General features: G+C 45.3%; 5 protein-coding genes across 13 annotated transcripts; 2 read left to right on the top strand and 3 right to left on the bottom strand.

The window, feature by feature from the left end:
* Positions 1 to 26,277: 26,277 nt before the first annotated feature.
* CDK5RAP3 (CDK5 regulatory subunit associated protein 3) lies at positions 26,278 to 38,340 on the bottom strand. 3 transcript variants are annotated; one of them, XM_027873228.1, is made up of 14 exons: positions 38,233 to 38,340; positions 37,845 to 37,890; positions 36,131 to 36,262; positions 35,231 to 35,331; positions 34,019 to 34,067; positions 32,021 to 32,199; positions 31,623 to 31,759; positions 30,384 to 30,528; positions 29,855 to 29,965; positions 29,140 to 29,221; positions 28,308 to 28,396; positions 27,318 to 27,523; positions 26,754 to 26,925; positions 26,278 to 26,613 (listed from the first exon to the last, which is right to left on the bottom strand). In XM_027873228.1, the coding sequence occupies exons 1-14, from the start codon at positions 38,236 to 38,238 to the stop codon at positions 26,548 to 26,550; spliced, it is 1,521 nt and encodes a 506-aa protein (XP_027729029.1). In that variant the 5' UTR covers positions 38,239 to 38,340; the 3' UTR covers positions 26,278 to 26,547. The 3 variants fall into 3 exon arrangements, with proteins under 3 accessions (XP_027729029.1, XP_027729030.1, XP_027729031.1); XM_027873229.1 differs by having other exon boundaries at positions 36,164 to 36,262; XM_027873230.1 differs by lacking the exons at positions 37,845 to 37,890; positions 38,233 to 38,340 and adding an exon at positions 37,729 to 37,808.
* A 15,351-nt stretch (positions 38,341 to 53,691) lies between these two features.
* PRR15L (proline rich 15 like) lies at positions 53,692 to 60,851 on the top strand. Of its 2 annotated transcripts, none has more exons than XM_027873134.1 (2): positions 53,692 to 53,757; positions 59,623 to 60,851. In XM_027873134.1, the coding sequence occupies exon 2, from the start codon at positions 59,657 to 59,659 to the stop codon at positions 59,957 to 59,959; it is 303 nt and encodes a 100-aa protein (XP_027728935.1). In that variant the 5' UTR covers positions 53,692 to 53,757; positions 59,623 to 59,656; the 3' UTR covers positions 59,960 to 60,851. The 2 variants fall into 2 exon arrangements, with proteins under 2 accessions (XP_027728935.1, XP_027728934.1); XM_027873133.1 differs by lacking the exon at positions 53,692 to 53,757 and adding an exon at positions 54,044 to 54,468.
* Positions 60,852 to 62,820: 1,969 nt separating this feature from the next.
* On the bottom strand, positions 62,821 to 67,611 carry PNPO (pyridoxamine 5'-phosphate oxidase). The gene is made up of 7 exons (XM_027872603.1): positions 67,441 to 67,611; positions 67,171 to 67,295; positions 66,101 to 66,200; positions 65,626 to 65,679; positions 65,225 to 65,353; positions 64,670 to 64,740; positions 62,821 to 64,303 (listed from the first exon to the last, which is right to left on the bottom strand). Exons 1-7 carry the CDS (start codon positions 67,594 to 67,596, stop codon positions 64,138 to 64,140), a joined length of 801 nt encoding a protein of 266 aa, XP_027728404.1. The 5' UTR covers positions 67,597 to 67,611; the 3' UTR covers positions 62,821 to 64,137.
* A 331-nt stretch (positions 67,612 to 67,942) lies between these two features.
* Positions 67,943 to 75,102, top strand: LOC114050756. 3 transcript variants are annotated; one of them, XM_027872633.1, is made up of 7 exons: positions 67,943 to 68,006; positions 68,498 to 68,749; positions 70,396 to 71,033; positions 71,772 to 71,842; positions 72,623 to 72,871; positions 73,274 to 73,520; positions 74,377 to 75,102. In XM_027872633.1, exons 2-7 carry the CDS (start codon positions 68,535 to 68,537, stop codon positions 74,484 to 74,486), a joined length of 1,530 nt encoding a protein of 509 aa, XP_027728434.1. In that variant the 5' UTR covers positions 67,943 to 68,006; positions 68,498 to 68,534; the 3' UTR covers positions 74,487 to 75,102. The 3 variants fall into 3 exon arrangements, with proteins under 3 accessions (XP_027728434.1, XP_027728433.1, XP_027728436.1); XM_027872632.1 differs by having other exon boundaries at positions 71,739 to 71,842; XM_027872635.1 differs by lacking the exon at positions 67,943 to 68,006 and adding an exon at positions 68,999 to 69,171 and having other exon boundaries at positions 68,670 to 68,749; positions 71,739 to 71,842.
* Positions 75,103 to 76,926: 1,824 nt separating this feature from the next.
* On the bottom strand, positions 76,927 to 99,558 carry SP2 (Sp2 transcription factor). 4 transcript variants are annotated; one of them, XM_027872908.1, is made up of 9 exons: positions 99,495 to 99,558; positions 98,095 to 98,204; positions 88,822 to 88,902; positions 86,197 to 86,276; positions 84,168 to 85,142; positions 81,259 to 81,571; positions 79,761 to 79,935; positions 79,251 to 79,444; positions 76,927 to 78,255 (listed from the first exon to the last, which is right to left on the bottom strand). In XM_027872908.1, exons 3-9 carry the CDS (start codon positions 88,880 to 88,882, stop codon positions 78,155 to 78,157), a joined length of 1,899 nt encoding a protein of 632 aa, XP_027728709.1. In that variant the 5' UTR covers positions 88,883 to 88,902; positions 98,095 to 98,204; positions 99,495 to 99,558; the 3' UTR covers positions 76,927 to 78,154. The 4 variants fall into 4 exon arrangements, with proteins under 4 accessions (XP_027728709.1, XP_027728708.1, XP_027728711.1 ...); XM_027872907.1 differs by lacking the exon at positions 99,495 to 99,558 and adding an exon at positions 98,577 to 98,950; XM_027872910.1 differs by lacking the exons at positions 88,822 to 88,902; positions 99,495 to 99,558 and adding an exon at positions 98,577 to 98,950.
* Positions 99,559 to 141,745: the final 42,187 nt, after the last annotated feature.

The following is a 141,745-nucleotide window of genomic DNA, read 5'->3' as shown; positions in this document are numbered from 1 at the left end:
CACATATCCTTGGGCTTGGGGAAAAAAGAGATAATGATAGTATTAGTACAGCTCTTTAAGATTTGCAAAGCATTCTACATGTTATCTCATTTAATCTGCACAATAACCCTATGAGGTAGGTACTATTATTATTTCCATTTTACAGATTTCACAGATAGGTTAAATGATTTTTCCCAGGGTTACATATCTAGTAAGTGTCTAAGGATGGATTTTAACCCAGGACTTCCTGTTTCCAGCTCTCCAGTGCTCTATCTCCTGTCTTAGCCCACTGCCTCTGAAGAAAGTATACAGGGAAGATGCTATAGGAAAACAAACAAACAATTAAAAAACACTGAAGAATATGGACAAAAATAACATTGTTGTTGTATAGTTGTTTTCATTCGTGTCTGATGCTTTATAACCCTATTTGGGACTTTTTTGGTAAAGATACTAGAGTGGTTTGCCATTTCCTTCTCCAGTTCATTTTACAGATGAGGAAACTGAGGCAAACAGGGTTAAATGACTTGTCCAGGGTCACAGAGATAGTGAGGCCAAATTTGAATTCAAGTCTTCCTGACTCCACACCCAGTGCTCTGTCCACCGTGCCACCCAGCTGCCCCACAAAACACAGTTCTGCAAAACAAAACCCAGAGGAAAAGTGCTGTTGCACGGCCCACTATTAGCTGAAGTGCTGCAAATGTGGGCAGGGATACGGACATGGGAGCTGTGAGGTCATTCTTGCACTGATTCATGTTCCACATCCAGCCCTGGGCTCCACAGGACAAGATGGTCATGAGGAGCTGGATCAAATTCCAAGAAGAGCTACAGTTATGAAGGGAGAGAGTTAGGGGGGAGAAAAAGATCTGTGGTTAAGGTTAAGAGAACTGGGATATTAACTAAAGTTACCAGACTTAAGATGGAGAAGAAGAAACCAAGAGTCAAACTCGTAATAGACATCAGCTCTCTGAAGGGAGAGTCAATAGAGAACATTGCTAGAGCTGCCATTTTAACTCTACTGATGCCAAAAAAAAAAATGTATTCATACTTTGTGAAGTAACAGGGATTTAGGTTAGTTAAAGGGAAAACTGTCCTGATTAATAACCAAGAGACACTATAATAATAGCTATATGTATATAATATAGTACTTACTATGTGCCAGGCACTGTGCTAAGTGCTTTACACTTATTTTCCTCATTTGATCCTCACAACAATCCTTGGATTTAGGTGCTATCATTATCCCTATTTTATAGATGAGGAAATTGAGGCAGAGTGACTTACCCAGGGTCATACAGCTAGTAAGCATCAGAGTCTGGATTTGCACCTAGGTCTTCCTGATGGCAGGCCCAGTGTTCTATCCCCTGTACCACCTCTCTGCCACTTTACTAAGAGAAGATACGCAGCCTCCTCTTGAGGTTACAAAAAAAGTGGAAGGCTTCTTCTTTGATGGGACTGTTTTTAGCCAGTGAGTAATTGAAAATTTCAGGTAGATGCATTAGAATCACAGGATGTAACAAGCTGCTAACCCTATGCCTTCATTTTAGAGCCATTTTTTTTACAGCTATTTGGAACAGTTTGGGGGAGAGCTCAAGCAAGTTACTGCTTTTACTACGCCATCTTGGCTCTGCCCTCGCCTTCATTTTATAAGCCGTAAGACCTCAGATTTAGAACTGGGAAGGAATCTCACCTAGTCCAATCTTCTCCTTTTACAGAGGGGAAAAAAGGAGGCCCAGAAAGATTAAGCCCAAGATTCCACACGTGGTGGGTGGGTAAGCAGGACTGGGATTCCAGCCCAGGTTCTCTGACTCCAAACAGCTGCTCTACTTGACAGATTTGCTGAGGATCCTAAGGCCCAGGGATGTGGAATGATTTGCCAAAGATTGAACAGCAACTTAGTGGAAGTCATGGGATCATAGAATCATAGGTCTACACTGGAAAGGACCTATGAAGCCACTTAGTCTTTCATTTTACTTATGAGGAAACTGAAGTCCAGGAAATTGAAAAAAAAAATGATGGTGGTGGTACAGTGGATAGAGCACTGGCCCTGGAGTCAGGAGGACCTGAGTTCAAATCCAGCCTTAGACACTTACTAGCTATGTGACCTTGGGCAAGTCATTTAACCCTGATTGTCTCCGCTTCTACACCCCCAAAAATGACTTCTTTAAGGTCAAACAGGTAATAAATGCCAGAGCATCTGAACCTAGGTTTTTTGAGTGTAGAGCTAGGATTCTTTCCACTGGACCACAATGACTTTGTAAACCAAAGTTCTTTGGATCTTTGATTTTCTAACACTTTCCATTTCATTTCCCAAGCAAAGACTGGGGAAAGACTTCAACTGGGCTAATTAGCATTTAGTACACAGGGTCAGAACTTAAAATCAATTAAACTGGACTTTAGAAAACATGATATGGTTATGTCTTCTTTTTTGTGTCCATCATGGCCCCCAGCGCAGGACTGGGCATACACTAGGAAGTCAACATATAGATGAAGGTGGTGGTGTTCAGTTGTGTTGGACTCTTCATGTTCCTATTTGGGTTTTCTTGGCAAAGAAAATGGAATGTTTTGCCATTTCCTTCTCCAGCTCATTTGAGAGATGAGGAAACTGAGGCAAACAGGGATAAGTGACTTGCTCAGGGTTACACGGCTAGTAAGTGTCCAAGGGCCAGATTTGAACTCAAGAAGTCTTCCTGACTCCAAGCCCAGAGCTCTGTGCACTATGGCGCCACCTAGCTGTCCCTAGATGTCATGGTACAGCAGAACAAATACTGACTAGTCACAGAATCTGAGTCCAAAGTCCACCTCTGATGTTCAATAGCTGTGCGATCTTGGCTAAGTCACAACCTTCCCAGGCTTCAATTTCCTCATTTGTAAAATGAAGGAGATGCACTATGTGACCTCTGAGGTGTCTCCTATCTCTAGATCTATGATCCCACAAACTTGGTGCTTATTTTATTCAGAGATAAATAATATCTTCATGAGTTCAAATATGGCCTCAGACACTATGCTATGTGACCTTGGGCAAGTCACTTAATCCTGTTTGCCTCAGTTTCCTCATCTGTCAAATGAGCTGGATAAGGAAATAGCAAACCATTCTTTGGGTTTTTTTTTTTGCAATCTTTGCTAAGAAACGCCCCCAAAATGGGGTCACAGAGAAGCAGACGTGACTGAAACAACTGAACGACAGCAAATGATACTAACACTTCATATTTATATGATCCTTTAGGGTTAGTTTTTTAAGTTTACAAAGTACTTTATTTTTAGTGTTACCTTTTGTTTTTAATATTGATACTGATTATGACATTTTAAAAACTATATCCTTCCCTCCCACCTAGCTAGCCTCTCCTTGTAACAAAGATTTAAAAAGAAAAAGAAAAAACGAACTAGCACATGAACCTTGTCTGATAGCACATGCAATATTTTGTTATTCTGTGTCTACACTTGGTCACTATAATTACATAGTTTTAAATTTTGTTCTTTTTCTTGCCATTGGTGTAGTCATATATATGTTGCTGTCTTGGCTCAACTTGCTTCGCTCTGCATCAAATCTCGTAGGTCTTCCCACGTTCCTCCAAATTCTTCACATTTAAATGCTTATGGCAAAGTAATATTCTGTTACACTAATGCACCACAATTTGTTCAGCCTTCCGCAATGGATAGGTACCTGCTTTATTTCCAGTTCTTTGCTATCACGCGTCAAAAAAGTGCTATTTCTATCCTGGTATTTAAGGGGACTTGCTGTCTTTTTCCTCCTTAGGTTCTATGACAAGCAATAGCACACCAGGGTTAAATGGTAGAGAAGTTTTAGTCTCTTATAAAAGTAGGTTTACAAATCGATTCCTTCCCCCTCCCCCAACAACCTGGTGAAGTTGGTACTACAGGTATTGTCATCATTTCCACTTTATAAATGAGGAAACTGAGGCATAGATGGAGAAGGAGTTGCCCAGTGTCACACAGCCATGTTTGTTAGGGCTAAGTGTTGACCACTGGTCTTCTGATTTCCACGCCATGAATTCTCTCCTCCCTTCTTCTGGTCTCCATTTCTCCCTACTCCTTAAAAAAAATCTAAAAATATTCAGGTCTGGGGATATGCTTTGTGACTGCGTATTCCCATTTGATACAATGAAGGAACTGGGATATAAAAAGTGTATGGACTTCGTCTTCAGCATCAACTCCTACATAAGCATAGCACTTAACCTTTTCTGGTCCCCTCATTGTTAGTTAGCATTTTCTTCCTCTAGAAATTATTTTGTCTTTATTTCCTTTACATACTGTAATTACTACAGGTGAGTTCTTTGTGTGAAAGAGATTGTTTCATATATCCCCAGAGCCTAGCACAATGCCTTGTACATATTAGGTGCATAATAAATGTTTGTTGATTTGATCTGAATTTAACTGACATCATTGAATTGTTCAAGGTTAATGAGATTGACAGATGAGATCTAAACCTCTGTCTCTTGCTGGTATCATCACTACCATTTTATAATATCGACCAAGCATTCTTGGTTGAACTGCTAGAGGTGTCTAGTTTTCCTTCTTTCCTCTTGGCTCCTCCTGTCCCCTATGGACGCAGATGTCACATCACTCTCTCTATTCATCCTCGTGATTGTGGTAAAGGTGGGGTTGGGGAGGGATGCTGCTGCTAATGTGTTTGAGAGGTAGAGAAATGAATAAAGGTTCTTTGACTAAATTAACTCCCGTCCTGTCCTGACCAGAGAGTTATCATCACAGCAAACCAGGCCTCCTGGTCAGACTCCCCAAATGATATCATGGCACACAGAAATGTTGCCTTGGAAAAACTTGGAGAAATTTCAGGATATGCAGGATTAAGTCCGAATGTTCCACTGGCCCCTTGTCAATTTGTTTCTCCACTTATCAGAGCAGCCTTACCATGGAGTCCAAGGCTTTTCCCAAGTTCTTTCCTCTTGCACTTCACTTCCTCTTGTGGTCCAGTTTAACTTCAGATCCCAGAGAGCCAAAGCTGGAAGGGCCTTACCTTGATAACCATCAGGTCCAGGCTCAGAGAAGGGGTTTGACTTGCCTAAGGTCACACAATGAGTTAAGAGGCATAGCCTGGTCTAAAATATAGGCCTCCTGACAAAACAGCCCAATGTGACAGTCATTCTGCTACCTGTCTGCTCCTCATCCTTGTGGCTACAAGAGGCAAGAAGAGGAAAAGAAATGGAAATCAATGTATTTGGTGTTATTTGAGTGACTGGGAATTTTGACAGTGGAGAATGAACATGAAGTCTGGTTTTTATCCATACCTTCCGAAACTAACTGACCTTTAGGCATGCTCTGCTAGTAATCTATCACCTATGCTAAAGGAAAGCATAAACCACCCAGAACCCTTTGCAAACTCATCTCTGGTGGTCTGAGGTTCATCATTTCAGTTCTCTGGGCCTCAGTTTCCTCTTCTGTTAAGTAGGGAGTTGGACTCAATGATCTCTCACCAAAGTCATAATTATAAGCAAGGAAGAAGGGAGGGAACACCCCCTCCTCCATCTTGTCCCGCCCTGTCTCTTTCCCTCACCATTACTACCATGGCTTCAAGGCAGACAAATACTGCTGGTCTGTACTGCAAAAGTTTGCAAATTTTTTCCAGTAAATTTTCTTCTCCTTAGCCCTATTAGGCAGTGTAGAACAAGGACATGCATTTCATACTTCTCTATGGAGAAGGGTGTCTTCTGACAAGCTAAAAATCCTGTCTAGACAGCCCCAGCCCCTTTTCCCCAGTCCTATTCTTCCCCCTCCCTCCACCCCATCACACTTCAGTAAGGTCTCTCATTCCCTTTCTTTGTTCCCTTGAGAAACTCATCTCTCCTCTCCAAGGGGTTGCTCTTAATCAACCCAGCACCTTTATTCCTCCCTATTCCATGAGAATGGTGGACAAGGTGTCTGAAACCTAAAGTAGAGCAGCCTCTGCATAGGCAGGCAGGTGACAGCTGCTCTCCTGTTTCCTAAGAATGTTTCATAGCTACGTTCCTTCCCCAGAAACAAAGGTCAGAGCATCCGAGGGGAGGTGTATGTGCGGGGGAGGGGGGAAAGAGGAAGGAGGGCGTCCCCTCTTCTTCAGCCTCAGGTTATCACCCCAATCTGGTTTGGAGGTGGGAATGATGACAAAGAGGATTCTGTGCTTCCTTGGCTGGCTCATCAGGCTCACCCTCCCTGCCTTCCCCCACCATGGAGGGAAAATGGGGCCCAGTGAACAACAGTCTGTTATCACTAGCTCAGCTCTGCCGAAGCCTGATAGAGCCCAGCCCTCCCCTGCCAGATCTCATTAAGGGGCCGATGCTCTCGCTTCCCAGCCGCCCCCCATCCATCTTGGGCCACGGGTGACAGGCTGGGCCCTGGGGCTGATGTCCAGCAGGTGACAGGGTTAATGGCAGGAGAGGGCAGAGGGCAAAGGGCAGTCAGCTCACAGGGGCTGGAGGGCAGGCCAAGGAGCCCTCGAATTACTGGCACCTGGATGAAGTAGGGTTGTGTTGGTCCCTAAACCCATCCCCTAAGGAACAAGCTGGATAGGGAATTTGCCCTTCCCTGGCAGCAGCAGCTATTACTGGAAGCAGATGATAGGAGAAAGGGAGAATGGTGAGCAGGAGAAGCAGTGGGGCTTAGTAGTAGAAAGGCTGAAAGGAGAAAGGCTAGGATGCTCCTGGGGGTGGAGGGTGGGGGCAGCAGAATGACTGAGGGGATAAGGTTGACCTAGAGTTGAGGTAGAGACATCACTTTATCTCTCTGGGCCTCAGTTTCCTCATCTGTAAAATGAATGGGTTGAACAAAGGTGACTCTTTTTTGGTGCTAAAAAAGTAGCATGTCTTTATTTTTGAAGCCCTTGAGACCTTCATCAATAGGCACACACTTTATAGATGTGGCTGATGTGAAATGAGATGTGGGGGAATGAATGCACCACAGGTGCAGCTAGGCTGATTTAGGGTAGATGCAATTACTTTGGGTTTTTTTTTTAATCTTAATTTTTAATTTTTCAATTAATGAGCATTTATTTTCTCTTTTCTTTCTCTCCACCCATCTCCCACACTGGGAAAAGAAAAAAAACAAAACAACTCTTGCAACAGATACATAGAGTCAAGCAAATCAAATTCCCAGATTGTCCAAGTTCAAAAATATACATCTCATTGCACACTCTGTTTCCATCACATCTCAGTGGTGGGTGGGATATGTCATTAATGGTTCTCTTGAATCCTGGCTCGTCATTGCATTGATCAGAGTTCCCTGAGTCTTTCAAAGTTGTTTGTGCTGTTACATTAGCAAAGATGCAATGGAGGAAGAGAACACACACAAAAAAAAAATAGTGTTTGCTCAAGGCTCCCATCTTTGGTTTCCCTCACCCCCATCTCAGCATCCTCAGACCTTTCCCAGCCCTTCTGGCTCTGGGCCTTCCCTCTGTCTGACCTCCCTCACCCTCCAGGATCCTCTCCCAGGCCCTGGGCTGCTCTCTCCTGGAGAGTTGCTGAATGTTGTTCTAGGGGCAGCTGCCATACTCCTAATCCTCCCCCCTCCCTCCCTTCTGGACTGTGCCCCCAGAGAGGAGGCCCCAGAGAGACACCGGCAGGTCCCCCTGGGCCTTTGAAGCCTCTGCAGAGGGAGGGGCTGCCCTGGGTTTCTGACCTGGAGGGGTTTGGCCCCCGTGGGAGGAGAACCAGAGAACAAAGGGTGAAAGGCTCTGGCTCCAGCCTCCAGCTGGCAGTCTGGGGTTGGGAGGGGGTTGGGGGTACCCGGGTGACAGGCCCCTGATCCAAGACTGGGAAACTTCCTTCTGAGAACTGGCAGTGAATTGGGGCCACACTGGCAACGTGGGCTGCAGGGACCCTTGGATTTGAGAGTAAGGTTAAGCACATGTTACCTCCTAGGTCTAAGGCAATCTAGGTCCCCATACAGAAAAGAGCTTTGGGATGATCTATTTTGGTGCTGGCAAAGAAGCCAGGTAGCAGCTCCCCTCCCCTCTTCACAAAGCCTGGAGGGGTCTGGAGTGGGGCGGAGTGGTTCCCCCGGGTGGTTCCGATTGCCTCCATTAACTCCTCAATCTTGCGAGGATAATGCATTGTCAAGGCACTTCTGGGGAAGGAGGCTGGGCCCGCAGGGGAGCCAAGAGGCAGGAAGGAACAGGGCCTGAGCTGTATGGAAAGGAAGCTAGGATGGGCCACCCCTGCCCTGAATCCCAGCCCAGAGTGGGACAGGGCATCTGATTGTCTGCCATGACCCATGTCCCTTCCATCACCCTCTCCTTGACCAGATCTACACTGTTACTAAGTTCTTCCATCCTGGGATGCCAGCAGCTCTTACCCTGCCCAAACAGTTGTCAGAATTACCACCCAACCCTGAGATCCTCTCCTCTACGTGACCAGAGTAATCTAAGCAGGCAGTCTTTCCCATTCCTGCATGGATGTCTCATTGGAGAGCTCCCTTGCCTTGGCACCCCTGAGGAAGCCAAATTAGAATCCCAGTAAGAACAATAACAAAAACAGAAGCCCAGAAGGAGGTGTTCTGGGTGCTGAGCCTCTGAGGAACCTTCTTCCTGCTCTTCTCTCCATCATCTCTCCACAGGCCATCTTGTCACGCTAGGCTCAGTGTTATTTCATTTCCTGTATCGTCTTCTCATATTCCAGGTTGTTGCCTGATTTTTTTCACTCAAACCTCCTGCGATGGAAAGAATGTTGGAATTCAGGTTAAAGGACCAGGTGTCTCAAATCCTAGCTCTGCCAAACTTCTTTCAGTATTATGACCGTGGGCAAATCACTTTGTTTCTCTGGGCCTCAGTTTCTTCATCTGTAAAATGAGAAAGTTGGACTAAGATGACTTTTGTTTCTGTAATTAAAAAGCATGACACCTTTATTCAGCTCACTTTTAACTCACACAGGAGAGGGCATAAGGCCTAAATTTTTGCAAGTTCATAAATTTGAAACTGGATAGGACCTTAGAAGTCCTTGAGGGACCTTCTAAAATCTCTTCCATCTCAAAATCTATGATCCTGTGATCTCCTTTTAGGGTGGTGAAGTGGATAGAGCACTGGGCCTGGAGTCAGAAAGACCTGAATTCAAATCTGGCCTCAGATACTTACTACCTGTGTGATCCTGAGAAAGTCACCTAACCCTATTTGCCTCAGTTTCCTCATCCCTCAAATGAGCTGGAGAAGGAAATGGCAAACCACTCCAGTATCTTTGCTGAGAAAACCCCAAGTGGAGTCACAAAGAGTCAGACAACCGAAAAAAAAAGATGTATGTCCTTTGAATACAATAGTCTCATCTTCTGGGGGCTTCTTCTTCCTACCTATACTCCCTTTCTCAGTTTGCCTGACCTCAACCTCATCCCTATTCCTTCACCTTCTACTGAGAGTATTGATAATAGTAATTTCCACCTACACAGCATTTAATTTTTAAAGCATTTATTTATGTTATTTCACTGTGCTCCCCGCAATGTGAGGAGAGATAGGGTAAAGACTACTCACATCCCTACTGAAAAATGGTTGAGTAGAGTTAAACCTAATTTGGTAACCTGAGTGGGGAAGCAAGGAAGACCCCCAAATGCACCATGCATATATGGACTGAGAGAGATCATTTTAGCTCGATCTCTCCATTTTCTCCCTCCCCAATTAGATCTTTATCCCTCCACCCTCTCAGACTAACAATGCCATTTTCTATCTACTCAGGGACCGCCCCTCCCCCAAGAGCCTAGGGCAGCCAGCATGTGAGAGTATCCCAAGGGGTTCAAGCTTCTGATTTTCTGTCCTGACTGTGTGGTAATGTTTGAGATAATGGGAACAAAAATCTGGATTAGCTGTCCATATTTCACTACCGATCAGATGCAGGGGAGGTGCTGAGACAGTTATATTAATAACAGCGGCATTAAAAATAACCAAGTGACATTCTCATAAAACATGAGTCGGTTTGTGTGGTGGTGGTAGAGGTTTGGTTTCGGGGGGAGCCATAGAACTAACTATGCTGTGAGATTATTTCGGTTCATAAAGAGGGCGAGTTAGAGGGAGCTGAACGGGTGGGGAGACCTTCTCCCACATTCTGATCCTTCCCCTGGCCTTGCTTTTCGCTGGGCTCCTCATTGCCTCAACAGACGGGGATACTGAGGCCATGGAGACTAAGTGATTTGGCCAAGGCTACCCACACACTGAAGGCAGGATTTACATCCGGGTCTTTGGATTTTAAGGTCAATTATCTTTCCTATGGCAAAAAGATTAGGGTAAAGTATGTGTTTTTAATTGACAGGTAAAAACACTTGTCCAACAGTTGCGGAGTTGAACTCTTTCCCTCTGGATCGCTTTGTACCTTGGTCAGACTGTCCAGTCTGGAATGGTGAAGTTCTGGACTGACCTCCAGAAGGCAGAGGGGATAAAACATCAGCTCGGGGTTCAAATCCTACCTCGGATACCCAGGGCCCGTGTGACCTTGGACAAATCGCTTCACTTTCCTGGGTCTCAGTTTCCTCATCTGTAAAATGAAAGGGTTGGGACTAGGTGCTTTCTGAGGTCCTTTTCAGCTCTCAATTTGTGATCCTACAAACCTTCTGGATCTCACTTTCTTCATCCCCTAAATAGATGGCAGCTGAGGCCCCTTCCGGTTCAGGATCTACTATCCCATGATTTTCAGTCAAACCCTCCCAGCCCCCCAGGATTTTAGGATAACACCCCTAGATTAGGCTTGACTGGTTTGAATCTGGAGATGTGGATTCATAGATGGGTGGTTTTTCCTGCTGCCCAGGCCCTGGTGAGGCAATCCTCAGTCCCCTGGAGACAAGCATAGCAAAAGAGGCCGAGGGAGTCTTTTAATTCAACATTAAAAGCCAGCAGTTCCCTCCCCCTCTGCCCCCTAGCTCCCTCCCCACCACCTCAGCAGCCTTCCAATCACAACAGAGACCCCCGAGGGGTCTTGACCCCTGCCCCCTGGGGAGGTCAGCAGGGGTGACCCTGCCTGTGTGCTTAGCGAGGGCCCCGTGAGAGAGGAACAGCTGCAGGCCCCGGAGGGGTGGAAGCGCACCCGGAAACGGGCTGGGGTCAGCAGAGGGCGAGGCCCAGGCTGTGACTGGCTTCGCCGGCCTTTTGTGAGCTGATGGGCAAGGGGGGGGGGGGGGAGATTAGTTCCACAGGCAGCCCCTGTGTCTCCAGAGAAAGGGGCTATTATGGAGCAGCTAAAAATACAGCTCATTGCCCATACTCCCCCCTCCCCCAATTCCTTTTATCTCCATGGAGATGGGGGTGGCAGCCATAGGGGAGGGGAATGTTGCCCACCAGGGAGCACAAGGGAGAGAAACTAAGGGAGGGAAGGTGTGAGTGCAGAAGAATGAAAGGCAGTGGGGAGAAAGGGAGGGGGAGGTAGGTGGTTAGCAAGGCTGCTTGATGCGGTAGAAACAGGCAGGATGGGTTTGGGATCAGAGGACTTGGGTTTGAATGCTGTCTCTGCCACTCACTCACTACCAATGGGCAAGTCAACTTTCACCATCTGGGGCTTGGTTTCCTCATCTGTAAAATGAGGATACTGGGCCAGTTAATCAATAAACATTTATTAAGCACCTACTATGGGCCAGGTACCGTGCAAGCACTGGGGATCAAAGAAAGGCAAAAGACAGTCCCTTCTCTTGAGCAGCTCACAGTCCAATGGAGGAGTCAATATACGAACAATATGTATAGGATAAATTGGAGATGATCCACAAAGGGAAGGCACTAGAATCAAGGGGAAGGGCTGCTTGGAAAAGGTAGGATTTAAGCTGGGAAACCAGGAGACAGAGATAAGGAGGGAGAAGGTTCCAGGCATAGGGGACAGCCAGAGAAAATGCCTGGACCTGTCTCTGATATTTCTTCCAGCTCTAAATCTAAGATCCAAAGAGAAAGGACCCTTAATGGATGAGTGTTTGAAGTCAGCCAACACTATTCCCCCTTCCCCCAGCCCATATTCCCCCTCTGTCCATCTTGAAAAGTTGGATTACTGACTGCAGAAAGCAGCAGCCCAGGCAAAGACGGTGCCTCCCGTCTGTGGCCTTTCCCTGTAGACTTTTAGGATGACCAGAAGGCAGGAGATCAGGGGGTGCCAGCTCCTGGCTATCCCAAATTCTCAAAATTCTGGAAAGAGAAGTCAGTCTAATTACTAGAAGGAAGGAGAGTAGAGGAGAGGGGGTCCCTTACAGCTTTATGTCTGTGATGCTACTATCCTGATCATCTTAGGTGGGACTCTCTTGTGGAAAAAGAGATGGATTCTGGAGATGAGCAGGTGATTGGAGGGGCTCTAAGGTTCTGATCAGCAAACAGATGGACAGGTAGAGATTAATCATCTTCCATCATCACTATCACTACTCCTGACACCCCTCCCCCCTTAAAAAAATCCTCAGCTTTTCTTTCCATCTTCCTAATATCTGTTAACTATAACATCATCCATCCTAAACCCAAAGTCTTGAAATGAGTCATCATTGGCTCTTCCCTCTTCCTTATCTTTTGAATCCAATCAGTTTCCAAAGCCTCTAGATTCTACCCCTTTAATGTCTCTTCCAATCTGTTCCTTTCTTTCGGTTTCCATGGCCTTCTCACTTCTCTCCAGATTACTGTAAAAGTTTCTTAGCTGGCCTCCTTGCCTCCAGTCTCCCTCCTCCCCCACCAACCTGTGCATATTAATGTCAGGATAATTTTTCCTAAAACAGAATCCAAGGATGTCACTCGCCTGCTCAAAAATCTTCAGGGGCTCCCGACTACCAATATATCTCAGCCAGGCATTTAAAGGCTTCCACAATATGTCCCCAACCTGCCTTTACAGATTTATCTCCAATAGTTTCCCTTTATTTTGTTAAATCCAAGCTGAATTAATATTTTGTTCTACCCAAAACATCTCGTAGTTTCCCCCTCTGAACTTTTTGGTTAGGCTGGGCCCTTTACTGTGAATGCCCTGCCCAGGCATTTCTGCCTATTGAAACGTTAGGTGGAAATATGTTTAATATGATTGTATATGTATAGCCTATATCAGATTGCATGCCATCTTGGGGAGGGGGAGAAAATTTAAAACTCAAAATCTTATAAAAGTGAATGTTGAAAACTAAAACTAACTAAATAAATAAATATTAAAAAAAATAAACATTACCTCTTCCATGAAGCTTTCACTGATTTGCCCTCCAAGGACTTTGATATCTCAAGAATACAGGATATCACAAGGCAGCTAGGTAGTGCAGTTGGATAAAAGCACTGGGCTTGGAATCAAGAAGACCTAAATTCAAATATGGACTCAGATACTTACTAGTTACGTGGTCTTGCACAAGTCACTTAACCTATTTGCCTCAGTTTCCTCATCTGTAAAATGGAGATAATAATAGCACCTACCTTGAAGGGTTGTTGTGATGATCAAGTGATCTAATATTTGTAAAGCACTTAGCACAGTGTCTGGAACACAGTAGGTACCATATAGATGCTAACTATTGTTATTATTAGTATGGATAAAGATACCCTGATGCAGGGGGGAACGCCTTTTCACCTTACTAAATGTTCATGGAGAATTGCTTCGGCTGAAAAGTTAATCACTGTTTTTGTCTTTCTTAATATTGTTAGTGCTTAGCTCAGTGCCTGGCACATAGTTAATTTTTAAAATAGATTTAATTTTTTTTCAATTAAATTAACAAAAATTAATTTTCTCTCCTCCCTTCCAATGAAAAAAGAAAAGAAAAAGAAAACCTTTGGTAGTGTTGGGGGTGAAGCAGCAAATATGCACAGTCAAGCAAAACAAATCCCTACATTGGTTATGTCCAAAAAAAATCTATGTCCCAATCTGCACTTTGAGTCTATCACCTCTCTGGCTGGTGGTGGGTAGCATATTTTATCATCAGTCCTCTGGAACTGTGATTGATTGGTCATTGTGTTGATTAAGGCTTTCAAAGTTGTTCGCCTTTACAATATTGTTATTCCATAAATTCTTCTCTTGGTTCTGCTCGTTTCACTCTGCATCAGTTCATACAAGTCTTCCCAATTTTCTCTGCTACCTGGCACATGGCACTTAATAAATGCTTATTGACTGACTGACTAACTGATTGACTTGGTGACTACTAATTTGGTAAGGAGTGTCTTCTGATTTACCTAGACTGCTCCTTGAAAGACAGACCTGTGTCCTTCATTAGCCAGTGCTCAAAGCCTAGCCAGCTTGGTGGGACCTACAGAGCTTTTGCTTCACTGACATAGCCCTTGGAAGCCAAGAGTCTCCTTCATGTCACAGAAAGACTGAATTGCAATTTGACCTCTCTTCTAACACTTATAGTCTGCTTTGTATCATAGATTTGGTTTCCTCATCTGTAAAATGAGAAGATTGGGTCAGTAAATCAAAAAACATTTATTAAGCACCTACTATGGGCCAAGTACCATGCAAGCGCTGGGCAAAAGACAGTCCCTTCTCTTAAGCAGCTCACAGTCCAATAGAGGAGTCAACATACAAACAATATGTACAGGATAAATTGGAGATAATCCACAAAGGGAAGGCACTAGAATTAAGGGGAAAAGCTTCTTGGAAAAGGTAGGATTTAAGCTCGGAAACCAGGAGACAGAGATAAGGAGAGAGAGGGTTCCAGGCATGGGGGACAGCCAGAGAAAATGCCTGGACCTGTCTCTGATATTTCAAAGACAGATATTATTCCTCATTCACTGCCTGTGTGACTGTGGGTAAATCATACTTTTCTCTTCTGTAAAATGAGGGAGTTAGACTAGATGCCCTCCAAAGTCCCTTCTAGGTCTGCTGTTTCTGAATGAATGAAAGGAAGGAAGAAAGGAAAGAGAGAAAGGAAGAAAAGAAGAAAAAGAGAAAGAGGGAGGGAGAGAGGGAAGAAAGAAAGAGAGAAGGAAAGAAGACAGAAAGAAAGAAGAAAGAAGAAAGAAAGAAGGAAAAAGAAAAAGAAAAAAGGAAGGAAAGGAAGAAAGAAGGAAGGAAAGGAAGAAAGAAGGAAGGAAAGAAGGCAAGAGGAAAAAGCATTTATTAAGGACTTAATATGAGTAAAAGCACTGTTCTAAGTTCTGGGAAAGCAGATGGTAACACCATTAACATGTCAGAATAGCTAGTGTTGTGGGGGTAGTGTATAGTGTTGCATGTGGAGTATTGGGCTCAAATGCTAATGTGACCTTGGGCAAGTCACTTGACCTTTTTTTTTGAGCCTCTGTACTCTCATCTGTAAAATGGGGATGATAATAATAGCATTGCCCTCACAGGGCTACTCTGAGGATCAAACGAGATGTGTGGTATAAATAGCTATGTAAATGTCATCTATAAGTGTTATTATCTTTGGGTCCCCTGGAGCAGCACATGACATAGTATCTTGCATTTTGTGAGCATTGCTTAATCTGATATGTTGAACATCACTGAAGTGACTTTACCTAGGGGCTCCCAGTCTGGAAGATTTATGATTTAGCAGTTTCAGGGATTTAAATTAGAACCTCCTTATTTCGAACTCAGACTTCAGCTTGTACCCTGGATCCCCCATATTGGAAAGTCTTAAGTCTTATTCCTTATTCCTTGAAAACTCCTATTCATGCATATGAAGCAGGGCAAGGGTTAGCCTTGAGCCGTGTGAGGCACCTTGATAGGGACTTGCTAGGGACACAAAGGGAAGGAGGAGACAACATAAAGGAATCCAGTGAGTGAGGGGAAAAGCTGAGGAATCTTACCCCATCTCTTCCTTGCTAGGCTCTCTTTCTCCTTTCCACCAAAGCCAGCAGAGACCAGGGTTCAAATCCTTCCTCTAACATTAGCTGTGAGACCATGGGAAAATTACTTAACTTCTCTGAGACTCGGTTTCTTCATCTATAAAATGAGGTTTGTAATAACTATAACACGTACCTCACAGGGTTGTTTTGCAGATCAAACAATATACTGCATGGCATGTTAAGGGCTTTGGAAGCTTTAAAATGCTACAGAAGCATCAGCTATTAGGATTATTAAATGCCATTACCCACACTACGGTAGCACTACCTCTGGGGAGCGTGAGAAAAATGCTGGATTTGGACCTGGGTTTGAATATCGGCTCTGCCACTTATGTGACCATGGGCAAGGCATTTCCTTCTGAAAAATGGGGTGGTTGGATGGGGTGACTCTAAGGTCTCTTTCAGATATAAATCCATGATCCTGAGAGCAAAAGAGCAATCAGGAATGGGCAGAAGTCCTAGGAAGAGAGAGGGGAGGAGGGTCAGCTCTTGCCTTGGTTCTCTGTTCCTTCTCCCTCCCCAGATGGAAGAGGTGAAGTCTGGACATCCAGCCAGAGCCTGGGGCTATTAGGAAAAGTAGGCGCTCAGGAAGCTATCTGTCCCCACTCAAAGCTGGAACTCCTGCCTAAATCCTGGTGTCCAAATTGTATTTATGACTGTTTTAAGAAGGAGTGACAGAGCCTTTTAATATCCCTGACAGCTTAGAATGTTTTAATAGATGGTGGAACTGGGCTGCAGGGAGAGGGGAGAAGGGAGCTGAGAAGCTTGGGGGAGCTGTCAGGCCTGGTTTCCATGACATACCCTCTGATCACAGGGATGACAAAATAAAATTCAGGGTCATGTCTCTTCTCTACCCTATCCCTTTGGCAGCCTGTCTATCACACCACTTGTCATCTCCCACCTCTTAATCACCTGCACTTAGGTTCTCAGAGGATCTAGTTTTTATCCAAACCCCTGCCCTGGCCCTCCAGCCCCCAATTCTAAATGTTCACCTTTCCAGTCTGAGATTGGTGGGAACTGGGCGCTCCCTCCCCTGACTGGTTGTCAGAGCTGCTATCCAGCCTTCTGTGGCAAGGCAGACCTCTCCTGGAAGGCCGGGGCTAGACGGGAACTCAGTCTAGTCTTAAAGGTTGCCCTTTCTCTTGAAGGAGGGGAGGAGCTTGAGAAGCAGAAACAAACACATGGCATCCACTGTCTGTCCCTTGCAACAAGTGTGGCTGATGGCAGAACCACACTTGGAGAAACACTCTGGATTCTGGAGAAACAGAGTCCAGCCACTGACTTCTCTCTTCCCTCCCTTCTTCTGTCCTTAGGGACAGTTTAAGATCTGCTTGGGTTCTCAGATGAAGGCTCAGAATCAATCCTTATGTGCTTTTAATTTTTTAAATTATTATTATTTATTTTTAGTATTCATTTTTAAAATTTAAAATTTAAAATTCATTAAATTTTTTTTGAGTTCCTTCCCTCCCATCCTTCCCCCATTCACTGAGAAGGCAAGCAATATATCAATTATACATGTGAAATTATGCAAAACATATTTCCACATTAACCATGTTAAAAAAAAAAAAGAAAGCAAGAAAAATAAGGAAAGTGAAAAAATTATACTTCAATCTGCACCCAGAATTTGTCAGGTTTCTCTCTGGAGGTAGATAGCTTTTTTCATCATGGGTCCTCTGGAATTGTCTTAGATCATTGTATTGATCAGAGTACCTGAGTCTTTCACGGTTGATCATCATTACAATATTACTGTTTTGCATGGTGTTTGAAAATGGTCCAGATTAAGGCTTACTTTGTGCCCACTACCACACTGCTCGTACCCTCACCAAGGCTGTTGGAGAAGCAAAGTCTAAGCAAGGATCTTCTGGTCTTACTAATGAGAAAATGGGATAGCAAACCTAAGGGGCTTTGGATCCTGAGCTTTTTTCAGTAGCTACTAGACAGACACCAGCACCTCTGCCCAAGGTCCTGAAGGTTCAGATGGCCAAGGAAGGGTTAGAAGGATCCGTAGGCCTGCTCTCTAGCCTAAGACACAGCCCCTCCTCTTGACCTAGTCTGAGCTAGAGGGAAAGAGAGCCACAGCCTGGACGGACCCCTCCCTCCAACTCTAGCAGGTGAAGGAGGGCCTGGTGGCTGTGGCCCCTGACGGATGTGAGGAGGTCTCCCTTCCTTCCTCAGCCCTGGGCCCTGCATTCAAGGCTCCTGCCAGGAGAGAGTTAAGGCCCCCCATTTAATTTGCCCGTTAATCACAGTTAAAAGAAGTAATGAGCGTCTCCCCAAAGCCTGGGTGTTTCTCTGCAGATTAAGCAGCAATTTGCATAGCCCCTTTATTCATCCTCACCTTCCCCTGTGGCGGCCGCTTGTCCTTTCAGACACAGCCAAGCGCAGCCGGCAGGAGAACGGTTTGACAAATGGCTTTGCCCTGTGCAGTTTGGGAAAAAGGGAGGGAGGGGGACGCTGGGAGGGAGAGGGCAGCTCCTGACAGTAATGGATAGCCAGGGTGCTAAATAGTGCAGAAAATTTTTTTTTTATTAGAAACACAGAAGTTTAAATATTCAAACTGGTTTTCTTTAAGCCTGAAACATGGGAGGAGGGCTGGCCTGCAGCATTAACCAGTTAAGTGTTTGCTTAGGGCATATTTACTTACGGCAAGAGGGGGAACAGTATCCATCCTAGGAGAGGGAGGGCATGGGCAGAACCTCAGGGAGCTGAAGGCCAGGGGACTGGGGGACCACATTCCGGGGCCAGGACTGCTTGCTAAAGCCCAATGGGGTTGCAAAAAGTGCTTAGTGCAGTGACTAACACAAAGTAGGCACTGTGTAAATGCTTACTCCCTTCCCCCCCCCATATCTGCCACTTTAGGTCCATTTGCCCAAGAAGCAGATGCACAGAGTAGCTTGCTTTCTTTCTCCTATCACCCATGACACAAAAGTCCTTATTCATGTTTTCCCAGCGATGCAAAGTCCAGAGATACTCTGTTTTGCTGCTAATAATGATGATGATAACGATGATAAAGTATTTGTGTAGTGCTTTAAGGTTTGCAAAGCTCTTTACATATGTTCCCTTGTTTGATAAGCAAGCTTGTGCCGGGTGAAGGTTTGCAAAAATGAAGCCCCTAAGACCGTGAAGACAGGTCCCTTCAGAACCTGCAGCAGATGGAGTCATCAGCCTGAACCTCGAAGGGTGTGGAGGGCCGGGGCACGAGACATCTCTGTTCTTCCGCTTCCTAATCATATGACTTTGGGCAGGGAGGGCACTTCAACTGTTGAGCTCTCAGTTTCCTCATATGTAAACTACGGTCTTACTCTAGCCGTGTTAGGAGAAATGGACGCTGTTTGGTGGGATGCCCCACTGCACACTCAGATCTCCTCTTTGGGGAATACATCCATTAGTCAGTCAACAAGCACTTATTAAGAGCTCATTACGTGCCAGGCACTGTTTGGTGCTGGAGATACAAACACTAAAGCCAAACAGTCCCTGTCTTCAAGGATCTTACAACATAGCGGTAAGGGGGTGGTGCATGGGGTGTTCCAGGAGGACTGGCCCATCTGGTGTGGGCTTTCTGAACCTTTTTCAGGGCTGCTCATCCACCTTGGTGTCCACCTGACACCCAACTCTCACCTGTGGCTCCAAGAAGCTGTAGCACATCCCAGCGGCCACACCCCCGTGAAATCATACACACAGAGTAGGTGAATAATAACCTTAGAGGGGAAGGCTTGGACAACTCGAGGAGGAGGGGGACCAGGAAAGGCCTCCTGAAGGAACTGGCTCCTGAACTGAATCTTTGTATCTGCCATGGCATAATAGGCAATAAGAGAGTGAGCCTTAGAGCCAAGAAGACCTGGGTTCAAGTCCTGCTGGACATAATGACATAATTTATTTACAAATTGTCTCTCCCTTTAGATTGTGAACTCCTTGAGTGCAGCAACTGTTTTTGCCTTTTGTTGCATCCCTAGTACTTAGCACAGTGCCTAGCATGAAGAGCTTAATAAGTGCTTGTTGGCTGACCAAATGGATCAGGAAAGACTGAAGATGGAACTTTCCTCAAAGAAAAGTAGGAATTCTAAGAGGTGTGTGTGTGGCATCCAGGCATGGGGCACAGCCAATGCAAAGGCAAAGAGGCAGGAACTGGAGTATTGTGCTTAAGGAGCAGCAAGGCAGCCAGTTTGATTAGACCAGGCTGTTCCTGCTAACCCTAGGTGTCTCATAGGGTTGTGTCCTGGCCCCTCTTCTCTTCTCCCTCTAGACTATTTCACTTGATGATCTCACCAGCTCCTATGGATTCAACCATTATCTCTATGCTGATGATTTTCAAATCTACTTATTCAGCCCTAACCTCTCTGTGGACCTCCAGTTCTTTTATCTACAATTATCTATTGACATCTCAAACTGGATGTCCTGCAGACATCTTAAACTCACGTCTAAAACCAAATTCGTTATTTCCCCCCTACCCCAGCCCTCCCCTTTCCCTAATTTCTCAAGTACTATTGAAATGGGGCAGCTAGGTGGCGCAGTAGATACAGCACCAGCCCTGAAGTCAGGAGGACCTGAATTCAAATCCCACCTCAGACCAAACACTTGACACTTACTAGCTGTGTGACCCTGAGCAAGTCACTTAACCCCAATCGCCTAAATAAATAAACTCAAATACTGTTGAGGGAACCACCATCCTTCCAATCACTCAGGCTAGAAGCCTAGGTGCCATCTTTGAATCCTTACTCTCACCCCCTATAGCCAATCTATTGCCAAGGCCTACTGATTTTACCTTTGTAATATCTCTTGAATACACTCCCTTCTCTCCTCAGACACTGCCACCACTGCGGTTGGTGCAGACCTATATACTTCATGCCTAGACTATTGCACTAGCCTGCTGCTTGGTCTCCCTGCCTCAGTTTCTCCCACTTCTGGTCATCTTCCACTCACTGAGCTGTGAAAGTGATCTTCTTAAAGCACAGGTTTGACTATGTCACCATCTTAGTCAATAAACTGCTGGCCACCTTAAATCAAATAAATCAACCAAATAAAATCCTGTTTTCTATTCACAGCCCTCCACAACCTGCCCCTCCTCCACACTCCTTTCCAGTCTTTTTTTTTTTGCTTTTTGGTGAGGCAATAGGGGTTAAGTGACTTGCCCAGGGTCACACAGCTAGTAAGTGTCAAGTGTCTGAGGCCGGATTTGAATTCAGGTCCTCCTGACTCCAATGCTGGAGCTCTATCCACTTCACCACTTAGCTGCCCCTCCAGTCTTCTTAATCTTAACCCTCCACCCCCCAAAACACACACAGAGTAACCCAGTGACACAGGTCTCCTTGCTCTTCACTCTAGACACTCCATCTCCCAAGTCCATACATTTTCACTTAAGTCCCCAATACCCGGAAGGTTCTCTCTCCTTATCTCCATCTCCTGGCTTCTCTGGCTTCCTTCAAGTTTGGCTTCCTTCAAGTTCCAGGCAAAATCCCATCTTCTACAGGAAGCCTTTCCCAATCCCTCTTAATTCCAGTGCCTTCTCTTGGCTGAGATTTATTTTCAGCTTATCCTGTCTTATAGCTTGTTTACACATGGCTGTTCACGTGCTGACTCCCCCATTAGACTGTGAAGCCCTTGAGAACAAGGACTCTCTTTTGCCTTTCTTCATATCCCCAGCAATTAGCAATGGCTGGCACATAGTAGGTGCTTAGTAAATATTTACTGACTGAAGGAAGAGGGCATAAAGAGGGCTGTTGTATAATAAGGCCAGAGAAGCCAGGTTGTGAAGGCCTTTAAAAGCCCAAAAGAGAACTCTGTATTTGATTTTAAAGGTAGCAGGGAGCTCTTTCTTGAACAGGGGAATGATATGGTCAATGTGACATTGGAGAAGGGAGAGATTTGAGGGCAGGGAGACCGATTAGGAAGCTTTTAAAATAGTCTAGATAAGAAAGAGGTGATGAGGCCTTGAATTGGGTAGATGGTTGTATAAGTGAAGTGAAGAAGATAGAGAGATGAAGTGGAAATGACAAGATTTGGCAACTGATTGGAAATATAGGGTAAGAGCCACAAGTCAAGGGTAACACAAGTTGTGATTAGAAGAATGGTGGGGCCCTCAGCAGAAATAGAGAAGTTGGAAGAGGGGCTGGGTTTGGGGAGGATGTGCTGAGTTTGACATGTCTGCGGTCCCCTCCACTTTGAAATGTTCAATAAGCAGTTAGCGATACTAGCCCAGAGCTCAGGAGAGAGATTCGGGCTGGATGTAGAGATCTGGGAGTCATCAGCACAGAGATGATGATTAAACCCACATGAGCTAATCAAGTCAAGAGAGCGGAGAGAGAAAAGGACCCAGGATGGAGCCTTGGAGGTTTCACCCCCCTCCATGGGGCTGTAATATAGATGATCTGGCAAAGGAAACAGAGAGACATAGAACCAAGAGAGCAAATAAAAATTTGGAAAACTACGAGTAGATATGAGACAGGCTGGCAGAGACGAATCTCATACAGGAGAGGTGGAGGACCAACGCATTTTGGCAGTGTGGTGTTGGGGGATGAAGTCTTCTGATTTAAAGTCAGAAAGACCTGGGTTTTGATTCCTGCCTCAGACATTTACTAGCTGTGTGACCCTGAGCAAGTCTCTCTGAGCCCATTTGCTCATCTGGAAAAAAAAAAGCGGAGGTGGGGGTAGAAATAATAATAGAAATAGAAATAGGGGAGGTTGTCATAAGGATCAAGTGACTGGATGAATGTAAAATGTTCTACAAATCTTGTAGCATGATATAAATATAAATTACGGAAGAGGTAGTGAAGACACCAGCTGGGAAAAGAAACAGGACAACACTGACACACATCAGAGCATGTAGGACCCACCACCTCTCCTCTGCTAGTTGCGCCCCCACCACTGGAACCAGCTCTTCGATGGAACAGGCTACTGGGCAATCCTTCAGATACCTGAAGCAGAAGGAGCTTTTCTGCTGGAACAGTCTGGAGGATTGCCTCCACTCTGCTTTGGCAGGAGAGACCTAATTACGGGGACAGTTTGGCTTCAGTTGTCACATTCAGCAACACCCTTATAAACACAGAGTGAGGCAAAAGTGGTTGGCTGTCAGGACCCAGATAAGACAATAATCCTCTGTGGTCCTCTAATACAATCTGTAATATGGTTAGCCCCACCCCAGATCCATGCAAATCAGGGAAAATGGGGCAGGCAGTAGCAGAAAGTGATGCTACCAAATGGTGCCAGACAGGCAATTATTCAGTTCTCAGAGTCAGAAGAGTCCTTAACCATCATCTGGTCTAATTCTTTTGTTTTGCAGAGGGGGAAACTGAGAGCTGGAGAGAAAAGTGATTTGCTCAAGATCATCCTCAGGACTATAGATTCATAGGGACCTTTCAAATCATCTAATCCAACTATCTCATTTTACAGAGGAGGCAATACCTCCCATGGGTGACTTGGGAGATGGGAGATTTTGGAGATTCAGTATTACTGATTGAAAGCCCCTTGGGATGATTAAGGAACAGAAACATTTGAATGATATCTTAGTCTCTTCATCTGTCATAAGCATAAGGGCCTGGCACACAGTAGGCATTTATGCTTGCTGATTTGATTGAACTAGATGATCTCTTAAGTTCACATACAGCTCTAATAAGAGCTAAAGGTCAACTGATACCTGCAGTCATAAAAAGGCAAAGAAAACTGGGCATGATCTGAAAGTAGTTTTCTTGGGCTCTCTTTCTCTCTTTTTTTTTCAAATTAAAAGGTAACATTGCTGATGGTGCAGTGGATAGAGTGCTGGCCCTGGAACCAGGAGGACCTGAGTTCAAATCCAGCCTCAGACACTTAATAGCTGTCATAAGTCACTTAACTCTGATTGCCTCAGTTTCCTCATCTGTAAAATGGGCAGGAGAAGGAAATGGCAAACCATTCCAGTATCTTTAGCAAAAAAAACCCCAAAAGGGGTCACAAAGCATCAGTCACGACTGAACAACCACAAACATTGCTGATCACTATGGCTTAATGATCTCTATATCCCCTAGTGTCTAGCAGGCAGTTGTGCTATAAGAGTTGATTGAATGAATGAAATGAAACCCAGGAAATTTGGATCCAAAGAACCTGTTGTTCTGCCCTGCAGAGCACACCCTGTCTCCCTTCCAAGACTAGAACTGGGAGACTGGGTGAGGAGCATGGTTGCCACATGACAGATAAATCTCAGAAGGAAGACATGACATGAAGAACATGGAAGAGGAGTGTATCAGGAAGTGAGCCTGAAAAATATTTCGGCTCTCCTCTCACTACATTTTTTATTTGGTTAGGGGAGTGGTAGGTATACTAGGCAGTGTATACACAACACTTGACTTGGGAGTCAAGAAGACCTGAATTCAAATCCTGCCTCAGGCATTTAATTCAGTCAGTCACTTAAGCTGTTTCCTCATCTATAAAATGGGGATAACAATCATACCTACCTCTCAGAGTTGTGAAGATTAAATGAGATGATTTAAAAGGTGTTTAAGCATAAGGCTTTAGGTTTTCTAAGGCTTAAAGCTGTACTAAGACTTCTGGGACATCTTTTCATGTCAAGTTCTTTCTTTGCAAACCTTCAAGCATGCTATAAACGTCAGCTGTTATTGTTAGTTACTGGAGCTAAGTATTAGTGCTCTACTGGGGTAAAGAGGCAAAAAGGATGAGAAGGGAAATAGTGACAAATGCAGACATAGCTAAAGAAGCCTTTGTATAATAGGTAGTTATTAGAGGCCTCAAAGTTTTGGGGGAACAATTTTCATTAGCCTATAGGGTAAAGGTGGTGCCATAGTGCAAAGAGTGCTGGGCCTGGAGTCAGGAAGAATCATCTTCCAGAGTTCAAATCTGGCCTCAGACGCTTACTAGTTGTGTGACCCTGGGCAAATCACTGAACCCTGGTGGCCTCAGTTTTCTCATCTGTAAAATGAGCTGGAGAAGGAAATGGCAAACCACTTCAGTCTCTTTGTCAAGAAAACCCCAAATGGGGTCACAATAAGTCAGACAGAACTAAACAACTCAACAACCACAATAAGTCAAAATACTGCACAAAATAGGCATTTAAAAATAATTACAAGATTGCCTGTAAATTAGACATAAAACAAGAGAGACCCAGTTGAAGCTCCTAACCTCCCACAGAGCACCTAAAACAGACTTATAAGAGTTAGAGATGCTTATTGTGTCTAGAGCCTCCTGATGGAAAGAGCTCAATAAGTCAAACTTTCAGAAGAATATTCCTGTCTCCTCATTGACCCTGGCTACATCCAGTTCTTAAAGGAAGGGTGGCAAGGGCTAATATTCTCAAGGGCAGAGGGACAGTGCCTGGGGCTCAGGAATATAAACAGTCCCACAGGCCAGGCTCCCTGTCTATGGGCAGAGAAGGAAGCGTGATGCTTGGAGGAAGGACAGCAGGAAGGGTGAGGAGGGTACCGAGCCTCAGTAATGCGATGCCTGCAGCTGGAGTCTGGAGAGCAGTCCAAATGGAGCCAGCAGCTGCAAGGGTGGGCCAGGAGGTAAGGGATGGGCTTGGATGGCAGGGGCCTTCTCCCAAAGGGAAAGGGTTAGAACAGAGGAGAGGGAAGATGCCAGGGCCAAGCTTGAACTCCTACAACCTTCCACATGTGCCTCGCTCACTGGACAGAATGTTATTCACTTACGCCCAACTCACTTTCAATGCATGTGTTTCCATTTCAAGATCAGTTTTCTCTCAACATTCAATGCCAATTCCTTTTTTTCCAATGCTTAAGCCTTTCATTTCAGTCTCCATCTCCCCAAAAGAAGGGTAACTAGGCAGGGATTGGGGGGAAAGAGATGGTTTGACATTAATTGATAGGAATGGCTTCAAGCAGTTCATGCTGCCTTATCTCTCTCCTTTGGATAGTGTGTGTCCGCTGAAGTCCGCGGGGTCGGTGATTAATAGGGGCCATCACTCACTGTCCGGGTAGGCTGAAAGGCAGTGGGGAGGGGGCGGCCCTCCCCAGAACTGAGATAACAAGCAGCAGGAATAATGAGTGGTGTCACTCCACTTTTCATTTTGATGGAAAGTCATTACAGGAGTCAACGCCAGCGACAAAGAGCCATGAATCAACTGCTCTGCTATGAAATTAAAATCGAATTGCTGGCCACCCCCACCCCACCCCCCATCCCCTTTCTGGGGAGTAAGGGCGGGAGGTGGCTTAGGAGAGGGGTGCTCCGATGGAGCCGCAGCCCCATCCCATCGTGAAGGAAGCAAGTTTGTGTGGGAAATGGGGAAGCAGCTACTGAAGGTGATGGCTCCTGCCTCCACTCTGGTTATCAGAGCCTCCCTTCCACAGTCACATCTTCCCTCTGCCTAAAGGTGAGCTGTGATTAAAAGGAAAGTACGGCTTTGCTGGCTCCGTCCAGCTCCCCTTCAGCTGCTGGTCTGCCATGTGGCAGGGAGGGCCCCAGCTGGTCCTGCTATCAGTGAAGCCTTCTCCTCCCTCACGGACCTATGTGCAGATGAGAGCCTGGGGACCTCCCAACCACCACAACTGGAGCAGGAAAAATCCTTAACCCCTGTTCCCAAAGAAGCAGAGAGCTGTCTAGAAGGCTGGAAGCCCATGGGTGAGCACAGGCCAAACTCTAGGACTAGAGAGGCAACAGTGTGTGAAAAACCACAAGCAAGATGCAAAGTTTTTTTTTTTTTATTTAATTAAGCCTCACTCAACTGAAAGCAATGGTTACTGGCTAACCAGACCACAGAGCCAATCACGATAACTTCTCACAGAGAGTAAAGTGCCAAAGAGCAAGTTCTCTAAATCTCCCCTTTAGACTGACAGTTTTTTGAGGTTTCCTTCCCATCTGCTGGCTCTTTCAATTAGAGAGGCCTATGCCATTACCCTCTCATCCAGTACCCTTCCATCCCAAAGGCTGAGCAGGAGAGAATGCAGGAGGCATCACAGGAAGGTTCCCATCAGGTTCACAGGGCGACCACTGTACCTTTTGGAAATGTCTGCTTCGATCTGCGAGATAGTGACACTGAGTGAGGTTCACAGGGGATCAGAGAGCAGAGGAAGAATGCTGGACTGCACTCTTCAAGGCCAGATTACCCTGGCCTTCGGGCCCGCTTGCACTGGCAGTGGTCTCGATTTCCGTCTCTTACCAGTTTCTGCAGCTCTCTGGTTTTCTCTATCAGCAGATCCAGTTTGGGCTCCAGAGATGCCTGCTCCTGAAGAGCCTCCTGCCTCTTCTGGACCATCAGCTCTTTCTTCAGGGCCAGCAGGTCAGACTGCTTCAGTTTCTGCCGGAGCAGATCGGTCACCCGATCCACATACCTGGATGGGAGACCCAGACCAAAGCATGGGATCTAATTACCACAGCCTCATGACCTGCCTGTGCTTTCCAGGCAACATCCAGGTAACATCAGTGTTTTGGCACCCAGCCTCAGACTCTGAAACCCTTCCTCTCCAAGAAGCAAGGTACCTCACTCTGAGCACTGGGGAAACAGATTTTGCACATACAACTGGCAACTAGTATCCCAGCCCCGAGGCAATTTTAACCTTGAAAGCACAAAGAGATAGTAGAGGAAATAAGGAAACAGGGGTGAAGAAAAGAACAGGAAGAACCACACAGGTTTCAGAGCTGCTGCTGTGGATGTAGGACCCTAAGAGGAAGCCCTATACCATACTCTTACCCAAGTCATCAAATATACAGAGGAAAGCCAGACCTTGGTGAGGCCAGGATCATAAACAGGTGTTGCATTCGAAGACTGGTGAGCTGGCCAATCAGATCCTGCAAAACCGACACCATGGCAATCACTTTCACTTTGGTCTGACCCTGCAGGATGGGTGGAGCCAGTTGGAACTGGCTCACTGATAGGATGTCTGCCTCTTCACTCATCTCCAATGCTCTCTGGGACAAGAAGATTTCTAACTGAGAAAAGAGAATAAAATGGGTCAGGACAGCTGTTTACAAAGTTCAGTTAAGTTTTTGGTAGTTGAATGAATCTTTAAACCACTGGGGATCCTTGGACTGATCCAAAATTCAAGCCTGAGAGTGCTCTTTATTTGGTGCCTGAGGGAAGGGGAGGGACTCCCCGTTCTGTGTAACTTTGGAAACTTACCAACTATAACTGAAGGCTACTCTGGCCTCAGTCCTTCTCCCCATAATCTGTCACCATTTGCCCCACCCAGGCCTAAGGCTCTTTCCCTTCCTTCCCTCCCTAGACAGTAAGAAATGACACAAGTCAGGCAGCAAAACTGAAGTGACTCAAAGGGTCAAGCAGAAGAGGATGTGAGTAGACGGTCCGGGGGGGCCGTGTACTAAAAACTCTGACAACCACTTAACTAAAGAAAGAAGAAAACCTGATGATGGTGAGCAGACTTTATTTCACCACAATGAAAGACAGAGACTGGCAGAAGTATGGGGCTGAGCTCTGTGGGTGAAATGGCACCAACGATCTCAGGCAACCCGTCCCGGGGCAAAGGAGCTGAGAGACACCCAATGCTACCCCATGAAGTTCTGTGCTAAAAACGGGGTGCCATAAAGCTCAAACTCCTTGATTGTTCACACTTTTCCCACTGACTTATTAGGAGACAAACACAAAACTATATTACCTTTACCATAAAGGTAACATTAAGGTCACATAGTTTACTTTTATCCTCCTGCCCTAGAATCCATTATGGCCCTTTCCCCTAATTCTCAGAACTCCTAGTACCTCCATGAGTTCATCAACAAACTGATTCCGGGTTTCGGGGTATTCAAGAAGAGTTAGAGCATCTGGACCCCTTGCGACACCTTCTGGAGCTGCCAGAAGAAAAACAAGACAATAAAGTAGAGCCAAAGAGATCAGCGCGCCAGGGCAGGAAAGACAGCCTTACAGGCATGAAGCCCTGGGCACGAAGCCCTGGGCACCCCAGGCTTGGTAAGAACATAGCCTTTCTCCCCCAACGCAGCAACTCCCTCCCCTATGTCTTGAACCACAGCCTCTTTCTTGAATGGTCTCAATCCTAATGGGCCTGAGACCAGTGACCACCTGGCTGAGCAATGAGAAGATACAGAAACAGGTCTAAAATGAATATAAATCTGGGGCTGTGCAACAAAATGTCCAAGCTCCTTCTCAACAAGAGTTTTGAAATCAGACCAAGTTTCATACCACAGTGTCCTCTAGTGGTAGACCCTTGTTACTACATTACTTCTACTCCTTCCATGCCACATGATTCCCAGGAGTTGACTTCATAGCCCAGTGACTCCTGGAACTCCTTGGCAAGACCAGTTTTCAAGAGGCCACATGGACACTTGGGTCCCAAAGGAGCATTGGGAAAGAGAAAGCCAAGTGTGTCTAGGCATTATTTCAAGCCCTTGATCATGACCATCCCCTCTTCCCACAAGAAGAATCTAAGAATAAGACATTTGGTCTTAAAACATTTTGGTGTAAAAAGTCTCAATCACTGCAGTATATTTTTCTTTGTATCCTTAGCTCTTGACCTCACAGAAGCCTAGAAGCTCACTGCTTTTAAAATGGACAGCAGGGAATGAAAAAATTTTACCCTGGGCTCCTGATTCCAGTACTGTTATCTGCACGGGATCGGCATCTCCATCTCCCCAATCTATTCCTTCGTTACCAGCTTCCTGGAAGTAGACCAAATGATCCCATTAAGATACAGTCAGGAAAATTTCTCCCGCAGAATAAAGGCTTTACATACCAGGAGAAAGATGAAAATAACTAGGGTGCCCCAAATACCTGACTTTAATTATCTTGAGAAGTTCAACAATGCAGACTCAGACAAGAGCAGGACTCAACCACCTAGGGCATGTTGGCAAAGTTGGCACTTGAAGTCATTACTACCAATGCCTTTGGATTTCCCCTACCACTCAAGCCAATGCTTTCACAAGTTACCTTCTGATCCTCTCTCCTTCCCTTCAAATTCTCCCTGGTGGAGGGGAAGGGGAGGAAGTTGTTTGTCCCAAGAAACTCCATGCCAAAAACTGGCCAGTTGTGACTTAACAGCATTAGGAAGACTCTCTTCCCACTTGTTCTCCCCCATTCCAGCACCTCACCCCATAACTAGAACTCCATGGTCCTCCCAGGCCTAACACAATATGCCCTGATTCCCAGACAACAGAATTTAGAACTGACAGTGTCCCTTTTGAAAAGTTGCTGCATCCTGAATTATACTGTTTCCTGAAGCCAAGGATATATCAAGTGGAACATTTCAAAATCATCATGAGAAGGTGACTTCTCTAGCTTAAAACTTAATTAACCTTTGAATCAGGCTCCAGTGAGATTCCCCAGTCAATTTCATCTGTCTCAGTGGAGATGCCATAGTTAATCCCTTCCGAAGCCGACTCTATCCCAAAGTTGCCCCAGTCAATCTGGAAAACGGAGTGGAAACACAAAGGAAGTGAGTAAGATGGGCCTGTTCTCCCATCCCTTTTTACTGGCTTTTTTCTGAGAGACCTAACACAACGTCCACCTGTGTTGTTCTGACCTCCAGATACAAAGGCCAGACGGCCCAGTACAAGCAGGGTGGCTGGGTCCAAAAATGCTCCTCCAGATTAGGTTCTTTAGCGGGCTGCCACCCCTCCAGTACAGCTGCTCAAGAGCCAGACCAGAAAACAACGGGGCCAACACGGCCTCTCTGGTCTGTCCTCCTAAGGTTTCACTCCAACTTTCCCCTATGTTCCTTTGAGGAAACTAAAAAACGGGCTGTGTGGACCAAGCTACTGGTATAGGCGGAAGAGTAATGGATCCCTCTGGGAGGGAAGCCTCCACATCAAAGCCAACACTTACCGCATCATCCGCCACCTGCTCAGGGGGCTCCTCCAGACGTGGCCGTTCCACCACCGTGGGCTCTGTCCCTGTCCTCCACTCATACACGGTCGTGTTTCCCTGCTTCTGCACGTGTCTCAGCATTGGCACCACCTGCTCGGTGGGGCTTCAATGCACAAGTCATTACCTTCCCGTTGTCCAGTTATGGCATTGCTATGGATTCCTAAACTATACAACCTTTAGGTGCAAGACCTATACAGTTGATTGTTTTTGTTTTCTTTGCTAAATATGGGTGGTTAGAAACGAAAACCCAAGTGTTGTATAAAAAGTAAGTTGAAAAGAAGAGGCGATAGGGACAGCTAGGTGGCGCAATGGATAGAGCACCTCCCCTGGAGTCAGGAAGACCTGAGTTCAAATCTGGCCTCAGATACTTCCTTGCTGTATGACCCTGGTCAAGTCATTTAACCCCAAATGCCTCACCAAAAAAGAAAAAAGAAAAAGAAAGAAAGAAGAGAAGAGGCAATAGCCAGAAAGAATGAACAACTCCTTCCTCCTGTTTCTCATATTATTTCCCTTTACATACTTCATATTTCAGCTAAATTGGATTACCCGCTGTAGCTCCCATATGCCCTGGGCTTTCCAACCTCTGCACCTTTACTCAAACTGTTCCTGACAAGCCTGGAATAACCTTCCTTCATTCCCTTCCCCTTGATGAATTCGTATTAATCTTTAAAATCCAGCTAAAATGGGGCAGCTAGGTGGCGCAATGGATAGAGCACCGGCCCTGGAGTCAGGAGGACCTGAGTTCAAATTCAGCCTCAGACACATGATACTTACTAGCTGTGCGACCTTGGGCAAGTCACTAACCCTGACTGCCTCACACACACACACACACACACACCAAAAAAAAAAAAAAAAAAAAAAAAATCCAGCTAAAATACTACCTTTCCCAAGAAGCCTTTCCTGATTTCCAAAGTTGGCAATACTTTTCCCCTCGTTACCAAAAATGCCCACAGTATTTTCCACATATTAATCTGTACCAGTTTTCTAATTTGACCACAGTCACAAATATGGCACATACTATCTATGTCATATTCCCCTATTAGCCACGAGATTCATGAGGGCCATCACTATACTTTATCTAATATACATATCTGAACATTTTATCTCTCTCCCAGAGATACACAGTACTCTGTAAATAGTAAACACTTAATAAGCATTTGCTGAAATGTGCTAAAGGAAAAAAGGCCCCTTGTTTACCTCTCACACACAAATCCCACACAGGCCTGGTAGAGCTCGATAGCTTCCCACAGTGACTCAACCCTGGCTCCAATATCAGCCAACAGACTCGGCAAATCCTTCACCAGAGCCAGCAACTCCCTTCGGACATTGTCTCCCTAAACAGAAAGGAGGGGATGTGAGCTAATAGAGAAGTGGTGGGAAGCCACAACTTAAGAGGAACCCCTGAATCCAGTGAGATGGGTCAGGAACTGTATGCAAAGTGGACAGGGGGAGGAAATCTTCCTCAAACAGAACCTGGGACTACCAGAGTTGGGACAATATGCCATCCAATGTTCTACAACTCTGGCTAAAGAGTGAGGTGGAAGCCCCGAGGGACCACCTCTCTGGACCAGGAATGGCGGCCACAGCTCACTCACAGTGATGCCATACTGTCGGCAGGAGTTATAGAAGCGCTCCTTCATCTCTGCAGCTCCCAGCTGGCACTCTTCCTCCTTGCGGCCGTACTCTTGCTGCAACTGCTGGCACTTGGCGATCTGCTTCTTCAGGGAGGGTATTTCATAGCTAACATTCCGTACCAGGAGGCTGGAGATTTCCACTGGGGGAGGGGGAAGGAGGCAAGAAAACCAGTTCAGAGATCCAGATAGAAGGCAAATTTCCTCCAGGATTCACCATGGAGTAAACAACCTCTAGGCATTGCTCTGAATGGTATAGGATGGGGAGGGGGAATTGCCCATATTGTATTCCCCAGAGATGTGTCTTAGCAGTTAGTGGGTGAAGGAGTTCACACAATACATATACACGCGCATACATACATATATACACATGCGCGCACACACATAAGTTCTGTGGACACGAGTGGCATTTGCTGAGCATATGCTCAAGCTCCCCCACTGATTCTGACCATCCTTATAATACAATCAGGTAATACAGACACAGAATCTCAGAGTTGACAGGGACCTGACCCCAGCACCTGGCTAGTCTAATGTTTACCTGAACAAGATCCCTTCTAAAATATACACTAGGGGCAGCTAGGTGGTACAGTGGATACAGCACCGGCCCTGAAGTCAAGAGGACCTGAGTTCAAATCCGGCCTCAGACCGAACACTTGACACGTACTAGCCGTGTGACCCTGGGCAAGTCACTTAACCCCAATTGACTCACTTAAAAAAAAAAATACACACTAAATGGCCATCCAGCCTTCAAAGCAACACCTCCCATTTTTAGATGGCTCTGATGGTTAGACTGTTTTCCCCTTACATAGAGCCTCAACTTACCTCTCTACAACTTCCTCTCAATACTCACAGGTCTACCTTCTACAAGCAGCCAGAACAAAATCTAATCCCCTTTCCTCCACAATAGCCCTTCAGATTCAGTCATGCATCCCTAAGCTTTTTTTTTTTTTCTCCAGGTTAAACATCCCAAATGCTTTCAACCAGTCTTCATATGAAATGATCTCAAGGTCCCTCACCAAAGCTCCTCTGGCCATTCTCCACACCTCCTCAACATCTTTCCTAAAACGTGGTCCCCAGGCTTGAAGACACTAATCCAGGGCAGAGGACAACAAACACCACCATCACTTCTCGAGCCCTAAACACTGCCTCTCTTAATGAGTTAGCTTTAGGGGATCCCACACTGCTGACTTATGTTCAGTCCACTAACACCCCAGAGCTTTCTCATATAGCCTGCCATTTAGCCATGTTTTCCTCCATCATGTAACTGGGAAGTTGATCGTGGAACCCAAGTAAAGACTTTATATTCATTCTTACTAAGTTTCATCTCATTTGGTTCCATCCAACATCCTAGACTGTCAAGAGCTTACTAGATCCTAACTACCATCCCTGTGTTAGCTTCTGTCTGCAGCTCTGGATTGTCTATGAATCTGATACGTGTGCTGTCTATCTTTATCAAAAGTACTGATAAAAAACGTTAAATGGCGTAGGGCCGTGGATAGATCATCGGAAACCTCTTTTCAGAGTGATGAAGAACAGGAGCAATTCTTTGGGCACAGCCATCTGTTCTTTGTAACTCTGTGAAATTCACTTTTGAGAGCTTTGTGGCTCCTCCCATTTGCATCACTGTAGTCACTGTGTATACTGTTTTCTTTTCGTGCTCCTCTGTATTCACCATTTCTTACAGTTCAGTAATATTCCATTATATTGTTTACCCAAACCCACCTAACTGTCCCATCACCGTGTCAAAATACAGCACAAGACTCAAATTTTTCATTAAAATCTAATTTAGCCCTATCTATAGCATCTCCCTACCAATATAGCAAACCTAGCAAAAATCTTACGAGGTTCTTTCTGCCTCCCAAACACCCACAGCTCATACTTCCAACTTGAAGCCCACGGAAATTCTTGGGAACATTTGGGAGTCTGTTTTCCTACTTCTATTTTGGGGTTGGGTCAACTTACCTAGATAAGTGCTGTCCTTCTCATACAAGGACACGATCTCCAGCCAATCCTGAAATAAGAAGGGAAATGAAAAGTGAGCAAGGACAAGCAATGACAGCAGTGTCACAGCCCAACCTCTGAGCTCCAGGAGGGAAGCCAACCTCCACATTAGACACTTAAATGGCCTGCCCTACTTCCATTAACTCAGAACAATTGCTAAATTACCCAGTTTACTTTAAAAGTGTGGTACTGAGCAAGTAATCCCCAAAGCAGCATAAGTCTAAAATATAAACAAAGTGAAAAAGGAAGCCTCCACTGGAATTTACTATGCAGAGAGGAGTTTCAGGAAATGTTTCTATGTATATCTGAAAAGAGAAGGTGATATTAATCTTCAAAGAGTGGGGACTGGCAAACAAACTGTGGTACATAAATGCAATGAAATATTATTTAGTTGAAAGAAATGATAAATATGATGAATACAGAGAAGCATGGAAAGAAAACAATATACACAATGGCTACAATAATATAAATGGAAAGAACCACAAAACAACGAAGTAAATTTTGCAAAATTACAAAGAACAAGCAAAGCTCCAAAGAAGAAATACGAGAACACCACCCTGGTCCCACTCATTCAATGAGCTGAGAGGCCCAGAGGTGTGACACACTGTACATATTTTTGGACATTTTAAGTGTACTGACCAGTTTTGCCGATTTTTTTCCTTTAAAAATAATTGTTATATGGGATAGCTCTCCAGGAGGGAGAGAGGGGATGCAGAAATACTGGGGGAAATTTCAGCAATATTAAAAAAAGATATCAAGAAAAATGTATTTTTAAAAAAATCTTCAAAGAATCACAAGATTTAAAGCTAGAAGAGACCTTAGAGATGATAAGGTCTTCAGGCCCACAAATCACCAGAAAGCACCTAGATAATAAGTGGCATTTATACAGTATGTAAAGGTTTGCAAAGTGTTTTGCACAGTTTATCTCATCTTGCCCTCAAAAAAGAGCCCATGAAGGAAGTACTACAGTACTTGTATTTTATAGATGAGGAAACTGTGGCTCAGAAAGGCCCAGTGCCTTGCTCATGGTCACACAGCATATGTCAGAAGATAGGATTCAAACCTAGCTCTTTCCTGACTCCAAATCTAGAACATGTTTCACTAGACCACATTATCTCCCTTAAGCTCAAATTCATTGGTTCGCGTGTCCCCTCCCCCTTGGTCCACAGTCACCTTCATTCTCTGTGAAGAGTAGCGGCCAAAGATATTTTTCGTGGAAGCCTCAGTGCCTTTGAGGAGGTCCACAATTCTCAGGCAATGGAAGTAGTGAATGTCTGAAAGCCACAGAAGAAAGAAAGCTGATCAGGGCTTGTAAAGTCCACTCTAAGGAAACTGGGAAACTGTTTACTCAATCCCTTACTAATAACAGTGCAAGGCATATGCTTCCATTCCCCTGCCAGTCTGAGGAAACCAGAATCCTACCCCCAAAAAAGAAACTATTCTGGAATAGGCTGAATTGCTAAGGGCATGGGAAATACCTCAGTTGAAGTATGTCAAACTTACTGCCTCAGTCAAAAAGAGACTCTAGAAGCTCAATGCCTCACAAATACATTGTTGGTGGAGCTGTGAATTAGTCCTTGAGCCAAAGGTGTTACCGCTAGGCAAATATCCCAAGGAAAACCACGTTAAAAAGAAAAATCCTATAGATATGAAAATATTTCTAGCAGTACTTTTTTTTGTGTGGTAATAAAGAATGAGAAATAAAGTAGATGTCCATCAATTAGAGAACAGAAAACAAATTTTGGTATGCAAATATAATAGCAGAATCAGGAAAACAATATACACAATGACTATAACAATGTAAACCAGAAAGAACAACAACAAAAACTAATGCTCTGGCCCCAGAAGAGAGATGGAAATGCATCTCTATCCCTTCTTTTTAGAAGTGATTAGAGTAGGATACTTTGTTGATGTGATATGTTAGAATAGAGGTGATTTTTTTTTTTAATTAGGGATGGCTATCTGAGAGTAAGGGAGAGATAGATATATTGGGGAATTAAGGTGATACAAAACCAAAAGATAACAACAACAACAACACACACGCACAAAAACCCTAAGGCCTGATCCACTCACAAGATCCAGAGAGCAGCTGAGCAATCTCCTTACTCTCTGGCATGTCTTGGATGGCTGCATTTATCTTCTCTCGGATTGTCAGCACCAGGCTCTGCCATTTCAGGTTGCAGTGCCTCCTGTCCACCAGCCAGTCTGCACCAGAAACACTCATGTAACAGAGTCTCCTGGGAGTTACCCAAAACACGTAAAACAAGCAAAGACCCCCAAGAAAGGACAAAAATTTGCTATTTACTTTCCAGTCAGCAATAACTGGTCTGAGGTAGGAAGAAGATGGGGGCAAAGAAGTTTTAATAGAGAAGCTAGCAGCAAAATGGGACCTGGGAACTTGCCTTCCTACTCAGTATTATCTTTATATGGTAACAGAGTTAATACAAACATAAAGGAGGAGTCCAAGTTGGCAATGACAAGGAGGGAAACGAATTGAAGAGGACATGTAGCTTTTCTACCTCAAAGTCTACTTATGTGACCTTAGGCAGGTCATCTCCCCTGGGCCTGTTTCTTCATCTATAAAATGACAGGGTTGGGGGGCAGCTAAGTGGCACAGTGGATAGAGTACTGGCCCTGGAGTCAGGAGGACCTGAGTTCAAATCTGGCCTCAGACACATAACACTTACTAGCTGTGTGACCCTGGGCAAGTCACTTAACCCAAAAAACAAACAAACAAACAAACAAAATGACAGAGTTGGACTAGATCTCTAAAGGTCATTTTCAGCTCTAAATTCGTATTATCTGTGATCCTGGGCAGTATGCTCTAGTTGATAGGGAGCAGCCCTCAAGTCAGAAAGACCTGGGTTCAAGTCCTGTCTCTGACACTGGCTGTAAAGCTGGAGGAACTTGGTTTGCTTTGCTCTATTCTACTAGGCTCAAAGAGGGAATCAGCTCAGGGCTCCGGGCTTTCTATCTACTCTGTTCAAGCTAAACTCAATAACATCCATGAGCAATCTATGATAAAGTTACACAGGGAACAGAGAAAGGATAACTGAGGGACTCCATCTAGCCTCACCTTGTCATTGTACAGATGAGGAAACCCCAGGAGGTTAAATAATTTGCTCACAGTCACACAAGTAGAAAGCTTCAGAGGCAAGATTTGAAATCAGATTCTCTGAAATGAGAGACAATGCAAGTTCAGTCTAAACTGAACTTGATACTAAACCACAGAAGTCAATCTCTTCTCCCAAAACAAAGGAGGCATCAAGGCACAATGAAAAGAGAGCTGGTCTCTGGATTCAGAGTCAGAAGACCTGGCTCTGCTGCTTTGAGCAAATTACTCTTCCCCTCTTGGTTAAGTCGTCTGTAAAATGAGGATTAAATGATCTATTAAGTGTTTTCTATGACACCAAGAATCATAAAATGTCTGAGATGAAAAGTGACCTTAGAGGTTACCCAATCCATCTTCCTTACTGACAGAGGATGCTGTGGAATGAAAGTGACTTGCGCTCTCCATGCTCACTTGGTCAGTGAGCAACAGAGATGGGAATGGACACCCAGCCTGGAGGGCTCTGTCCACAACCAGGGCTACTATGACCAGAAAAAGAGGCAACTGGTGATCGGAGCCTGGGGAGATGGTCTTAAGGGATACAGGCCTGAGCTCTACTCACCGACAGGCTCATACCAGGACCCCAGCCCGGGTCCTGCCCCGCCCGGCCACAACCCCAGCCTCAGCCCCGCCACCGCCACCGCCACCGGCACCACCACCACTACTGCTACTTCGTACCAAGCAGTTTGCTGCTCTGGATGTCAATGGGCACGTGCTGGTGGTCCTGGCGGGAAACAAAGGAGATGCAGCACGTGACTGAAGGGGCGGGACCAGAGCCTAGGAAGGGACAGGGTTCACTAGGGCCCGTTCACGCCCCGCCCCTTTCCTAGACGCTTTCCGGCAACCATCACCGCAAGGATGGGGCCCGTGGGCGAAAGGTGGGGGGAGAGGGATGATGAGGCTCGCCGGAGTCAGTTAATGGTTCTATTGGCCACTGGTTCGGTGGAGACACGTGAAGGAAGGGTTAGTAAGTGGGGGAGGGTTGGGGTATATACGGGGCGCTGGTAATTGAAGTGTCTTTCGGGAATTAGCCCTCCCACCCCCACGAGACCCTTTTCCCCCAGACCTGCATATTTCTTCCCTTCCGCTTCCGGCACTTCTAGGAAAGGCGGGCCTCCCTCCACCTTGGTTCGTACACAGGGTTGGTTGTTTACTGGTGTCGCTAAGACCCACGTGTCCCTCCCAAAAAAGCTACGTCGTCTCCTCCCGACGGCCAATCAGGACGGCCTGGGCGTATGTCCCTCCCCTCGCTCGGACCCTAATGGCTTAAGACGGAGGGAGGCGGGAGAAGAGGAAGTAGAGCCAATGGGAGTCCGCAGGGAGGGTTCTGTCCAACGGAGGGTGGGCAGAGCCGGTCGGGCTGAAGCTGCAGTTGGGGAGTGCCGCCAGCAGGCTGCGTCCGAGGGCCGCCGGCTCGGGCTCTTCCGCTCGCGGATTCCCACAAGGCTCCGCTGGAAATGTTGTTTGAGTCCTGGTGACCTGAGATGTTCTCCCCTTCCCCGTCCAGAGGCCTAAAGTAGCGCCCTGGCCGCAGTTGTAGCCGTTTCTTTGGCCGGGAGCCGGAGCCCTTGTGTTTTTATCTGTAGGATAGGCGGGCTGGCCGACAACCTCCCTTTCTCTGCCTGGCTCCTTCAGGGAAACCACACACGGCCAGAGCTTCTGTCCCGGGGGGTTGTGGCTCCCTGTCCCATGGATTCCCAGACTCTCAGCGTTGGAAGGGACCCCCCTCTGTCCGCGACAAGTGTCCAGCCTTAACTTGGAGACCCCCGGGGATAGGGAGCTCCTCGCCTCCGCAGGCGGCCAACTTAATATTTTGGATAACTCGTTGTGAAGTTTTTTCTTCCATGGAGACAAAATTTGCCTCTCTCTGACCCCTGCTCCAGCCCCCTGGGGCAGGAGGGTTTTAGAGGATTATAGACCTTACCTGGATAATGGAAAAAAATATATATATAAAATAATAATAATATATATATATATAAAGCAAGCAAAAAATATATAGATATATAAAGCAAGTTACAAACAGTACCAGGATTATAGAAAAAAAAGTTATAGACAGTATCAGGGTTATAGAAAAGAGTTATTGACATTACCAGGGTTATAACAGGAAAAAAAAGTTATAGACATTACCAGGGTTATTAACAGGGGAAAAAAGCCCAAACAAGTTAATATAGACAGTACCAGGGTTATAGGAAAAAAAACAACAAATTATAGAAAGAACAGTTATAGAAAAATAAGTTATAGACAATACCAGGGTTATAAAAAAAATTATAGATGAAAAATTTTAGACTACCAGGTTTACAGAAAAAAATCATAGAAAGAACAGGTTATAGACAGTACCAGGGTTATAGAGGTTATAAAGGGAAAAAAAACCCAACAACAACCAAGTTTCATCTCCCTTCCAAGTGAAAAACTTAAATAATTGAAGATTATTGAAGTGATAATAACTGATATTGGTCCTGAAATATCGGTGGCTTCTCACCAATATCTGCCCACTGTATCTTTCTCCAAGTGGGACATCCCAGTTTCTTCAGTTCATCCTCCTAGGAATGGACATCCTCACTGTTGCTTCGCTGGATACCACAGGTCCCAAGGGATGGTGGAAGAAGGCAGGGAATGGCCCAGGACAGCCATTCCCCCTTATTGGACAAGCTCTGATTATCATGTCTGTCCTACTGATGGCGGGTGGTCAGATGTGTGTCCTCCACATAAACAACTGACTGCAATACATAGTACTTCAGGGTCAACCAAACTGAAGTGGAATTTATTTAACCACTTGCCAACCAATACTATCATTACTTCAGGAAAGGGGGTGGCAGTAGACTTCCCTATGCCATTCCTGTGTCTCTTCAACCCCGAAATTCCCTACGTGTTCTCTTCCCCTATTAAAATGTAAGGCCATTGAAGCTCTTCTCCAACGTGGTGGCCTTCTGGGCATGCTGCAGTTTGTAAATATCCTTCCTAATGTGACAGAGCTCAAAAGCCCATTCCAATAGGAACTGCTCAGGTCTTTCCCATCACCACATCTAGACAATAGTTCTCTGTACTCCCTCATTCATTCCTTTTACTAATTTTTATTGAGCCATAATTTTTATCGAGCACCTACTATGTAGGCTCTTTGGAAGATACAAAACATAACATAGTCCCTCTCTTTGAAGTGCATCTCTTCCCCTTTAGCACCACCTGGTGTCTGGGTTTGGTCACTGCCAGTTTGTGTAGGAGAAGTGAGAATCCACCAATATTTCAGGACCAATATCAGTTATTATCACATTGTCTAATGACAGTGCATAAATACATCTGGGAACTTCAAGGTTACCACTCCATTCAAGAGGAGTAGTAGAGAGTAATGGGGCATATTACCAGGGAAGTAACCTACACCATTTCTCCTTTTCCAGGGATCAGGAACTGATTTCTGTCAGAGAATAAGGTTTCAGCTGGATATGAATAAAAACTCTGCATTACGGCTGTCCGAGATAGACTGATTTATGTTTATTGGTAATGAGTTCCCTATGACTGTAGCTATTCAAGGCTCAGTTGGATTGCTGCCCTGGATGACCACTTTCCGGGGCAAGTTGTAAGGGGAGTTCCCACTGAGGCATAAGTTGATCCTGGTAACCCTTGAGGTGCCTTCCAAGTCTCTTACAATCATAGCATCTGAGGAAAGTGACCTTAGAATATATCTAGTCCAACTAGGCCCAAACTAGCTGTAAGATGCTATGATCTCCATTTTGGGCATGGAATGGAAACGACTTGCTCTAGGTCGTGTAATACATCCATGAAAAAGCAGGGGCTAGAATGGTCTCCTGACCCCTAGTTCAGTGACTGCAGACAGAGCAGCTACATGTGTAGAAACAGGGCCTTAAAACTAAGGCCCACAGAGGAGAAATTACTTATTTAGTTACACAGGTAGTAAGCAGAACTGAGATTTGAACCCAGGTCATCTGACTACAAACTTAGATCACCTGCTTATGTAGAAAGCATGGGGATGTACTTGAACACCCCCTCCTCCAAGCTCCTAATAGCCCCCAATTGATTTCTTGTTCAGTAATTTTTCAGTTGTGTTTGACTTCGTGATCCTATTTGGGGTTTTCTTGGGAAAGATACTGGAATGATTTGTTGTTTCCTTCTCCAGTTCATTTTACAGATGAGGAAAGTGAGGCAAACAGGGTTAAGTGACTTGCCCAGGGTCACACAGCTAGTAAGTGTCTAAGGCCAGATTTGAACTCAGGAAGATGAGTTTTCCTAACTCCAGTCCTGGCACTCTATCCATCCAGCCACTTAGCTGTCCCTAGTTGATTTAGTGGCTGGGTGAATATTCTAGGGGAGTTGTAGGGTTTTTCTGAGGGGAAAGAAAAAAGAGGAGGGCATTGACTTGGGGCCAGTACCTTATAACCAGGCAGGAATATTGACGCTCAAAGAATACTGCCATCACTACAGTCTAGGTCAGTTCCCTCTTTGGTCTAAGGCACCGGGCATTTGCTGCCCATACCTAGCTCACCACTGGAAGTCAGGACTCTGAATAGCGTTGATCAGCTATGACATCATTCTGAAAAAATTCAAGTGGTTTGTGGTGTTTGTGTGACTTTGGCTTGGAACCAGCATCTCCCTGATCCTGCCCCAATCAACCTGTCCCATGTGTCCTTTTCTCACACCCTTGTCTGTCTTAGACTCACCTGCTCCAAAGCTATTCATCTTCTCAACCTTTTCCTGCTTCCCACAGTCACCTAGGATGACATCAGTGGGGAGTCTGTCCTGCCAGCATCCCCCTCCCAAATCCCTTCTCCTTTGGGAAGCCTCCCTAGATCAAGAGAGAGAAAAGCTCTACCGAAACCTGTTGCCTCCTGGGCAAAGGGTGCCCACAGCTTTCCTTCTCTTGTAATGTAGGTAGGCAGTATAGTTAATGGAGTGGGATCAGAAAGACCTGGAATCCTGCTTCAGACCTGAACTAGCTGTGGCCCTGGGCAAGTCACTTAACCTCTGTCAACCTCAGTTTCTTCATCTGTAAAATGGAGATAATAATGGCACCTACCTTCCAAGGTTGTTATGAGGATTAATGTAAAGCACTTTGCTAACCTTAAAGTGCTATATAAATACTAGCTATTATATAACAAGAGGAAAAAGGAAGGAAGAAGGAAATGAACATTTATTAGGCACCTATTTTAGTATGTCAGACACAGTGCAAAGCACTTTACAAAGGTCATCTCATGTGATCCTTGTTGAGGTTTAGGGGTGCAGGGACCTTGAAATAGCAATACTATTCAGGTCCTGCCTGAATGAATTTGACCCAAGCCTTCTTTCAGCCAAAGACAAGGTTTATTAAGAACACTCATTGGGGTGAGCGAGATTCCTAGTGAGTCTGAGTTATAGGCTAGATTTTAGGAATCTGAGCACCTTAATGGAGGCTAAGATGGATCTTACATACAGAAAGACTGTGGGACAGATTTAGCAGTGGCCAGGTAGTCTGAGGTGACTATGCGGAGGAATCTAGGGAGAATCTGGAGGGGCATGGCCAGTAAGCTGTGGTGACTATAAGGTAACAGAATGCCAGGGACTGGGACACGTGGCCAAGGAAGAATGGAGTCTAGATAGGATTAAGGGTGGGAAGTGGCCGGGGCAATCAGGAGGTAACAGAAAGGAATTGGGAAATTGGGTTCAGCAATTTAGCAAGGCCAGTTGAGTGGATTATAGCCTCAGGCGAATGCCAGAGACTTGACCACGTAGTCAAGGGCTTTTCCTTTTTGGGGTCCAAATCCCAAAGACATGGTCTTTTCCTTTTAGGGGTTCAGATCCCATCCCCATCAATCTTTACAACAACCCTGGGAGATAGGTGCTATTATCCCCACTTTACAGTTTTGGAAACTGAGGCAAATAGTGATTAAATAGAGGCAGCCAGGTGGCACAGTGACCTCAGTTCAAATCCAGCCTCAGATACTTAACACTTACTAGCTGTGTGACCTTGGGCAAGTCACTTAACCTCGATTGCCTCACCAAAAAAAAAAAAATAGTGATTAAGTGATTTACCCAAATGGAAATCCACCTAGTATGGTGGGTGGTCTTCCTCCCTTTCTCCTGGCAGCTCAAGGTTACCAGTAGAACACATAAGCTGCCCACAGGTTAGCCCTCACTCCCACCATGTGACCAGCCCATCATTTCCCAGCATCTCACCTTAGAGCTCTGGAAGGAAATAGGGTAGCAGAGTCTGTATTGCTCTGATATGAGCAGACAAAGGGCCCAAAGTGGGATACTCACTCCATCCTGTCTGAGAAGTTCATTCTTACTCTACTTAAATAGAAGTGTCAGGAGGTAGAGAGAGTAGAAGGGGAAAGTGGTGATAAGCCCTATTCTCCTTGGAAGAGAGTATCTGGAACTTATCCATCCAGCTCCTTCACCCCATCCACAAACCACTGAGCCAACTATTTCTAGCTCTCACCCCTAATTAGAAGCTAGATTCTTCCAGAGGTATAGCCCACTGCCCTCCTTCCTGATACCCCACAGGCCCAAGTGCTTTACTTAGCTCTTTGCAAGACCCAAGGTAGCTGTAAGATGCTGTGATCTCCAGTTTAGGCACTGACCTCCCCTAGAGTAGGCCTCAATTTCCCCATCTGGTAGACCATCTAGAAGAAGGAAGGAAGCATGAGGTAGTGGAAAGAGCCCTAGGATTGAAATCAGGAGAACAAATGAAAGTGACGCAATAGGTGTTTGTTGGGTGGAGTGCATTACTTTCAGAAGGGCAATTTAGTCCAATGGAAAAGTCACTGGGTTCAGTGACAGGCGACTCAAGTGCAAATGAATTTTTACTTGTGTGGCCCTGGGCAGAGGCCCCCCCCCATCTCTCTGAGCTTCAGTTTCCTCACCTCTAAAACGGAGATCATAGATTTAGGGCTGGAAGGGACCTCAGAGACCATCTCACACAATTCCCTCAGTTTGCAGATGGGGAAACCAAGGCCCAGGGAATAAAGTAACTTACCCAAGGTCACACAGGTAATAAACAGAGTAAGGATTCAAACTGAAGTCCTTGGACTCTTGCCACACCACCCTCATACCCCTCCTCCCTCTCAGGACTTTATGAGGAAAGTGTACTATAAACTGGTCAACTGTAAAGTCCACGTGCAGTAATATCAATTATAATGATTATGAGGTCAATGGTCAGTCTTCACAGGGACCAGTTAGTTTTGTTCTGTTCTAGGCTGCTGATTACACCTTCACTCTTGCCAGTCATTTCCCCACTGAATGCCACAGGTCCCAAGGGATGGCGGGAGGAGACAGTGGCCCAGTGCAACCATCCCCCTTATCAGACTAACTCAGCTTGCTGCTTCAGTCCTGCTGAGAGCAGAGGGTCAGATGTGTGTCCTCCCTCATTATACATTTATATAGCACTTCAGGGTCCCCAAGACACTTTACACACACCAACTGAAACCATTGCTTCTGGAAAGGGGATGACAATAGGTTTCTCTCTGTCCATATTCACCATTCCTGTATCCCCTCAGACTGGAGCTCCTATTTGTGTTCTCTCCCTCATTAGAATGTAAACTCCCTGAGGACAAGAATTATTTCACTTTTATCTTTGTATCCAGTGCCCGGCACAGTGCCTGATAATATTTAATATTTAAAATAGTCATAAAATAATAATAAAATACAATAAATAACAAAAAGCACTCCAACATTGCTTTTTCATTTATTACTTCATAATCTCATTTGAACCTAATAACAACCCGGTGGCAATATGGGGGTTGTGGATAAAGAACCAGCCTTGAAGCTAGGAAGACCTGCCTTTAAGTCCACCTCTAACACAAATCTGCCAGGGTGACTCTCACTTATCTCTCAGTGCTTTAAGCCACACTGTAAGTTGCAGAGAAAGTGCTGGCTTGCATTGGTTGAGTAGAGTTTTCTTACCTGAGAGTTCCCTATACCAATGAAGTCACAGCCTCAGTCCCTGTCCCTAACTACCTTATGAGGTAAGTGTTACAGATATTGTTGTCATCCCCATTTTACAGATTGGGAGACTGAATCTCCAATAGGTTAAGTGACTTGCCTAGGGTCACATAGGCACTAAGTGTCTAAGCCATAATCCCCCCCCCTCCCGGTCCACTAGACTCTGTTAGACTATAGCTAACTCCTAGATGGTTCCACCTAGCCACTGGTTTCAAAGGTTTCAGGCTGGGAAAGATCTGAAAGGTCATCTCATCTGACCCCCTCATTTTACAAGGGAAACCTGAGGCTCTAGAGGAAAAGTGATTTAGCTCCAGTCACATAGGAAGTAAATAGGAGACTCAGGATTTGAAGCTCAGCTTTTGACTCAAAATCCAGCGCTCTTTCCACTATTCAATGCCTCCTACGCTTCCTCTTCTTTCTTAAGTGATCTTCCAGGCAGAGAAATTGAGGCATTCTCTAGGAAAGGTCACTGTCCAAACTGAGGATCCTGGTTGTTGTTGTTCAGTCAGGTCCAACTTTCCATGACCCTGTTTAGGGTTTTCTTGGCAAAGCTACTGGAGAGGTTTACCATTTCCTTCTCCAGTTCATTTTACAGATGAGGAGACTGAGGCAAACAGGGTTAAGTGACTTGCCCAAGGTCACACAGCTAGTAAGTCTCTGAGGCCAGATTTGAACTCAGGAAGATGAGTCTTCCCGACTCCAGGCCCAGTACTCTATTCACTGTACCACCTAGCCACTTAAGGATCATAATACATTGCAGCTAGACTGGACTTTAAGAGATGTTCAAGTAGTAGTGTGCTGGTAAATATTTATCTAGGGGGCAAAAGTACACACAATATTCTTTTAACATTTTAACATTATTATTAACATTTTCTCCATTACTTTATTAAGTGTAGAAATAAAGAAAACAATAAACCCAGCCCAGATTTGTTGAGTTTGCCAATTTCTGAGGTGTAAATGCTGACATTGAAAATTTAACAATTAGTCCCAAGTGAAACACTTGGACCTGTAGGATGTCTGGGAGCAGTAGTCAATTCTGGCTCTTGATTAGAGCAGAAAGAGAATATTTGGCTCAGTAGTTTTCAGATGGGGAAAGGGAGCTTGATGGACAGGTGGTAGAAGCCTTCTCCAACCCAGAGCAAGGCTTAACCCAATCTTCCTCAGCCCCACATGTCTTCTAGACACCCTTCTGGATATTCTTTCCTCTCTAGATTGGCACTTCTTTCTCCTGGAGCTATCTCCCCCTACCTGTCTGGTCACTCTTTATGAGTGCTATGCAATGAACATACTCCAGGTCTCTGGACTGGGCCATCTCCTCTTTCTTTGGTATACATTCTCTGTGATTTCAACTCTCATCTCTATATAGATGACACCCAAATCTACATATATTGTTATTAGTTTTTCTTGTGTATTTGAATGTTTGCTAATTATTAAGTTTAAAAGAAAAGAAAAAAAAACCCACTCCATTGTGTGAACATTGAATTTAATTGACTCTTCTTGGTACCAAAGTACCAAATTTAATGTTGATAATATTGGATTTTCTCAAAGCAGGGCACACCTGTACCTATTTTCTCACACACCCACACATACACAGGTACACACACCCTCACAGACATACGGGCGCCCACAGGCACTGGCACGTGTGCAGACAAATGCACCCACCCACCCACCAGCCAGCACTAAGCAGGCACACTCACGGAAGGCCTTATCTCATGTTCACTCCCTCCCTGCCCCTTCCAGGAATGATTCCCCTGGAGGCCATGCACAATAGGACCTTACCTGAGAGCCTGGGAGCCACCTTGGGAATAGACGGAAAAGAAAAAATGGCGCAGGTCCAGGAAGATGGGCTGGGCGTCGGCTGCCTAACATGCCTGGCATTTACCTGGCTGGCACTCCTTCAGGGGAAACCCGCTGAGGAGGAGGCAGCCCTGAGAGAGTCCACCCCTTGTGATTCTCATCTGGGCTGCCCTCTCTGCTCCCTCCTATATCTAAGGATTGCAGGGCACAGTGAGGGGGAAGCCCTAGGGGACTTTGGGGAGGTTCCTTCCCCTCTCTGGGACTCAGTTTCCTTAGCTATAAAATGAGGAAGCTAGATTGAATGCTTTTTAAGGTCTCTTTCAGTTCTAGAACATATAATCCTCTAAAATCAATCACTCAATCTAACAAGCATTTATTAAGCACCTACTATGTGTTAAGTGGCTCAGTGGATACAGCGCTGGGTCTGGAGTCAGGAAGACCTGAGTTCAAATTCAGCCTCAGACACTTACTAGCTATGTGACCCTTGGCCAGTCACTTAACCTCTGTGCCTTCATCCACTGTAGAAGGAAATGGCGAACCATTCCAGTATCTTTGCCAAGAAAACTCCATGGACGGCATTGGTGTCCTATGGTCTACCGGGTCACAAAGAGTTGGATGCAACTGAACAACAACAACAACAAATGTGCTAGATACTGTGCTAAACACTGGGGATACAAAGAAAGGCAAAAACGGTCCCTGCCCTCAGGGAGCTCACAGTCTAATGGGGGAGACAACAGGCAGACCACTATGTAGGTACGAAATTTGTATAGAACAGATGGAAGATTATCTGAATGAAGACACTAGTAGCAGAGAGGACTGGGAAAGGCCTCCTACGGAAGAAGGAATTTGAGCTGAATCTTGAAGGAAGCCAGGGAAGCTAAGAGGCAAAGGTGTGGAGGGAGAGCATTCCAGGAATGGGGCACAGCCAGGGCAAAGACATGGAGATGGTAAATGGAGCATTATGTGTGAGAAACAGCAAGCAGGGCAGTGTAGCTGGATCATAGAGTAAATGGAGGGAAGAAAAGTGTAAAAAGACTTTCTTAGAAAAGGTAGGAAGTGGCCAGGTTAGGAAGGGCTTCAAATGGCAAACAGGAGCTTATATTTGATCCTGTAGGTAATAGGGAGCCCCTGCAGGGATTTGTTCCCAAATTTACTCAAAGTTATGTAATGAGGTGGACATGGAGGGTTTTATCTATGATATCAAGTACTGAGTCCATTTAGGCTCAGATGGAACTTCTATGGAGTCGTTATTGGGAAAAGGGGGGAGACCTCTTCAGTTGGTTTTAGGGGTGAAAGCCAGAAACAATGAACATGAATACAAGCCTACTGATATAGGCAGAACTCCCAGCAATACTGGGTAAGTGCCAGGAAAATAGCCATGGGTTACTCTCTCAGGATAAGCATCAAAAAAGCTTCAGGGAGAGAGGAGGTGCTGATTGTCCCCCCCCTCCCCTCCCATGATTCAGCCTGTGCAATGCAAACTCAGATTCTTTAGGGAAGGAGGAATGGACTTCAAATACACAGAGATCCAAACAAGCCTTCCTTAATATAGCTTTGTATAAATGTGTGTACATTCACATATTCTAAAGTAATACTATTGATTCCCTTACATTCCTGAGAGAGAAGGACAATTCTTGCAGTTACAAAATACTAAGAAGCAAAACCCCGTCCTTATGCACATAATAAAAAGGAATCTGGGCCTGCAGAGATAGGCATTAAAGAAAGCACTGAGGCAGGGCACTGGGAAGGACTTTCTGGGTATCTCAGCTTTGGTGTCTCTGATTTTGACTTGAGTGGAATTGACCTTAGAGAGTTATTTAGAGTAATAATAATAGCTAGTGTTTATATATTGCTTTAAGGTTTCTACAATTCCTTGCAAATATTATCTCATTTGCTTCTCACAACAACCCTGGGAAGTAGGAGTAGGTGCCATTATTACCCCCATTTTACAGATGAGGAAAGTAAGACAAAGAGAGTTTAAGTGTCTTGCCCTAATAAGTGTCAGAGGGAGGATTTGAACTCAGGTCTTTCTGACTCCAAGTCATTTATATCCCTGGGATGAATATGGTACAAATCTGCCTGATTGCCAGATCTCAGATCTAAACCATCAGTCTAAGGCATTGCCAATGAGCTCCTCAATTTTATCTTCCCAGAGATAAGTCTTATCATCATCATCATCATCATCATCATCACCATCACCATCATCACCATCATCATCATCATCACCATCATCATCCCCACCATCTTCCTCCTCCTCCTCATCATCAATGGCAGCAGCAGTAGCAATCTACCATCTTCACTGAGGGGCTTCAAGGCATAGTAGACAGAAAGCTGTCCCTAGAGACAAGAAGATGTTGGTTCAAGTTCTGCCACTGACACATTGATTGCATGATCCTGGGCAAGTCATTTAACCTCTCAGTGCTCTAGGCAACTCTTACCATATAAGCTACAATTCAGCAGTCAATATGCATTATTAGATGTTGATTCCCTGTTGGATTCCCCTATACCATTGAAAGCCATTATATTATCCTTGCTTGTTTAATAAGGAATAGTAGATCTCTTTAAAGTCCTTTCCAAGTCTAAGATTCTATTTTATGGGTATTCCTCTCCCGCAAACTGATCTATCCCTATTCCTAAGTTCTTGTAAATCTCAGTTAATTTCCAGAGAATTCCAATTCTTCCTCAGAATTGGTACGGAGGACCTTTGCCCTCTCTTCAAAAAAAAAAATAAAGTCAAACAATGCAGTCCCAGACAGAACAGTACCCAAATTTTCAGAGCTATTCTTTTTAGCTGTTTCCTTAGGCCTATTTGAGATGGAGCCAGCTGCTCACTCTGGCCTGAGCTCATTTGCCCATCCTATAATCTCAGGCTCATTTAAGACAGTCAGAAACCTCTACTCTTTTTACCAATATGATTGACTAAATATCCATCTCTCCTCATTCTGCCAAATGGGAAGGGAATAAAAACAACCATCCCACGCAATTAAAACCTTTCTCATCACCTCAAAAATAGAATAAAATGCTGTCCTAAAAATACTCAAAGAGGGGGCAGCTAGGTAGAGCAGTGGATAGAGCACCGGCCCTGAAGTCAGGAGAACCTGAGTTCAAATCTGGCTTCAGACCAAACACTTGACACTTACTAGCTGTGTGACCCTGGGCGAGTCACTTAACCCCAATTGCCTAAAAAAAAAAAATACACAAAGAAGACCCTCCCCCCCTACCATTTCTGGATTGTTGTTGTTCGACCATGTCCAACTCTTTGTGCCCCCATTTGGGGTTTTCTTTGCAAAGATACTGGAGTGGTTTGCCATTTCCTTCTCCAGCTCATTCTACCGATGAGGAAACTGAGGCAAACAGGGTTAAATGACTTGCCTAGGGTCACACAGCTAGTTAGTGTCTGAGGCTAGATTTGAACTCATAGCTTCCTCACTCCAGGTCCAGCACTCTATTCACTATGCCACCTAGCTGCCCATCTATCCAGGATACCTTGGAGATAATCAAAAGAGGAAAGGCACTTTTAAGGGGGGTGGGGAAAGGCTTCTTGGATAAGGTGGGATTTTAGCTGAGACTTGAAGGAAACCATCGTAGGAGGCAGAGATGAAGAGAAAATCCCAGGCATCAGGGACAGCAAGTGAAAATGTTGGTGAATCAGAGTTGGAGATGAAGCACTTAGTGAAAGAGCAAGAAGTGGGGTATCTCTGGATCACAGAGTAAATCTTGTAGGGAAGGTTGTGTATAAGGAGTAAGAAGACTGGGAAGACAGGAAGGGGCCGGGTTATAGAGGGCATTAAACACCAGACAGGTGGTGCAATGGATAGAGCACCAGCCCAGGAGGACCGAGTTAAAATTTAGCCTCAGACATTTACTAGTTGTGTGACCCTGGGCAAGTCACTTAACCCCAATTGCCTCCCAACAACACCAAACAGAATTTTATATTTGGTCTTGGAGGCAATACGAAGCCACTGGAGTTGACTCAACTTGGGGGGGAGGCAGGGATCTGAGTGAGATCTGAGTTTTAGGAAGATCAATTTGATAGCTCAGTGGAGGATAGACTGGAGTGGTGAGAGACTTGTGGCAGGGGAAACAACCATCAGGGCTATTTCAATAGTCCAGGTATGAAGTGATGAGGGCCTGCACCAAGATGGTGGCAGTGTCAGAGAAGGAGTAATGTATGAGAGGAGTTGTGTGAAGGTTGACTAACTCAAAGAGGAAATATATTAAATTTCTCCAATAGGTGGCGCTACAGACAAGTCATCATTCAAATAGTTTCTTCAGTTTCTGGGGCACATTTATAACCTTACCACCATTAGTTTCAAATGGCTTGGTCAGTGACAAATCCATGCTGGCCAGGTTCTGGATTTTAGCCTAAAGGTTGATGTAAAATATTGTTCACAACTTTACAGTTGCAAATAGAAAAATTTTATGGCTCCAGCTCCCACATTGCATTTATAGAATTTTCCCTTTTCAAGCAGCAATCCGCTATATAAGGGAGTCTGAACCCTTTTCAATTATAGACCTCTTTGGCAGGCTGGTGAAACCTGTGGACCCCTTCTTAGAATCATGTTTTTAAAAGCATAAAATAAAACGAATAGAATTATAAAGGAAACATTCTATTGAAGTATATTTATGAAAATGTTAAAAAACAAAACCAAATTATGAGTTCATAGACCCCAGGTTAAGATCCCCTGCTCCATATTTATATCACACAGCCAATCAACTTTCTGAAGCCTCGTAGTTTATTTAACATAGTGAATATTCAAGAGAAAAAAAGTTTCAATGCTCCTATTATCAGTTAAATCAAAAAGCATTTATTGTTGTTCAGTTGTTTTCAGTAATGTCTGACTATAACATTTGGGGTTTTCTTGGCAAAGATATTGGAGTGGTTTGCCATTTCCTTCTCCAGCTCATTTTACAGATGAGGAAACTGAGATAAATAGGGTTAAGCAACTTGCCCAGGGACACATAGTAAGTGTCTGAGACTAGATTTTAACTCAGGCAACAGAGTCTTCCTGACTCCAGGCCCAGCACTCCATCCACTGTGCCACCTAGCTGCCCTATGCATTTATTAAGCACCTACTACATTCCAGGCACTCTGCTAAACTCAGGGTATGCAAAGAAAGGCAAAAGACAATCCCTGCTTCCAAGGAGCTCACAGTCAAATGGAAGAGACAACATGCAAACAGTTATAGAGGGTGAAATGGAAATAATCTCAAAGGGAAGGCATTAAAGGAAAGGGAAAAGGCTTTTTGTAGAAGGTAGGATTTGAAGCTGGGACTTGAAGGAAGCCAGGAGATGGAGATAAGGAGGGAAAGAATTCCAGGTATAGGGGATAGCAAGTGAAAATGCCTGGACCTGGGAGATGGAGTGTCTTGTGGGAGGAATAATAAAGAAGCCACAGAGCAGGTGAGGGGAGTGAAGTATAAGAAGATTGGAGAGGCAGAATGGGGCTAGTATGTGAAGGGCTTTGAAAACCCAACAGAGGATTATGGAGATGAAAAGCAGCCATTAGAGTTTATTGGTTGGTCAGATGATTCCAGGACGTTCTTTCAAATGGGCAAGCTATAGAGAGGGGAGTAGTGGTGTTCTGGGTCCAGCTCTGGAAGCACAGGAGAAAGTCAGGCAAATCCTGAGAGATGGATCAGTCTCCTGGTCTTATCCATTGAAGAGACTTTTGGAAGCTGGTGCCCAGTGGGCTGCATTCCTCTGCTGAGAAGGCTCATTCAGCTGGTCTAGAATCAGTCTTCCCTCCATTCATCCCAATTCAGACTGCTGGGGTCACTGCCTGGCAATCTCCCACACCCCAAAACGTCTAAGTCTTAAAGCCTAAAAGCTAAAGCTAAAGAGGAGGAAGGCAGACCTGCATACGCCCCAGGGCAGATAATTTGAGAAACACAGAATGAGCCACAATTACAGAGGTTAAGGATTATTGTTATGTCCCAAGGGGTTTACCAAGTGGGTCCAGGCCTTAATGTTTGTCCTAATAAAACAGGAATTGGGGGGAATGAGAAAAAGAGGGATGGGGAAGAAATGTGTGGGGAGTTAGCAGCAAGTGCCAGACACAGGGCAGAAGGGCTTGGTATCGATTTAATTCCATTAGGTTCAAGACTGATTAAGCACTTGTTATGGGAGGGGTTCCATAGACCATAGGTACAAAGGCCAAAAATTCAAATATAAAAATAAGACAGTCCCAGTCAATAAGGAGGTTACAATCTAAGGAGGTGGGAGGCTGAGATTAAGAGGATAATCTCATTAAAAGAGATCAAGATATAAACTTGCAGGACCCAAGATGTAAACTTGTAGGACTGATGAGGAGCAATTCATACTATTATTGTAGAATATGGGGAGAGACAGACAGACAGAGACACAGAGAGAGAGGTGGACACACTGAGAGGTGGGGGTGAGGACGGAATCAGTAGGATTGGATCCAAACCAAGAAGAGTTTATTAAGTGCTACTATGTTTAAGATAGTATGCTAAGTGTTGGGGGACATAACATTAAATATGTCCCTGCCCTCTGGGAGCTTACAGTTTTTATGGGGATGTCATAGGCACTAATAACTACACAAAATAATGCATAGTAAGTGTGTGAGAAAGGTGTAAGTGGAAATCGATCTGGGTAGGGTTGAGTAAGATATCAGAAGTTGAGGCTGGAGGAAAGATTGGCATGGAGAAGGGCCACCGTATGCCCTTCCCATTTTACAGAAGGGAAAACCCAGATGGAGGAGGGGGGGAGTGGTCAGGCAAAGTTGCTGGAGGGAGTGGTAGCTCTGGCTATCAGGGCACCTGCAATAATGAGAACTGGGGAGTTGGGGACAGCCTGGGAACCGGTCCGCTAACCAGTTTAACCAGGGACTAGTTTCGACTTTGTGAGTTCAAAGGCAGCGGGAGTATACCGCATGCAAAGGAAAGCAACAGACTTAACTCCTTCACAGCCTTGCTCCGGCCAGGCTTGGGTTGCCTAAGGTGGGGTGGGTGAAGAGTTCGGTTGAGCCAACTTCGTCCAGCCCTTTTGTGTGTGTGGGGGGGGGGTTAACAGGAGAGAGGTGATGTTAGGTCTTGGGGGGAATGCAGTTACTAAGCTGTGGTGAAGCCAAGGCACGCTAAGGGTAGGGTCGGGGAGGCGGGGTTGGGACCTTTCTCCTGTTACAAGGAACCCCCTTTGGGATCCCTTCCTTCCCATTATGGATCACCACCTCATCCCCATTTGCCCCTGGTTCCAATGGGCGCAAGTAGCACAGGGATTGGGTTTCCTGTGTTATGAATATTCAGTGGTTTGCACCCAGCCTCGACTCCTGTTTACTTAGCCGGGAGGAGCTGAGTTTCAGTTCACCTTGGCTCAGAAGAAGCAGCCGGAGCAGGTACCTAGCTTTCGCACCTGTTTCTCCTGCACCTGACATGCGGCTGCTGCTCCTGCGGTCACTCCTGCTCCAGCCCACCTCTCCGCTCAGCTCTCCTGCGTTCTGGTCTCCAGTCCTTGCCTGAGAGCCTCAGAGACACTCCTGCCTCACCCGTTCTCACTCTCCTGCCCTCACCCCCTCCCTGGGAAAGGTCTCTACTAGAGAAGTCTGGATTAACAGGTACAGGTAGAAGACATGTTGGTGGGCGGATCAGGGGAAACCAGGGACGTAACCATCTCCCAGCCCAGAGTGCCCAGTTTGGTTTCAAAGGGGACTCGGGCATCTCAGTTCTCCTTGGGCAGGCGGGCAGACACAGGGCTCCGTCTACTGGGTTCTTGGAGTTGTTCCAGGTCTCTGGCAGAGTTTTTTCCCCCTGGGAGTTTCACTAGGAAGTGTTTCTCTTTTAACTCTTGCTTTGCTTGGGTCTCTCAGACATGAGTGGACGAGATCACCATTCCCCTCTGTAGGACATTTCTGTTCATACTACTCATGGCAGAGAAGTGCAATTGGGCTGTTGCAGATTGGTGGTGCAGGAAGAATGCATGGTGTCCTTCTAACCCTGAAAAGTTATACATCCTGTCCCCAGCCCCACCCTTCACCTTCACTCTGAGGGCCCATTTTAGTCAATGGTTAACTTTAACTTATGGCCAACAATATGTAAGAAGAGCTGGTGCCTAGGCTTGAGGGTGGGTAGATGGTATAAAGATCGGAGCAACTCAACTGGGTGGGACAGAGCCTGGATTGATTCTGCCAGAGCATCTTGGTGGGCTGTGGGTCCTTTCCTGAAGTAATTTCTTCCATGAAGGCTTGTTTGGGTATGTGTTTTGTGTGGCATTCTTGGCATGTTGTGGTAAGTGCTACCAGAAGAGGGTGGTGAGGACCGGGGCTCCTGCCTTCCCTAGCTCTTTATATCTGGATGGGTTCCCTCATTGGTCATATTTCCCTGTAGGCTGTGTCAGAGTCCCTGGGGCTTGGCAAATAATGGTCTTAATGGGGATAATTTTTATCTCTGAGGTGGATTCCAGGGCCCTAGGGCAGGGGCCAAGTCTTTTGCTTTGCTTTGCACATTTCAGGAAAGGCCCCTCAGTGTTGCTTAATATCTTAGACCCACAAGCATGGGGCGTTTGGGTCCCAGAGACATATATTCTTCAATCCTCTGCGTTGTGCAGGTGTGTTAGATGTGAGCATATATAAAGGAGCAGTCTATAAAGCTGTCAGATTTTTGTAAACTTAATCCCAATCTAACTGCCCTTATGCAGCTTACTGCAATGCTGTAAGGAAATGCGCTTTTATCATTGAGTACTCCCTCCATGAAAAGCAGATGGCAAAGCCCCTCTGCTTTAAAAGAGGATTTTCTTGAGTTATTGTGGTCAGTAAGTTGATCAGTCTACGTTCATGGCTGCAGATGGCCTTAGCTAGACTGGTCCTCGGATGATGGTCTTACAGACAATTTGCCAGAGCTTATGAACTTGCATAGCCTTCAAGAACCTGGGGTCACCTTCATGGCAGAATGAGGCCTCAGGGGACATTGGTGGAATCCCATCTACTCCACTAACACCTACTATTTAAAGGAATCTTGTGAATTGCTCTTATAATGTAAAGCATAGGGTCACCTCCTAAATCAGGCCTGCACAACCTGCGGGGAGCCCAAGGATTTCCTCTACATACAAATGATGTTTTTCTCTACATTTTTTGCAGGTAGCCTGAAATCCTATGGTGTCAGGTTGTGCAGGCCTGCCCTAAATTTATCAATTTTGTAAATGTAGATTTTCTCACTTCAGGCTTGCTAAACCAAGATTCACTTGTATTATGGTGCTCAGATGTCACCCCCAAGACAGATGGGGCTGGGCACAAGGGGGCATCTCCAGGAGGCATGACAAGAAGTGATGCCATAGGACAGGGGGCATTTAACTCAAGGTGCCATCCTGATGAGCCCCAGGAAGACATCTGAGATGATTCTATGTAGACATAGTCTATAGAGAGAATTTTCTTCCTTTCCTCCTTTCTCGCCAGGGATGAGACCGCATGAATATGAGCTATGCACAGATTACAAAGTACCAACCAAGTAGTTGTATTTTCACAGCAGCAGGAAGATGCTGCTCTCTCCAAGAGGAATGGGTGTAGGGACTGTTCAGTGAAAAAAGTCAATGCAGTGAGCTAGATCCTCCATCTGTAGTCTGGGTTCTGTTTGACAACACTGGGACACTAGAATTTGTCCCTGGTCCCACAATGGCTGGGGAAGAAAAGGTATACAGGGGCAGCTAGGTGGAGCAGTGGATAGAGCTCCAGCCTTGGAGTCAGCTGTGTGACCCTGGGCAACTCACTTAACCCATTGCCTAATAAAAAAAAAGAAAAAGAAAAAAAGAAAAGACATACAGTATATTGCCCATGAATCCCAGTTGCTTTGCTCTTCCTGCCTTTCAGGCTGCTTCTAGGAGTTGTTCTGGAATACCTAGTCCTGTGCGAGGTTGCACTATGCCCAGATTTTGGGGCAGTTTGCCAAAGTAAACCTCCCAGACTGTCCCCTTGGTCTTACCCTCCTTCCTAGGTGGGCACTTATCATTGAAAGCATTAATTTGGCCACTCCCAAGGATAGGCCCCCTTTATTTCCATCCCCCTCCCTTGCCCCTCAAGCTGCCTGAGACCTCCTCAAATTACCTCCTGGTACCTGGGGTTGACTAAATGGAGAGAGGAGGTGGAATGTGGAGCGCCCACCCCGGACAAACAGGCAAAAGGGAACTTGTTGGTTGTGGGGAAGAGGGTAGGCATCATGGCTGGCTGGAGAGCTTCAGCACTGGCAGACAGACAAGGGTCAGCTGATTCCCTAGCCCATACTTGGGTCTCCTGGTCTCAAGGGGAAAGGACCTATTAGCTTTCTTCACTCTGGCAGGTACCTTTCTGGTCTAACCACATGGCTTTCCTCCCAGCCCTTCCTCAGATTTTTCCTGGTGTTTTCTGTATCAGACTCCCAATTTCTCCCTTTGGATCTTGGGGTTTCATGCTATGCTATATCTCTTACCTTTTTGCCTGTTCCTGGCTTGGTTGTTTCTCAATTTATTTTGTCTCCTTTTTCCTTTTCCCATCTCACCTTTCTCTGCCCCTTGCCCCTCACCCCTCATCATCTCTGTTCAGGATAACCTTATCCTAGCCAACACATCCTTTAAAGATCCCAAATTTCCCAATCCTCTTCAAAGCCCTTTTGGAAAACCTAATAATCATCATTACCCATATTTACTTTTCATGGCACTTTCAAATATAACAAATTTCTAGGGCACTTTGGCTCGAGGTTAACACAAGGTCACACAGCTAGAACCCAGATCTCTTCTGATCACAAGCCTAGCACTCTCTCCATTACATCCTCTTGGGCTTTTCTAATTGTATCTCATGAAAAAGGCTGGGCAAATAGACTTTAAAAACAAACAAAAAAACCCCCCAAAACCCTCTTTGACTATGTTTAAACCCCACCCCCAACAGTTTATCTAATGCTTTATTAAAATTAAACTGAAAACAACTCTGCTCTTAATGCTGAAATACCACCAACAGGATTTGATTCCATTATAGTAGTCTATAAAGCTTCAAATGATTCTCCTTCATTCAGCCTTCAGTCTAGCACCAACAGTGCAATGTATTGGGGAAGATTTTTGAGATAAATATTTTTATATCATCCCCAGTGCCTACCATGGAGCATTTCAAGGGAAGAGAGAAAACGCACTTAAGAAATGTCTCCTGAAGGATTTAAAAGAATGACCCAGCCCCAGTTGGCTCGGGCAATAGGGTTCATTCAGTTCGAGGCCCTTGTTTGACAGAAGAAGCTGAGGCACTATGATGTGACATACTTTGCCCAAGGTCACTCAGAGAGTCAGGTGTGGGGTGGGGCTAAAGCCAGGGTCACCTGACTCCTAGCCTAGGGGTCAGAAATCTTGGCTATTGGATCAGACACTGCCTCCCCTAGTTGAGGAGGACACCACTGAAAGGCCTAAAGCTCAGATGTAGAGCAAAACAGAAGGGAGAGAGAAGAGAAAGAGGCGTCATTGGGCAGGGAATGGTTGGAGACCACCACTAATCCTCTTGGAAGGCATTTTTACAGACACTTGTGCAAAAGGCTTCTTGCTTCTTTATTGGTCCAGGTGTCTTGGTCGCATAGCAGCAGAAGAGCTGTGTCCCTTATACAGGAATTAAAGTAAAACAAATTTATATAAAAAACAAGCCATGATACAAGCTGCAGCATCAGCTGTCAGACTCTCTGAGCCCTGCTGGTACTAAGCCTCGATCACTGTGTGCCCATCTCCAGCAGTTTATTACATTCAGGCCTTCTTAAAAAATTTTCCCCTTACCATCCCTTCAGTGCTGTGGGTCTTGACCCCATACGGGGCTCTAATTTGCTAATAATGATTAGATAATGTGTTGGAAAGCCTTGAAAAGGAGACTGACACTCTAGATCAGGGATGGGGAACCTGTGGCCTCAAGGCCACATGTGGCCCTCTAGGTTCTCAAGTTCGGCCCTTTGACTGAATCCAAACTTCACAGAACAAATCCCCTTTATAAAAGGATTTGTTCTATAAAACTTGAACTCAGTCAAAAGGCTGCACCCAAGGACCTAGAAGGCCACATGTGGCCTTGAGGTCACAAGTTCCCCTCTCCTGCTCCAGACCCAACCCTGTCGTTGACTGTCTATGTGATGTTAGACAGGTCACTTTCTCAGAGAGAGAGAGCTGGTCTCCATCAGAGATTCTTAACCTGGGGATCATGAACTTATTTTTAAGTATGTTGATAGTATTTCAATATAATTGGTTTCCTTTGTAATCCTACGTATTTTGCTTTGTGCATTTAAAAACAGTATCATGAAAAGGCATCCATAGGCTTCACCAGACTGTGTCCAGGGAGTCTTTGTTACAAAAAAGGGACAAGAGCCCCAAGACTAGATGATTGCAACTTCCTTTCCAACTCTTATGTGAGTTGATTCTCTTTGTATGTCTTACCTCCAACTACTTTTCTACCTGCTTTCTTGTCTATACCTTCCTGTTTGCTTGGGCCAATTCTTTCAGCCGGCCAACACGTCATGTCCTCAAATCATTGTGCTCATTGAAATCACCATGGCAATGGCATCGTCAGTTTGAAAGGCATTCTGGAAATGTTTCGCATTTTCACTCAAATGCTTACTTCTCTGTATCCCAATTACACTCAGGTTGGCACATTTTTTAGGCCCATGCTAAAATAGGCTGAGATTCTGAGAATAGGGAGTTAGGCAAAGGGGAAGAGAGAGGAGACTTGGATTCTGCTGCTCAATCTTGTCTCTTGACTGATGTCCATATCTTTCCCTTATACTGGCTCCAGGAGGTCTCCTCTGAATATTCTGCACCAGGGAATCATGGCAGATGTTGGCTGGTGGAAGCTGACCTTTCTGCGCAAAAAGAAGTCAACTCCCAAGGTGCTGTATGAGAGCCCGGACACTTATGCCCACCTAGATGGAGGTACTGAGCCCACTCGGCCTGAGGGAGTGAGTCCCAACAGTGACTTTAATGCCCGGCTAGAGAAAATTGTGGACAAGAACACCAAAGGCAAACACGTCAAGGTCTCCAATTCTGGGCGATTTAAGGAGAAGAAAAAGGTTCGAGCCACTCTGGCGGAAAATCCCAACTATTTTGATGGTGGAGATGGGAAAGGACAGTGAAGTGTGAGACGGGGGATGCTAAGTACCTCCTTCTTTCCTACCATCAGCTGGATTCTGAAAAGGAAAACTGATACTCTAGCCTTTCTTTGCACTGTCCTCCACACCTGTGGGCAAGGAAATGTCTCTATTATTTATAGATGCATGACTCCCTACTAGGGAAGGCTGGCCCTGGAGGTCTGGGCTTGTCCCCACCCCCACATGGAGGGTCCTCCTTAGTTCAAGGATCATATATCTGGAAAGAGAGAGAATAATAACCCAGGGAGGGTCAATCCTCATTACGGCCCTAGGCAGTGCCTATTGGGAGGGAGGGAGGGATGGATGGGTGAAGGTGGAGTGCCACTCCTGTTCCCCAGGAACAAGGATCAGGATCAGGTTTGAATTGCTGCTCTCTCCTCCACGTTCACCCTAACCTTTTCCCCGTGGGAACTTTTTCTAGAAGCTACATGGGACAAGGATGGCATAGTCTTTTCCCCAAGAGTCAGGGGTGTAGGGAGATTCAATCCCTTATCTCACCTCCCTTTGCACTTCCTGGAACTTTGCTTAGAACGTGGCCAGAGGAGGATCTCTGCAACTTCCCATAAGACTCCAAAGGGATAGATTGGTGGATATCAGGTATCAGTTTCTGCTAGGGACACTCCCTTCTAGGTGTGTCAAGATAGACAGTGACAGTGGGGGAGCTGCATGGCTCTAAGGATTCCTGCTCAGGGGAACCAAGATGGCCCACCTATCTACTCTCCCTGCCAGAATATGTAGTTAAGACAAATGCCCCGGATGACATTCTGGGTCTTGAATTCTTTTTTTTTTTTTAAGTTTGGTCATAAATTTCTTTTTGGTAATAAACATGACTTGAAAGTGGAGGGTCCTCATGATGGCAGCCACTACTATCACTAGAGGTTGGGTCGATTATTGTCTCTTCTATATGCTTGGCCTGGGGTTTGGGGGCACTATTTATCAGCTTCGGATGAAAAAGAGAGTGAAAACAGATGGAAGAACACAGAAAGCTGTCACAATCTGCACAACATTTTGGTGCTCTGTCTCAGAGTGGCAGTGGCCCTAAGAGCAATACTGTCCTTACCAGTAAAGAACATCTGCTGGTCCAGCACTTCTCACTAACCCCTCATGATTTACTATGGACCTTTTACTAAAGCATTTTTTTTTTAAAAGCTCCGTGACCCATGGCCTGGGTGGTCTGCGTGTTTGTGTATATGTATAGGATTGCTGGAGGTTTTTTCTTGGCTTTGTAAAGTGGTAGCTACTCTCATTTGCTCTAAAACTACCTCCTAGCTAGCATCAGGCTGTGAGGGGCCTAGTTCTAATGTTCTCCAATTTGGTGACCAATATCATCCCCCTCTACCATTTATAACAAATCTGAGAGTATACCTGGGTCTGGAAAAGAAAGGCTAGATCTTGGGAGATGAGGTTCCCTTTAATAATAAATTCCACTTCTCCCTTCCAATATCTCCAGGGGCAACTTCTCATCACTTTTTAACAAAGAAACATATTCAAAGACCCTGCCCAGTGATGTGTTCCAATCTCTCCCAACCAGGTCCTCAGGCCCAGGCTTCACCCATGTAAATGGAAAGGAGCCAGGGATAAGAAAGAATAAGCCAAGTCCCTAGAGCTTGGAGGGAGGGAACAACAGAGAGGGTGACCAAACAATGCCACCCTGCAGCTTCTACTCAAACCTCACTGCCTACGGGGCCACCCTACCCTGGGGAATAGCTGCTAAGAACCAGGGTATTTATTATCAAAACAAACTGGGACCTATGGTACAAGGAGACCTTTGTCACGGTGCCTCACCCTAGCCAGTGGGGAACTTGGGGGTGATGGGAGGCAGATGGAGGGGTTAGACATGGTAGCTTTAACATCCCCCCTTTTTTTTATACCTTGGGGTTCTATAACAACTCAAGCATGGGGCTTCCCTTGGAGGATTGCCAAACATCTCATTTGAATTCACAGCTGAGAGCACTCATCCCATTCCCTTTACTGTAAAAGGGGACCCCCCCCATTTTTCTAGAGGGCAAATTTAGCAGAGGGAGAAGAAACTCATACATTTAAATCATTCACCACAGGGGTGAGGGTTGGTGGCTTTTTTGGGGGGGAGGGGTGAGTGGAATTCTTGTACTGAGTTATCTTCTCCTGACTGAATAGGTCCTGTATGGGAACAGGTGACAGAAGTTCCATTTTCCATTTCCTCTGGGGTGCTGGAAAAAAGTCAGGTTAGAAAGCAGAGGAGATGACTCCCGAGAAGAGAAACCAGACCTACCCTTTACTGGTTCCCCAACCTGGAGCCCAACTGCTGATGGTGACAGGGAAGGTGGGGATCCTGGGGTCAACCCAGCCCCACCCCTAGCTTCAGCTCCTACTGAAATCTACAGCCCTCTACCTGTCCTACCCTTCCTGCTCCCATGGAGAGTCATTGGGCTATTCTGCCAGGCAGTCCTCCGTCAGGTGCCAGTTGCAGTGAGCCCTTCCTTGGGGACAGGGTGACAATCTGGACAGCCAAATCAGGCACAAGGTTGGGGAGAAGGAGATGAAGAAGCAAGAGGAAGGAGGGGAGGAGGAGGAGGAACTGAGAGTGCAAATATGTGCTGGAACTGGGAGAGGCCAGGGGTTATCTGGGCAGCAGTTTCACTGGGACAGGACCCAACACTCCTGGAGGGGGACCAGCCAGAACTGGAATCCACCTGATATAGACCAATGATGGGCAGCTGGCTCCCCCTGCTGGACAGGGAGGGAGGTTCCCTTAGCCTTGATCCTCCTCAACTCGACTAGGAAGGAGAAAAGAGGTGGGAGGACAATGACTCACTGTATCCCCACCCATTACCTCGGGGGCAGAGAGCAGGCCAGCCAGAACAAGGTGAACATTAACAACACAGCTGAAGATTTTATTAGAGGACTGGTACAAGAGGTAACAGGATATAAGAAGGGTACAGAGCAGTATCCAGCGACCAGGCCAGGGTGAGAAGGGATCAAACAGGCCCTGACAACCAGACCATTAACACACAGCTAGATGGATACACACCCACACACACACCCAGCCCAGACAGTAATCTACTCAACAAGACGTAGTTCAGGCCCTAAAAGGAAGAGCAAGGGCTAGAGCAGTCTCCTTCTCAGAGATTAGGCAACTATGCTCTGCCGCCAGCCCCAACAAGGAACTCGGAGCCCCTGCCCCCAACACGGGCACAGCCACACAGGGTAGATGGAAACTCTGGGCTTTTGAGCAGGGGAGGGGCGATCCCAATCTGACCCCAAGGACCTGGAAGCTAGGAATATTTTTTACATTTTCTAAATACAATATGACTTTAAACTATTCTTAGCTCCTGGGGCAATAACCACACCAGGCTCGAGTGAGTGTGGGCTGAAGTTTGCTGACTCCAGCTCTATAACTTGTAATCTAGGCGGGGAGACAGACCAAGGCAGGTTCAGCTATCAAGGAACACATACACATGTTTACAAAGTAGTCAGGGCAACAACAAGAGTTCAAGTGGCAATCAACTTTCTCTCACACAAGGCTGAGTCACAGTGAATGTTTAACCCCAAGCTGGATTCTTCCCAGCCCATTAGACCCACTCCCTCCAGGATCTGGCCGGACAACGCAAACTGATTTCATCATTGTGCAATTCTCTACTATTGGTTCAAGTCAGGGTTAGAAGGGGAAAAAACAGGTCTCTAGAGCACATCTAGTTGACTGTTTACTCCATTTTGGAATTCCCCCTAGAAGATTCTTACAGAAGATCATTCACCTTCCTGTGACCTCTATCCACTGGCTCTAGGTTTGTCTTTTAGGGATACATTGAATACATGCAATTTTCCTTCATTATGAGTGACAATCATTCAAATATTTGAAGTCAGTTACTGGGAAGGCAACTTGTTGCCAAAATATATGCACATGTATATCTTGTAGTTCCGAAAACACTCAAGTCAAAAGGAAATGATTTTTAGATCATCCAATTTTGGATTCTGGGGTGCTCTTTTCATCACCTGTACACAAAACAGGGATAAATGAAAGTTGACTTAGTACAAAGTGCTTAGGTGACAACGTTGGCAAGGCCCTCGATGCAGGGTTGAGTGGGCTAGGTTTAAAGCCTGATGGGAACTCCCCCACATTTCTCACCACTCTGTTCCAGGTTCCAGAGTGAGCTGAGAGGGTTCAATCACCAGCAGTCAGACAGTCATGGTGACAGTCTCTCATATAGCCAGTCATTTGCCCCAAGGTGAGTCATAGGCCCTGGTGCAGGCTCTCCAGGCTGCAGCCTCCGGAAGACAATCCGGTCATGCAGACGGTTGGTTTGACCCTGCCAGAACTCTATCACTTCTGGGTACAGGACATAGCCACCCCTAAAGGAGAGGGAGAGGTTTCATAGTTGTGGGGCTGCTTTCTACAGACTGGATTCAAAGCCACTGTTAGAAGTGGCTCGGTTGAGCGTCTCAGGCCCAAGACGCTGTCGTTGCTGGTCCCTGTGGCGCCGAGGGAGGGATGGGCACTGCCATCTTGCAGGCCAGAATCAAAGGGTTGATAACTTCCCATTTTCATAACAAGATGGTACACAGTGTGCTAGATTTGGTGTTGGAAGGCCAGGTTTAAATCCTAGCTTTGCAACTTAACTGTGTGACTTTGTGCAAATCACCTCACCTCTCTGGGGTTACATTAGATGGTCTCTAAGGTTCTTTCCATCTCTGATCCAATGGAAGCTGTGTACTCACCAATATTTAGGCTTGGGCACATTCTCCTCCTGGTACAACCCCCGTAACTCCTCGTTCTTCTTCCTCAGGTACTGTTCAAGAGGAGAGGAAATGTAATGAGTACCAGGATGCCTAGGGAAAATCTCAGCCCAGGCATCTAAGAGTGGTGGGCCCTCTGCCTGATTAAGTATGTATGACTAGGGGGCAGCTACAGGCGAAATGGATGGAGCACCAGCCTAGAAGTCAGGAGGATCCGAGTTCAAATCTGGCCTCAGACCAAACACTTGACACTTACTAGCTGTGTGACCCTAGGCAAGTCACTTAACCCCAATTGCCTTAAAAAAAAGTTACTTTTGTATGACTTTTTTAAAAAATATTTTTAGGCAATTGGGGCTAAGTGACTTGCCCAGGGTCACACAGCTAGTAAGTGTCAAGTGTTTGGTCTGAGGCCAGATTTGAACTCAGGTCCTCCTGACTCCAGTGCTGGAGCTCTATCCACTGTGCCACCTAGCTGACTAACTCTGGAAGAGGACAGGTGCCCCTTCTCTCTACCTTCTCTTTCCCCACGTCACTCACCTCCCGATCTGGAATAACAGAACTCTGGCGACTGACGACTGCACCGATTTGGCTGCTTTTAGGGCGAGAGTGGAAATATAGTTCAGCCTCCTCCTCTGGAAGCCTCTTTACTTGCCCTTCGACACGCACCTGCTCAGACAGTCACAGGTGGAGGGGGATAGAGCCTTTCAGATCAACTCTTCTAGTAGATGACCCAGTCCTCTTCATTTTCCCCATCCACCTCCAAAACACAATCTAGTCTGACCCAGAAGCTGGCTCCTCTGTCTTTCTACATCGGAGGACTGACACTAAAGACAAAGGGAGGTTTCCTGGGAAAGCTCTATCCAGGGTGCCCACATTTTTACCATCTTTGCTCATGGCTCCCTTGGTCCATCTCTGACCCTGTCCCAAACACCGCTCACCTGTCTATTGAGGGGCGCCCAGTAGAAGACGAGGGAGGCAAAAGGGTTAGAATCCTGGGGATAAGAAAACAGAAAAAGGCATGAGGTCAGGGTGAAAAATGGGACCTCCTCCCAATGAGGTGGAATCCAACCTAGCTTCATGGGGCAGGAGGGGAGAAGAGAGATGACAATGATGCTTTCTGGGAAGAGCAGCTATCTGTGATTTCTCACATTTCTCATTTGCTACCACAAGGGCTCAGCAGAATAGTCGCTTTCTACTCTGGCCTGGGAATCCAGACTTCTATGTCTGAAGAGTGAAGAAACTAATTGAGAGACTGTAAGAGGGTAAAAGGGGAGGAAGAACATACCAGAGTTTAGGATCTGGTCCTCTTTCTTCATTTTTATGGAAGGGCACAAGAAGGGAGATGTGAAATGCCTGTCACGTTGGCATGGATAGAGAGAGAGTTTTTGGCTTTTTCTTTACAGAAATCCTCACCAGCTCTTTTCCTTTTCGGCTTTCAAAGTTAGTGAAGAAACGGAAGCCATTCTGGTCAAAGCCCTTTAGCAGCAACATTCGGGCAGAAGGCTTTCCATCCCTAGGAGACACAGGAATAGGAACAGTGGTCAGTACCCAATCCTGATGCCCTTAATTACCTCCTGTAAAGGAAACATGAGGCTGAGAGGCTAAGTGACTTGCCCAGGTCACAAAGCTAGTATCAAGATTTGAATTCAGGTCTTCCTTACTCCAACTCCAGTACTCTAACCACTATGCCAAGTAAATAAGCCAAATAAAGCAATACATTCACTGTGAGAGAAATAAACCTAAGGCAGGTAGCCATGTAGTCAGGTCTTGGTTTCCCCATCTATAAAAATTGGATGTGAATATAAATAGTAATTCTTATTGTGGTGACAACTGGAAATTGGGGGCAAGTCTGTCAGTTGGGGAATGGCTGAACAAATTGTGGTATGATTGTGATGAAACATTATTGTGCTATAAGAAATGATGAGCTCCGTGATCTTAGAAAAACACAGACTTGCACGAAATAATGAAGAGTGAAATGAGCAGAGCCAAGGGGATTTTGTATACAGTAACAGCAACATTGTTTTAAGAACAACTTTGAACAACTAAGTCATTTGGACTCATAAATACCTTATGACTTATACATATTATAAATACCCAAATTCACTACAAAGGACATAGGAAGGAAGATGCTGATCTCATCCTGAGAAAGAACTGATGAATAGAAGTATGTATAGAATGACTTTGCATACGCATACACACACACACATACACATATGTATGTCTAATGGCAGCCATTTCTAGAATGGGGGGAGGGGAGGAAAAAGGGGAAAAAGAGAAATTTACATAACTTTATTATACGTTTAAAAAGAATAGCAAGTTGTACACAACAGATTTGCAGTTCCATGTGCAATCCTTTTTCATCATACGAAAAAATACATTTAAAAAAGGGAGTGTGAGGGTGGAAGGGCCGTGTCAACCCTGTGCAGGTGACCAGGCCTCACTTTCCCCATTTGTAAAAAGCAGGGGAAGGGGGCGGTGCTAACCTGGTGCAGCTGGCCAGGCACATGGCATTGGCTTCATACACCTCCGGGCACCGGGAGGCTTCTTCGAACCAAGCAGAGAACTGCTGGATGGGGTCCAGCGAGGTCAGGTGCGCCTCCTCCAAGGCCTGGGCGAAGGTGAAGGGCAGAGCTGCGGCCTGTCTCTGTGCTCCCCGGCTCCCCCGACCGCCCCCTCCCACCGTCCCTCCGGCTCCCCCTCTACCCCCGCAGGAGTCCCAGGTACCCCTTCCCCCGACGCCTCGGAGCCGGCACCTCGTGGTCCTTGAGGTAACTCTTCCTCATGGGTCCCAGGTCCATGACAGCTGTGCACACCCGCCTCCCAAGGAGATCCGTCTGCGCCGCTCGCAGCCAACTCCACGTCACGACGCCCAGCAGCACGCTGCCTGCCCCCACCCGTCGGGTCGTCATAGCGACCGCGCAGCCACGTGATTTGCCTCTTCGCACGCATGCAAGAGCGGCTCGCCCCGCGTCCCCCCTATTTACTTAGCCCCGTTCCTCTTTTCCCCCCTTCCTCCCGTCTCAGCACCCGGCTCTTCAGCTTCCTAACCTTCGCATCCTCCCAAGCTGGAAGGCCCTGCTGGTCCGTCTAACCTCCCGTCGGCCCCGCCCTCTCCACGTTGGGACCCAATGGGAGGCCAGGGTCGGGGAGCGGGGGACAACACGGAAAGGTCATTGGCTTCAATCTTCCGGGAACGGGACCAATCGGAAAGGGAACAATAGAGCTTCAGCACCAATGGAGAGCGTCGACGGGGGCGGGAACAAAGAGACCAGGAAATGTAGTCACTGTCGTCAATACGCACATGGAGGTGTTGTTAAAGGTACAGGGGCTGCCAGAGTCTGGGCTGGGAAGGGGAGGGGGGAGCGGATCGGGGATTTGGGGGGACACAGCGTGGTGGTTTGGGGGGCGGCAGTCTTCAGGACGGCTGGGATGATTAGGCGTCCCATGGAAGGGGAGGGGAAGAGGAAGCCGCAGAGCGCAGCTCAGCGGTGTGGGAAGGGGAGAACCGGGACAGGGACAGGGTAATGGGGTGAACCGGGCGGGGGGAAGGGACGACTGGCGCCGGGAGGGCGCTGGGGATGAAGTTAGTTGTAGGACCGAGGACTGAGCTGGGGTTCGAGGAGGAGTCGGTGCGGGCTGCGGGGAGACTCCGGGGACGGGGGCATCCGTAAGCCAGGTAGGTGCTGGAGTTTGCCCCTCGCTGACTCTGAGATCGCGCTCCTCAGAATGAGTTCAGTGCCGTGGTGCAGCAGACTGTCCTGCCTTTACCTCCCCACCTGGGCTGAGTCTCCTCGCTTCTCTCCTTCCCAGGTGCCTCGGGGGCTGGTCCCCCGGTCAGTGCCAGCAGATGGCTGAGGGGGCCGGGGAGAGGGTGGCACTGCCAGGCCACTTCCAGACTGTGGACCCAGGACTGGGTGATGGAGAGCCAGCTGATGCCCATCCCACCTTTGACCTGGCTGAAGCAGCCCTGGGTGGGGGCCCTCTGTGTAGTCCCAGTTTTCAGCAACATCAGGAACTGGAGCTGCAAGAGCCGCCAAGACAGGTGCCCCTGGAGTGTGCCAGGTAAGGGACCCCTTGCTGCTGCTTCTTTGAGGCAGTGAATAGTCATATCTCCAGCGTCCATCTTATGCAGGTTCTTCTCAGCCATCATTGTGTGCTCGGGGTATGTACCTTTTCAGAACCGAAACAATCTGGGAAATAAATCTCTGCAAATAAAATTCGTGTGTGTTTATATTCACATCAAAGCCTCAAAGGTTCACAGAGCTGGAAGAGACCTTAGAAGCCATATAGTCTTACCCCTTCATTTTGCAGATGAGGAAACTGAGGCCCAGGGAGTTGTCCAAGGTCACATAGGCAATGTCAACACTGGGATATAAACCTGGGTTCTCTGACTTCAGAGTCAGTGCTCATTCCACTGGAAATAATGAATGGATTATATGCTATTTGGGATTCTCTGTGAAACAGCTCCCTGCCAGTGTGGTAAGGTGAGAATTTACTGTACCAACTTTCTTGCTGTGTATATTTCCCCACCTGTAAAATCCACTGGCACTGATATAAGCAATATGTTGATGTCACACCTCAAGGTGACACACTTTTATATTCTTGTGACCACATTGATCAGCCCCTCTTGGGCTATAGCACATTCTGGGGTGAGAGGATCTTGAGAACTGAGGATTGTCTAGGAGAGAGAAAAATATAAACGTTTGCTTAGAGGCCGAGAGCTCAGTGGGAAGATTAGTCAAGAGAGTTGAAGGGATAAGGACTGTGGTAAAATACAATACACAGAAGATGGTTATCAGAGAATGGGAAGAGAACTAGATTGCAGCCTTGAGTACTGAGAAGGTTTGGGGGATGTGTGGAGGTGGAATTGAGTCCAAATCCTGGGCAAAACATTTACATCCATTCCAAGGTCAATGGCATTAGTATAGTGGCATGGCAAACTCTTTATTTGGTATGCCTGGGCCCTGGTGATGGATGGAAGTTCTTAAGACTCAGGAATATGATTCTAAGTCTTGGCCTAGATGGGACTCAGGAAAGGCTAACACAAGCTGAGTGCCCTGTCCTTGGTGTTGGGATCCCTTATTCCTCCTCTCTTACTTTCTTCCCCTTCTACACTGGTGACATTATACCAAATGTAGCTCTTGGGTGGATTGCTTTCTAGATCTGTCTTGCTCTTTCATATGTACAGCTGTCTCCCTAGTTGGACTGAGAGGACCCTGAGGGCAGGGACCACACCTCCCTCTTCTGGTTCTTCTTTGCTGTCTGCTCTAGGCTTTGCCCGCAAGGGTTATTCAAAAAATTGACTTTCAAAGAGGCACTATCTGTATGCAGCTTTTGTTAAGTGCTCCTTTGAGGTGGGCACTGGGCTGGTGAAAGACGGAATCCTAGTCCTTAGGCTTTATTTCTCTTGTTACTTGAGTCAGGCTTCTTAGTTGTACTGGGAAAGATTAGGTTTAGATATGTTTTCTGAGGGGTTGAGTCAGGGATATGGACATCCAACCTGTTCCCCAGATACCTGGGTCCCTGAAATCCTGGCAGAACTGCCTCAGGAGCTAGAACTAGCATCTTTTTGGTACCTTATTTTAGCTTGGGTGAAATCAGGATGTGGAAATAGCCAATGGAGGTGTTCCCTCCCTCCTATGCTTCTCTCCCTGGGTGGGGACTTTACAAACAGCTACCAGTGGCTCAGGTTTGTGTTTTGCTTCTAGTGTGCAGGCACGGGGGATACTGAATCTGGGGAGGCCTGCCCCACCACTGCTGGCACCAGAAGAAGAAGCCAAGAACAGAAAGCGACCATGGCCCACCAACGGGCCAAACCTTGGTCCTCCCTTCCCACGGGGGCTAAGTGTCCCAGATCTGCCAGCTGCCCCTTTCTTGCCAAGTGGTGGCACCAGCAGCCTGGACATTCGAGCTGGGGGCCTCCAGGATACTCCCCGATTTCCAAGGACACAGGAACCCCTGCGGGCTGCCCGCCCCACTCCTGCCCGCCTGTGCCACCCCACACCTCTTCTAAGCCGGTTGAGCACAGAGCCACTAGAGCCCCTAGCCTCAGAAGGAGCCTGCCCTTGGGCCGCAGGAGGGGGCAAAGTAACGGGGTTATATGCCGAACTAGTGAAAGAGCTGGAGTTACAGATGGCAGAGCTTCGGAGACTGCTGGTCTCCAGGGAAGAAGCAGCCCTACGGCAAGAGAGAAGGATCCGGGAGTTGGAACTGGAGAATCAGCAGCTTAAGGGTCAACTGCGGAGTCTGGAGGAGCAGAACGATCTGCTGTCTAGCACCCGAGGTGGTGCAGGGCTCAAAGCATCCTCTCCCAACACCAGCCTCAGCTCTGGGACCGGTAGCCTTGGTAACGGGAGCTGTCCTCCTCTCTGGGATATGGACAGGAGGTGGCTGGATGGGGATCCCTTGGGTTGGGCCGTCTGCTTCCCTCAGGCTCCCCGGGGGGGGGTGTTCTGGCCCCTCCTCAATTGCCTTTGGAAATGACTTGTGATCTCCAGCCAGCTTTGCCTTTGATTGTATTTCAATCGTTTCCCCTCTCTTTCTACTCAGGAGCTCTTTGGGCAGCAGACTTTTCTGTAGACCCGTTTTTGTCCTACCAGTTCTACATTTTCCTCTCATCCCAGGGTTTTCTCTCCTTTCGCTCAGGCCCTTGTGCATTACTCCACTTCCCCAGATTCAGTCCCTGTCCATCCTTCCCAAGGAGCCCTTCATCCAAGAGTTGTCACCTTTTCCTGTCCTCCTTCCCCACTCCATCATGTATGATCCCTTTGTCACCCTGGCCTCAGAGGTCCTCTGGTGGCTCTGTCCTGATGAACACTCATTCCTTCTCTTCCCTAGAACCCACTACTTGGCATATCTCAGCAGTGGGCTCCCAGAGTGGGTCCAGGACCGATGACAAAAGGAACATCAGAAAGAGGGGATTAGAAAAGGGGGAAGGATTTTATGGATACTCATGCAGGGGAGTGGGGAGATTGTCCGGAGTCTAATAGGTCCTCACAGCCCCATCAAGATCCATTTGTAGCCTTCTGGAAACACGTTTGTCTACATTTAGCCATCCCCATGGGTATGGCCTCTGTCTCCTCAGATGTCAACGAAGGGAATATCCAGTTCCTCAAGGGCCTGGTGGGGCTACTGGAGAGCAACATGGCACTACAGGTGGGTCCCTAATGAGCTAGTAGCTCCTGGGGACCAAGGAAGGAGGACATGGATAGAGATTGGGCAGTGGGTGGGTGCTAAGATAGGCTTCTGACAAAAAGTTATCCAGATGCCTAGAATTCCCAAAGGCCACACCCAGATGTACAATATAATAGAGCTAAATGTTAATATGCATTTCATTTCTGTATGCTCATTGAACATAGACTGTTGTCCATTCTGGTTTTTGAGTTGATGGGGATGGTGTTACTCTTTAGAAGGATATAGCTCACACTTTCCTCACAAACCCTTGCTGACTTGCCCTTGCCCATATAATGGAGGATATGGAGCAGGGGAAGGGGGCAGAATCCAACCCTTTCGGAATGATTCAGCAACTCTTATGTTGGAAGCAAAGGGGCCAGCTAGAATTAGCCTTGGGTGGGATACCCTTAGGGAAGTCAGGGGCATATTCCCAGGAGGGTAACCTGCCTGGTTTGTTCTTTTTTATTTGGCGAGGCAGTCGGGGTTAAGTGACTTGCCCAGGGTCACACAGCTAATGAGTATTATGTGTCTGAGGCCAGATTTGAACTCAGGTTCTCCTGACTCCAGGGCCGGTACTCTTATCTGCTGCACCACCTAGCTGCCCCCTGGTTTGTCCTTTAACAGGGGAGAGGGTCAACCAGTGGCCTGGCACTGGTAGGAACATTTCCAGCGTCTTTGGGAGAGACTGCCAACCTTCACTGTAAGGAAAGCTGAGATGCTGCTGCTTCCCTTGCTTAGAGTTGCTCCCTCTTCCTTCTCCAGGTGAATGGCCTTCCTGCACTGCTTCCCATATCACCACCTGTGGAACCCAAGGGAACTCCTGCTGAGGCCCCACGGTCCCCACCAGTCCGGAGGCTTCGAGCAGGACTCCCCAGTGGCTTTCCAGCCTGGTTGAACTCTGAGGATGGGGTGGGCAGTCCTGCTACATTGAGTGAGGCCACCTGTCTATGGGAGGAGAATGTTCAGGATACACTACCCGATGGAACCCCAGTATGGGCATCGCCAGTGGAGGTGGGTGCTGCATACAACTCAGTGGGAGGGGGTAAGTCTAGGTTCCCTAATAATCCTGCAGCCTTCATGAATAGGTTGAGAGTGAGAGTAGTCACGTCAACTAGTGCCCACGGACTAGGTTCAGGATTAGGAGACTGTCCTTCCAAACCTGCCTCTAAGGCATCTGAAAGGATGAGGAGGCAATTTGGGGTGAAATTTATAATTAAACAAGTTACATCTGCTGCTCTGGTTCCCCAGGGACTGAGAAAAGAACCCTGAGCCCTTGAAGAAGTTAATCATTCAACATCTAGGACCAGACACCTTGGGGGTGCTGGTCCTGAAAAGATGCCAGGGAGATCATCAAGCTGGAAGGTGGGCTGATGAGGAGCGGGCTAATAGCCAGTGCCTTTTTCCCTTTCACAGGAGAATGGGAGACCCAAATTGGAGCTGATCCCCAACTCAGGGGTCTACATTACTCACCACCAGCTAGATGACCTGTCTCAGGTGTCAACGGACAAGCCCAAGCTGATGACCAGGCGTATGTTGGATTACTTCTTCTCCCGGGAAACGCTGGCCCGCTCCTCTGCCACTGGTCAACGAATTGCCCATAATAACACCACCATGGAGAAGCCCATCCGGTTGCCTGTTGCTGTGGTCAACGCCATCAAAGGTACCCAGGGGCAGATTCCCCCAAGGGCAGTGTTTTGTGACTGGGGCAAGAGGAGGGATGGAGTACTATGCACTGTTGGCTCCTCTGGCAGGGGGCCATGCAGTAGTGGCCTGAAGGCTGGCCTGATGTCCTAGGTTTTTAGTCAGTTTGCTTTGGGGAGGTTATTTTCTTGAGCCCTTTTTTTTTTTTTTAAATGGTGACTCTTAACATCTGTCCTTTGGCAATAGGTGCAATTCTGCTTTTGGAGTTGTGATTGTTAAAACTGGAGAAGAGAAAGCTGAGGGACATTGTGGGCAGAGTTCTAGTTCAGTGATGAGTTGTTAAAAGGGTGGCAATGACTACATCGAGAGATGCATCAGCTGCAATGAGGTAGGAAGCAGGAAGGATTGAGGTGAAAGCTGAGGAATAGCTGATGGGAATATCTGGAATGACAACTGAAAAATGTAAATCCTTTCAGGATAGGAATCTGGTGATCCATACAGGATTATGAGGAAAGGGATGGGACCCTGTAGGGCTGAAGGGTTGCAAAGCGTTCTTCAGTCTGTCCACCGTCCCTCTCTTCCCCATCTGTGGTTCTAGTAATGATGGAGAGAACCGGCCAGGGAGGAGACATGATTCTCCATTTCCATGCCAGCTCTCCCTCATCCGCGGCCTCCTGATAGTTCTAGCTTTTGGCATGGCGGGGGCTCAAGGCATTTCGGTTTGATATGGGCAGTGACAAGAGGCTGGGAGACCGAATGCCATCTTTGCCTTGCAAACTCGGATCAGAACGGTGCTGCTTGGGAGTGCACTCTTGCCCACCCCCCATTCCTGGCTTGGAGCTAGAGCTGAGCGGCCCCCTTTCTGTCTTCCCCAGAATATGTCACCAAGGTGTGTGGCCGTGGCTGTAACTTTAATGCCGTCATCAACAGCAAGTGTGGGACCTCAAGGAGGGCAGTCAAGAAGATGATTGTTAAGATGGAGTGAGTGGGGTGAGGGGGAGTGGGTGGGCCAGGTCCTGCGTCTGCTGGCAGATACATACCTACGTACATACATATATATTTTTTAAAAGCACCCTCCAAGCAAACACTGCACCATCAGGATCTGTCTTCAGGAGAGTGGTGGGGATAATCATATTCTTGTTCTACTGAGGGCTGTGGGATTGAATCCTAGTATCTAGGGTCTCACGTGAGCTCTGGGGTCCAGGGTCAGCTGGGCAGAGAAGAAGCAAGGGAATGATTTCCTTGTCCCGTTCCTTTTGGCACTGACGGCTTGGGGAAGGGCAACCAGAGCTGAGGACTGGGAGGCCCCAGACTGTACTGTCCCCGCCTTGAGGCCAGTGTTCTGGCTGCTTCCCAAATGCATACTTGTATATCCGTGTGCACTCTGGAAGCCAGGTAGCAAGCAGTGTTGATTTGGGGCAATGAAGGATCAGCTCCATGCAGGTGGTGTGCTGGTCTCTCTGGCCAGAGGAGGGCTCTGTCTGCAGAGCAGGTGGGGACTTCTGCAGTCATCTTGGCGGTCAGAATTCACAACCAAAACACTTCCCAGACTTTCTTGTACATATGCCGGAACATTTCAAATAAAGGTTGGATCAAACCAAGCTCACTGCTGCTGCTGATTGCCATTACATCTTTCCATTCTTTCTAGATTGTGGAATTTTAGAGCTAGAAAGGACTTTGGAAATCTAGTCCAAGCACCTTGTTTTGTGGATTGAGAAACTGAGGGCTATGCTGAATGAATGGTGAAGATGCAAAGTAGTGTGGCCTCTTGACCAAGACTGCTCTCTGTAGCTCAGGGTCTCTACCCTTCAGAACACAGGTGGAGGACATGCAAGGCTGCTGTCAACCTTTGCCCCTTGATAAGAGTGCCTGTCTTAGGGGGAATGAAGAGGAAGATACTTGGTCATTGTCCACATTTAGAGCTTTGAAACGTTCCCTAGAAACAGTTGCCAGGAAAGGGAAAAACTCTTGTTACCTGGGAGAAAAACATGGGAGCAGGGGCCTTCTGCAGAGGCAGAAAAGAGGCTAATTTGTTATTTAATGCATTTGGAAGTGTTTAAAACAAAATATTGTTTGCCGGTATAGCCTATTTGGGCTGGGGAAATGGTGTTCAGACCTGTTATTTCATCAGTGTAGAGAGTTCCCAGTGAGGAAATTCTCTTTTTTAATACAGATGGGCCACTGTTCCGTAATCATCTTGAATTGCCAGTGGAAAAATCAGGTAGACACAACCTATGACTCTGTCTGCCAATGTCTGAGTCCCCAAATAGTTTTATACTATTTGGGCAACATCCTGTTCTTAACACCTGAGCTCCAGGTGACTGTAGTGTGGATTTCACTGCCATTATAAAGGAAGCATTGAGATGAAGGACATGGAACCTGCCTTAGCTGGGGTCAGACCCCACGGCCAGTGAGCTTGGAGCCTCTCCTTTCTGCCATCCAAAATGCTGTAGGTCAGGGCACTGGCTCTAGCTCATGACGACGTGGTTTTAGGACAGGTGTTGGGGGCCACTTAGCTTTGCAAAGAGAAGTGCCCTAATGTTTAGAAAGCACTTTCCTTACAATAAGTCCTTCGGAGACATGTAGTGACAAGTTTATCCTCATTTTACAGATAAGAAAACTGAGACTCAGAGAGTTAAGTGCCTTGTCTTTGGCTAATGGGATAGAGGCTGGGATTCAAGCCTAAGTCTGCTGACTCCTAAGTTCAGCAACTGTATGCCATTCCACCTCCACACTATTAGGCAGAAAGCTGGCTAGTAAAAACTGGTGACCAAGGGAATAGAGCAAGAGTGTGGATGGCTCAGGATAAGCTGTCCCCATCCTCAGGGTTCATGTCCTTCTTCCAGCAAATCAGAATTCCTTATCAACAAGGAAGACATCTTGTATCTTGACCCTGAATCGAGCTCCTTAAGCGCTTCCCAGCTCCATCATGGAGCTGAATTCATTGATAGGAGCTTTCCCTGGCCTCTGCCCAATGTCCCTCCCTTTCTTCTCCGTACCTAGGGAAGGAAATGCAGAGAGGCTTGCTCCTCATTTTCATAATCCTCCACACTCTCACACCCCAGAGGAGGCTGCTGCTTCTGCCAGCACCGTGGCTGATGGGAGTGCTGGTGGAAAGTCTCCTTCTCTGGCATCAGTTTCTCCTCTGGGAAAACTGGCCCCAAGAGGAAAAAATGAGGGCATTTACCCAAATGGATCCCCCATGGGATTATGCCATTATTGGACAGGCATGAATGGGAATACCCAATTTTCTGGAAGTTCAGCTGGGAATCCTTGCTAAGGGTAAGAAGGGTAAGGGATGCCAGGCCCTACTTTCCCCCAGCTCCTCTAAGCTCCTGATGCTCAAGCCTCCATCCCCATCTTGCTTCCTCTCCAGCGAAAACTCTCCAGGGTAAAAGACAAAGGAAGCCTCAATGCCAAGCTGCTGACTTTGCCTCAGGCAACTAAATTTATTAGCAAGAAAAAAATTCTTTGTCAGCTCTGTGCTGACCAACAAAGTACATTGTTAATAAAGGATAACAAATCTATCACTTAATTCAAAAAACATACCTCAAGCAGTTACAACTAAAAATAAAGTGGATTTTTGTTTTAATTTAAAAGCCTCAAAAATAACAAGCAATATGTTTTTAAACATGTAGTAGACACAATATTGTCTATTATACAATATACACTATACACAAATGGGATCTGAGTGGGGGTATGGGATGAGAAAAAAGTGGAAAGGGGAGAGGGACAATATGTTTGTGTGTGTGTGAGAGGGTTCTTTAAAAAAAAAATCAAATTCCGGATTCAAACTGAAATTTTATGTTATTTAGAAGTGAAAAGTCTATGGAGAGGAAAAAAAAGTTTTTCTGTTCATCATTGTCCAAAAAAACAAAACCCCAACCCCAAACTGAAAAAGAGGAATGGGGAAAGGGGGAAGATAAGGAAAGGAAAAGGAAGCAATTAAATAAAACTATTTAAAAGCGCACACAATACACAGTGTTCATTATCTGGAGTATAAGGCAACGTTCTTCATAGAAAAACAGGGAAGATCAGAAGGAGTCTGTGGTTATATATACTTTTAAAATATAAAGTTGGAATGTGCTGGAAGAAAGTGTTTTGTTTTTTGGGGGGAAGGGAAGGCAGGCGTCCTTCCCACTTTCTCTGTGGGTGGCCCTTGAATGGGGGCTCTGGGACTCAAGTGTTGGCTATGTTGCTGCCGTGCTGCCCTCAGGTGGGAGTAGGGTATGGCAGGCCACAGGAGAGGGGACAGCACAGGGGGCTGCATCTGCTTTCTGGCTCCCCTACCCTGGGCCACATCAATGCTATGGGATGGGGAAAGAGAAAGGAAGGGGACTCACTTGGCTCCTCGACGGAGTGAAATTCATGTTTTTCCTTTGGAAATAAAGGTTCCCACTCGTCCTGGTTTAGAACGTCTCATTGTACATGGCCAATGTCCGGGATCTGGGCCAGGAGCTTATGGTAGAGGGAAGAGGGGCTGTTGTGGCAGCCAAATGGCTTAGGAAGGAGGAAACATGGTTATTGAAGCCCCTCTCTGCAGGGCCACAGTCAGGGAATAAGGGGGCAAGAAGTCAGCCATGGTGCCTCTGATTCTGGGGGCCCCAGGCTGAATTGGAGTTGAATCTGCAGGGCCTTCAACCGCTGTAGGCTTTACAAATTCTTTGTGACCAGATGGGTCTTGTAATGCTTGGTTAGGTGGTCACTCCTCATGAAGCGCTTCTGACACTGGGCACACTCGAAACGCTTGTCACCTGGGGAGAGGAGAGGCCTGTCATCCCTGCAGCCTATGTTCTAGATTCAGGCCTGGTCATTCTGCTTCTCCACAGAACTCATTCCCCAAAGGCAGGAAGGAAGAGGGTTGAAGGGGGTACAAACACCCAAATGAAGATGTCACTACTTTAATCAGGTCCAACCTCAGGTCACATGTTAAACTAGCTTCAGAGACTGCATTTCCCTACTGCCTATCATAGCAAATCCAGACACTGAGGCCACTTCAATTCACCTCCTTTCTTATTAGTCAACACAATTTTTTTGTGTCACTAAATTCATCTGTTCCCTAATCCCTTGTATATGTTTGTTCATTTTGGTCTCCATGCTTTATATTATTTTCTGCACCTGAGATGATGCCCTATTAACTGCTTCCTACCAGCCTACATCCCTTCCTTCCAAACAGGAGGAAAATGTTTCATGTTTGATTCCATCCCTTTCTAATCTCTTCAGCACTACTCTAATTCTAGCCATGGTGTTTTGCAAGTGGCTCTTTTAAGTTGTTTCATGAATGCATTTTTGTCTCTCCAACAATGATGGTGCCCTCCCCTCCCCAATGGCCAGGATACTCTGTTTACCCAAAAAATAACCAACCCCTTAGGGACTGGGCAGAAGAACTATACCATCCATTTTTTGTGGTAGTTAGCACAGTGCTCTGCACAGAGGGATGAATGACAGAGTTGCTGCTGCAAATTCCAGCCCCACTCAGGAAAGGAATCATAGGATCATAGATTAGAGTTGGAAGGGACCTTAGAGGTCATCAAATCCAACCCTTCATTTTATAGATGAAGAAACTGAGGCCCAGGGAAGGTAAGTGACTTAGGCAGAGATAAGAGGTGGGACTAGACCCTGGATCCTATACCCCTTCCACTGTCCTACCCTGCCTCCCAAGATTTTGGCTCTCATTTGATGTTGTCCTCACACGCTAAGAACTGGGGTCGCATGGAAATGGTGGGCACTGGCTAGGCAGGGGTCTGACCTGTGTGGGTCCGGGCATGCCGCTGGAGTTCATCACTACGCGTAAACCTCTTGCCACAATAGACCCAGTTACAGACGAAGGGCCGCTCTCCGGTATGCAGGCGTACGTGGGCACGCAGCAGCGATGTCTTTCGGAAGGTCTTTCCACAGTCAGGGATATGGCACACATGCTTTTTTTTACCCTGCTCTCCAGACCTAGAGACGGATTTGGAGGGAGGGAGTAGAAAAAATGAAGGGAAGTTGAGAGAACAATAGGATGGGTTAGGAGAAACATGGAATGAGTGGAAGAAGATAAGACAGGAAAAATGGCAGGAAGAGGACAGAATTGGGGCGAAGATAAGGCAGAGGGCCCACACAGGGCAGAATGGAATAAGATAGAGAAAATGTAGTACAAGAGTCCGTGTTACCTACAACAAAGGTCAGTGGGCCTACAGACTTCCTGGACACAGAAGGTGAGGGGCTGGGGCAGAAGGGTCCAGGCTCATGCCAGATCCTCTTATCTTAGAATTACCTTTTCTCCCCATCCTTGCAATTGGGGCAAGTACAAGCCATCCGCCGCCTCTTCTCCCCTGGCTGCATGTCTCCTGCCAGTGCTTGCTCCATCTGCAGCTGAATCTGTGTAGGGCTCAGGCCACTGATAGTTAGGTTGTTCCCAGAAACATTCTGAACAGTGAGCTGCTGCTGCCCTGAGTGAAGGGAAGGAAAAAAAAATTCAGGGTGAAGAAAATGGGAGGTGGGTATGGAGGCCTGGCTCAGAGGATGGTCCCCTCCCCACAGGTGGAACCACTTCACTAGACTCGCCTCTGTTTGGACCTAGAAAAGCACTCAATGTATGGTTTCCCAGGAGCTTCCATCCCAGAGATCCTTTGTAGCACCACCCCACCCCCAGCCCCAACCCTAAGTTACAGGATAGTCCTCAGGGATGTATATCCCTGGATATAATTAAGAAACAAGCTATAATAATTGATCAGGGCACTTTGGAAGAACTAAAGCAGAGGTATCACAATACTTCTGAATACAGCTGAACCAGATTAAAATGTCAGTGGGAAACATTTAACAAAAGAAATAAAAATACAATAAAACACAGATACAACTACATTCTAAACTAAATTAATGTCACTGATATGGATCCTTATGTATGGATTAATGCTCCCCTACCCCATTTCTCTTTGAGTCTGACACCACAGTTCTAAGGTAGTGATGCAAGAGCTGAATGACCTTGAGGAAACTGTACCATTCTGGGTCTGGGGGGACAGAGCTTCTAACTGACCAGGAACAAGAGAAAGAATAGCCCCCTTTCCACCTTTTCACAGGCAGATGGGAAGACTAAAATGCACTAGCTAAACTTCTTAAAAGGAAGTAGGGAAATTGAAAAAGCTATCAATAGCCTGAAAATAGTTCTTTGCTTAGTTACTGAATGCAGTTAAAAATGTCCTGGTCATCGGGTCACCACATAGCAGCTATTTATTTGCAAGGGTGATAACCTATCTGCAGTTGCCAGCACTAGGCCTTGCCCATACCCTGTCTGCTGAGTAAGGGTCCCTTTCACCCTCAATGTCTTATTCATCTAGTTAAGCCCACCAGACTCTTTTATCCCAATTCTCCCCAGCACTTAGATCCTCACTTTGTAGCACATTCATTTGCATGAGTCTGGGTGTTACTGTGGAAGTGTTTCTAAAGATTTTCAAGTGTCCTGTCTCCTCAATCCCTATGTTTGCCATGGTACCTTAAGGGCCTTTTCCATTTGCCTTATAGCAGAAACCATCCATATGTGTTGTCTCTCCCATTAGAATGTGAGTTCCTTGAGAGGAGGGACTGTCTCCCCTTTTCTCTTTGTATCTCTAGTGTTTAGCACAGTGCTCTACACATAGTAAATGCTTAATAAATGATTTTTCATTCATTCATCCCTTCCTCCATCATAGTACCAAGGACAGGGCACATAAAGACCACCCAGTCAGTGTTGTTGGCAGGCAGACTGATGGACTGAAAGGCAGACAGAATCCTCTTACCTCCAGTGTTGGTGATAGTGACAGGCACACCTTGGACCTGGACACCATTGATATTAATGGTCTGCATAGCTTGGGCAGCTGCTGCCAGCTGGGCTGCATTCAGGCTGATGATGCCTCCCGCAGGAGCAATCTTTGGCAGGGGCCTTTCCTTTCGAGAAGCAGCAGAAGAGTGCTTTTTACTGGTGCCTCCCAATTGGGGGCCCCGGGTTACAGGGCTACTACAAGTCGTGGTGGAAGCAGCAGGCACCGTCACTGAAGGGGGTTCTTGTAGGAGGACTGTCTGCAGCTCCCCTGAAGGCATTCTGATATAGATCTGGTTGGGGGTGAGAGGAAAAAAGTTCAGCCATCCCAGTGCAGAACCTATTGAGAATCAGAGGCATTGACAGGGCTAGTCTAAGTCCTTTTCTTGAACTAACTCACAGATGGATGTACACCTTAAAAGTTCCTCAGGCTAGCTAATGGTGAATGTTCAATGGAAACCAAAATCTTCTTTCTCAGCTATGAACAGTTCCTGGCACATTGCTTTACATGTTGTAGGTGAACAACTTCTATGTTGATTTGAACAATTTAATGTTCTTAATCAATACCAAAAAAGTAAACAAAGATCAAAGAATTACAATTTTTTTCAGTTGAAAGGGGCCTTATAAGTCCTTTAGTCAACTTATTCCTATCAAAGATGAGAAAACTGAGGCCAAAAGAGGTTACCAGGCTTATTCAAGACCACTACAAGTCAGTGACAGTATGAGAGCCATGTTCACACTTCAACTGGGCATTTTTTTGTGGTGTTCTTTTTTCTTTGGGGGGTGTGTCAGAGAATTTATGGGAGGCTGATGTCTCACTGTCGCACAACAACCACATAGAGTAACAACAGATATACACACAGCACCTTACACGGGAGAGCTTATTTGGGCCTCCCCTAACCTAGTGTGAGGGGGTTACTATAGAAGAGGAAACTCCATGGTCATACAGCCAGGAAGGGTCAGAGGTGGCATCTAGATCAGGTCTTCCTTACTCCAAAGAGAGCACCTGCTTTACACGACAGCTACTGGGCTCTCACAGATGGTCAGGGAATAGGGTGTTTGGATTAAATGTTATTTAGTGTAAAATACCAGCTATTATAATCACTAATCCTGATGTTTAAGAATTTAAAATAAAAACCCTCTTGATAATTTTTTTTACAAAAGAATTAAAAGTCTGAGCTGAAATTTGCAAGTACAGATACTCTAAAATCTTGTCTTTCTCATTTTCAACTAAGAAATAAAACTAATTTTCTATTCTGAAAAGGGAAGGGGGTATTTAAAGCCTTGTTCTAAAGTACAGGTCTAATTTTATGAGAAAACATCATCATTCCTTGGGTTTTTAGGAATAAGATCTGCTTGCCATGTTTGTGTTTTTATAACCACAGGTATTAAATGGAATCAGTCTAAGTAGTGACTTAGATGAGGTCAAGATTCCATAGATGGAATGCCCTAGAATTGATCAGGACCCAACCTGAGTAGCCAGGGAACCAGTAAATTCATTTATTAGTTGTTAGACTTCATATCCCGGAGTCTAAGAGTCATGCTTATACTTCTGTTGTCAAGGATAAACATAAGACTAGAGCCTCTTTCCTGCAGTCAGTAGGAGCTGTCTGTTAGTTTTCCAAGTGTTTGTGTAAGTACTTCTTAAATCGGCAGGATCCTATCCCTCTGACGATAACTTTATAGAATGAGAATTCTCACTAAGGTACAGGATCTTATTTAAACTGATAAAAGATTAGTCTTTACAACTTCCCTGGCTTCCTTTATGACTCATCTCAAATCCCCCCTTTCCACAAGAACCTTTTTCTTCTCAGACCTCCTTCTAGTTACTCTGTATCTCATATGTACCTAATTATTTACATGTTCTCTCTCCCTTGTTAGAATGTAAGTTCCTTGAGGACAGGAACTGTTTTTGCCTTTCTTTGTTTTCTTAGTACTTTGCACATGTCTAGCACGTAGTAAATGATTAATAAATGTTTGCTGACTATTTATTATAATTGTTTCTTGTTCCCAGACATTAAACCAACCTTTAATCTTGATATACATGGTCAACTCTTAATGATTATCTTACAGATTTTCCACTTTGTGAATTATTTGTATCAATTTTCAAATCCCCAGCATGTTTCAGGGCTGTTTCCCCCTTACCTCCCATTCATTCATTCATTCGTTTCCTTGACTGTCAATCATCAGAATACAATTCCTCAAGTAAATGCACTTTAATGCTGGCTGCCAATTCTGCTACAAAAAATATAACGAATGTAGTTTAAGGTATAATAAAAATGAGCTTTGGGTTTGGATTCTCTGTACAACCCCTCTCCTCTCTTAATAAGTAAAGCAGAGACCTGCTCTGCTTCCTGATAGAGACAGAGAGGACAAAAGACATGGCGAATGTGCAGCAGCAGCAGCAGCAACAGTTTTGCTCACTTGTTTCAATGCCTCACTCTGTGATCCAGCTAGATTGTAAACTCCTTGAAGGTAAGAACTATGTATACTTTTCTTTACCTAACCCTGCCAATACATACACACACAGTGCCCAGGAATGTGCTGGCTATTCAATACCTGTTGAACTGAACCCTCCTCCCACTCTAAGGTCACACCCCTTCTTCCTGTCTAGTTCTCTTCACTGACCAAGGACTAGGAAACTTCCTCTAAACTTTGCTGCCATTACAATAAAACCCCAAGCCCTGACTATTCTAAAACACATCCATCTGTTGCCTCACTTCCCAAAAGTCAAGCTGATGCTCTGTGCTTATAAAAGCCCCAGTGGAAGGGGAAGTGCCCCATATTTTCAATCCCCAACTACAAAGTAGCTTCAGCATTCCCGAGGGAAGGGCAAAGGTGAGAAGGGCAGGAAGGGGGCTGAGAGATGGCCAAATGGCAGCAAAGTACCTGAGTCGGTGTCGGCTCAGGCGTTTGGATCTGAAAGTCCTGGGAGGGCTTCTGGGGGACAGTGGGGAGTGTGGCTGAGGCTGCCTGCACCACTCGAAGGGCTTGCTGGGGGATCTGCACCACTTGCTGCTGCTCTGCCTTGGGGGGAACCACCTGCACCTGCTGTACCATGGCAGGCTGGCCCCCTCCTGGACTCTGCACAATGAGGAGGTTGTTTCCTGCCTGGATGATGTTGTCTGCAGTCGTCTCAATCAGCACGGTCTCTACTTGTTCAGCTACTGCCATGGCCGGTTGTGAGGAGGCGGGGAGACCTTTTTTCCTCATCTTCTTGTTCGGCTTGACCAGTGAGGCAGTGGTGCTCTCAGTGAGCAGCTGAGTGGGGGTGCCCGTGTCTGGGGTGCTCACTAGGTTGTTGACGGGCAGAGTGAGGGTCACATTGCCACCGCCACCTGTCAGCTTCACCACACCCCCTGGGCTCTGCAGAGGTGCCGCAGAGCCAGCCTTCTGGACAGGGGCGGGCTTGATGGGGACAGGCTTGTGGCTGGATGGGGAGGGAGTGATAATGGCTTGGTTGGTGCCAGGGATGATCTGTATCTGGTTGGTGAGGTTAGGCTGGACTTGGATGGTTTGCCCACTGCCTGCTTGAATCTGAGGAACTGCTTGGTATTGAATGTTGGCACTAGACCGGGCTCCTTTGTTGATCATCGTAGGGTTCTGGATAGCAAACACCAGCTGACCTCCCGGATAAGATGTGCCCAGTTGTGAACCTTGGACTTGGAGTATGTTCCCTTTCGAGGACAAGATCCCAAAACTGTTCTTGCCCGGGCTGAGGGGAAGTGGGGCAGGTTTGATGGGAACAAGTTTCCGTGGTGTGGGCTGGGGGGGAGCAGGAGGTGTTACAGCAGCTTCTACTGCAGGGGGACCAATTTTGCTACATGTTGCAGCAAGGAGGGCTAAGGGTGACGGCTGGGAGTCCTGCAAAGACCCAAGAGGAGAAAAGGAGTGAGAATAAAGAGCTTACTGTCGCCCCCTTCTTCCCTCTACCCATTTTTGTTCCTTGATCTTTGCCTCTCTATTAGCTAGGCTCTTAGCAGCATAGGTCCTGGAAGGGACCTTAGGTCACCTAGTGCAACCCTTTAACCTCCAAATGAGGAAACTAGGACCTAGGGAGGTGAGGTGATTTGTCTTTTATTCCTCTTCGGCTGCTCTTTCTTTGCTATGGCACGAGCCCTCTCTGGTCTGGGTAGGCAGAGTCCACCAGGGCCCTTCCTCCCTCTTCCCTTGGCTTCTCCCCAATCAGAACAGTGACGGTTGTCCATCAGGAAGGAGGTGGGGATGGAAGCTCAAAACTAGTGTTCTAGATTTTTCAACAGAGAAAATGCCTTCAGAGATCCAAGGGACCCTTCTGAAAGAATTCCTCGGAAGCACCACAGGGGTGTGATTATTCAGAACAAACTAACTTAGCCTCTCACCCCCAGTTTCCCCCATCTCTTGCTCCCTCCTGCCTTTGTCTCTAACATGGGTCACTCATCACCCTTAGTTCTTCAGCTGTGTTAGGGAGGACAGTAATATCTACCACAGGAGGGAACAGGTGAGAGTGGAGGGAGAAATCAACCCTTTCCTTCCTAGTGTCCAAGAGAGACTGTGCTCCCAAACACCAGTGAGTAAAACTAGTTGTCCCACACTACAGTGAAGAGTCATGTGCTTGTGCTAGGACTGACTTTTCCAGGATCTATTCTCCCGTAACAGGCAGTGGGGCTTGGTTTGCAGTAGACACTGGAGTTTTAATCCTGGTTCCACTCCTCACTCACCATATGGGCTACAACCTTAAGGGAGTCACTTAATCTTTCTGGGTCTCAACTGCTTTATTTAATAAATGGAGATAATTGTTCCTATCTATGAATAGGATGAAAATGGACCCTATTACATAGGGTGCTTCTTGGGACACCCTGTACAAGAGGAGCCCTTTGAGGCAGGATTTCATTTTCGTCATGCTAAGAACGTCTGGGCTCATGCAGAGCCCCCTCACCTGGGCAGTAGAGGCAGCGGGCTGCAGGTATTCACTGGGACTAACAGCAGCAGTGGCAGCCATACTGGTCTGTTGATCTTCTGCAAGGAACAGAAAGAGAAGTGAAAAAGAGGCCCCCAGAAATTTCTCACTTTGTGTTTCACTCATCGTCTATATCGACCACCCCAAAATCATGACAGTGTTTACCCTTTCACACGACACCCCCACTTTCAGTTACTGAAAGGGTCAAGCACCTCTCCTAGCCATCCTGATGCTCCTCTATTCAAAATCTATACCCGTGTTTCCATGTTCCACCTCTGGGGGATTCACAAGATTTCCAGGACAATGGAAAGACACCCAAGTGTTCTTTGTTTAAGATCAGCTCTGCTACCCAGAGACATCGCCTCCCTCTGCTGGACAACAGCAGGAGCATGGCTCCTGTCTGGGAGGGAGACAGAATAATTCGGAGGAAACTAGCTTCTCTGCTAAAGCTGACTTCAGTTCAAGCTGGGAGGCCAAGTGCCAGAGGACCATGCTGCCAAGATTCTTGCTGGGCAAAGCGCACCAACGGCCTTCAGCTGTTTCTGGTGGTATGGCACCATAAAGGCAGAGTAGCCTCAGAGGTCTCCAGCACAGAGCACAGAATATAGTTTATAAACAAAGTGAACAAAAACGTGAATTTGCCATTTTGACACCAAGTTTCCTAAGTGTCACCCAGGGGCTTGAGACTGGAATACAGCAATGGAAGAGTATGACTTGTTCAAAAAGAAACATCTAATAGTAAGGTGAGAGAATAGCATAAAATTACACATTTTTCAGAAGGAGGTATAGAATAAAAGTAGAAAAACATCAATGCTATTGCCGCAGGAGTACATTAAAGGGCAGGTGTGGACAACATTTTCCTAAAACAGACTACAAAGTTGGATCATAGGATCACATATCTAAAATCAGAAGGAACTCTAGGGATCAGAGGTCCCCTCCCTAGGCCCCACAGATAGTAAATGGCAGAGTCAGGTTTCAAATTCTGGTCCTGTGCTTTAAGTTCAGCCTTGTTTCCAATATCCCATGAAGCCTCTGTGGTGCAGAAAACAAGACCAAGTAGTGATAGAGGACTTCTGCTAGACAGACATCACACAACCAGTATTTATTAAGTATCTACCACATACAATGGCACTGTGCTAGACACTAAAGGGGACAGAAACAACAGGGCCCTTGACTTCAAAGACGACCTACTACCCAAGGCAGATGACCTGGTCTCTCCTGCTTCCTCATCACCACCAAGTCACCGTGCTTAAGAAGGTGCTCACTCCTTGACCTCTGAGAGGGGGTAGCCCTCATTCCTTTCCTGAACTCCACTCTGGCATCATCAACTGCTTGATGGATATCTCCATGTGGATGCCTCAGAGATATCTCAGCTTCAACAGTATCCCACATAGTACTCGCCATGTTTATAAAGCTCCATTAGCTTGCTAACTTCTCTATTTCTGTCGAGCGTGGTTCCATTCTTCCATTCTCAATCCTCTGCTCTCACTTACCCTTTATCAGCAATCAATTGCCAGGTCTGGCTAATTTTACCTCTACAACCTATCTTTTCTCCACTTATACCACAAGCAGTACTATTTCAAACTCATATCACCTCTCACCTGGACTATTGCTGCAACTAGTCCCTCCCCCTCTCCAATCCACACAGATGTCAAATTGATACCTAAAGCATACTCCTGATCATGTCACTTCCCTACTCAAGAAGCTTTGGTGGCTGCCTATTGCCTCGAGAATAAAATACAAAGTCCTTTGTCAGGCACTGAAAGGCCTTCATAATTCAGACTTGCTTGCCCTTCCTCTCCCTCCTGAAGTCTGTGTTCCAGCTAAACTTGTCTCCCATACGTGACAATCCATATCCTTTGAGGCTTGCCATATAGCTGCTTATTTCCAGCTCTTGGAATCCCCTATCTCAGCCCAGGTGCTACCTTCTACAAGAGCCTTTCTAGATTCCCACAGCTGTTAGTCCTCCCTGCCCCCTCAACGTAATTTCTTGGCACTTCTTTTTAAATGATTTACTTGTATACATTTCCCCCCCAGGAAAAGTAAGCTCCTGGAGAGTTGGTACTGATTCCTTGTCTTTTCATCTCCAGCACCCAGAACAATACAGGGACACAGCAAGACCTTAAGAAGTCAATTGAGACCCTAACCCTAAAGGGAATGGTGTAGACTGGGAGTTACTTTCCATGGGGAGAAGAGAGATTTAGGCTACTGCTCTGCCCTGGGGCAGGTGAGAGGGTTAGGGTCTGCAGAGGACATATGATGAACAGCCCTTGGAGATAGGCTGGGCTGGGAAGGCAGAGGAAGAATGGCATGGCGGTGCTGGGAGAAGAAAAATGAAGGGATAAAAAGGGGATAGGAATGCCTTGGGGATAGCAAATGTGGCTATGTACAGAGAGGTACAGCTGGTAGATTTTATAGCCAATTTTTAAGTTTCCTTTGTAGCAGGATAGGGATGAGGACACTAGAAGATTCTCCTCTCCCTCCAACTATACTTGTAGGGCCATGTCAGGTTTGTTTTTAAGTACCATGGGATGTGAGACCCTTTATTATTAAACAGAAGCAAACAAAATATCAAGACAAAACAAAAAATAAATCGAAACCAACCTGGCAAATATAAATGATGACATGACCCCTTTCCTTCTCCGATGATCTTCACTGAGAACATTGCTGTCCTGAAGGCTGCTCCTAACAAGACGACGAGGAAAAGGTACTTGTTTCCCAGCCAGCCTCGGTCATGGCCAAACAAGTTGCCCTAGATGATTAAGACTACAGCAGGCAATAGCATCCACTGGGGCTGCTACTCCCCCTAAAAGTAGAATATCTAATAAAATGGTGAACAGAGAAAGTAAAGAATCTCTCTCAGCAAGCTACTACATTTGATTTAATTCCTCCAAAGAAGAACTGAATGGTGAAACTCAAGTGGAAGAGAGCTTCGAAGAAACTGACCAGACCATTTTCTAAGGGTCAGAGCTAGGGATGATGATGGGCAGAGTCAGAATTATTCCCAAGGGTTCAAGAAAAAGACAGAAAGCTATGTTCTATGGCCAAAGATCCAGAAAGGAAAAAGTTTAGAGGGAACAGGTAAAAAAAATTCTGACAGTACAAATTATCCTGATAAGGAAGAAAGAGGTGGCAACTAAAACACTTCTCAGAGAGCTTTCTGACAAGCTGAGATATTTATATGGCAAAAAAAACACAAGATGGGCACCTGCCAAAAGTCAAATCCAAGAGAGCTGCATGAACCGATGACGAGTGCCAGGCTCGTGAAAAGCACTTCAAATGATAAAAATGGATTGGTGAAGAAACGTGACAAACAAGTAAGGATTACACTGTTTTGGGGGAAGAAATTACATTAATAATGACAGAGAAAACAACTGCTATTTTGATTTTTTCTTCTCCACCAAGGAGCATGATCAAAAAAGGGTAAAACAAATATAATTATGAAGGAATTAAAGCCCAAGGTGGGAAAGAAGATGGTAAAAGAGGATCAGGCTGCTTTAAGTAGGTTTAAGATTCCAAGGCCAAATGAATCACATCCCAGGGGACTGAAAAAATTTCTGGATGTGACCATGGAAACAATGTCAGTAATCTTTAAGGAATTATGGTGGAAAGGAGATGTGCCAGAAAGCTGAAGATGAGCAGATGTTTTCAAAAAGTAAATACAGGTAGATTTCCCCAGAGTGCAGAATGATGGCCTTTTTGTCAATTCCCAAGAAAACGTTAGAACGAATTTTCTAAGAGATGGTTTGTAAGCCCTTTGAAGCATGAGTTTGTTTCATTAACGATTGAGTCATGCCAAACTGGTCTTATTTCCTCTCAAGCAAGCTTACTAGTCTGGTAAATCAGGAGAATACTATGGATATAGTATATCTTAATTTTTTGCAAGGCATTTGACAAGTTTCTCATGATCTTATTATGGACAAGATAGAGGATGAAGAGGAGGAGTACAGTGGCTGATTCACTGCTGAATGAACAGCTGTAGTTGAGTACTATATGGATGTGATTATGATGCCCCAGGGTTCAGGATGCAGTCCTGTCCTGTTTAAAATCTGTGTCTACAACACGATTATAAAATTTACAGGTGACACAAAATGGGAAGGAATAGCTGCAACGTCGGAGGACATAATCAAAGCTCAAATACATCTCAACAATCTGGAATAACAGGCCAAGACAAAAAAGATCCTCAACAGGAATCTACACAAAGTCCTATGCAGTCTGAGGTAGGTATATCAGCTAACAGTGCGACATGACCCGAAAACAGTGAATGCAATCTTACTACATCTACGTTAAGTATAATGCCCATAACAAGGAGGATACTATTAATTGTGCTCTACGTAACAACCAGACCACATTATGTGCAGAAACATTTTTAAAGAAACACTAACAAACTAGAGCACACCCTAAGGCCTGTGACTAGGCTGGTGAAGGGATCCTAAAACCATGTCCCAGAGGGAACAGTTGAAAGAATTAAGGATGCTTAACCAAGAGAGGAGAAGACTTAGAAAGGTTACACTATGTCTTCAAATATACAATAGATCGCTATGTAAAAGAAGGATTCAATTTATTCTGTGGAGCTCCAGAGGGTAGAACTAGGGTTTATAGGTTGAATTTATAGGGAGGCAGATTTTAACTTAGTAGGAGGGGAAACCTTTAAACATTAAGAGCTATCCAAAAATGCAATGAGCAGCCTTGTGAGGTAGTGAGCACCCTGTGACTTCAAGCAGAGGCTAGATGACTATCTCTCAAGGATGCTATAGAAGCAATCCCTGCCATGACAGGAAGCTGAATTAGATGAAGTCCCTTCAACTCTAAACTTCTGTCATTAATACACACACACACACACACACACACACACACACCAACAACAACAACAACAACAGCAACAGTATTACAGTATTGGAAGTTGTTGCTTTTTAAAAAAACTCCTTGGCTCAAGCTTGCTTTGTTAATAATGGGGAATTATTCAGCCTGGGCTTTTCCTGTTCAGTGAAAGGAATGAAGAGGAGTCCTGGGACTCAGGGTGGCACAGTGGAATGACTGCTGGTGCTAGATTCAAATACTTTCTCTGGCATGTACTACCTGTATGACCTAGGTTGAGTCACTTAACCTTCTTGGGTTTCAGTTTCCACATCTGTAAAGTAAGGGGTTGGATGAGATGGTCTCTTGGGTCCCTTCTATGACCTTATGAATACAAAAGACAATGAGAAGTGACCTTACCCACTCCAGTTACACTTTTCCTATTTTGCTCTTGCTTAGCTATCATTATCGGTTAGTGCTCAAAAATGTTTGGAGATTGGGTTGAAATCAGTTAGCTGAATTTTCTTTGGATACCAAATGTGGACTGCTCACTCTTGAGGCTGTACTGTTTCACTGTAGTTTCATTTCCTCCCCAATTTGTTCTTGAAAGAGTTGATGCAGGTGAGTTGAAATAACCCCACAAATGTTTGTGAATGGATCTAACTGGGTCACCTAGAACTTTGGGGCCCCTAAGGCCACAAGCTGGATCCAGGGAAACAGAACAATCTGAAATTCCACAGAAAGAAAATAAGGCATTCCCAGCAGATATCTGAAAAGGAACAAAGGTCTAAGAGAGACACAAGAAGTTAAAATTGCAATGCTATGACGCAAAGCATTTGAACAGATAATAAAAAATCAAATTGGAACTTAGAATAATTTGGACATGAGGAGGCTTATTTTATGCAAGCTTTGTTTTTCAAAAAGTGCTAATGATTACTGAAACAATCTTTGGCTTTTAAAAACTTTTTCAATAGCAGCCTTTTTTTTTTTTTTTGCAGTGGGTAGGGGGAGGGGTCATATACCTGTGATTTCATCATCAGAGGCAACTTAGGGTGAAGAAACTCCTCTTACCAATAATCTGCAATTTAAGAGTCTTACAGAGTTGTTTGGGGACAATGAGAGGTTAAGTGACTTCCTCACGGTCACACAGACCAGTATGTGAACCCCAAGGCAGTATTTGAACCCAGGCCTTACTATTTTCAGACAAACAATTAATATGCTATTACCAATGTCTTATGTAGCTACTGAAACAGGTCCAGCAAGAAGTGTATTTAACAATGTTGATTAGTGGTGCTAATACCTGTATCCTGAAATGACAAAAGTGACTTTCTTTTAGAATTATGCAGCTGAGACTGTTCACTGATTCACTGTTGCAGTTTCTCCATTATTATACATATTCAGCTATGTCTCCTATATTTTCTTCCATATTTAAAGATGGAATCCCTGAGTACAACACCTCACACATGGTAGCCTCTCAATATAGGTTTGTTGAATTGAACTGGGCGGCCAGAGGACCAATTAACAAGCACTTATTAAGTGCGTGATATGTGCCAAGGACTATGTCAAGTTCTAAATATGGCAGCAGCTAAACTGGTGGCTATGGATACCTCCTGGGACTTCCCCCTGGAGTCTCCTTTCCCTGTATTAGGCAATAATTTAATTCTCAATCCATCAAAAGCTCCCTTTCTTTATGATTCCTGCAGATCCTAATGTTTAACTCCATGAACATGGTCTAGGATGATTTCAGGCCACAGGTAATGGGGGGAAAGAGCAGAGTCCAAGAGAAGGGTCCTATATTCTGAGATTTCGCACACAGGGTCTTTTCTCCTGGTTTCAATTCCATCAAACCACTCATGAGACCTTCTCTGGCACCAAATATAAAAATGCTTAAAAATAAGAGAAAAAGAAACATGAGGGAAACACTGGGAAACAAACAAAAAAAGCACTGTGTGAGAAAGGCTTTTTCTGCCTAGAAAGATAAGAAAATTTCTTAGGTTAACTAGGGGAAAAAATCTTTGCAGCATATTGCTCTGATAATAGTCTACTCTCCAAGACAGATAAGGAATTGATACAAATATATGAAAACAAGAGTGATCCCTCAGTAAAGGGCCAAAGGATATGAAGAGAGAGTTTTCAAAAGAAGAAATGAAATCAACAACTATATGAAAAAATTATCCAAATCATTACTAATAAGAGAAATGCTAATTAAAATAACTCAGATTCTACCTCATATCCATCAACACAACAAAGATTACAAAAGAAAGATGACAAAAGGCCATTGTTAGGGGGACTATGAAGGGGTCCAACTATTCCAGAAAGCAATTTGGAATTATATTCCCAAATTTACTAAAGTGTGATGCCCAGTGATATATCAATACTAAACATATACCCCCAAAAGGTCAAAACGGGTAAGGTCCCCCACATACAAGAATATTAACAAAAGCACTTTTTTTGTGGTAGGAAAGAACATGAAGCAAAGTGGGTGACCAACAGTGAATGTAGTTATTGTTCACAATATTACAAATTCAGAGAAACCTGAGAAGGTTTGTGGAAACTGACATAGAATCAAGTGAGCAAATGCGGGGAATGATTTACAAAGTGACCACAGTGATGAAAGAAGAAACTCTAAACAACTTCAGAACTTTGATCAACACAATGGTCGGTCAGTCACAGTCTCAAAAGGTTGATGACACATGCTTTCCACCTCTTGGAAGAGAGAATGAGACATACATTTTCAAACACAGCCGATGTTTTTATTTGTTATACTTGACTACAATTATTTGTTAAATGGGAGGGGGCTTCTGTTGGAGGGAATTAGGCAGAAGGAACTGAGGGACAGTGATGGTGATGTAAAAAAAAAAGAAGAAGAAAAAAGAACAATAACAAATTATTAAAAGTACACAGGAGAGAGAAGAGGGAAGTTCAGGAGACACAAACGGCAGTTTTGTTACTAACACGTTAAATTTAATACATATTTTTAAAAGTTTACGTAACAGAAGTTCAATATCATATACAATTCTTTTTTCCTGTTTCTTGAATATTTGTACTTTACACGTTTGTAAAGTTCATAATAAAAAAGGAGGATTTTTTTAAAAATTCAAGTTGTGAATCTCAGCTTTGCTTTTAAGAATCAAATCAATGCCCAGACCCCTAAGGGATTTTCTCCCCTTATGTATTTTGATCATCCTTGTGATATTTGGGGGCCAGGGGAGAAGGCCTATGTATGACATTTCCTCTGGAGGAATTTCAACTGCTTGCAACATTCATTCTGCAGGATATTTTGGTCAGCTTGGCCAGGCCAGCTGCCAGCAAAGCAGCTTCTCAGTCCAGGCTTTCTTTGTGACTCCTACTGAAGGGATTCATGGCTGATGGGGGAGAACCAAGCTCTGGCTGGTTCTTTAGAATAAAGTTGGACTACCAAAGGCTGCTGGTTTAGATGGAAAGAACAGTTAGATCAGTTGTTAGATTCCAAACCAAGCTTACATACTTCTTAGAGACAACCTTATAGTCAATCTAACAATCAGTTGAGAAGCTTTTCAACAAACAAATGCTAAAATGGGAGTGATTCAACAATACCAAACATAAGAATGCAGAGGCTATGATCCTTCAGCGTAGCAGGCCAGAAAAGCACCATAAATAAGTAACAGAGATCTTGTCTTTACAAAGTTAAGGAACAGAAGACCACTCTCCACATGACCATTTGTAAATGATACACATTTCAGCTCAAAGTCAAATTTTCCCACATAGAGTGAGACAGGTTTCCTTTAAGAAAAGGAAGAAAAAACCAGATTGAAATAGATTTATCTAGCCATGCTCCTGTTAACTAAAGTGGTTGGCTCAGCTGGCTAGAGTACCTGGTGCTAATTCGAGGTTGTCTCCCCACACAGTTTGGTTAAACTGTGCTCTGTCCCTGTCCCAGAATGAATAACTCCCTTATCCCAACCAGTGCATCTCACAAATGACATTGTTTGCAAACTCAACTGAATGATTCAATGCAACCCAACCCCATTGCTAGAGAAACAACATATGCCTCATTTTCATACAGCAGAAAACCTATTTTACTCTCCCCTGCCCTGGCTACCCCATTTAATATATATTTTAGGAAAGCTGTTTTCCAGGTACGTTAAGAGCAAGGAGTCTTGATAGGTGGTCTACACAATACCAATAACTCACTTGTATGTTCCCATCCCATTTATTTTTCTCTAGCTAATGAGAGTCTCTCATTTGTGGATTTAAACAATGTTAAGGTTTTGTTCATAATGGAGAGGAGTCTGTAGAAACTGGGCCAGAGATGAGAGTTAGAACTCAAGCTCTTTAGATCTGATAGAAACATTCCCCTCACAGGGGTTAGGAAACTACCAACTGTTTTCAACAAATGGTGAGCCTCCATTGTGTTTGTTCCTTGAGGGGCAGGAGTGAGTCCTTTCCTAAGGACTAGGATTATGCAGGGACTTCCCAAGTCCATCTACCACACTCCCCTGATTTGTGATAATCACTCACCCAATTATCTATGGCAAGAATCAGTTAGTGAGGGGTGATTCCTTCTACTCAGTAAAGAGTGCTGGTTTACCATTTACATTTTGATGAATTGGAAAAGATCAAGTATCCACTAAGAACAATACTCTATTTCAACTCACACAGAAGCCTATAGAAAGGATGTTACCTAGAGAACCAGTTGAGAAGGAAGAAAGGGGAGATCTGGAAAGGAAGAGTTAGGTGCACCCACACCCCTCGGCTGTATAAACAACTCTGTGGCTGGGATGCAATGAACACAGCCCTAGTAGCTGAAGCCAGTGCATAGGGGAAAATTAGAATCTCGGAGCCCAAAGGCTCCTATTCACTGTCATAAAGAAGACAAGTCACCTGGGGTTAAGTCTGTGGCGCAGTGCGTGAATTACAGCAGTGAAACTTCTGCTTAGATAACACTGATGAGTCTAACAAATGAAACAAAGTGAGAACAGGATATGAAATCAACTGAAAAGAGGATTTTAATAGCTATGTCCGCGTGATCTTCTCATGACTCAAACAATTTTGGCACCTCAACACTGCTTCCAGCTACTCTTTGGGTGTGAATTGAGAGGCATAAACTGGACACTCAGGAACTTCAAAACCCCTTTCCCAGAGCACAGCTCATCATCCAATGGCAAAACTGCCCCAGGGCCTCTCGTGATGAGGGCCTTTTTAAACACCCACATCAGAAGTATCTGAGCGTCTCTTGGAAAGAATCTTTCATCACGTCATTTTAGACAGAGGGCAGCAGGAGCTTGGCTGTGCCTGAACTGGGAAGGACAATCCTACCGGCACCATAAAGATGGAAAGGGGGTTCTTTTTCAGTCTCCTGAGTAAGCAAAGTCATTTTCTGCTCCGGGAGTCTGTCAATTGGAATAGACTACAATTTCCACTACAATCCCCATCCTTGAGAATACTTCCTAGAGAGAATCATATTTTTTCATACCATTGTCATTCCCTATTTATTTTGGTGAGGGCCAGGAACTAGAAACACCCATTCCCCCCCTATTCACTCACTAGCCAGTAGTAAAAGATCCTTTCTCTTTGCTAGGGTTTGTAAGCTTTGCCCACAGGCAATGGCTGGCTTCCATAGGTCTGCTAAGGGAATACAGCAAGGAAAAAAAGAGCTCTTGTTTGAGAGGAAAACTGAGGCTTCAAGAAAAAAAAAAGTATAAGCTCTATGGAAGAAGACATAAAGGGAAAGAGAGCTGCTATTTACATACATTGGATGTAGAAACACTACAGGAAGATCCATATCTTTTAGGATACACCATAATCTTTTTTGTTTCCCAGCACTGCTTGTGTCTAGAGGCTGGGCTTTCCTAATTCATAAGTTGGTTGGAACAAATTCATTAGCCAGCCAAAATAGAGGCCCCAGATTATGTCTCCTTACAAATTCCAAAGCAATTATTATTGGAGTTATTGTGTACATATTTAACTTTAAGCCTGTAGCCCAGAGGGCTTCAGAGTGTACAGTCTGACCTGCCTACCACCTACTCACACAAACACAGATGGCTGACTACTCTATCACTGTAGTCCCACACTATTAACTATACCCTACAAAGGCTTTAAAGCAATGCTTCCCAACCTTTTCCATTCCGGTCTTCTCCACCCATCAATAAAAAGGGTGGGGAGAGAGAAAAAGTTCTTAATTTTAACTTTCCATGACATCTTGTGGTTGGAAGAATCCCAATCATGGAAATCTGGTAGGGGTGTGTGCATTCCTGGAATAAGCAAGGAACTCTGTAGGCCTTTAAAAAGCAAATGCTTGATTAGGGTGATTGTGACAGAACCAAAGAGAAAGAGGAAAAAAAAGAATACAGCTGTGCACAAGCTAAGGATGTTTGAGTTCACAGGTTTGCTGCAATATATTAGGACACTTTTACAACACTCTAAAGTGTTGTGACATGCTGGTTGGGACACAATGCTTTAAAGCAAGTTTGCTAATAGTCACTTGTCCACCGGGAGGAACCATTTAGGACAGGCAAGTAGGAAAAAAAAAATAGCTATTCAACTACCATTGACTCTGTAAGGAAGGGCAGGATAGCAAGCTGGTTATCAGGAAGGCTACAGGAAAGTAAGAATGGAAATGAACACTTCACACAGGCCAAATGATGAAAGTGAATAGTTACTTCACCTATTACATTCTTGCTGTCATTAGGCACCCCATCCTTGTGTCTCTAAATGGTTGTCTCACCTCATCATTCCTTCAGTTTCTACTGACAGATCTCCATAGGACCAAAACTTCCATAAAAGATTTTGTAAAAGAAAGGGCCAGTCTATGGGCTGCCGGGAGAGATGCCAAATTTTTCCTCTTGGAGTCAATTTTTTCTATGATTTGGCTTCTCTCCCCTGGGGGCAAATAGTCAGATGAGGTAACTGACGGAACTAGCCAAACCATATTTTTGGCAAGAAGTATGCCTTTAACAGTCAAATGGCCTGCTCTCCAAATCCAGAGTTGGGTCAGACCAACCCAGTGGAAAAACAAAAACAAAAAATACAAAAACAAAAAAACCAAAGAGGATAAGCATCTGCACAACCGAGTGGAAGAACAAGAATTAGAAAACTTACCAATCGCCCCAGCCAATGAGAATCCATTTCCAACAGGTATTAACGCCTGTTAGAAGCGACTGGAACATTCACATCAGCCCAATTGGTAGGTTGTCTGACAGATTCGCCCCCTTCATTGCGCACAAGAATTTAAAAACAAAACAAGATACTGCAGTTATCTTCATTATTCCAGAAAAAGACCGTTTCTTTCTTTGCTTTTTCTATGCACAATTGTTCCCTTGGTCTGGGCTCTACCACCATTTTCCTTCAAAGCCTCTCTTTGACAACCTAAACTTTCTTGCCCTGGAAGAAGCCTTGCAATCAGCCAAAATACCAACTCAACTTTTGGCCCTCCACGGACGTGCAGCCCCTTAAGGGGAACAACTCGGCTGCCGTCAAACAGGGCGCACTAGCACTCCCTAAGACCATCAATCGCCTCCCTTCGTCCTTCAATAAAGCCCATCAAGAGGAAGAGGTGGGGGTATTGCTTATAGCAGAACTACCTGGCTCTTTCACAGGGAAACAACCCTGCTGTAGCAAGCAGCGACCTCAGAAGAAGATGAGCTTCAGGAAACACCTACTAAGTAAAGCCCGACTGTGCCCCCCTGGATAGTTAATTAAGAAACGATTCAACATGACAGCACACTGAAATCGAATCCAAGGAATGCAATGAGGGCAGGTTCTCAAAAGGCCCGGAGAAGACACAGGTTTGGGGTTTTTCTGGTGGTGGTTTGTTTTGTAAACTAAAATGAGAAGGGAGTCGGGAAGGGAAGCCGAGGGCAGGGAAGGGAAGGCACCATCCGCTTTATCTTTATTTCTTCGGGGGCCCCCTCAGGAGGCCCCCTACCGGGGGCTTCCTTCCAGACTCCTCCCCTCCCCTCCCCCCTCCCAGCTAACGCCCGGGGCTCTGGGCCGCCCCTGGGCCCCGACGCTCCCACAGCCGCGCTAGGAGCCTGAGGGGCCTTCGGGGAGCCAGGCGGGGGCCTCGGAGCCTCGGGGCGGCTCGGGTGCCCGACCCCGCCTCTCTAGGGGAGATGCATCCGCCGGTGCCCACAGCCCCCGCGGGTGGGCTTCGACCGGGGTGGGGGGGTCTGCCCCCCCACGCCCCGAGGGGAGGCTCCGGCCCCGCCCCGGGGACCCGGGGGTGCCCGCTCCGGAAGCGCCGCCCTCCCGCCCAGCGGGCTCCGAGGGGGCGGGGAGTCGAACGCCCCCTTCCGGGTGCCTCAGCCCGGCCGGCCAGCCCCGCTCCTCCTCCGGGCGGGAATCCTCCCTCCCCCGTCCCCCCCCTGCGGCCGGGCCCCGGCGTCTGGCCCAGCCCCTGGGGGGAGTCCCCAGTCCCGACCCGCCCTCCCCAAGGCCCTCGGCCGCTTCCTCAGGCCACGGGGGCCAGGAAGACCCCTCCGGCAGCGGCCGGGACCCACCGCTCATTACGACATCTTCCTCCCTGGCCTCCGCCGCCTCCGCCGCCGCCGAGAGCCTGACACCGCCCGCCCCGGGCCCGCCAATCCCAGTGCCCGCCACCGCCCGAGCGACGGCGGCTCCTACCAATGAGAACCCGACTTACAGGGACCGACAGTCTTTACAGCCAGTCGCCGAAAGCCTTGGAGAGCGACGCTGAAATCTACCAATCAACGCATGAAATTTCATTGATGGACAGACTTGCCTACCTACCCGAAGTCAGGTCGAGAATGAGTGACAGAGAAGCTAACCAATGATCCACTAGGCAAAATCCCTCCCCTGAAGAGGTTGACGGACGGCGACAGGAAGCCTGAGGGGGTGGAGCTTACCTTCAAAGTGCTTTTCTATTGGTTATATTTGACCCTTCTCCTCACTTCTAACCCCGGAGTTACGAGGATTGACCTGTCCTAAAGCCAATCAGAAGCCCTATGGGTAAACTACACAAATAAGCCAAGTAGTCTGGCTAAACACTGCGCACACTATGCAGATGTATGTTCAGGTTCTAGGTTTGCTGGATGCGGTTAGTATATGTACTGCTACAGCCTGGCCGCGAACGCTTAGGCCTGCCATGCCCCGTCGTCTTCCTGCGTCCTGCCTTGGGGGGAAATGTGAGCCCAGCTAAAGCACTGCTCAGACTCCCCCCCGCCCCCTAGGAATGGAGCGGCCCCCCGAGAAGAGGGCGACCGAGTGGGCCTGCATTGTAGACACAGAGGCAGCTGAGGGGAGCAATGGATAGGGCGCTGGGTCTAGAGCCAGGAAGATTCAGACACTTCTTAGCAGTGTGACTCTGGGCAAATCACTTAATCTATCTTCCTCACTTTCTCTATCTGTAAAACAGGGATAATAGCATCTACCTCCGAGGCTTGTTTGTGAGAACCAAATGAGATATATTGTAGAGCGCTTTGAAATTATCAAAGTACAATATAAATGCTAGCTATTATTTACCACTCCAAACCCTGGGTTTGGATATCCCCCACTACAAACTGACATTTTAAAATTGTCCTCTTTTCCATCCCTTCTTCCTCCCATTTGTACTGCATGTACAGGACATGCATAGGGAAGATGAGGAAGGTGGGGGGCAGAAAGACATTGCATTTTTCTTGGTAAAATGTAAACTCTCAGATTTCAGGTAGACACGCACGCACACAGGCAGTTTTTCCTTCTTGCAAAACTCATCTACTAATTTATCTTCCAAGAACCTTCCCCTTATTAACGGAGGAGGAAGAACCTACCTTTTCCAAAAGATCCTTTTTTTCTTTCTCCAGCTTTATCCAGCCTTGCCGTCCCACTGGAGAGGCCCAACAGAAAGCTTTACCAAAAGAACAAACCTGAATTTCCCCTCCCCTCAGTACCCCTTTTCTGCTTTCTCACTTGTCGGTCCACCTACCTGCTGCCATCTTCCTGGAGCCGAGACTGGGAGGCTGGTGGGTCAATGCTCTTGTCTTTTCGACATCTGCCAGGGGTGACTGTTCCACTCTTGTGTCCCTTGTATTTGCTCCTAAAGGGCAGCTCCTTCTTATTTCCAATCCCCTTCTGGTTCCCTGGACTCTTTTCCCCCAGTCTCATCCTCCCCAGTCCCCACTGTCTTCTCTACTGGATCCCTATGTTCTCTTGAGGGTTCTCTTTCATGGCCTTGTCCCCTCCTCTGCTTCTTTCTCTCTTGTTCACCCTTTTCCTTTTAGATCCCTGCTACTCTGCCTCTCTACCCCCTTCCCTTCACTTTCCCCTTCCCTTTGCCTGCTTCCCCGGGATCTCCCCTACTGCATGTAGTTACTCTTTGCTTTGACTATGCCTTTGGCTTGTATGTAGGGAGCCCCCATTTATGAGAGTGTTGAATTGGGAATCAGGGCATTCAGAGGAAGGGAGGAAAGAATCCTCAGGGAGAATCTTATCTAATGAGGGAGATCAGCCATCACCCACTATTGAGAAGTTTACAATCCTTCAGCTGCCTTTTTGATAAAGAGGGTGTGCCTTCTATTTTAAACAAAAGGTTTCTTGCCCAGCCTATGCAGTGTAGCTAAAGAAGAATCCCAATCTCTTTGGATCTCTTTCATTCATCTACTTGTCTTTCTTTCTGTCTTACCTACACCCAGGCTGGTTTCCCCTAGAATCATTACCTATTCTAACTCCCCAGGAGCTAGTGATCTCGCATGGGAATTAGGCCTTGAGGACACAGAGTTGGATAGGACCTCAGAAGACCATTTAGAGACCAACTCCCTAATTTCATAGAAGAGGAAACTGAGGCCTAGAGAGGAAGTTGTCCAAAGTCACACTGATGGTAACAGAACTGAGATTCAAACCCATGCCCTGTGATTCAAAATCTCTGTAATTCTCACCCAATCCTCTTTGCCTTTTGCAGACTCTCACAGAATTTGAGTGCTGGAAGTTGACTTTATCTGACATCTAACCCAATCCTTACATGAAAGAAATCCTCACTGTAACATATCCAAGAAGTGCAGCTTCTGCTTGAAGACCTCCAAGGAGGGAGGACCCACCATCTCTTTTACACAGCTCTGTTAGGAAGTTTTTCCTGACATGGAACCTCAGTTTGCTCTTTGGCATGTTCATCTGTCCTCGGGGGGCAAAAAGAACAAATCTAATCTCTCTTCCGCATGACAACTCTTTAAATAATTGAAAATAGCTGTAGTATCTTCCCTGAATCTTCCATTTTCCAGGTTAAACATGCCCTGTTCATTCAATAGATCCTCCTGCTATGACATTCTTTCCTACTATCTCCTCACCTTTGAGCATTTTCTCTGCTAAATAGCTACTCTACCCCATAGGAAATCAAAGGAGCTAACATTTCCTACCATCCCCAGTGCTCTTCTTGAGCAAATGCTGAAAAGGATTTGGACATGTGGCTAGTTCATGAATGGTTGGTGGGTTTGGGAATTTTTTTTTACCCCACCCTCAACAATCATCCAGGATTTCATCCTTGTCTTCTACCAGCATGGGAAATGGAGAAATGAGGTACTCCCCACTTTCTCTCTAAACATCCAGCCATTCTTCCCCCCTTCCCCTCATCCTTTCCTTTAATGCCCTCTGATTCATTCACAGCTTCTGTGACCCTCAGCCCTGTTCCTCCAGCTCTGGCTAATGGCCCCCTACAAACTGCCACAGAACCTTCAGACAGGGACATTCCAGCCACCCCTCCCCCTACCTGCCCCATAGTGTAGTGGGAGGAGAGTTGGATTTGGAGCTAGAGGGCCAGGGTTCAAATCCTGACCTTTCTACTTATTACCTGTGGGACTTCAGCTGTGTAGACAAGCCTGGGCTTCAATATTTGTAAAAGTAACTCTCAGCTGTGTGGATAGACCTCAGTTTCCTTATTTGTAAAATAAGGGAAGGAGGTCAGATTTAATGATGTCTAAGGCCTTTTCCCCTCTCAATCCCAGGATACTATAATTTCATATAGCATCAGAGACTCAATTTAGTTGTACAAGAATTTATTAGGCTTTTATCAAGTGCCACTGTGCTAGATGAAAATAAAACAATCCTTTCCTTTTTTTTTTTTTTAAACTGGATCTGTAATTTCCTCCATGTGGGGAGCTCCCACTTAGGAATTTTCTCTTGCCAATGCAGATCAATAACTTCTCTGTGATTTATAGCACTGAGAAGTTAAACTCCTTGCCCAGGGTCATGCAATCACTGTGTCAGAGGCAGGATTTGAATCTAGATCTTCCTGCCTCAGAATCCATCTCTTTATCCATGAGGACACATCACCTCTTTTCCATTCTCCTTGAGGGAAAGCAATCTCTAGAGAAATGACAAAAATATATAAAATTAAGAACCATTTTTCTCCAGACAAATGGTGAAAAACATGAACAAATAGTTTTTTTTAACAAATAGTTTTCAAAAGAAGAAATGCAAATTAGAAGTAATCATTCAGGAATCATTAATAGAGGAATGCAAATTAAAATAAGTTCAAAGTCTCATCTCACCCATCAAATTGGCAAAGATGGGAAAATTGAGTATTGGTGGCATTGTGAGAAGAGAGGCATAAAAACATTGTTGGTTGAGCTGTGAGAATAGTTCCAATCTTATCATTTTATAGTCAAAGAAACTGAGGCTCAGAGAGCAGAAATGATTTGCCCAGGAGCAGTAGTTACTTGATTATGTACATCCCACCAATGAGGTTGAACTCAGATGCTTCATCATTTGGAATCAGAAGACCTAGGTTCGAATCCTATAGCCTCTTACCAGCTGTGTGACCTTGGACAAGTCTAGTCTCAGTTGCCTTATGAGAAATTTGAACTAGGTGATCTCTTAGGTCCCTTTACCAGGGATGGGGAACCTGAGGTCTCAAGGCCACATGTGGCCTTCTAGGTCCTCAAGTGTGGCCCTTTGACTGAATCCAAACTTCACAGAACAAATTCCCTTAAAAAGAGGATTTATTCTGTAAAACCTGGACTTAGTCAAAAGGCCACATGTGGCCTTGAGGCCTCAGGTTCCCTGCCTCTGTGTCTAAACTCTAAATCTTGTGCTGCTGTGGCTTACCGTATCCATAACACTGTGGAGTATTACAGTGGAGTTGATGGGCAGCAAATAACTGTTCTCATGGCATAATGGATAGGGTGCTCTTCAAGGAATGAGGAAGACCTGGGTTCATAATCCTCCCTCCAATATTTTACTAGCAAAAAAATAAATAAATAAAAAATACTTAATAGCTCTTTTAGCTGTAGGCAAGTCACTCAACTTCTTGAACCTCAGTTTCCTCAGCTGTAAAATTTTGATGTTGTTCAATTGTTTCTGACTCTTTGTGACCCCATTTGATGTTTTCTTGGTAAAGATGCTGAAGTGGTTTGCCATTTCCTTCTCTAGCTCATTTTACAGATGAGGAAACTGAGGCAAACAGGGCTAAGTGAGTTGCCCAGGGTCACATAGCTGAGTGTCCAAGGTATTTTATCCACTGCACCACCTAGCTGCCATATAGGGATTAAAAATACCTGTAGTCCCCACTACCCACGGTTGTTGTGAGGCTCAAGTGGAATCATGTAGATAAAATTCTTCACAAACCTTTACTACATAAATGTCAGTTGTTATTACTGCTACTTCTATTATTACTAATAAATAATCTGATGCCTGGTATGGAGGTAATCCTGGAGCTTGAAGGTTGTGTTAGGGCAGTCCAAGCTCCAATAGGCCCTAGAAAGGCTTTGAGTAGGAGACTAGAGATGAACTGTTACATGTGTTGTTCAAGGACTAGCCTAGCTATAGTCAGAAAGGCTCTTTGCTAGATTGACCACAGGGTAATTAAAAAAAAATGTTTTTGCCCACAGCAGCTCTCAAAAATAATTTACTATGTAGCAGAGAGATTGAAATCTGCCTTGATAGAGGGAACACCTCCATTTAGAAAACCATCATAGAAATGCCGAAGGTAGGACATCTATCAGTGTCAACTGCTGGAGTGTATGAGTGTAAGAGGGTGACCAGGTTGTAGGGGACTGGGAACCACACCCAGTGAGGGCAGCTTGGAAGCCCTGGGGCTGTTGAGACTAGAGAAGAGAAAACCTAGGGATGACCATGATCATTGTGTTTAACTATTTAAAGCGCTTTCTTTTTTTTCTTTTTTTTTAAAATTAATTTATTTTAATTTATCAACAATCACTTCCATAAGCTTTTGAGTTTTAAATTTTTCTCCCCCTTCCTTCCCACCTCCCTCCCCAAGAGAGCGCACAATCTGATGTAGTCTCTACATATGCATTCCTATTAAATATATTTTCACGTTAGTGATGTTGTAAGGAAGAATTAGAACCAATAGGAGGAACCACAAGAAAGAGAAAACAAAACAAAAGAAAAAAATAGCAAATAGTATGCTTTGATCCGCACTCAAACTAGTTCTTTCTTTGGATGTGGATAGCATTTTCCATCATGAGGCCTTTGGAGATATCTTAGATCCTTGTATTGCTGAGAAGGGCTAAGTCTATCAATATTAGTCATCGAACAACATGGCTGTTACTGTGTACAACATTCTCCTGGTTCTGCTCCCTACACTCAGTATCAGTCCATACAAATCTTTCCAGGTTTTTCTGAAGTCCACCTGCTCATCATTTCTTATAGCACAATAGTATTATTCCATTACATTCATGGACCACAACTTGCTCAGCCATTCCCCAATTGATGGGCATTCCCTCAATTTCTGATTCATTGCTACCACTAAAGCTCTTTCTAATGGAATGGGAATCTTGCTCTGCTCAGCCAGAGAGCAGAACTAAAAACCATTTGGTAGAAATTGAAGAGAAGCAGCTTTCAGAAGGATATAAGGAAAAACTTACTAACAATTATCATTGTCTAAAGGTGGAAGTGACTCCCTGGGGAGATGATGGAAAGCCCCAGTCACTGGAGGTTTTCAAGTGGAAGCTGGATAACCACTTTCTTAGTGACTACTGGGTGGCTCAGTGGATAGAATGCTGGGACTGAAGTTAGGAAGACCTGAGTTCAAATCCAGACCAGACACTAAACTAACTGTGTGTGACCCTGGCTAAGTCACTTTACATGTCTCCTTCAGTTTCCCAATGTAAACGGAGGTGGTAATTAATAGCACCTTCCTGCCCAGGTTGTTGGGAGGATCCGAATGAGATAATGTTTTAAAGTGTCTGGCAAATAACAGATTATTAATAAATACTTATTTCCTTCCTTGTCTGGAGTGTTGTAAAATGATTCAGGCTAGGGTTGGACTGGATGATCTGAGTCTCTTCCACTTTCTTTCACCAATCTCACAATCAGGGATTCTTTCTTAAAGTCTCAGACTTAATCCCTTTTATTGAATTTTAAGCTACTCTAAAGGATTAAGCATTCTTCCTTATTTTCTTTTTCATTACTACTGGGAATCTGGGATATGTAAACCCTAGAGCAACTAACTAACTGATAGTCTTAGAAAACTGCCCGGAGTACTGAGAGGTAAAGTGCTTGTCCTTGGTAATACAGTCAGTGTATATTAGAGGCAGACCCTGAACCCAAATCTTTTTGACTCCAAAGCTCTAGCCACTATTCTCCAATGCTTCTCATGCTTCCTAATTTTTGTTGTTGTCAGGCTGTTTCAGTCATGTACTACTCTTTGTGATGCCATCTGGGATTTTCTTGGCAGAGATACCGCAGTGGTTTTGCCATCTCCTTCTCCGGCTCATTTTACAGATGAGGAAACTGAGGCAATCATGGTTAAGTGACTCTCCTAGAGTCACTTACTAGAGTAAGTAAGTATCTGAGATCAGATGTGAACTCAGGAAGATGAGTCTTCCTGACTCCAGGCCCAGTGTTCTATCCACTGCACCACCTAGCTGCCTCATTCTTCCTAGTGTCCAGCCTAAATTCTTCAGCACTGCTTTCCTCCTGAGGAATGCTAGGAGGATAAATATTTCTGGCTATGGAGCACGGAGTATCTGGGGCTGTCATTCCGCTGTAGTCACTCTCTCCCCGGGCCACAGGTCCTTGCTTCAGTGCTAACTGTGTGCCTGGACCTGGAGGGAATTGTGCTGGGAAGCTGGAAGGCCTCCAAGCTCTCTATAGCCTCTGTCAGTAGGAGATGAGCTTCCTGGACCGTTCTAGGTAATATGAGATATCTTAGCTTGGAAAGACCTAATGCTTATAGCAAAGAGGCTCTTAACCTTTGCTGCGATGCTATGGACCCCATTGGCAGTCTGCTGAAGCCTATAGACGCCTTCCCAGAATAATATGTGTTGCCTATAGTCATACTGAAGGAAATTCCAAGTTTTAGTTAGAGGTTAGAGAAAATAAATATGTACTTTTTTTTTCCCCGTCCAAGTTCCTGGACCTTATGAAATCTACAAATGTCAGGTTATGGGAATGACTACTGTGGACAAGAGAAGGCTTCAAGGGGGCACACCGTAGCTATCTTCAGATATTTGCGGTTTGTCCTGTGGAAACAGGATGGGGCTTGTTCATTTTGACCCTGGAAAGCAAAACTGGGGCAAATGGGTGGAAGTTATGGGAAGCAGACATCAGCTCCATGTGAGGAATGTCTTTCTAATAAGAGAGAAGAAAGCAAACCCAACAGAGTAATATATACCCTAACTAGAGTACTGGACTGGGAAGACAGGGACCCCAAACTCCGTCTCAGAAACTGAGTAGCTGTGTGACCCTGGCCAACTCCGAATGTTTCTGAACCTCAGTTTCCTTCGTTTCTGTTTAAAAAAAAAAGGGTGGGGGAAGGAAGGTGTTGGACTTTCTAAGGATTCCTCCAGCTCCAAATCTAACACTGTGACTGAAGCTCTATAAAGACATTGAACAGGGGCAGCTAGATAGAGCACGGCCCTGAAGTCAGGAGGACCTGAGTTCAAATCCGTCCTCATACCAAACACTTGACACTTACTAGCTGTGTGACCCTGGGCAAGTCACTTAACCCCAATTGCCCTTAAAAAAAAAAAAGACATTGAACAGCAACAAGATGCAGGTTGAATACAATGGAATATGTTGCAGCACATGTAAGTTCCTTGAACACAGGGACTGTTTCGTTTTAGTCTCTGAATCCTCAGCACACATCAAAGTGTGTGTATGTTGTTGTTCAGTCATTTTTCAGTCGTGTTTGACTCTTTGTGGCCCCATTTGGATTTTTTTTTTTTTGCAAAGATACTGGAGCGGTTTGCCATTTACTTCTCTAGCTCATTTTACAGATGAAGAAACTGAGACGAACAGGGTGAAGTGACTTGCCCAGGGTCGCACAGCTGCTAAGTATCTGGGGCTGGATTTGAACTCAGGAAGATGAGTCTTCCTGACTCCAGGCCCAGTGCCCTATCCACTCCATGACCTAGCTGCCCGCCTTGCATATAGTAGATGCCGAATAAAATGTTGAATTGGATTTAATAAAGCAAAACGAAACAAAACTATAAATTGTGGTTTAAAGTCTAAAATTACACGAATGGTCAGTTACACAAATTCTTTTGTGTTGTTTTGCTTAATAATTTTCAGAGAATATACTTTGTGGGGTTTTTTTTTTTTCTGGGTTTGTTTATGCTAGTCTGTTTTGTTAAAACAAGAGTTAGCATTTTTTTTTTAACCTCCTAACACTTCCTACAGTGGAAGGGCACCATCCCTTTCACCAGAGGCCTTCATACAAAAGCTGTAGGAATACTTGCCAGGCATGTTAGAGAAGAGATTATTATTTCAGGTATGGGTTGGCTTAAATGATCTCTAAAGTCCTTTGAATTCCAAGATTCTGTGATTCTTCTGTAGGATGGAGGGAGCTGGTGACATCACAGCCATTCCCATCTTTTGTCACCAGGGGGAGCTCATGCTATTTACAAATGGCAGACAGGCCAAAGCGTCTAGGCTGGGGAGATGTGGGCTGGAGAGTTTCTGCTGATGGTGAGAGAAGAATCCCAGGGAGAAAGGATGAGATCACAAGCCTTTCTCTGCAAAGCCCTGCCTCTTTGCTTATTCTCTTTAGTCACCCAGCCAGCTGCTTTTTCCATAAACATTTCTAAAAAACCTGCTCTTTTGCAAGGGGTTGTACTGGATGATCAGGAGACTGAAAATGAAATAAAACAGAGCCTTTTTGCCCTCATAGAGCCCACAATTCGTCTTTGTGACTTCTTGACTGTCACCTACCTCAAATCTAGTGTATACCTAACACCACCGCCCTCTTTTGACCTTTCACAGTACTAATGTCTACAGCTGCATACAGTTAGGTCAGGTGTTGTATCCTTTTTCTCTAAAAGTTCCTCTAGGGAGGGGATTACATCTCCTTTCCTCTCCAGATCTATCTCATTTTCCTCAGTACTTCTTCTGTCTTCTCCCTAGTGCTGTGTGATCCTGTAACTAAGGCGCTGTAAAGGATCCTTTTGTCCTCCAGTCTCTCAAATGTTTAGAGACCACCTTTATGTGCTTGGCAGATTCCATCTTGAATTATGGTTCTTTTGGTAACAAGTGTCACTCCCATGGTAGGCGATATAAGCTCCTTCAGGTCTGGGTCTGGTTGCCATTTCTTTTTTGGTATGCCCCATAGTGCATCGTATGTAGTGAGTGTTTAATAAATGTTGGTTGAATTGAATTACCTTACCTCATGGTCTGCCCCTCTTTTATTGGTGTTGCCTGAACTCTTGCCTTTCTCTGTCCTTCATGCTCACCCCAAGCTCCTGCCCCTTTTCCCATGAGAAGCCCCATGACCTAGGGAGTAGAGACAAGAGCAGTGGAAACTTTGTCATGTCACTCTGTCATTGTGATGAATGCTGCATTTTGGAATTAAAGGACTGTGGTTGAGTTCCTGGCTCTTCCACTTACTACTTTCAGTAAATCACCGTGGCTCAGTTTCCTTATCTATAAAGTGAGTATGTCGGACTAGATGCCCTCTGCGTTTCCTTCGAGGTCACAGATAGTAGTTACCTACTTCACTCTGTAAACCCAAGTGACCCACAACAACCAATTCAACACCTCAGACACAGTTTATACTCAGAAAATAGGAGATGGTATTGGTAACAACAACAATAAATATTAATGACAATATTGAGGCCAACAAAAGGGCATGAGATAGACTCTAATGATCCCTTTCCTTTATAGATTCCCTTCTCTCCCTAGGCACTTCAGAGGCATTACCCAATTAGCCGTTCTAATCTCCCTAGAGGGAATAATTAACCCCATTTTGCAGATGGGGAAACTGAGGCTCAGATAAGGTGAGAAAGCTGGAGCCAGAATTTGAATTAATGTCTCCTAGAGCACTTTTTCTCTTCTCCCATTCCCCTAACACACACACACACACACACACCCATATGCCTGAACCCTGGATTGCTAGGGACTTTAGGAGAAATTCCCATTTTCTCAGAGGATAGTTTATACAACTAGTACCTTCTCCTAGGTAGGGTATATCATGATCACTAGTGAGTATGTTGTCTTGGAGTCTAGCATAGGACCAGTCGTGAAGATGTTTAGACTTTTTGGAAAATTTCTCTTCCAGTCTGTCGAAAACACCCGGGCCTCAGAGGGGAAGCCATCAACACTTAACATTTTCAGGCTTCAGGATTCATTTGGGGTTCAGCAAGGAAATACTTGACCCTAACTAGGAGTATTCAACAGTAACTAAAAGTTGTAAAGAGTAGTAGAAATGACTAATGAGTTGACATTTGACAGCAGTGGACCTGAGTCGGTCAAATAACGCTGAAGACTGAGAAACTGTACCCCCTCTCACCTCTCCCAACAGGGTCTCTCTCCTGAACTCCATTCTCTCCCCACCATTACCAACTGCCTATTAGATACCTCAAAATGACATCTCAAGCAGAATTCATGATCTTTTCCCTCATATCTGCCCTTCTGAACAGCTCTATTTCTGTCAAAACTACTACCACCCTTTCAGTCATCCAGATTTGAAAGTGTGGTATCATCCTTAATTTCTCCCTCTCCCTCCTCAGCCGACATATTCATTCACTTGAGAGATCTTCTCAAGTCTGTTCCCACAACTTTGCTCAAATCTGTCCCTTTCTCTCTACTCAACTGACCACCATTTCAAAAAGTTTTTTATTAATTTATTTTGATTTATCAACAATCACTTCCATATGCTTTTGAGTTTAAAAATTTTCTCTCCCTTCTTCCCCACCACCATCCCCAAGACGGCACCCAATCTGATATAGGCTATACACATTCCTATGATAAATTCCTATTAAACATATTTTCACATTAGTGATGTTATAAGTAAAAATTAGAACCAATAGGAGGAACCACCACAAAGAGGAAACAAAACTCACCAGAAGAGGAAAAAAATAGCAATTCAACTTCCATAGTTCTTTCTTTGGATGTGGATAGCATTTTCCATCACGAGGCCTTTGGAGATGTCTTAGATCCTTGTATTACTGGGAAGGGTCAAGTTTATCAATATTAGTCATTGTACAGCGTGGCTATTATTGTTTACATCGTTCTCTTGGTTCTGCTCACTTCACTCAGCATCAGACCACACAAGTCTTTCCAGGTTTTTCTGAAGTCCACCTGCTCATCATTTCTTATAGCATGACAGTATTCCATTACATTCACATACCACAACTTGCTCAGCCATTCCCCAATTGATGGCATCCTCTCAATTTCCAATTCTTTGCCACCACAAAAAAAAGCTGCTATGAATATTTTTGTACATGTGGGTCCTTTTCCCATTTGTATGATCTCTTTGGGATATAGCCCTAGAAGTGCTATTGCTGGGTCAAAGGGTATACACATTTTTGTAGCCCTTTGGGCATAGTTCCAAATTGCTCTCCAGAATGGTTGGATCATTTCACAACTCCACCAACAATGCATTAGTGTTCCAATTTTCCCACATCTTCTCCAACATTTATCATTTTCCTGTTTTGTCATGTTGACCAATCTGATAGGTGTGATGTGGTACCTCAGAGTTGTTTTGATTTGCATTTCTCTAATCAATAGTGATTTAGAGCATTTTTCATATGACTATAGATGGCTTTAATTTCTTCATCTGAGAACTGCCTGTTCATATCCTTTGACAAGTTATCAATTGGGGAATGACTTGTATTCTTATAGATTTGACTTAATTCTCTATATATTTTAGAAATGAGGCCCTTATCAGAGAGACTAGTTGTAAAAATTCTTTCCCAATTTTCTACCTTCCTTCTAATCTTAGTTGCATTGGCTTTGTTTGTGCAAAAACTTTTCAATCTAATGTAATCGAAATTATCCATTTTGCTTTTCGTAATGTTCTCTATCTCCTGTTTGGTCATGAATTCTTCTGTTCTCCATAGATCTAATAGGTAAACTATTCTCACCACCATTTTTTTACCTAGACTATTGCCGTAGACTTCTAATTGGTCTCCCAGTCTCCAGGTCCTCCACCTACCTACCAAACCATAGCTCTGACCTGTCTCTCCCCTGTTCAAGAAGTAACTTCCTATTACCTCTAGCATCAAATACCAGCTTCTCTGTTTGGCATTTGAAGCCCTTCCCAACCTGGCTCCCACTGAGGTTCCCAATCTCATTATAAATCACTCCCCTTCATGTACTCTCCAGTCCAGCCAGCCTGACCCATGTGACATTGCTCGTGCAGGACATAACTATTTCCATCTCTGTGCCCACACTTGCAATGCATTCCCTTCTCACTTAGAATCCTTAATTTCTTTCAAAATTCATCTCAAGCATTACATTCTAAGTGAAGCCATTCCTGATCCCCACCTCCCCCAATGCTGGCGCCTTGTCCGCCACCCTGCCAAACTACCTTGATTTATTTTGTATGACATTTGTAGACATTTGTCTCTAACAGAAATTGGCTGTGTAACCCAGGCCAAGTTGCTTAACCTCTCGGTGCTCTAGGCAACTCTCCTAAGGCAGAAAAGGCACCAATCTGCATTGGGAAAGGGTGTTTCTTCATCCAGAATGTCTCTACATTGAAACTCTAGAGGTCATTCATTCCATTGCTTTTTATTCCCCAAAACTATAGCTCCAGTCTTTATCCATTTTATGCATACTGTTTCCCCCCAGTAGAATACAAACTTTTTGAGAACACTGTGAAGGACTGTTTAATTTTGCCTTTGTATTGCCTAGGCAGGGGTGGGGAACTTGTGGCTTTCTAGGTCCTTGAGTGCAGCTTTTTGACTGAGTCCAAGTTTTACAGAACAAATCCTTTTGTTAAGGGGATTTGTTCTGTGAAGTTTAATTTAGTCAAAGGATTCACTTGAGGACCTAGAGGGCCACATGTGGCCTTGAGGCCACAGGTTCCCCACCCCTAGCACAATCTCTGACACAGAAAAAATGCTGTTTGATTAACTGATAAAAACCTTAGGGGCAAGGGATTTTGCTGCCTCATCACCATGTCCTTCCCTTTTGAAACTAAGGCCTCTCTTAAAGTGACAGGCACATATCTTTTTTCCATTAATAAAATTCAGAGGGAGAGTCAATAATAGATAGAGGTGGGGAGAAAGAAAAAGAGCTTCCATACCACACCTTAACTGAAGAAGCATTTTTAAGTACCTACCATATGTAAGACCCTGTGCTTGGCACTGGAAATACAGAGATAAAAACAAAACAGATCTTGTCCTCAAGGAACTTACAGTCTGCTGAGAGATATAACCTGTATCCACATAAATAAATGCAAAATCATTTGAGCAAGGAGAGAGACATCTGCAGGGTGTAGGGAGAAGTAGGGTTAGGAAAAGCTTCCATTAGGAGAAAATCCCTGACCTGAGCCTTGAATGAAGCTAAAGATTCTAAGGGACAAGGTCAAAAGGGAGGGAGTTCCAAGCACAAAGCTGTCAATATGGGAGAAAGAACATCGAGTTCAAGAGACAGCAAGTCATCCATTTTGGCCTGACCATGGAATGTGAAGAGAAGTTCTGTGAAAAACACCACTAATGTGGAAATATACTTACACGACTGCACACATATAACCTATATCAGATTCCTTGCTGTGTTGGGGAGGGGGGAGAGAAGAGAGGGAGGGAAAAAAATTTGGGACTCAAAATCTTATAAAAAAATGAATAATTGGAAAAAATAAAATACTATTTACCAAAAAGAAAGAAAGAAAGAATTAGGGGGAAAGTGAGGGTAGGGTTGATGATTTCTTTCAAAGTTAGAAAGGTGCAATACTTCAGGTGGAAGAAAAAACTCTGGGACACATTAGTGAGTCCTTGCCAGCCAGCCAGCATCATTGTGGAAGGTCACCAAATGTCACAAGAGTATATGTTGAGGAAATGTGTGATTCGGGAAAGAATCTTCTAGTTTCCCCTGTCTCTGTTCAAAATAAAGGCCAAGGAAAATATCCTTATTAAACTCCCCTAACAACGGGAAAAAAAAGAAGTTATGGGAAATCAGTCTAGAAAGTCAGATTGAGGTCAGATGTGGAGGTCTTTAAATGCCAGATTCAGCAGATTGTATTTTGTCATAGGTGCAATTGGGAGCAATCGAAGATTTGGGAGCAGAGAAGTGACATAGACCTGCCCCTTAGGAAGATTATTTTGACAACTCTGTGGAAGAAGAGAAATATGGAGCTGATCTCTCTAGAGAAGGGGTTCTTTAAAATATATATATATATATATATATATATATATATGTATATAGTTTTTTCCCAATTACTGGTAAAAAACATTTTTGACATTCATTTTTTAATAATTTTTTTTATTTTAGGGAAGGGGTTCTTAATCTTTTTTGTGTCATGGACTCCTTTGGCATTCTGTAAATCAATCAACAAACATTTATTAAGCATTTATTGTGTCCCAGACACTGTGCTAAGCATTAAGGATACAAAGAAAGATGAAAACACAGTCTCTGCTTTTAAAGAGCTCACATTCTAATACAGGAGTCAACATATTAGCAACTTTGTACATATAACATATATACAGGTAATAGCAGGTAATCCTAAAGCAAAGGCACTAGTGGTGGGGTAGACCAATAGGGAGACACATGAAGAAAAACTTCTTGCAGAGAGTGGGATTTGAGCTGAGTCTTGAAGGAAGCCAGAGCAACTTAGGGGAAGAGATGAAGAGGAAGAGAATTCCAGGCACATTACTGGACATCCCCTTCCTACCAGATTGTGAAGGACTTTAAAAGACTAACAGAAGATTTTATATTTGGTCCTGGAGGTAACTGGGAAACACTGGAATTTATTGGGTAAAGGGGATGACATGGTCAGCCCTGCACTTTACAAGACCCCTTTGGCAACTGAATGTAGGATAGACTGGAAAGATTTGAGGTGAGGAGACCAACCAGAAGGCTATTTTAAAAAGTACAGGTGAGAGGGGATAAGGGCCTGATTGGAGAGAAGGGAACATACATGAGAGATGGTACTGAAGGTAGAAACTCTATGACTTGGCAACATGAATATGTGGAATGAGTGTGAGAGAGGAGCTAAGGATGATGACAGTGAGGTTGTTGAGTCTGGGTGACTGGGAGGATAGTGTTGCACTCAACAACAGTTTGGAAGTTGAAAAGAGATGTTTTCGACATCTCTGTAGAAGAAGAGAAATAGAATGTTGGGTGGAAAGGGGGAAAGGTAACAAAGTCAGTTTTGAGCATGTTGAGGTTGAGATAACTGTGGGAATCCAGTTCAAGATGTCTAAAAGGTAGAATAATGTTTTTGAGTACCTGAAATAAAATACACAGGGTTATAAAGGAAACTAAATATATTGAAATAAAGATGGAATTTCTCCCATCATATTACCAGTTTTATTGGAATAAAGATTTAACTTTTTCCCACCTGAGTATGTGGACCCACTGAAGAATTCCTGCTCTAGAGGGAAGAGAGATGACAGGCTTGGAAAAGAAAGGAGAGGTGGGTTTCTTCCTCTGGCTCTGTTCCCTTCCTATGAGATGTCCAAGACTAATGGGAATGTTTTCCTGGAAAGGCAACTGTAATTATTTGGCCTGAACAAGACAGAGGTTGGGGGAGGGGGATGGCATCAGGGAGGGGAAAGAAAACAGGTAGAAGAACTAGTAGCACTGTCCATGTGAGGCCGGGGCATGACTAAATTCTGACTTTAAGTCTCCACAGGGAAACGATTTCAAACAAACAAACAAACAAACAAACAAACAAACAAACAAACAAACACAAAAACAGAGGGGAGACAGCTTTTTCCATGTCTCCACTGAGGTCAGGGCAAGGACTTCACCAAAGAAGAATAAGTCAAGATTAGACAACCTGAGAACTCTGTGATGGTACTCAGTCACCACATACACTGCCACCGGTGACCAAGCTGAGCTGTGGGGTCAATAGACGTTAAGGAAAAAGCAACATGGCTCCCTGGTTGGTTTGATGGCAGGCCTTCTGGGAAATTATTTTTCTATTTCCTTTCCAACCTAAGGACTCTTGAGTTTGGGGAGTTGTGTATGTTAGGGATGGGGGGTGGTAAGGGAGGACCTTGCTACAAAGAGGAGAGCCATGGGGGAACCAAGCTGACACCCAAGCTGGCCCAGATTCCCCACACATTCCCCACTCCCACTCCTTCTCCCCTCCCTCTTCCCCAGACAAGGCCTGATACAGCCCCTCCCCAGCTCCAGGTCTTGCCTCCGAAACTCCAAGTCTCTACATTGCTGAGATTTTACTAGAGCTCCCAGCTGGGTCCCACCTTTGATCTGGCTTCAAAAAATAAAAAGCAGTAACAGGCAAGTAATTTTCCCCCAACCTGCTAGGGAAGAGGGCGGGCCAGAGGCAGGTCCAGACAGGTCCAGCCCTACTCTTCCTGGGCCTGCAGTCAGGGGTTGGTGGCTGGTGGCTGGTGGCTGGTGGCATGAGGAGGTGGGGGTGGGGGAAGACTGATCTGAGGGAGCAAAACCATCTATCCAAATTAGCCATACCCATCTTCTCTTCCCAGGCTGCCCATTCTGTGCCTGCCTCTGCCCTATCTGCACCCTCCAGTCATTTGGACTCAAGATAGAATGAATTGAGTGGTACCGTGCCAGTTCTCCCCTTCTTAACCCAGGGGGGTTTTGTCCTTATTCTGGCACCTTGCCAATTGAGTTGAAATGTGGCCTATAGTGGCATAGCTGAACCACTCACCAGAACCTTCTTCCCTACCTTTCCCCTACCTAGTCAGGCTCTGGCTCTAGGGAGCCCTGAGCAGCCAAGGTGGGGCCTTATAGCTTTAAGACTTGTGCCCACCTGGCTGGTCAAGAAGGGATATCACTTTGCTCAGTAATGGGAGAAGGAGAACAGGAGCAGAGCGCATTGCTCTTCAATGTTTCCCTTGCCTCATCCTCTCTCTCAAGGCTGAAAACCCAACCTCAGGAATTCCATCTTCCGGCACCACCCCCACCACCTTCCCAGTTCAAAGACTCCGAGCTCCTCACCTGTTTTGGGAATGCTTTCCAGAGCCTTTAAAGTGGTTAGAATAGAACCCCTGAACATCCCCGCCCCTTCTCTTAGGTACTGGGGCTTCTCCATGTAGGTGCAAGGGAGGCTAAGACAGAGGTCACTCTGGTGCAGGGAGGAGAGGGGCCCTTCTCAGAATGAAGACAAGGAGGCAAAGTCAGGACGTCCCCAGGGACAATTGTCTAGGAACTCAAGCTTCTACTGTTCTCTCTGCCCATAGAAAAGAGCTGTTAGAATTTTTTGTGGTACTGATGCCACCCCCCCAAAAAACCAACCAATAAATAATAAAATAAAAATAAAGTGGGTACCCAAATTGTGGCATATGAATATAATAAGAATTGGGCCAAAAGTGTAAGGCCAAAAGTGAAAAATGTGAGGAATTCAGAAAAAAATAAAACCTGTGGGAATATTTGCAGGGACAGCTGCAAAGTAAAGTGAGCAGAACCAGGAGCAAAATAGACACCATGACTATAGTAATATAAATGAAAAGAACAGGAAAATGAAGTTGAATTATGTAATTGTTATGACCAATCTTGGCTCTGGGAAGAGATGAGGAAATGTACCTCTCTACTTTTAATAGAGTAATGGGGAACTATAGGTATGGAGTGTTGCATGCATACAGTGTTAGACAAAGTCATTAGACAATGGTTTTCTTGCCTTTTTTTTTTTTTAACTAAAAGGGATGTTGGGCTCACTGGGCAAGCAGAAATGACTGGCGATGTAAAAACAAAAAGGCATCTATATATAAAAGGGCTAATAATCAGATTTCCAATGCCCCTGAAGCATCACTGTGGATGGACGTAGAGGGGGGTGGGAGCAGAGAGACAGTCCAAAGAAAAATTGGCAGCCATTTTGTACAGCGTGAGAGCCAAAGATCCTCCAGCCCTTAGGGGATCCTTAGCTTCCCTTTAAGGTGCCACCCTATGCTGCTGGGGGTGAAAGGACCCACCCTTATTTCAACCTTTTGGCTCATCTGTTGGGGACGTGATGGGAGGAGAGGAGGGACTGTCCACATCTCAGTCTTCCCATCTTCCTCCAGTCTTCCCTTTTCAGGCTGCCCCCGAGACCCTTCTATCACCCCACCTTCTACACATCCTCTCTGAAGGCATTCTCTGACCCAGGTTCCAGGATGATCCACTCTCCTCTTCCCTGATGCCAGGTCAGAGGGCAGAGTGTCCAGGGTCTCAGTCTGAGGACGATCCCTCCCCCCCATCTTCAAAGGAGAGCCCCCCTACTGACAGTTGTCACTAGGTCTCCCTCCCAGTCCTGGGGCAAAAAGGTGAGTTCAGGGAGGGGGAGGAAGTTAGGAGCCGCCTAGACTCCAGGTCCCAGGTGGGGTGAGGTCGCTGCCTTGATAACCATCTTCCTGGCAGCTTCAACCCGTTCTGTTGGTGGGCGATTTTTTCTTCCTGGAGGAGAAAGGTAAAAGCTTTGGTGGGGAGTCACTCCCTGCCCCCGTGCCTCTCCCCCCAACTCCCCAATCCCTCAACAGGCCTTGTGTAAGACCTATAAATCTCTCACCACTCACAGGCCTGGGGAAGCAGAGAAAGGGGGTGGCGGTTGATGCTGCTGTGACTTTCATGTCAGATACTTTGATATGTTTGCACTGTTAGGCTCAGGAGCTCAAGCCCACCTGGGGCTTCTCCCCACCTATGAAAACACAGCCCTATAAATCTGCCCTTCACCCTTGCCCCAGGAGCCAGCATTGAGTCTAGGCCACCATAAACAGTGATGTACACTATTCCCTGACTCCTAGAAAGGACAGAGCAGGGGATTGAGGTGAAGGTGGTGGAAAATCCTCCAGGGATGAGTGAATTGGTGCTCTGTACCTCGCCCCCCACACACACCCCAGATACTCTCAGTACCAGCCCAAGCTGGATTTGGCCCCTGGAATTGATCTGGTCTCCCTATTTAAAGGATGATCCCCAAGCTGAAAGGGTCTTCCTTCTGTCCTCTGGTCCAGCCTCCTACTTTTATGCCAGGATACACCTGAATCATCTGAGATAACTGGTTGTCCCTCTGCCAAGCCCCTAGGGTGGAGTTGGGAGGGAGGAGGCAGTCCATCTGATGTATATACTCTCAATTAAAATGAAGAACCTGAGGGACGGGAAAAGAGCCTGGGACTTTGGGCATAACCATTTTCAAGTGACCCCATCCTTCCCTAGCTTGAACCCAGCTGTGCTACATCAACACTGGAGTGAGATCTAGAGAAAGGGGACACGGTCCCTGTCATTGAGGAAATTCTCATTCTAATGGGGGAGACACTGGACTTGAAGTCATAGGCTCGTGCAAATGTGGAATGTAAGAATCTTGGAAGTCATCTTCTCCAACTTCCTCATTTTACAGATCAAACTGGGGACCCTTGTCTGCTTATTAGCTATGCAACCTTGCGTACATTATCTAATCAGTCAATCAATAAGTATTGATCAAGTGCCTGGCACTGATCTAGGCACTGGGGATACAAATCTGAAGAAGGAAAACATCCCTCTGAGCCTCAGATCCCTTATCTGTAAGGTGGGAATAATGCCTCCATTACCTCATTTACTCATTCATTCAACTAACATGTATAAGATGTAAGATGGCGTAGGGGAAAGCTTGGTCCAGAGATGGCCTTTGATACTTATGGGCTGTGTGACATGGGCAAGTCACTTCACTTTCTTTGGTTACTGTTTTTTCACTTGTAAAATGGAGATGATAATATTCCTTATTTCAGAGGGTTGCTATGAAATTCAAATGAGATAGTGGATGTAAAAGCCCTTTATCAACTCTCAGTTGCTTTGGAGATGTTAGCTATCTGACTCCAGAGAGTTGCTGTGAGTAGAGTGTTTTTTTTTTTAATTAATTAATTTATTTTTAGTTTTCAACATTCACTTCCATAAGATTTTGAGTTCCAAATTTTCTCCCCATCTCATTCCTCCCCTACCCCACAATGGCATGCATTCTGAATACCCCTAATCTGTCCTCCCTTCTATCTCTCCCCTCCCTTCTCTTATCCCCTTCCCCTTCAATTTTCCTGTAGGGCAGGATAGATTTCTATACCCCATTTCCTGTATATCTTATTTCCCAGTTGCATGTGAAAATGAGTAGAGTGTTTTGTAAACATGTGCTATAGACATCCTTATTGTTCTTTACTGGCCATTGCAGCAAATTATTGTAGTTTGTCCTTCATTCTCAAAGGGGACCAATGTCCTAACCTGGGGGAATACTGTGTCAATCATACACAGACTCTCCTGAGCTGGTCTGGACCAGACTGTCCCATCTTCATTTGAGGTGGGAAAGGTCTCTGAGATTTAGAAAGGAGACCATGAAGCCCATCTCCTTAACATTCCAGATGGGAAAACTGAGGCCCCAGACAGGTGATGGCAGGGGAGGCCAAACATTCAAATGAGGATAAGAGAAACCCCAATAGATACAGGAGAGGCTAAGGAAGAATGGAGATAGAGGCAACATAGTGTTACAGATAGAGTACTGGGCTTAAAAGAGGGAAAACCTGGAGGCTCTAATGGGATGAATCAGGTCTCTGGCCATGAAGAGCTCCCAGTCTGATGTGGAGGAGGGATGAAATACAGTCCTCTCTTTTAGGGAACTCCCATTATGTTGGGCAGAGACAAGACACATAGTCAAGATATAGAAAGACTGTTGGAATGGATGGGGGATAAACACATTGCAAGCTGTTACCTCTAGCATCAGGGATATAGAAAAGAAGTAGAACCAATTGTCTCACGGGCCAGTGTATTATTTTGGACCCAAAGTTCCAACCCCCTTCTGTTAAAAGAAAGGAGGGGGAGAGAGGTGGAGCCAAGATGGCAGAGTAAAGGCAGAGACTTTCCTGAGCTCTCTCTAAACCCCTCCAAATACCTTTAAATAATGACTCTAATAAAATTCTGGAGAGGCAGAACCCACAAAAAGACAAAGGGAAACAATTTTCCAGCCCAAGACAACTTAAAAGGTCAGCAAGAGAGGTCTGTTTCACTAGGGTCAGAGAGGAGTGCAGTCCAGCACAGGTTGTCCCAGCATAGACCAGATCCCAGCAAACCAGGAGCAGGCCTTGGGAAGACTGAATCAGTGGCAGCAGCGGTGGTTTCCAGACCTCTCAGCCCACAGATGGTAAGGGGATCAGACAATGAGTCAGAAGGAAATTTATAGGGGTCCTTTTGCTTGCACCAGGGGCAGGACTCTGTTGCATTGCCTATACTTGGATTTGGTCTTAATCCCAGTTTGAGGAGGAGCACTATCACAGCAGAATCTGTGGCCATAGAGGAGCCAGGACCCTGGTCACAGTTCCAGTGTTGAAAAGAGTGCTTATGGTCACTCACAAACCAGTGCATAGGCCAGGAGAGGAGTAAACACACCTCTCCCTAGATCATTACTCCTTAGAAGAGCCCAAAACTTACAGGCCCTGCATCCAAAGCCTCCAAGAAAAATATGAATTGGGCTCAGGCCATGGAAGAACTCAAAAAGGATTTTAAAAATCAAGTAAGACAGGTAGAGGAAAAATTGGGAAGAGAAATGAGAGATGCAAGGAAATCATGAAAAAATAATCATCAACTTGGTAAAGGAGGCACAAAAAAATACTGAAGAAATAGCACCTTAAAAAACAGAATAGGTCAAATGGAAAAAGAGGCACAAAAATTCACTGAAGAGAAGAACCCCTTAAAAAGTAGAATTGGCCAAATGAAAAAGAAAGTACAAAAGCTCACTGAAGAAAATAATTCCTTAAAAGTTAGAATTGGGCAAGTGGAAGATGCTAATGACTTTATGACACATCAAGAAACAATCAAACAAAACCAAAGGAATGAAAAGGAGAAGAAAATGTGAAAGATCTCATTGGTAAAAGAACTGAACTGGAAAATAGATCCAGGAGGGATAATTTAAGAATTCTTGGACTACCTGAAATTCATGATCAAAAACAGAGCCTAGACATCATCTTTTAAGAAATTATTGCTCTGATATTCTGGAATCAGAGGTCAAAATGGAAATTGAAAGAACCCATCAATCACTTCCTGAAAGAGATCCCAAAATGAAAACTCCCAGGAATATTATAGCCAAATTCCATGCCTCACAGATCAAGGAGAAAATACTGCAAGCAGCCCAAAAGAAACAATTCAAACATCATGGAGCCACAGTCAGAATAGTACAAGATTTAGCAGCTTTTACATTAAAGGATCAGAGGGCTTGGAATATGACGTTCCAGAGGGCAAAAGAGCTAGGATTACAACCAAGAATCACCTACCCAGCAAAACTCAGTATAATCCTTCGGGGGAAAATTGACATTCAATGAAATAGAGGACTTTCAAGCATTCCTGATGAAAAGAGCAGAGCTGAATAGAAAATTTGACTTTCAAATACAAGATACAAAAGAAACTTAAGGCAAACAGGAAAGAGAAATCATAAAGCATTTGATAAGGTTAAACTGTTTATATTCCTAGATGGGAAGATGATATTTATAACTCTTAAAAACTTTCTCATTATTAGGGCAATTAGAAGGAATATACAGAGACAGAAAGCAGAGGTGTGAGTTGAATGTGATGCTATGATCATCCAAAAAATAAAATAAAATTAAGAGATGAGAATGAAGAATGAAGAATGCACTAGGAGAAGGGGGAAGGGAGAGGTGGAATAGGATGAATTATCTGACATGAAAGAGAAGAGAAGACGGAGGAAGTGGGAAGGCAAGCCCATGAATCTTACTATCATTGGAATGGGTTCAAAGAGGGAGAAATAAACACACTCAGCTGGGTGTAGAAATCTATCTTAACATAGAGGAAAGTAGGAAGGGAAAGGAATGGGGAGGGGAGTGGAGCTGATAGAAAGGAGACCCATTTGGGGAAGGTTAAAATCAGAAGTAAAACATTTTTGAGAATGGTCAAGGTAAAAGGAGAGAGAATAGGATAAATAGGGGAAAATAGGATAGAGGGAAATACATAGTTTACCATCGTTATTGTGAAAAAAAATTTTTTACAGTGAATTTTTCTGATAAAGACTTCATTTCTCAAACATAAAGAAACTGAGTCACATTTATATAAATAAGAACCATTCCTCAATTGATAAATGGTCAAAAGACCATTTTCAGACAAAGTAATCAAAGCTCTCTATAGTCATATGAAAAAAATGCTCTAAATCACCATTGATGGGAAAAATGCAAATTAAAACAGCTCTGAGCTACTCCCTCATACCTGTCAGATTGGCTAACATGACAGAAAAGGAAAATAACAAATGTTGGAGAGGATGGGGGAAAATTAAAACACTAATATACTATTGGTGAAGTTGTATACTGATTCAACCATTCTGGAGAGCAATTTGGAACTGTGCCCAAAAGGTTATAAAACCATGCATTCCCTTTGACCAAGCAATACCACAACTAGGCCTACATCTCAAAGAGATAAAAAACAAAAAGGAAAAGGACCTATATGTCCAAAAATATTTATAGTGGTGGCAAAGAACTGGAAATTGAAGGGATGTCCTTCAGTTGGAGAATAGCTGAACAAGTTGTATATGATTGTGATGGAATACTATTATGCTTTAAGAAATGATGAGCAGCAAGGGTAGCTAGGTGGCTTAGTGGATAGAGCACTGGCCCTGGAGTCAGGAGGACCTGAGTTCAAATCTGGCCTCAGACACTTCTTAGCTCTGTGTCTCTGGGCAAGTTACTTAACCTCTGTTTGCTGTACTCCACTGCAGAATGAAATGGCAAACCACTCCTATATCTTTGCTAAGAAAACCCCATGAACATTATTGGTGTAATATGGTCCATGGGGTCAGAAAGAGTTGGACACAATCATTGTATATATTTAGAAGATTGCTTTCAAGAAGAAAGTCATGGAAGAGCATTGAATTTGAAGGCAGAGTTCCTGGCTTTTCCCTGCTACCTATGTGACCTTGGGTAAGCATTTTATTTTTCTGGGCCTCATTTTCTCATCTACAAAATGAAGGAGTTAAATTAAATGACTTCTGAAGTCCTTTCCAGTTTTGTGTACTTTGGTGGTCCTATGAAGCTGTGATGGGGAGGGAGCGGGGCAAGAGGCACTTGGCTGGTGGAACAGTAGAGGGGTGGGTGTTTCAAGGGAAGGGAACAGTTTGTACAAAGGGGGAGGAGATGAAGCATGGGTTAGACATGGGAATTGGGTTGACTGGGCTAGAACAAAGAGCCAAACTTCTGGCCCTGACCCCAAGTGGTAAGCAGCACAGAACCCTGTACCATCTTTCTGGGGCTCAGGGTTTCAAGTGGATCTATAAGGGAAATGGGGACAGGCAATACTCTGGTATAGGAAGGAAAGGGCCTGAGAAACAAGGATACCACCCCCTAAACCAGTTAGGCATTCCACCACTACCCTTGACCTGATGCCAAGCCAAGGGTAGAGAGTCCAGAACCTCAGGTTATTGGTACCATCTGCCCCCCCCCCCTTACCCTTCAAGCAAAAAGACTAATTGAGTGAAGACAGCTCACATCTTATATTGAATTACAGTTTATGAAGCACTTGCTTCACAACAGTGCTAAGAGGTAGATAGTACAAGTATTTGTTATCTCCCTTTTACAAATAAAGAGACGGAGGCTCAAAAAGGTAAAAGAGTGTGCCCGTAATACAAGAGGCAATAAATAGAGAAACTGGGCCTGAACCCAAGACACTTCTCCCAGGCCAAGGCTTTTTCCACTGTACCACTGAAGAACGAGAAGGCTTAGGGCAGAAACAGCAGCAACAAGGATGCAGGGCTCATACCCAGGTCTTCAAACATCAAGCCAAGTTCTCTTTCCTCTGTGCACATGGCCCACTGCCCTTTGGAGGACCCTATCATGGCTAAGAGAAGGACTCAGAGAGGTTGAGTTAAAGCAGGTTGTCAGTGATTGGAGAGATCTGAAGAGACAATGTGGTAGGGAGGAGGGCTTGGAAACCTGCCCCAATTTGCCACCTTGGCACCAGGGCGAAGTTGGCAAAGGTTGTTGGTTTTCATGTTTGACAGCCTGTCAGGCAGGCATCAGGAGGCTGGGAGTATGCCATGGGTCTTCTGGCTCTCCATTCTGTGATCTTACCAGATCTCACTGAGCCCTTGGGGATCCCCTCTCCCAAAGAAAAGGAAACAAGATAGATTCCAGATCCTTTGAGCTAAAGCTCCTCTTATCCATCCCTTGAGGCAATGTAACCTCCTTTTCTCTCTCTGTCTCTCCCCTTTCTTTTCTCTTCTTTCTGTTTTTCTTTCTTCCTTCCTTCTTTCCTTCCTTCCTTCCTTCTTTCCTTCCTGTCTTCCTTTCTTTCTTCCCTCCCTCCTTCCCTTCCTTCCTTCCCTCTCTTCCTCCTTCTCTCCTCTCCTCTCCTCCTTACATTAAGCTTGAGTCACCATATGTATCTGTGGATAGTAGGGATAATCAGTTCTATTTAAGGTTCTTCCCAAATCTAAGAATTTATCTGAATGGGAAGCAGGAGGTGGAACTATCCTTGGGCATTTATTCCAGCCATCCTTGCCCAAGATTGGACTCCTTCCGGTGATCTGGCACCCGGGAACTGTGGCTTGTTGACTTTGGGGGAGAGTGGCCCGCCCTGGCGCTCCCACCATGTATACTTATTAGGTGGCAGGGTTTGGAAGCTTTGATGATCTCCATTCCTCCACTGGACACCAAGCTTCTGCTAAACCCCAACAACCAGCCCGGGAAACTGAGTAATAGCAAAAGTGAAACTGACTTGGCCGGTTTCACCAGCCCCCGCAGGAGGGAAACAGGGAGAAGCAACAGCTGGACAACAACCAATTAGGCACTTTTTATTGCCCACGCTATCATAATTTGCGGAGCTCTGCTGGGACAAGGAAGAGGAAATGGGATGGGATGCCAGCCTTGTTGGGCTGAGAAGAACCCGTAGACAGTGGCTCAGCCATTCTCTTGCCTCTGGGAAGGACAGTCTAACCCTCACATCCTAACAAGCTTCTTGAAAAGAACTAGCCTACCCCGATGGCCATTAAGTCCTTTTATTGTCATGGTCAGCAAGCGCCTATTAAGGCACATATGTGCCAGGCACTGTGCTAAGTGCTGGGAATATAAACACAAACAAAAAGATGGTCCCTACCCTTGAGAAGCATACATTCTAATGGGGGAAGTTACCACATAAAAGGGAATTGAAAAGGGGGAAGGGAGAGTAAAAGATGCCTGAACAGAGGAAGAAGTCCAAAGAGTCAGGAGGAGCAAAGGAATAAGCATGTCTTGCCTGGGCACTTCCTCCAAATGGAGAAATTGGAAGATTTCGAGATGATTTAGTCCAACTTCTTCAATTTATTTTTTTGCTATTTTGTTTTTTAACATTTACAAATGGAGATTTACTTCAAAGATGGAGCAAGAATAAGGCACAAACATCACCCTCCCTTGACGCCTGGGAATGGCACTTTCCCTTATGCTGTTTCAGTCTCTTGGAATAGACAACACCGTTTCTGCGTAGCATTGGCCCCACCAAGTTCACATCCAAATCTAACCTTCCTGATTTTATAGAAGAGCAAACTGAGGTCCAGAGAGGAGAAAGGACTTACCCAAAGGTCATAAGCAATAGAACTAGGATCTAAATTCAGCTTATCTTGGCTCCAAAGCCAGTCTGCTTTCCATCATAGTGTACTGCTCTTCTAACCTAAATAAGTCTCCCTGCATTTTTAGGGTCTATCTTCTTTTGCCCATTTCTCCAGGGACATAGTAAATAGCTATAAAGGCAGTGTGGTGTATTGGAAAGTCTGTTGGACCAGAATTGGGAAAATCTTGATTTCAAATCCCACTGCTGATCCCAGCTGTGGGACCACGGGCAAGGCACTGAACCTTTCTGAGTCTCAGTTTTCTCATCTATAAAATGAGCATAATTTCTAAATTCCTCTCTCTCAAAGTCCTATACCCTACTCAACCTGTGACCTCATTAATATAGATATTCTTCAATGATACAGATAACAACTTATCTGTACCTACCCATCCTATTAGATTCTCAAACATGTCTTCCCCAAAGTTTATCACATGGGACTGTAGGAATGATGGGAGGCTCCCAATATGTTGGGCATCTTCCTGGAGCTCTCTTGGCATCAAGAGCATACCAATGGAGCAGTCAGGCATAGGATTGTTGTGAAATTCCAATAAGATAGTGTCTGTAAAGTACTTTGCAGTCTTTAAAGTACTCTATGCCAATTATTACTATTATTACGGTCAATGTTGACTTGTGGGGGGGGGTAAGGAGTGAGAAGTGGGACATATACTTAGAAAAAAGATGGACACACCCAGACTGGCTCCTCATTACCTCTAGCTCCCTACCTAGTGGCACCCTATTACCTCTAGAATCAAATATAGAGTCCTCTTTTAGAAACGTAAAACCCTTTACAGTCTGGCTCTAATCTATATTTTCAGTCCTTTTATAATTACTTCCCTTCATACACTCTTTCATCCATACCAGATCTGGTTTGGGCAAGCCATTTCACCTGTCTGAGCCTCAGTTTCTACACCTATAAAATGGTGATGATAATGGCCTTACTGTTCCTCACATATGGCATTCAGTGTCCCAACTCTGCCTCTGTCTCCAATGTACTTCTTCTTCCCCTTTGTCTTTTTCAATACCTCCTTTCCTTCAAACCTCAGCTCAGACAGCACCTATCAATCAATTAAGAAAGCAATTCGTTTTTAGCAAGACTCTAACAGTGCCATGCATGGTGCTAGGTGATAGCAATAGGAAAGCAAAAATGAAATAATAGTCCCTGACCTTAAGGAGCTTACAATCTAGCAAGGGTTGTGTTTGTGTGTGTGTGTGGGGGGGTGTGTGAGGTGGGTAGAGTGGAAGATAGAAGGGAGGGAGACGATACATACTTATATACCTTATAGTATATAGCCTAGTAGGGAAAGTCCAACATGAAGCTACGTGGATTAAAGCCTTTGCCAACCTGGAAAACATAACCATCTGAAACTCAATGTTCTACCACACTCTAGTCTGCACCACCAAATCATTTCTCATCTAGCATTTATCTCTCCTTCCCTGTCCCCCTTCCGTATATGCTTTAGCTCAAGTGGGATTTGTTAGAATTTATTCATAGGGAAATAGTACAGTTGCACTTTATTTCTGTAACTAATGGACAGCTTGAATACTCTTGGCATCCACGCATAGTCAGGAGGTCTAGAGAAAGGCCCTCAACACACTGGGTAAGCCTCCTCCTGCATGAGACTTATAGGAATACAGGATGCGCAAACTTAGGTGGTTTGTGACTCCTATCATGGGAAGAAACACCCACATAGGAGAAATTTAGATTCATTGAAGAAGTGACAGGGGACAAGCATACTTGGAATGCTAATGAAAATAATTGGGACCTTGTGCAATAACTGAGAGGCTCACCAGCTTACTAAAATTGTCTCATTCTAAATTACCCAGCTCCCAGAAGCCTGAGCGGATCCAGGTTAGGCCCCTTTCCCATATAGCCACCATCTTCTAACTAGAATCACAAGCCAACATTGCTTTGGCTGGGTCACATCTCCCACCCACCATCACCTCGTTTCTTCTCCCATCACCCGTGGAGGTGGGCTGGTTCTCTCTAGCAATTTGGGTTTTAGCCTATTGGTCTGTTTAAAAAAATAAGGCATCTAGATGGCACTGTGAGTAAGGTGCTGGGCCTGGAGTCGGGAAGATCTGAGTTCAAATTTCAGATACTTACTAACTGTGTGACCCTGGGCAAGTCATTTCACTGTTTGCCTTAGTTTCCTCATCTGTAAAATGAGCTGGAGAAGGAAATGGTAAACCACTCCAAAGATAATGATCTTTGCTAAGAAAACCCCAAATGGGGTCACGAAGAGTTGACATGACTGAACAATAAGAAGTCTGTTTAAAAAGCCACATCCCTCACTCTTAGCCAATTGTGAATGGCCACTCCTTCCTGTTTGGGCCTGTGTACTGTATATGATCACTGACTTCCACTTGGGTCATTCCATTTTTAATTTCAACAAACATTTAGTGTATACCTGCTGTATGCAAGGCACTGAGATAGATAGAAAAAGATAATAATACTTGTCTTCAAAAAGCTTACATTTTACCATATTACTTGTACATAGATAAATATATAGATATATGGCATGGAGTGTTATGAAACTTAAGAAAGGAAGGAACCCTTTCCATTGAGGGGGAACAACCTGCACAGCCCCATGTATACTGGTAAACTGAGGTTCATAGAGGCTGTTATTTGCCCGTGGTCACACAATTAGTGAGCATCAGAGACTGGATTTGAACCCAGATCTTTCCTGACTCCAAGTCTTATAATCTACACGCTGATCAGGATTCTGAAAAGCTTGTTGTTGTTGTTTGTACTTCATTCTCAAAGAGGAGTATGCTATCAAGGAGGTGATGCTGTGACATGCAAGTGAATTGGATTTAAGTGAGGGGGCTATGCAAAGTCAGCAGCCTTACTCTCTCCTCTGGAGCCAGCTGGGTCCAGTGGCAAGATATAGATCAGGATGATTAGAGATGGCCCTGGATGCAGTGGGAGACCTTGACCTTTTTTTTTCTAATATTAATTAACTAATTAATTCTTAGTTTTCAACATTCACTTCTGTAAGATTCTGAGTTCCAAATTTTCTCTTCCTCCCTCCCATCCCCTCACCCCAAGATGGCATGCAATCTGATATAGGATCTACACATACATTCATATTAAACATATTTTTACCTTAGTCATACTGTAAAAAAGAATTAGAACCAAGACCTTGGCCTTTTTATGCTAAGGTCTTTAACACGTCTCGGTTTGACTGAGGCAACACCCATTCTGTGATTAAGGATAGGTAAGAGATGAGGCAGAGAATGGTGAGATGAGGAGGGATGACACTCTAGGCATTTGGGAAGGAGGGGCCCAACATAACATATTAAAGCACATGATATCAAGATCAACAGACACAATCCCCTACAGATGTATGCATGGTCCACATAGTGACGTAGTCACAAAGGTGGGGACAGATTATTTTTTCATTGGATAGAAAATATTTTTCCTTCCTGGAGCTATGAACATTAGGACTAGTAGGTCAGTAGATGATTGGAAACTTTTCCACATTGAATCCCTGTCTCTCCCATCAGACTTCACATTACTCTCCAAGCTGCCCTCATGTACTCTCCAGACTAGCTCTACCATGCCTCACCCTGGAAGTGCGCTCAACTTCTAGACTTCTCCAAATACCATCCTGTTGCCTCTCCCTCTGATTGACTGGTTCCTCCCAGAATTTCCATTTTAAGGACACCCGTATCTTCACTCCTCCCTAGACTGCATTTCTTTTTTTTTTTTTTTCGGGTGAGGCAGGTAGGTTTTAGTGGCTTGCCCAGGGTCACACAGCTAGTAAGTGTCTGAGGTCACATTTGAATTCAGGTCCTCCTGACTCCAGGGTCTATGCTCTATCAACTGTACCACCTAACTGCCCCTAGGCTGCATTTCTGACTATGAACTTTCTCATCTCTTCTTTTGCCCCTTTTCCATCTTCCTACTATGTGTTATGTTTTCCCATTAGAATGTAAGCTCCTTGTGGGCAGGGAATGCCATTCTTTCTGCTTGTACTTATATTCCTAGCTCTTAGTACAGTGCCTGGCACATAGAAAATGTTTAATAAATGTTTTTGTTGATTTGATTTGAGACTGAGAGGTCCCCAGGGATGGGAGCTGGCACCTCTAGATTGTCCCCTGATCCTCACGCTTTCCTCAGAGCTAGTTAGTAGCAAAGAATAGCATGGAGAATAGAGTGCAGACTTCGGGAACAGGAAATCCTGGCTTCCAGTCCTCTCACAGATACTAGCTATGTGTCCCTGGGAAAGTCACTCAACTTCTGTTTCCTCACCTGAAAGTGTGAGGCTTGGACTCAGTGGTATCTAAGGTTTCTTCCAGCCAAATGAGTGCTGGCAAATGTTTAAAAATGGGTTGTCTGGAAAAAAAAAACACATCCACAACAAACTTTTATTTATTCTGCATTATTAACATTTTCTCCATCACTTTCTTAAGTCTAGACAATCAACAAAACAATAAATCAAGCCCTGATCTGTAGTATTTGCAGATTTCTGAGGAGTAAATGCTCACATTGAAAATTTTACAATCAGCTCTCACCAGCTGGTACCAAGTGGCTCTAGCCACTCTAAATCTAGGATCAGAGCTTAGGTCATTGTAAGGACTCAGTCACTTTTGTTTACCTAATGATGACAGAAGTTCCAGCCCAGAAATGGCTACAATTCTGGGTGGGGAAGAGAAATGTAGACAGAGTAATCAGCTTGAGGCTGCTGTTCTGAGAGCTAGCAACCAAAAAGGGGTGGGAGAATGTCCCAGGTATCAGCACCCAGCATCTTTCAAAATGGAAAAGAGAGAAAGCACCTAGCTTTCCTCCTTGGGGTGGGGTGCTGGCTAAAGCACTGGACTGTCCTTTCAAGTAGGAGGCAGGCAGAGCTCTGAGCAGATGTGGTGACCAAGGACCTTGAAGAGGCTGGGGATTTGATGTGCTGTATTGAAGAGAGGCTGTCACAGCAGACTAAGGGAATCTGATACTGTGGTGACAGAGATGGTGTGGTGCAGCTGGCTTTGAAGTCAACTGAAAGACCTGGGTTTATGTCCTCCTACCTACACAAACTGACTGTGTGACTGAGCAAGTCACTTGACCTCTCTTGGCCCCAGGCTACTCTCTAAGACTGTAAATTGAAGACCAAGTGATGATTTGGAGGGAAATAGGAAATTTCCTTAATAAGAGCTCTCTATGCAGCTGAAACCACTGGTCCAATTGGAGGAAAAAAAAAAAAAGAAAATGTGGCTTCTCTTTTTTCAGGATTCTCTTTCTCTCTCTCTTTTTGGAGGCAATCAGGGTTAAGTGACTTGCTAGTAAGTGTCTGAAGCCAGATTTGAACTCAGGTCCTCCAGACCCCAGGGCTAGTGCTCCATCCACTTTGCTGCCCCCCTTTTTTCCAAGATTCTGAAAAATCAAGAGTCAGGGAGGTGGATGAAATTGCCTGCCCACCTTGACCCCTTTCTCCTTCCACTCCGGGATTCTTTGAACACCTCAAGGGAGGGAAGAGCCCAATCTGATGGAGACAGATGGAAGTGGAACATGGATGTGGTGTCTGTGTGCGCCCAGGCACACATGTGACCAGAGTGTTGCTCAAAACACATGCACATATCACCACAAGTTGCCTACTTCCAGACTGGATTTGGGAGACCTGGGAATGGCAGGTGAGGCAGGGAAGGGATTATCTACTTTCCTAGCCAGTGTTTTCTTTCATCTTCAAATCCCATTTCTCTCTTGATTGAGACAGTGCTGGTCTGGGTGACCTGGAGGCACCTATGACACTATAGCCAGGCCTAAGGGGTGGGGCAGGGCAGAGAGGGGGAGGGGAAGGCATTTTCCCATGATTTTAAAAATTTTTGTTTATCCCAAAGTGTAGGGAAGGGTCCAGTCCTCCCCTTACCCCAGTAGCTTCCAGGGGATAAACAAGTAGGAGGTGGCCAAGGGTGATGGTAGTTGTTGTGGGGAGTGTTTGAGGTACCACAAACAGGGGTAAAATGGAGTCATTAAGGCAAATTCTACCCAAGGGAGAATCAATGTCTTCATCCCATCCCCTCACCCACTCAACTCTGACTGAACACTCCCTGTGAGTAGGACCCTACATGAGATACTGAGGGAAGAATATAGAACCTAGAGCTCGGAGGAAAGTCTGAGATTCGTCACTTTATAGATGAAGAAACTGAAGCCCAGGGGAGGATGAGCGACTTGCTCAAGGTCACACAAATAGTAATTACCAGAGATGGGATTCGAACCCAAGCCCTCTGAGTTGAGAACCAATGCTTCTTTTCCACTGAAGACTTAGTTCTTACCTGTTGCGAGTTCTTAGATTGATGGGGACACTCAGGGAGCTCCAGATTGACAGGGTTGGAGAAAAGAGACGTAGTCTCTGCCTAAAAATTTCACTTAGAGTATGATGGGGGGTGAAAGGAGAAGAGGCAGGGTCCCTGCCCTTGGGGAGTGCCCAGCCTAATGGAGAAACTGTTCTCAGAGAGCTCCTCGTACAATGAAGAAAACACAGTCCCTGTGCTCGGAGAGTTCTTATGTGATGGAGTTGGGGGGAGACACTCAGTTCCTGCTCTCAGTGAGATATTGTCTGTTGGGGATGGGGTGGGGGAAGAGGCAGGCTTCGCATTGCTGGGGATGTTCCTCCAGGTGGAGGGAGCTTTCTTCTTGTTCTCACAGAAGTTCTTCCTCTGAAAGGGAAATTACAATCCCCATCCTCTGGGAGCTCCCGGTAGCCCTTTGGGGACAGAAACCAGGTCATATTGTTCTTTGCATCCCCAGCTCCTAGACCCCACTCACAAGTAATCTGTGCAAGGGATGGTCCTTCCATGGCCCTTTGCTGACCCAGAGTCACTTAGATTAAGAAAAAAAAAAGGCAAGTTGAGCAGGTCCATGTCTGGCTGGCTATGAGTCAGGGAGTCAGAGCTGTCTGATCCGAGCAGCCAAATCCCAGAATCTTTAAGTCTTTAAAGGCTCGAATTGTCCAGCCTCAAAGCCACCGACAAGTATGGATCTGTCTCCTCCTCTCTGGACTTCTTGCCCTACCCTGCCCTCCTGATGCCTTCTGACCTCTGACCCTGTGGCCTAAGGGAGTCCCTCTCCTTAGGCAAGGTCTTACTTTCCCCCAACTCCTAGCCCCAGCTTTTTCAGGACACCTAAGAGATTGGCCCAAAGTTGCGGTAAGAGGCGGGGGCTGAGCAGGAGGAATCAGGGAAGGGCAGTGAGGAGGAGGAAGCCAACCTCTCTTCACCTAGTTATTTCTGGGGACAGCTATCAACAGCAGGAATGGGAAAATTAACCCTTTAGAGCTGGTGCTTAAATTAAACCCATGGAAGGGGATGTATGTGGAGTGTGTGTGCCTGGGAGGGTGGAGTGGGAAAGATGGAGGGGAGTGGGGGAGAAGAATGAGGAGGAGGAATGGGGCCTGGGCTGTCTGGTCCCTCTTTATTAGGAACACTAATTACAACAAGGGAGAGTTTCATTAGATGTAAGGAAGAACTTCAGGGCATTCAGGATGATTCAAGTCCAGAGTTATGGTGGAGTCTCCTTCAACTGGTGATGTGGGTCAGCCCAGATGCAGAGGTTTGACCTAGATGACCTCCTGAAGCTATCAAATGGTGGTCCAGCTTCTTGAGCTTGAAGGGAACTTCCCAAGATAGCATCCTAACCATTCTCTTAGGTCTAGACAGAATATCCCTTCTCTTGGCCCAGACCACTAAGCTAAGAGATAGGGATGGAGATGGCAACTCTTTGCAGACCCAAGCCTTAAGTTGACTAAGTGGAAACAGAGGCAACAATCTCCCCTTCCTCCCCAGTAGAGTGAATGGGACAAGGACACTGGGGCACAGGCAGTCATGCCATTTTTCCTGGTGGAGGAGGAAGCAGCTGTGACTTCTGGTACTGGTATCCTGGAATCATGGGCCTGACCATTTTTGGGGGGTGCATTTAATCTGTATTCAGACTATGGACCCTGAGGCAGTTAAAGTTTAGGGGTGAGGGGGAAGGTGGGGAGAGGCTGGGCTGCCTCTTCTGTCTGAGTAGATTAGTGACTTAGGACAGGAGAGGGCCTGTCGCTGGGACCATAAATAAAGCAGCTGACTGCCTCCCTCCATCTGTGTTTATCTGTCTGGTCTGGAGCTTCCGGGAATGGAGCCTGTCTCCCCCACCCCCAGCATCAAACGCTGAAGCAGGGGAGGGAGGAGGGGAATGGAGAAGGAGAAAGGGAGGAAGGAGGAACAGGGAAGCCAGGAAAGAGAACTGGGGAGCCTACCTTAGCTCTCTGCTACAGTTTCCTCTCTCCTTCCCAGATTTGTTCAGTATCTACCACCACTCTATCTAGAACCTGCCTCTGGGAAACTCTCCCAAATCTGTGGGTGTAGAGGCAGTGGTTTGGGACCTCTTCTAAATAGTTCTGCCAACTTGGATGCCCAATTACGGTGGCAGAAGAAGGTGCTCCAGAGACCAGAGGGTGGCTGAAACTGGGCAACAGTGAGATTCAAGTGCTTGTTTGTTTAGTGTGTGGGGAGGAAAGAGGTGCCCATCGTGATGGAGAGCAGGCTGGTTCCCAACAAAACTGGAAAGCAGGTGAAGTCTTTGCCTACCTTACCCCCAAGCTCCTTTTTCCCTTCCACATGCCTTCTTGCCTCCCTAAGGTTAATATCTTCTCATAGTCTAACCAGGACCTGCCATCCCCAGGGTATGTATGCCCCTTGCCCTAGGCTTCCTCTCTATAACTCCTACCAGCTGCACCCCACCTAAAAAAAAAGTTGATATTAGGTTGCATTGCTTCAGGTCTCCACTCTTAATATGCTAATGGACTAATATTGCAATGCTAATCCCCCAAATGCATTTAGGTAAACTTGCCTTCTAAAAATGCCCTTGCCCAAAAGAGTGACTCTCATGGTGGGAATCCAAGACATTGAAGAATGATAGGAGAGGGATTTGGGGGTGCGTGAAGCCTTAGAGCAGGAGTTTTTAATCTGAGGCTATGGATAGATTTCAGGGAATCTGTGAACTTGGATGGGACAAAAAACAAGTTACATCTTTGTTTTCACTGACCTTTGGAAGGTTTCTTTTGTAATCCTACATATATTTTCTTATACAATTAAAAACATTAAGAGAAATGGTCCATAGGTTTCATCAGCCTGTTAAAAGAGTCCATGACACATGAAAGGGTAAGAACCTCTGACTTAGAGTGTCCCTTAAATCTTACCTTAAGGAGGGTCATTGATTGACTCTTTTTGGAACAGTTTCCCTGTCCAGAACTTCAAGAATTAAGGACAAAGGGTAGGAGAGAAATATGCCTGTGTTGTCTTTGAGAAGGGAATAATAGAAGCTCTCATTTACGCAATGCTTTAGAGTTTACAAAGTATTCTCTTTATGACATGGGAGGTAGGTAGGGCAAATATTGTGATTCTCATTTTATGGATGGGGAAACTGAGGTTTGGAGAGGTAGAAGTGACTTATCCCTGGTCACACAGGTATTAACAATTGGGGCTGAGGTTCAAACCCAGAACTTTCCTGGCTCTAAATTCAGTGCTCTATCCACTATGCCATGGTACAGAATGAGAAATTCTCACATAGGTTTAAGAGTCCCAAATTCAGGTAAATATAAGTGCAGGCAGAAAACTACAGAGTATTATACAACATAGTCCAGAGGCTCCTGGGACTTTCCCAAGGGCCACCTCCCAGGGCTGGAATTCACTTATGATTTGCATGAAATTTACATTAATTTGCTTGGGTAGGCCATGTAAATAGTTTATGCAAATTAAGAGAAAGGAGCAGAGGGTGAAAAGAGAGTATATTTCAAGGATAACATGGGGAAGACATCAAGGTGGGATGGTATGGGGAGTTGCTAGGGCTGAGTCTCCTTAAGAGTAGGCAGGCCCTGCAGCCCCTGGGGCCCAGAGGAGAATCAGGGGACCCAGGCACCCAGGGGTGGGGTGGAGAGTGATGGAGATGTTGTAAGGCAGAGAGACACTAGGTTCCCAGGCCCCCTGGGGCAGCACAGGGAGCCTGGGAGCGGAGCATGGGGAATGCACTGACGAGGCAGATGGCAAATACTTGTCCTGGGGCCCTGTGGGGAGGGATCAGTGAGGAAGGAGACTTGGGGGAGGGGAAGAAGGAGGAGGAGAAGGAAGCAGGTGCCAGGCCAACATTTCCTGAGGAAGGAAGAAGAGAAGTCATGCCTAGGCACGAGATAGATGGCAAAGCCTGCCACCCAGGTTTGGGCTGAGGCCCAGCAGGGGACCAAGGCAGTTGTTGGGGGGTAGGGAGGGTTAAGTGAGGATAGGGAAAGAAGGATCTTTAGACACCCAGGGTACTGAGTATGGGCACAATGCTGGGTTTAGGTGAGATTCAGGGAAACAAATGCAGTCTGGGGCGGGGGAGCATTATTAGGGCCTAGGGGAGTGGGATAGTAATGGGGGAAAAAAAGGAAAAGAGTCAATGAAACATTCAAAAAACCAGAGAAACAAGCTGTTCAGAAGGTGACAGATGACTAGAGAAGTTTTGTTACTACCATCTTAAAAATGGCAACAGAAATTCACAGTTTCTTATCTAATTCTTTTTTTCCTATTCTTTGTGTTGAAATATTCATGTTTAAGTTCACTTTAAAAATAATAAAATTCTAAATTTAAAAGAGGAAAATGAGATATCCCTTGCCCTGGAAAGCTGAGTGTCACAAGAGGCAGGTTGTAGAGTAGAAAGAAAAAAACACTGATCTAGAGCCAGAAGACCAGGATTCTAATTCTGTCCCTCCTGCCAAGTTGTTGTGTTGGGCTTCAGTTTTCTCCTCTGCAAAATGGGCAGGTGAGGTTTGATGATTTATAAGGTCTTTCTTGCTCCTGACATTTTAAGATTCTCTAATTGATTAGTTGATAAACATTTAGCAAGTACCTACTGTGTGCCAGGCACTTCTCTAAGTGCTGCATGATGGTTGGGGAAGGATAGTCAAAATGAACAGGTGAACAAGGGCAAATAAATGCAGCTGAGAGGCAGTATGGGGCAATACATAGCACATACTGGACTTTGAGTCAGTAAGACCTGGGTTCAGATACTATATCAAATACTTATATGACCACAGGCAATTTATTTAATCTTTCTGAGCCTCAGTTTCCCTATCTGTAAAAAGTGGAAATAATACCTGGGGTGCTTACCTGAGGAATTAACATGTAGAGTACTTTTTTTTGCAGCCTTGAAAGTGCTATATAAATGCCAGTTATTGTTATTACAATTAAATGCTAATGGGGACCCAGAATAAAGAAGCAATCAGAGACAGGTTAGATTAATCAGGGAAGGCTTCCTGGAGATATTTTGGATGTCATCTTAAGAAAGGGAAGTTTTAAGAAATATCAGCCATATGAGATAAATGGGAAAGCCATTCAATTGCCTTTGGGGGTTCTGAGGGGAGGGTAACAAAGTAGAGAAGTGTCAGGGGGTAGATTGATGTCCAAAATGGCCAAGCAACAAGGAGTGGCTAGTAGTAACTCACTGGGTAACTAGGCTTATCACCTCCTGTCTATAGACTTCCATTTTGACTTAATTCAGTCAACATTTATTAATCATGATGATATGGTGGAGAGAGAGCAAAATTTGAAGTCAGGATTTGAGACTGAATCCTGCCTCAGACATTTTTCCCCATTGTGTGTGACCCTGGGAAAGTCATTTAACCTTTCTGAGCCTCAGTTTCTTCATCTATAAAAACAGTGATAATAATAGCTTCCACCCACACAGTTGTTTTGGGATCAAAGGAAATAATGTATATAAAGTGAATTACAGACTTTAAAGGGCTGTGTAAAGTCAGCTATTATTTAGGGACAGTGCTGGACACTGAGGTATCAGAACAAAAATAGAATAGTCTTTCCCCTCAAGGAGCTTACAATCTATTGGAATGTGAGTTTCTTTTTCTATAAAATTTAAAATGAGGGCATTAGGATTAGATGATCTCTAAGATTCTAACACTCAACGATTATATGAGATGGAATGAAGGATAGAGAGGGAAGGGAGCCCTGAGAGTAATGGCTGAGACCAGGACCTTACTTGTAGGAAACTTCAATACTTCAGACAGCAACATAGATTTCATTAGAATGAGCAATCCATCCTCCATTGAAGATTGCAGGCCTTCTATGCCTCAGTGGTCAAACTCCATGAGCTGCTATGGTCAAAATACTTCATCAGCTGGACAACTTTCTGGTGATGAGCCATTCAGAAGTTAGCTTCATGGTCTTTGACAATAGAAACAGAGTTCCTTGCTGAGCCCTTGAAACTTTGTAGACCTTGCCAGAGGTTGTTTTCTGCTGAAATAATCTTCATGAACTCAGAGTTGTCCCCCTTCATGCCATGATGAGACATCCAAAAAAGACTTTACTGTAAGCACAAAATATGGACTTAATAAGTATTGCTTTGAATGAATGACCAAATTGTGGACACTGGTTAACCACACTTCAGCAGAAAGTCCCCTGGGAGTTATCAATAAGTCCTCTGTGTGGGAGCTCCCTCCACCGAGACAGATTGCAACATCTCTATAACTTTGAGCCCTGGAGAACTGCCCAAAGCTCTGAGAAAGTAAATGATTTGTTCAGGGTCACAAAGCTAGCTAAGTCTTATAGAGGCAGTATTTAAATCCAGGTCCTGTTGGAGAGAAGGGAGGAGGGGGGGGAGAGAGACTGACAGACAGGAAGACAGACAGGCACAGAGACAGAGAAAGATGTGGTTAGTGTGAAGGGAAAGGAGGGTTTTACTAATGAACTGAACACTTTGAGAGGATTGGTAAATCAATAATGATTTGGTTGAGGTGGGTTCCTTTTCCCTTTTCCTCTGGGATGGAGGTGTATGTATGAAAAGATTCCTTTCCCCAGGATAATAGTAATAAGTATTATTTAATAATTACACTTCTGATATAAGGATTGGAAATCACCTTGCATACATTACATCATTGGAGTGTCACAACACCTTGTGAGTTAATACAAGAATTATTATTATTTTACAGATGAGAAAACTGAGTCTCAGGGATGTTCAGTGATTTGCCCAGGATCACTCTGCTAGTGTCAGAGGCAGGTTTTGGACCAAGGTCTCTGATACTTCACGATGGGGGTACAGAAGTATCCAGGTGATAACCAGCTAGAAGAGCCACAATTTTCCCTAAAAGAGCCTGAGTTGTTGACTAAAAAAAAAAAAAAGAAAAAAAAGACACATTTGCAAGTCATTTGCATATTGCTTGCATGAATTCCACAGCATGGCCAAATGCCCCGGAATCTCCCTGGCCCCTTCTGCTGCGGTTTTCCCACCTGCCTGAGAGTAGCCTGGTTGCCAGCTGTGTGGCCACAGCTGGAGAGAAGCAGCCCAGAGTATGGCCACTGGTTCCTAAGGCTAACAAAGTATCTTTATCCTCACTGACTGGGGGCGTCATGTGACAGCCCGCTTTGGAAGTCTATGGTCTGTGGAGGGGGAATGAGCAGAAGGATTACTTGAGTTCCCAAACTGTCTCCCGCCATTTTACTAGGGGTAACTCCCCGCTGTCTCTAAAGTCCTCAGCCGGAAGAGTATTCTGCCCCTCCCCTCAGCTGTCTAAAAAGGAAAGCCAGAGGGTATGCCCCAGGCTGAGTGGGCACAGAACCCTGAGGCTGCCCGGGTGGGTGGGGAGAGTGGTCCTCAGCCACCACCCCCATCTTCCAAGGAGCCCACAGTGCTCAGCTGCAGTGGGCTGGTGAGGGGCTGTCCCCTCCCACTGGAGCCAAATAATTGCCTACTCCTTTGTTGTGTGGTGTCTGGGGCCCCGGGCCTCTCATTTGTGGGGACGTGCTGTGGCGAGAGCCTCCCTGGGTAATTACCCTCCTCCCCATCTCCTCCGCCGCCGCCGCTGAGCCTCCCGCGTCCGCTCAGGCGCTTACTCACCCCCCTGGCTGCGGCTCCCACCTCTCCCCCCTCCCCCCAGTCGCCCCCCCCCCCGCCGCCCCGTGGCCCCAGACACAGGGAACTCCCCACTCCTGCTCTCCAAACTGCCCTTCCCCCTCAAATACTCGTTCCATCCCTAGACCCCAGGAATAGGGTGGGAATGAGGGAGTGGGGATGGACTTCTGGCTCCCCCTCAATCACGGATTCTTAACCTGGCGTCTGTAAAGTTGGATGGGAAAAAATATTAAATCTTTATTTTTATTAATGGTAATGGAAATAAGCAATTTTTTTCAGTTGCAAATTAAAAAACAAAACAAAACAAAACAAAACCCCAACAACATTATGTTGAGAAGGGATCCATCCACAGGCTTCATCAGACTGACAAAGTGACCATGATACCAAAAAAAGTTAATGAACCCCCAAAATAGATAAAATGAACTTCTGTTTGGTGCATACATACACGCATATCCCTTTCTTGGGTTAAGGGGCCAGACCTGGGCCAGACTAGCTCACATTAACTCTGGGCATGTTCACTGACAACAGCTGAATGCACCTGTCCATCCTCTCCATTCCATATTTAGCTATTGAATCATCTGTGTCTCTGATGTCTGGGCAAGAGGGGAGGGGTTAGGGAATGGAAGATTTCCTCTTGCTTCTAGCCCTTATTTCTCTTCTTTCTCCACATTTCCTTCCTTCTCTCCAGGGTATGAAATACAGTTGGTATAAAATACGGGGAAATAGAGGAAAAAGAAGAGAATAAGAAAGAAAAGAAGGAGAAAGGGGAAAAGGAGGATGAGAAGGAGAAGGAGGACCAGGAGGAAGAGAAGAAGGAGAAGAGAAAGAACAATGGTTCACATGTATAAGACTCTGTCCTCACTAAAACCTGGAGTAGTGAAAGTATTATCCCTACTTAAAGAAGAAAAAAAAACAACCTAAAACCTGCAGCTCAATCAAGTGACTTGTCCAGAGTCATGTAACTAGGAAGGGCAGAGGTGGAGTTCAAACATTTGTCTCCAGGGTTCTTTTCATTGTGTCACAAAGAGAAGGGTGTAGAAGGAATACAGAAAGACCAAG

The sequence above is a fragment of the Vombatus ursinus genome, unplaced genomic scaffold (genome assembly GCF_900497805.2).
Source record: "Vombatus ursinus unplaced genomic scaffold, bare-nosed wombat genome assembly UNPS02014801.1, whole genome shotgun sequence".
NCBI lineage: Eukaryota > Metazoa > Chordata > Mammalia > Diprotodontia > Vombatidae > Vombatus > Vombatus ursinus.
Note: the sequence above shows the minus strand (reverse complement) of the source record. Positions and strands in the feature narration are given on the sequence as shown.

Bases quoted from the DNA above. Each gene is read 5' to 3' on its own strand.
- CDK5RAP3 (XM_027873228.1), bottom strand. The intron at 35,332-36,130 runs GTGAGTGGATCA...TGTGGCTTTCAG, and splicing joins TCAGCTGCTCTCTGGATCTT to ACATTCACTACTTCCATTGC. The intron at 26,614-26,753 runs GTAAGAGACGGA...ACTATCTCGCAG, and splicing joins CCAGAGAGCTGCAGAAACTG to ATCGAAGCAGACATTTCCAA.
- PRR15L (XM_027873134.1), top strand. From the start codon at position 59,657: ATGGCAGATGTTGGCTGGTGGAAGCTGACCTTTCTGCGCAAAAAGAAG.
- LOC114050756 (XM_027872632.1), top strand. From the start codon at position 68,535: ATGGCTGAGGGGGCCGGGGAGAGGGTGGCACTGCCAGGCCACTTCCAG. The intron at 68,750-70,395 runs GTAAGGGACCCC...TTTTGCTTCTAG, and splicing joins GTGCCCCTGGAGTGTGCCAG to TGTGCAGGCACGGGGGATAC. The intron at 72,872-73,273 runs GTGGGTGCTGCA...TCCCTTTCACAG, and splicing joins TATGGGCATCGCCAGTGGAG to GAGAATGGGAGACCCAAATT.
- PNPO (XM_027872603.1), bottom strand. From the start codon at position 67,596: ATGACGACCCGACGGGTGGGGGCAGGCAGCGTGCTGCTGGGCGTCGTG. The intron at 66,201-67,170 runs GTTAGCACCGCC...TGTGTCTCCTAG, and splicing joins TGCCTGGCCAGCTGCACCAG to GGATGGAAAGCCTTCTGCCC. The intron at 64,304-64,669 runs GTGAGTACACAG...CCTCTCCTTTAG, and splicing joins GTGCCCAAGCCTAAATATTG to GGGTGGCTATGTCCTGTACC.
- SP2 (XM_027872908.1), bottom strand. From the start codon at position 88,882: ATGTTCTCAGTGAAGATCATCGGAGAAGGAAAGGGGTCATGTCATCAT. The intron at 86,277-88,821 runs GTTGGTTTCGAT...TGTTCCTTGCAG, and splicing joins TCATCATTTATATTTGCCAG to AAGATCAACAGACCAGTATG. The intron at 79,936-81,258 runs GTAAGAGGATTC...CCCTTCACTCAG, and splicing joins CACTATCACCAACACTGGAG to GGCAGCAGCAGCTCACTGTT.